At 34.1% G+C, this 141,987-nt stretch overlaps 15 protein-coding genes and 1 long non-coding RNA gene across 33 annotated transcripts in view; 4 read left to right on the top strand and 12 right to left on the bottom strand.

Annotated features, from left to right (window-relative positions):
- Nucleotides 1-4,165, bottom strand: part of LOC149740655 (potassium voltage-gated channel subfamily KQT member 1-like) — a 22,997-nt gene extending 18,832 nt beyond the window's left edge. For 2 of the 5 annotated variants that reach the window (XM_089872405.1, XM_089872406.1), the window contains exons 1-3: nt 3,626-4,165; nt 1,544-1,654; nt 968-1,176 (exon numbers count right to left, since the gene is read on the bottom strand). In XM_089872405.1, the coding sequence (XP_089728531.1) occupies nt 968-1,176; nt 1,544-1,654; nt 3,626-3,784 (479 nt within the window). In that variant the 5' untranslated portion in view covers nt 3,785-4,165. Of the gene's footprint in view, nt 939-967; nt 1,177-1,543; nt 1,655-1,932; nt 2,479-3,625 lie in introns of those variants that run through there. The other 3 variants (XM_089872407.1, XM_089872404.1, XM_089872403.1) reach the window with 3 other exon arrangements.
- A 6,926-nt stretch (nt 4,166-11,091) lies between these two features.
- Nucleotides 11,092-17,579, bottom strand: LOC149740654 (ketohexokinase-like). Of its 2 annotated transcripts, none has more exons than XM_089872447.1 (8): nt 17,461-17,579; nt 16,000-16,158; nt 14,553-14,693; nt 14,341-14,475; nt 14,048-14,120; nt 13,502-13,648; nt 12,962-13,050; nt 11,092-12,799 (listed from the first exon to the last, which is right to left on the bottom strand). In XM_089872447.1, exons 2-8 carry the CDS (start codon nt 16,107-16,109, stop codon nt 12,526-12,528), a joined length of 969 nt encoding a protein of 322 aa, XP_089728573.1. In that variant the 5' UTR covers nt 16,110-16,158; nt 17,461-17,579; the 3' UTR covers nt 11,092-12,525. The 2 variants fall into 2 exon arrangements, with proteins under 2 accessions (XP_089728573.1, XP_089728574.1); XM_089872448.1 differs by having other exon boundaries at nt 17,465-17,579.
- Nucleotides 17,580-18,540: 961 nt separating this feature from the next.
- On the top strand, nt 18,541-19,718 carry LOC149740653 (tRNA (adenine(37)-N6)-methyltransferase-like). Its single transcript, XM_089872450.1, has one exon. It carries the CDS (start codon nt 18,719-18,721, stop codon nt 19,550-19,552), a length of 834 nt encoding a protein of 277 aa, XP_089728576.1. The 5' UTR covers nt 18,541-18,718; the 3' UTR covers nt 19,553-19,718.
- Nucleotides 19,719-20,339: 621 nt separating this feature from the next.
- On the bottom strand, nt 20,340-22,995 carry LOC149740652 (charged multivesicular body protein 2a-like). Its single transcript, XM_089872468.1, has 5 exons — nt 22,977-22,995; nt 22,259-22,453; nt 21,746-21,901; nt 21,242-21,393; nt 20,340-20,944 (listed from the first exon to the last, which is right to left on the bottom strand). Exons 2-5 carry the CDS (start codon nt 22,424-22,426, stop codon nt 20,752-20,754), a joined length of 669 nt encoding a protein of 222 aa, XP_089728594.1. The 5' UTR covers nt 22,427-22,453; nt 22,977-22,995; the 3' UTR covers nt 20,340-20,751.
- A 645-nt stretch (nt 22,996-23,640) lies between these two features.
- LOC149740651 (extracellular sulfatase Sulf-1-like) lies at nt 23,641-36,095 on the bottom strand. The gene is made up of 21 exons (XM_089872412.1): nt 35,969-36,095; nt 35,447-35,563; nt 34,639-34,761; nt 33,083-33,234; nt 32,387-32,556; nt 31,999-32,152; nt 30,653-30,828; nt 29,446-29,556; nt 29,045-29,162; nt 28,664-28,743; nt 28,311-28,349; nt 28,188-28,234; nt 27,722-27,972; nt 27,384-27,492; nt 27,066-27,153; nt 26,528-26,686; nt 25,851-26,047; nt 25,451-25,593; nt 24,882-25,173; nt 24,592-24,643; nt 23,641-24,413 (listed from the first exon to the last, which is right to left on the bottom strand). The coding sequence occupies exons 1-21, from the start codon at nt 36,093-36,095 to the stop codon at nt 24,230-24,232; spliced, it is 2,889 nt and encodes a 962-aa protein (XP_089728538.1). The 3' UTR covers nt 23,641-24,229.
- Nucleotides 36,096-50,805: 14,710 nt separating this feature from the next.
- On the bottom strand, nt 50,806-66,568 carry LOC149740650 (uncharacterized). Of its 3 annotated transcripts, XM_089872409.1 has the most exons (15): nt 66,399-66,568; nt 65,253-65,415; nt 60,770-60,846; nt 59,927-60,012; nt 59,325-59,448; nt 58,886-58,993; nt 58,497-58,600; nt 57,243-57,363; nt 56,849-56,998; nt 56,277-56,442; nt 55,660-55,763; nt 54,976-55,129; nt 53,862-54,547; nt 52,378-52,605; nt 50,806-52,177 (listed from the first exon to the last, which is right to left on the bottom strand). In XM_089872409.1, the coding sequence occupies exons 2-15, from the start codon at nt 65,296-65,298 to the stop codon at nt 51,188-51,190; spliced, it is 3,144 nt and encodes a 1,047-aa protein (XP_089728535.1). In that variant the 5' UTR covers nt 65,299-65,415; nt 66,399-66,568; the 3' UTR covers nt 50,806-51,187. The 3 variants fall into 3 exon arrangements, with proteins under 3 accessions (XP_089728535.1, XP_089728536.1, XP_089728537.1); XM_089872410.1 differs by lacking the exon at nt 66,399-66,568 and having other exon boundaries at nt 65,253-65,478; XM_089872411.1 differs by lacking the exons at nt 65,253-65,415; nt 66,399-66,568 and adding an exon at nt 61,237-61,378.
- A 443-nt stretch (nt 66,569-67,011) lies between these two features.
- On the bottom strand, nt 67,012-69,967 carry LOC149740649 (uncharacterized). The gene is made up of 2 exons (XR_016384410.1): nt 67,855-69,967; nt 67,012-67,324 (listed from the first exon to the last, which is right to left on the bottom strand). It is a non-coding gene; the product is annotated as an uncharacterized LOC149740649 (long non-coding RNA).
- Nucleotides 69,968-70,229: 262 nt separating this feature from the next.
- LOC149740648 (calmodulin-like protein 4) lies at nt 70,230-72,568 on the top strand. Its single transcript, XM_089872473.1, has 6 exons — nt 70,230-70,365; nt 70,429-70,459; nt 70,820-70,960; nt 71,299-71,396; nt 71,626-71,716; nt 72,049-72,568. The coding sequence occupies exons 1-6, from the start codon at nt 70,363-70,365 to the stop codon at nt 72,147-72,149; spliced, it is 465 nt and encodes a 154-aa protein (XP_089728599.1). The 5' UTR covers nt 70,230-70,362; the 3' UTR covers nt 72,150-72,568.
- On the bottom strand, nt 72,383-84,711 carry LOC149740647 (inhibitor of nuclear factor kappa-B kinase subunit beta-like). 2 transcript variants are annotated; one of them, XM_089872420.1, is made up of 16 exons: nt 83,999-84,711; nt 83,199-83,333; nt 82,672-82,784; nt 82,064-82,202; nt 81,448-81,637; nt 80,912-81,087; nt 79,205-79,402; nt 78,664-78,768; nt 78,128-78,284; nt 77,557-77,655; nt 76,848-77,040; nt 76,486-76,580; nt 75,994-76,090; nt 75,358-75,505; nt 74,885-75,006; nt 72,383-74,276 (listed from the first exon to the last, which is right to left on the bottom strand). In XM_089872420.1, the coding sequence occupies exons 1-16, from the start codon at nt 84,182-84,184 to the stop codon at nt 73,973-73,975; spliced, it is 2,457 nt and encodes an 818-aa protein (XP_089728546.1). In that variant the 5' UTR covers nt 84,185-84,711; the 3' UTR covers nt 72,383-73,972. The 2 variants fall into 2 exon arrangements, with proteins under 2 accessions (XP_089728546.1, XP_089728547.1); XM_089872421.1 differs by lacking the exon at nt 75,358-75,505 and having other exon boundaries at nt 74,120-74,276.
- Nucleotides 84,712-85,320: 609 nt separating this feature from the next.
- On the top strand, nt 85,321-95,008 carry LOC149740646 (ATP-binding cassette sub-family D member 2-like). 2 transcript variants are annotated; one of them, XM_089872432.1, is made up of 15 exons: nt 85,321-85,683; nt 85,891-85,957; nt 86,306-86,489; nt 86,949-87,126; nt 87,536-87,712; nt 88,010-88,187; nt 88,656-88,836; nt 89,624-89,766; nt 90,383-90,515; nt 90,733-90,827; nt 91,263-91,408; nt 91,863-92,093; nt 92,598-92,723; nt 93,407-93,506; nt 93,906-94,092. In XM_089872432.1, exons 1-15 carry the CDS (start codon nt 85,559-85,561, stop codon nt 93,930-93,932), a joined length of 2,091 nt encoding a protein of 696 aa, XP_089728558.1. In that variant the 5' UTR covers nt 85,321-85,558; the 3' UTR covers nt 93,933-94,092. The 2 variants fall into 2 exon arrangements, with proteins under 2 accessions (XP_089728558.1, XP_089728557.1); XM_089872431.1 differs by having other exon boundaries at nt 85,335-85,683; nt 93,933-95,008.
- A 1,218-nt stretch (nt 95,009-96,226) lies between these two features.
- Nucleotides 96,227-98,389, bottom strand: LOC149740645 (neurogenic differentiation factor 1-like). The gene is made up of 2 exons (XM_089872471.1): nt 97,947-98,389; nt 96,227-97,555 (listed from the first exon to the last, which is right to left on the bottom strand). Exons 1-2 carry the CDS (start codon nt 98,172-98,174, stop codon nt 97,238-97,240), a joined length of 546 nt encoding a protein of 181 aa, XP_089728597.1. The 5' UTR covers nt 98,175-98,389; the 3' UTR covers nt 96,227-97,237.
- A 149-nt stretch (nt 98,390-98,538) lies between these two features.
- On the bottom strand, nt 98,539-111,715 carry LOC149740644 (membrane-bound glycerophospholipid O-acyltransferase 2-like). Its single transcript, XM_089872440.1, has 16 exons — nt 111,437-111,715; nt 110,083-110,204; nt 109,705-109,850; nt 109,083-109,160; nt 108,598-108,702; nt 107,830-107,885; nt 107,541-107,595; nt 106,158-106,275; nt 105,908-105,940; nt 105,268-105,358; nt 103,802-103,903; nt 103,210-103,313; nt 102,493-102,557; nt 102,053-102,188; nt 101,489-101,640; nt 98,539-100,449 (listed from the first exon to the last, which is right to left on the bottom strand). The coding sequence occupies exons 2-16, from the start codon at nt 110,152-110,154 to the stop codon at nt 100,284-100,286; spliced, it is 1,479 nt and encodes a 492-aa protein (XP_089728566.1). The 5' UTR covers nt 110,155-110,204; nt 111,437-111,715; the 3' UTR covers nt 98,539-100,283.
- Nucleotides 111,716-112,175: 460 nt separating this feature from the next.
- On the bottom strand, nt 112,176-114,890 carry LOC149740643 (WD repeat-containing protein 93-like). Of its 2 annotated transcripts, none has more exons than XM_089872433.1 (2): nt 114,735-114,890; nt 112,176-114,346 (listed from the first exon to the last, which is right to left on the bottom strand). In XM_089872433.1, the coding sequence occupies exon 2, from the start codon at nt 114,331-114,333 to the stop codon at nt 112,294-112,296; it is 2,040 nt and encodes a 679-aa protein (XP_089728559.1). In that variant the 5' UTR covers nt 114,334-114,346; nt 114,735-114,890; the 3' UTR covers nt 112,176-112,293. The 2 variants fall into 2 exon arrangements, with proteins under 2 accessions (XP_089728559.1, XP_089728560.1); XM_089872434.1 differs by having other exon boundaries at nt 112,176-114,343; nt 114,735-114,877.
- Nucleotides 114,891-115,112: 222 nt separating this feature from the next.
- Nucleotides 115,113-118,622, top strand: LOC149740642 (protein FAM8A1-like). The gene is made up of 7 exons (XM_089872451.1): nt 115,113-115,269; nt 115,675-115,824; nt 116,056-116,128; nt 116,449-116,563; nt 116,992-117,127; nt 117,420-117,559; nt 117,856-118,622. Exons 1-7 carry the CDS (start codon nt 115,219-115,221, stop codon nt 118,010-118,012), a joined length of 822 nt encoding a protein of 273 aa, XP_089728577.1. The 5' UTR covers nt 115,113-115,218; the 3' UTR covers nt 118,013-118,622.
- A 49-nt stretch (nt 118,623-118,671) lies between these two features.
- LOC149740641 (ciliary microtubule associated protein 1A-like) lies at nt 118,672-126,491 on the bottom strand. 5 transcript variants are annotated; one of them, XM_089872457.1, is made up of 7 exons: nt 126,364-126,489; nt 125,684-125,854; nt 125,248-125,451; nt 124,788-124,889; nt 123,278-123,387; nt 121,108-121,248; nt 118,672-119,315 (listed from the first exon to the last, which is right to left on the bottom strand). In XM_089872457.1, the coding sequence occupies exons 2-7, from the start codon at nt 125,790-125,792 to the stop codon at nt 119,223-119,225; spliced, it is 759 nt and encodes a 252-aa protein (XP_089728583.1). In that variant the 5' UTR covers nt 125,793-125,854; nt 126,364-126,489; the 3' UTR covers nt 118,672-119,222. The 5 variants fall into 5 exon arrangements, with proteins under 5 accessions (XP_089728583.1, XP_089728580.1, XP_089728579.1 ...); XM_089872454.1 differs by lacking the exon at nt 123,278-123,387 and adding an exon at nt 121,663-121,784; XM_089872453.1 differs by lacking the exon at nt 123,278-123,387 and adding an exon at nt 124,275-124,396 and having other exon boundaries at nt 126,364-126,488.
- A 103-nt stretch (nt 126,492-126,594) lies between these two features.
- On the bottom strand, nt 126,595-136,139 carry LOC149740640 (oxysterols receptor LXR-alpha-like). 4 transcript variants are annotated; one of them, XM_089872415.1, is made up of 16 exons: nt 135,796-136,139; nt 135,354-135,446; nt 134,818-134,985; nt 133,537-133,679; nt 133,052-133,147; nt 131,918-132,441; nt 131,467-131,555; nt 131,160-131,225; nt 130,606-130,740; nt 129,975-130,115; nt 129,214-129,431; nt 128,588-128,731; nt 128,247-128,376; nt 127,949-128,062; nt 127,556-127,650; nt 126,595-127,028 (listed from the first exon to the last, which is right to left on the bottom strand). In XM_089872415.1, the coding sequence occupies exons 1-16, from the start codon at nt 135,953-135,955 to the stop codon at nt 126,888-126,890; spliced, it is 2,457 nt and encodes an 818-aa protein (XP_089728541.1). In that variant the 5' UTR covers nt 135,956-136,139; the 3' UTR covers nt 126,595-126,887. The 4 variants fall into 4 exon arrangements, with proteins under 4 accessions (XP_089728541.1, XP_089728543.1, XP_089728544.1 ...); XM_089872417.1 differs by having other exon boundaries at nt 129,214-129,428; XM_089872418.1 differs by lacking the exon at nt 131,160-131,225.
- Between the last annotated feature and the right edge of the window lie 5,848 nt (nt 136,140-141,987).

The following is a 141,987-nucleotide window of genomic DNA, read 5'->3' as shown; positions in this document are numbered from 1 at the left end:
AAGCGCGTGTTTAACAGTAGTTACACACCAGATGTATAAACACGAAAACCCAACGCCAAAATCCAATAAGGCCTAGAGAAAATCCTATTTTCTACATTTTAAATCGTGTCAATGGTAGCAGAACCTGAAAAAATCAATTTTCCGAACGATTCGCAATTTACTTTATTGCTTACTGTAAAAAACGGTAAGTAAAACGGTGACCAATACCAAAAAAGATCGTTATTGCAGCCACGCGGTTGACTGCAATATAGATATATGAACACTAGAACGCGCTGTTGTTCCAGTGGGTAAATGTATTTGACATCCTACTTTGTTTGCCATAATATAACTCCTTTTAAACTTTTTAACATTTTTCGGGTTAGTCAGCAAAACAAGAATTTTAAGAGTTTGAATCATTTCCTAATCGTCTATGTAACCCGTAAAACATATTTGCCCAGCACGTAGCCTATTTAGCTTATAGCTCCTAGGGTAGTTTGCCACCTATTGCACTTCTTTGAACCTTAAATAATCTTCACTATCTAAAGTTTTATAGTAAAATAAACAGTAACCTGTTAAACCAAACTACGGGTTCTACCTTACAACGGCCGTGAGGACGCTAATGCATTTTCCGTTAAAACTTCAAAACATTCTCAATTTCGTTCGGATTAGCAAAACATCTTTTTCAAATAGCGGAACACAAAAACATTTTATTTATTGTTCTAACAAGGATTTATGGAAAATTATTGCCCCTATTCAATTTTAAAATAGTAAAACCACTGCGCGGCACGCCAGGGTACTTGGGATGTATAGGCCGGAGTATAACCCCACCCGTATATATAGGTACAACTTAAGTAAAGGTATGACATAGTAAACTATGCTAAGTAAAAAAACGACTCGAAAACGACTCGAGAAACCATTCTTTTCCGGGGGAAAATGGTGAGTGCTGTGTGGTCGGTGTACCTGCATCAGCATAATAGTTACAACTTACGTGAAAGTGTGATAGAAGATTGAGCAAGGTTTAAAATTTGGCCTCTCCAGGAAGTTATACGCCTCTATTCTCATTTGTAGCATCCTTGACTTTCGTTTTGATGGAACAGTAAAGTAGATTGGCTTCCCGTGGAGGCTCATTTTACGTTTGCGGTATTCCTGATGGTGATTGTGGTGGTTAGGTACCCACCTCACAGGGGCCGTTATTATCTGTAAGAAGTTATAAAAAAGGGGTTTCGGTTTCAATATAGGCTTATATTAAGTGTCAATGCGGAGTTATATAGCATGGGTGTCTTTTCCTACACTATACTAGTAGACAAACATGGTGTGTTCATACCCATTATGCTCACTACTGAGAAGGTATAACACGAGTGTTTTCTTATTCACCAGTCACCAGACACATATATGGTGTATTCACGTATTCGTACACCTTATGCTTGTTGTCGAGTCATTTTTCGTTTGTATACATCTCTAAACTAAAACGATAGTCGTTATGTCTTATTTTTTACAATTCTCCCAATCTATTCTTGCATACTCTTATTTAGCCGTAATATGTTTTACCAACGGTGTAGTTTACCTGTACTGCCAGTGACGGCCTTCTGCGATTAATTTCACTTTCTCCAAGTGAATGGATCGAGTCGCTGTCGTGATTACTCTGGTTATCTTCGTGTAGACTTTGAAATGGCATCTAAATAAATAAAAACATAAATTTCAGACCGGATTTGAACAACATGACTAGTAAAAGTCATTTTCCGACCACGCGGGGAAAAAGCAACCTTAATTGTGTCCTGTGGGTGCTATGAAGCCAGTAGTGAGCCTAAACCCAACCTAAAATTTTCGGCTACGTAGCAACAATTAATGTTTGTATATATTTATTTAAAAAACAGATAATTGCACTTCAGATTAAAAATTGTTACAGGTACAATTTCAAAACTTATTTCATTCTTTAAAAGTTCAGGTACGAACCAGCAAGCGAGGGAACCTGGAATTCCACCAGAGACGGCATATCACGCCAATAAAGTAGTTGCTCGCTTCTATCTACCCTATTACTTTCCTTTAGTGTACTGTACGTCTGGTTAAGTAAAGGAAAGTTGTTCAGGATTTAATTGAAAAAACCTGTGAAAACATCGCTGGGCCCTAAATAGTAAATGGTTTGTAAATTGTGGCATTTATGAAGCAACATTTTCTAAAACCGCACAACTTAATATACTTTGCTGTAAACATCTGGTATGTTAAAATAGAAACATGTCTACGATTTCAAAACTCCCAAAACACTTGTAAAAACATTCGACAGATACAAAATATACTAAGAAAAGTCAGAATCTACCACCAATGTCGGTGACATTCTCTTTAAAAATAAAACCCACTATACGTTAGAAATGTATCTTTATATCCCAAACAAAAAGAGAATGACAAGAAAATAATAGGTGTTTTGATGTATAGTGTAACAGAACGGATATGATTGCATTCGTTCACTGATTCGGTGCATCTGCAGTCACCAAAATAATACATTTTCCCAAAAAACGTAGAGGAAATACACATGGAACGTCCAGATGTGCTTGCCATGTGTTTAATTAGACTTGTATGATTGAACACCTGTATTTAAGTATATTCACAAGGTTTATCTGCGTACGAGGTAAACTCTTACATACGAAGTACAGGTGTGAGATTAAGTCACGTAGCCAAGACAATTAATATTAAGGTTTCTACAGTCCACTGTATAGAACATATTAAGCCATGACGTATGTAACCATGGTGTCCCATAAACAAGAAGAGGTTTTAAAGGCGAATGACAAACTTGCAAAGCAGAGTTTTACACAAGTGGGGTTAAAATTGTATAGTATGTTGGGGTAAGATGGACCCCGTTTATATCTCTTTCAACTTCTTATCTGGCAGTAAACAAAAAATAATTACAGAGTTTTATACCCATAACCTCACAGATCTAAAAAGCGTTGTTAATTGTTAAGACCACAAAGAAATAAGTTGTACCAACGGTATCCCCATTACCCCAACTTTCTACACTTGTTTATATTATAAGATTCGTTGATTTGCCAATAAAAAAACACTTCTGAAAACCTTTTTCTATGTGGGTTGGTTAAGCAGGCATTCTTTTATTTGACACCTTTACTAAAGTAGGTTTTACCCCAGCAAGCGTATTTTTAACGACTGTCTTTTTTCTGCTATGCTATTCTTCTTTTTGTATATAATATTCATATATAATATTCGAATATAATATTCAAACTCAGCCGTTCCTTTTTTGGTCAATCACTTACATAATACAATGGCTATTGTAGTTAAAGTACAGTTGTTCAAAAATCCGTTATCCAAACCAGCAGTAGTATATAAATACTTAAAACTATGAGCTAAGCGGATACGGAAAAATTTTCTGCGCTCCTGTAGTAATATAAATCACATTTCATATCCTTTGTATTGATTAATTACCGTCTGGCGTTCATTGGCAATAAGTCAGACATATAAAGAAATAACACGGGCGTGCTTGGCTTCAAACAAAAGCTTTTTACTTAAACACCTGTTCGCGTCAATGCTTACGTACTTTCGCAATTTTTCGACTTTGTAATTTAGTCCCATGACGTTATTGCGTTTTACGTCATCCTTAGTACTTCATATGTAATTTAAATTAGGAACAAGCAAAACTCACTTTTAAAGAAAATGGAAAATTGGATGGCCGCCTCAAGATCCCTTGTGGCATCGGACGAGGCTCCTGCCGCTCAGTGGCGCTGTCGTCGGATTCCGTGACGTCATGAAACGTGACGCGGGCAACTTTTGGTGTTCCTCCGGGGTTTTGCACATCAGACATGACGAACTAACTCTGTCACTTTGAAAGAAATAAACCATAGATAAATGAGTTAAACGTAACTTGTATTCTTTTACAAATATTCAACTTGAATGTAATAACGACAATTGCTCCAGCCCAGTTTTGTCTCTTGTGAGTTATGTCAATTTCTAGCTATTACTTTGTTTTTCAAATCTGACTTTTTCTGACACCTAGTCGCTTGCTACCAATAGATAGTTTTATAAAATCATTTTAGTGGGATGGGGGAAGATAGGACAACTTTAGCACATAATATCCAAATATCCTGATCGTGTTTTAAACAATTAACAACGATCTATGGAAATCGTGGGGAAACGGTTTTATAATGTTCTTTATTTACAACAAATGGAATGAGAAAATAGAAGTTCTCCCCCCCCCCCTCCGCTATATTAAACTTTTTTGGCAGAAGACCAGTTTCGCACACCCCTAAGGATGCATTATTACTTTAATTTCAATTATGTCTTACTTAAAGCTATAACACGACGTATACCCTGTTCCCTAAAAAACAATTCTACGCCAAAAATCGACATATCTGCGTGTTATTTTATCCAATGCTTATTTGTAAACAAAACTATCTAACTTACAAAAACGTGTTGCTTCATCCTACATACACTGAAAAGTAATAGAACAGAAAAGCGTAGCACTATACCGCTACCAAATTACAAGTAGGTGCAAAAACGCAGAACCATTATTTATTGACGTTCGTAGCAGCGAGTTTTATTGCGGCCCTCCTACAAAACTTCGACGATCAACAGTAATCAAGTTACATCGATTTTACAAACTCATGTTGTACAAGATTTATTTAATAAAGAGACCCATGCCTTAGTTATTTTATATGGTGATAATGACATGCGTTAAACTATGGTAGGCGACAAACAAACCAAGTGGTGACCCACCTTTACGAGTATTTCTTGACCCTGTATTTAATTTAACAATCTGATACATTTGTATGCAGAATAATTACAGCTAATATATTATATATACATCTGCTGGATGTTTACATTACTTGAATTCTCTATGTATATGTATAATAGGGTAGGGAAAATGAGACACATTTTCATACTATTTTCTCGTCCCATTTTTTATAAAATTGTATCCGTATGACTTCCATAAAACGTTGGTAATTGTTAAAAACACGATCTTAATATTTTGATATCATGTGCTAAAGGCGTCCCATCTCCCCCCACCCTACTATATTTCGAAAACAAAATCGCCAAATAAATTAAAACAACGAAGCGAATTAGCAATACAAAGGCAGTCGTTGAAAACACGCGACATATTTGCACTTATGGATGAACGTATAGTATAAAAATACTTCCTTATAAAAGTTAAGCAAAGACTCTCTTCTAAGTGGTATTATCGTCACTTGACTAACCTCACTCGCTAATATTTCATTTTTAGTTACCCGATAAATCTATGCATAAACCAATACAGCAACTATAGGGCGGTCAAAGTCTATCGACTCAGTTTTAGTCGAGCGATTAAAAAATCTAAAGCAATATTAGGCGGTGACTAGTTTAATCGCGAAACGATAATACGACCGTTGTTATAGAACTGACGTTTCATAATTCGTGGAAATGATCAATTTATTAAACGTCAGACGTGGTTTTAGTCATCGAATTTGTTAAAACGTCAAACATATTTGCGCTCATCCAACCGTGTCGACTTATTGTCTTTCGCCATCGATCTTGCGTGACGTGCCGAATCGTGTGTGACGTCACATACCCAGCTTTACAATGCATGTAACGGAAATACTGCAATTTGGTACAATCAACGTTATATCTACACATAGTGTCATAGATAACAGTTGAAGTGTTATCTGTTATAAGTTAATTTGGGTAATTAGTGGGTTCGGTCGAACACCGGCGCATGGTTCACACGACTTGCCTCAGCTTAATGGTGTTTGGTTTCATATAAAAAAGCAACCTGGAGACTCAATTATAGACGGGGTAAGATCCGCGCTCACGTAAGCTATCGACCTATAACCCCAAACAGACAAAAAACAGTTTTGCTCTTTAAATTTTTTTGACTTATTTTTGTTAACGGCTACGCTTTTTAACTGACGCTTTCCCCACACCTTTTTATCAATAACGTAGTTTAACGACTGTAGTTTTGCTGCGGATTTCTTTCTTTTCGTTGTTTCAATAGTGTCACCTTCGCTATTGTTTTCGATGAAATAAAATAATATGTTATGGTTAAAATTAAAACTATTTTATCAACGATTTAGAGCTATTGTTTCGTCTGTTTTTACTGCTATAGTAGAACATATAACTTGCTTGGTTTTTGCTTGGCCGGAAGCGACAGACGTTATCACACAGTTGTTCTATTTCATACACCTTGTGCCAGCTTAGGAGTATGTTACTTGTTTTGAACTAATATTTATTATGTATAGCTGATAATTTATATCGGTGAATAATTTAACAAGCATTCAACGTTATAACAACACGACAAAAAATAAATGTTATAATGCAGCATATTAATTGTGTAGGCTACTTACGAAAAGTACAGCTATATAAATGAGTACATAATATATAGTAGGATAGGAGAAGATGGGATACCTTTAGCACATAACATCCAAACATCTTGATAGTGTTTTAAACAATTACCAACAGTCTATGAAAGTCGTGAGGGTGGGGTTTTATAATTATTTGAATGTTCTTTGTTACTACCAAATTGGAGGATAAAATAGAATAAAAAGCTGTCCCATCTTTCTCCTTCCTATACTATATCTTATGTACTTTTTAGCGGTATTTTTTGTAAGTACCCTACACAATTGATATGCTACATTAGGTGCACGGTAACCTATTTTTTTCGACCGCAAACAAAGTCATATAGTCGTTGATTGTTGTTCCATACTGAACTGTATAACCAATAAGACAAGACATTACGATTTATTTCGTCTAACTAGCATAGTAGGTCCCATACCCTTTAAGCAGAAAACTTTACACCTAACTCTTATATATACGCTTCGAACTTCTTTGCTAAACTAAAATTACCGAGAATCGTCTTCTATACTTAGAAAGACTATTTGAACACGAGACTGCCACAGTCGTTCTGGTTACTGAATGCAACGTGCTTAAGAAGAAAAAGGAGGAAGCAGTAATGGTTTCCCGCAATGTTTTGAAAATAAGCATAGGCGTGCAAAATTATGCGGCATGCGTTAAAAAGCTTTCTGTATTCAAACCCAGTACGCTGTTTCCCACAGAATATCTGACAGTATTGATCTCCAAAACCCACATATGGCTCACAGTAGTCAGCATGTTGTATCAATGAATGAATGTTACTTGTTTATTCTCGCGTGGCGGGGCAATGACAGTAGTTATAACACACTGGTGTCCTGTTGTATACACCTTATGAATTTACAATTAAATTATCCAAAAACACACTAAATATAGCAAGGAAGACACCTTAAGCACATAATATTCAAATATCCTGGTCGTGTTTCAAACAATTAACAACGGTCTATGGGAGTCGTGAGGATGCAGTTTGATAATTCTTTGAATATTCTTTGTTTGCTACCAGACAGAACGAGAAAATATAATGAAAATGTGTTCCATCTCCCCTCTACCCTACTCTATCCAAAATCACACAAACTATCTCGTTTTTTCTCTCATCTACACATTTAATCAATACGTAATTCGTATATATTACCCGTACACAGAAAATTATATATTAAAATTCAGCCACTACTTTGTACGCCCATGCAAGTAGCAGACAGAAACCGATAATTCCTTTTTCCTGTACCCGTTTTAAACAGCTATACTTTTGTTTAAGATTGTAAAATGCGATAACGAGACCATATTAATTTAAAACAAAGAAGCGACGAAACTTAATCACAATAATCGATGTGTAAGACAAAAATGGATACACTACTGTGGGGTAAATTGATACATACTTTGCACATATTATCCTACATTTCTTATTCTAGTTGTTAACAATTACCAACGCTTTTCGTAAGGATGTGATTATATAATTCTGTGAAGTTCTTTGCTTACTACATAATGGGACGATAAAGTGAATAAAAGTGCGTCCCATTTTACCACACCTTACTATATATCTCATTTGGCACTACTTGTTTTTAATTTATGCTTGCTGAGTATTACTTAGTGTAGTCTGTTATGATGCAACGACAATCGTCTTGTCATATAACTGCTGGATCAGGACCAAATTCACGGAAAACGTCATAGTTTCGTTTGCTTTGTATTTAATAGCACCTGGTGTATACAAAGCAGACAATAAAAATTATAGGTTATAACTTTAGACACGAACCCGCCAACAGTTTTTGTTTTTTGCTGCTGTATCTAGAATATTGCGGTCGTACTTAGAAACCGTTCAGGCGTGACTGAAACCACGTGGCTGGAAATATTTGCATGTACTACGTGACTTTTTAGTAAATCTTTTTTTAATCCTCACGATTATTAGCGTCACAGTATGTACTTTCTGTTTCCAGCGACGTAACAATCATCGATTTTAAACAGAACTCAAAGCAGCAGTTTGCTTGTGACGCAGAAAGCGGTAATTTTGGGCGAAAATCGCTGTGGTGGCAAGGAAGTCGACTAAACCTATTACCCGACATGAAATATGCATGAAGCTGATGGTAGCTTAGAGCATAATCTTTCTTGGCATGAGATTTATTTTATTTGGATTCGGGATGTAAAATGCTTTGGATTTTCTGTACAGTACTGTGAAGTAAGATGGATACCGTTATAGCACATAATATCCCATACTTTCCTTTTTTGTAAATATTTTTATAAACTCAAAAGAAAACGATAAAACATAATAAAACAAGGACCATCTCACTCTAGCCTACAAAATCATAAATCAATAAAGCTGACAACTTGACATAGGCGTATAAAGTCCAACACAACAGTTATAACGGTTTAAATTAACCTAGCTTTCTCAAACTCAAGATCAACATGAAACTCTCTTTTAAAACCGATTAAAACCAAAGCAATTTAAAAGATTGCATGCTCCTCTATAGCCTACAATTATATTCACACGGTACCTATTGCAGCAATCGCAATGGAATATGCTTGTTTCTTCGCCAAAACGTAATACTTTTTAAACAAAACAACAAAAACTTGCGACCACATCGTACGCAATAAGTATATGCTGAAGTTTAAGCTATGCCAAGAGCTAGTTGTGTTTACTCTACATAGTAAAAAGCCGCCATAAAATTGATATTGTTTAATAGTTTTAACCATAAGGCAGTGCCTTCGGCTCTTTAATCCACATAACACCTATAGATAAAAGTCACTCAGGTTTATCCGCTCTTATGATTCACGTGCTCATGTACAGTACGGTGGGGAAAGATGGGACACCTTTTAACTCTATTTTCTCGTCCCATTTAGTAGTAAACTAAAAAATATTAAAGAATTATAAAACTATATCCTCACGACTCCCACAGACCGTTGTTAATTGTTCAAAACACAATCAGGGTACTTGGATATTATGTGCTAAAGATGTCCCATCTTCCCCCGCCCTACTATACATTCATGATCATTCTCCTAGCACCAAAACTATGCAACTGTTGCTGTCAGGCATGTTTTTAACAACTGTTGTTTCGCTGCCAATTTCTTCTTTTTGCTGTTTTAGTCAATCTATTCTTCATACTGTTTTCGAGAAGATAATGTAACACTTTGATAGATATAGCTTCTGGTAAAGTTATACTATATGGTAGGGTGGGGGAAGATAGGACATCTTATCATTCTAATTTCTCATCACACTTGGTTATAAACAAAAAAAATTAAATAATTATTAAACCGTATCCTCACAATTCCCATGCACCGTTGCTAATTGTTCAAAGCACGATCAGGTTACTTGAATATTATGTGCTTTAATGTGTCCCATCTTTCCCAAACCTACTATACTACTGTGTCATTATAAAATCCTATTCAGGCCGCCTTCATCATAGTGGTTACAATTAGCCATTTATTCCAAGTTTACGCTGCTAGACAAAACTAAGTTGCTAGTCTCACTAGATTCATAATATGCATGGCTGCAACAACTTGTTTACTCCTTGAAGGGTCATACACTCGTGTACATTGTTTTACAAAGTCTAAAATCTAGGCACCTATAAATAATGCTTAGGTGCTTACAGAAACATTCCTCACGCTTTTAGCACCTTGCTCTTTCTGTATTACGTAGAGTGGGTTGTAGGTTACCATGGCTATACAGTTATAAGGTGGGGGAAGTTGGGACACCTTTTCATATTATTTTCCCGTCCCATTGGGAAGTCAACCAAGAACATTCAAAGAATTATAAAACCACGTCCTCACGACTTCTATAAAGACCGTTGTTGATTGTTTAAAACATGATCAGGATATTTGAACACTTTGCGCTAAAGGTGTCCCATTTTCTCCTATAGTACCATACATACTTTGCATAACATTTAAAATCCATCCATGTAACATACAAATGATAGCAGGAATATTAAATTTCAAAAAATATAAGTTTCATATTATAAGAACCAAAGAATAATTCTTCTAACACTAACACTAACGCTTTAAAAGTTAAATTTAAACCAGGCTATACATAATAAACCTTTTACGACTCCCGGTAGAATAAATCACTCTGCACTTCTGCGGGTTGTATATGACTTGCTATGAAACGTCGACAGATTATTCCTAAAACAAGGCCAGAGTTTAAACTTAAATCTTGGCCTCGGGACTGGAACAGTTTCAACCGGTTGTTGGTTTAACAAAACGTTCAAAGAAAAAGAAAGTCGCGGCAAAGTTTTGTGATTTTCGAATCATTCGAAGCGGTATTTTGGTTTCCCGCAGTTTTGTAGCTATATTTCTGTGTACCACACAAGGAAACTGAACAAAACCGAAATTCCTTGTTTGGTTACCAAGTTCATTAGGTCAATCCTAGTTCCTTTAAATTTTTAAACATAAAATAAATCTTGCCACTCTAATTAGTAGGGTGGGGTAAGTCGGGACACCTTTTGGTTTAGTTTTCTCTTTCCATTTGGTAGTAAACAAAGAACATTCAGAGAATTATAAAACCTTATCCTCATGACTTCCACAGACCGTTGTTAATTGTTTAAAATACGATCAGGTTATTTGGATATTATGTGTTAAAGGTGTCCCATCTTCCCCCACCACACTATATATATAAAGCTACAGCTTATCCGTGCATAATTATGTCAAATATGCAATGTACTTACTATGCGTATTTTTAATTAGTAAAATTTTATTAAAAGACATGACTCGTCTGCACATAAGCGGTCGCATTTTTACATCTAAGAAGCAATTCAATAATTACTCGCTGTTACCATATACACTCGCATATAAGTGTCGCCTATTTTATTTTTTGCACCGACAGAAACACGCCAACATTTAATCAACTGAAAACATTAAGCACAAAGTTAAAAATCACTGAATATAACAACATGAACGTCACATTAATCAGACATGGAGATACTTTAATTTCAATACCTAATTACAGTGGCGATTATTAATGAAAAATCAATATTACCTTAATTTAAAACTCTGATATTCTTTATACAGTAGGTGGGGGAAGGCGGGAAACCTCTATAGCTCATAATAGCCAAATATACTGATCGTGTTTCAAGCAATTAACGGCCTAAAGGGATTCGTGAGAATTTTACAATTTCTTGAATTTTCTTTGTTTACTATCAAATCTGACGACAAAATAAAAGGTGTCCCATCTTTCCCCATTCTACTATATTATATCTTGGTTAACGATTTTAGCGTTCATGTAAAATCTTCAACTAGAGTAATATACAGTTTATCACAAACTGCGATATACGCGACATATGCGAAAAGAAACTCAGTCAGGAATATCGCCATTAAATATTAATGAAAAATATTATGATGACTGTAACACAAAGCATTTCGCATTATTACCTATCATAGTGATATAGCACGTACAACATTATGGAGGCCACATCGAAGAAACGTGCAATTAGTCTATATACACCAAGTGATATACACATCAATTAAATGAACATTACTTATTTATCGTCGCTTGGGAGAGCAACTTCAAAAGTTATAACCGTTATTAAATATTAGATGCGGCAGTTATTTCATACAGTACTAAACATTTAATTTAGCATTTTAAAAGTAACACAAACTAACAATTAGTATATCATGTTAAATGTACAATACGAATATATACAAATATTAATAGGGTCTAAAATCGTATTACATTGTTACATAATATTTCCTAACGCATAAATAAAGGGCGTCAAAATATTCAATATAACTTACGATTGCTGTTTCAATATAGGCTTACACCACTCTTTTACCGCTTAACTTAACCTTCTGTGCAACGCACTCCACACAAGTTTACTGTTCAGTGCACGAAAGACGGGTAGTAATAATTGGTAAGCGGGGATCACAGCAACTACAATTAGTAAACGCGCATTTAGGTTGGTTTTACAAAATGCGCTAGATTGCCTTCTGCGATAACTCGCAATAACCTCCTAACTATCGGAGTACTATTCATTTACCCCGTGCTCACTGTCGAGCTATAACAGGATGATTTTTTTATCATGAAGCATATATATGTAACACCTCATGCCCGCTTTCGATTTATAATGGGCTGAATATTCATAAAATAATAGGCTAAAAATAATAATCAAATATAGGCATGCTGTTTTCTAAAAAAGTACTAAAAATGAAACACAGGTAAATATGACACCGGATTTCCAGGTTTGAATCCTACTTGAATAAGATCCTGACTTTTTGAACTTGTCTGGTTTACTTTCCGTTGGTGTAGTTAAATTCTCGTAACGCTTCGTATCCGTAGAAACCGACTTTGCAACCCGCAAGTCTGCACGCGAATTTTACCGACGACAAAAGCGGGTGGCCGCGGGAAACAGAATGCACAAGTCCCGCGAGAAACGTGTCCCCGGCCCCAAGGGTGTCCACAACACGCTCGGGAGGAAAGGCGTCCGTCATTTCAGATGATTTTGGTAAGCCAGCTACTCCAGATGCCGCGCCGGCGGAACCCCATGCGCACACGACAGAAGCGCTAAAATAGTTTAGTTTTCAAACCACAAAATTAATCATAAACAAATATATAAAGTAACACGCAGGATCAAGTGCCAACAACTACTCAGCAGTGCCAACTGGCGGTTGAAATATATTGGGCAGATTCAAATACTAAAGAACATTTAATTCTGCTACAGCTCACCCCTTTTTACATTTTGCTCTGTAATAATCAACTGCATCTATGGCGCTTGATTGTCCGTTGAATTCAGCGTAATCTTGACTAATTACAGCCTAAAAAAACAACATTATATATTAATGTAATTAATGTTTATCTGTAATATGAAAGATGAATGAACACTCCTTGGTTATATGTGGTGTGTAAAGAGACACCTATGCTATAACAGGGAGCATGAAGTGTATGAATACACCATATGTGTCTGGTGTAAAAGAAGATACCCATGCTATAACACGACAGTGAGCATGAGATGTAAGAATACACTGTGTGTCTGGTGCATAAGAAGACACCCTTGTTATAAATCAACAGTGAGTATGAGGTGTATGAATAAACCATGTTTTTGTGTTGTATAAGATGAATTATTATTATTATTCTTCTCGGGTGTATAAGAAGACACCAATGCTGTAAATTGACAATGGGCATGAGGTGTAAGAAAACACCATACGTGCTTGGTGTATAGGAATACAACCATGTTATAACTTGACAGTGAGCATGAGGTGTACTCACCAGATCTGCATGTGGAAGCAGCAAACAAGAATTTGCTCTTCTTGGCTTTTCAAGCTCAACCGAAATTGTAATTTTTGAGTGGCAATTGTCATCATTGTATTTTACAACTCTGTCTATCATCTTTACCACTTCTTCAATGTTTCTACCCTAAACATAGATTTAAATAGAAATCAAATTTATTTGCTTTCTGTTACATGAGTTGGTTTGGGAACAAATTGATAGATTCATTTACTTTCATTCACACTTGGCAAACATAAAAGGTTTAACAAGTTTCAGAGATTAATTTAGTTTAAATGACAATTTAAAGTATATGAACAAATTTCCCCTTTTTGTATTAAGGTAACAATGGATTTAGAATTTAGATAAACTATAAGGAATCACTCAGTTGAAGCAATTGCCATTAAGTGTCTTGCCTAAATAAACATTTTGCCACAACAGCAGGGGCATTGACCTTTAATCCCTTATCCCCTGGGCTGTAAGAAGGCTTACCACAGGATTTAACAAGCAAATTTATAAAAATAAAATACAAATTTAATTTATGTTTACCTCAAAATGTATCCACGAGTATTCGCTGATGTCAACCTTCTTAAAATCTTCATACAACAATTCTTGTAAACCTCTGCAATGTATGAGTATTTGCAATCACTCTATTTGTTTATTTTATCCTTAAGCGTCAGAAATACCTATAGTTATAACACAGATGTCCTGTATCATACAATTTGTGCTTTTTAAAAAGTTTCTATGCATAAGACTTGGTGGGCAATTGATTTTTAGCTTTTTGTATTTTTGTATGGTTGGCTATTATCCTATACTTAACTATTATCCTATATAAGGCTTACTTTCTATAGTGTAGAATGGTCCTGGAGCCTGTTTCATTGTTAATAAGGACAGTAGAAAAAGGCAAAGCCTCCCCAGGTCTTTCAACCACATTGTCCATTCCCACATTATAATAATCCATCCGATCTTTTATGTACCTGTAAAACAAAACACATTTAAAAAAAACTAGATGAACATTTCTCCCATGTTGTCAATACATAAAAAAAATCTTTACCCAACACATATGGTTCCATGTATGTCTGATTTCTTTGGAATAGGAATAGCTCCAAAAAAATCAACTTTATTTCCCAAAATGCTGAGAACTGCACTTGAGTTTGCTGCATTGCCTCCTTTCTGCCAATGGGTTCCCAACAGCCTAAAAATAAAACATAAAATGCAGTGTTTTTTTTCAATGCCAAGGTCGCATGGAATTTGGCCTTTAAATGAGATTGTAGCGTTTGGTAAATCATAGAAAACGTAGGGATAAAAATCTTTACCCAACAAGCCTCTTTAAGTATTGTTATAATCCCCCTGTAATATATAGAACTGCGGGGCAAGATGGGACACCTTTAGGACATAATATCCAAAAAATATCCTGATCGTATTTTAAACAATTAACAACAGTCCATGGGAGTCGTGAAGATGCGGTTTTACAATTATTTAAATGTTCTTTGTTTGGTACCGAAAGAGAAGCGAAAATAGAATGACAACGTATACCACCTTCCCCCACCCTACTATACCCTTGGTATTTAAAATAAAACTAGACTAGAAACAAAAATCAAGCCTTTGCGTACAATGATCTCCATTTAGGTTTCAGGGTTGATATAATCGGTATTTGTTACTGAGCAAAATTTTGTTTCCTGTGCATAAAAGCTGAACCTATGTCGTCCTTGTGACGTCAGAAACGCGTGTCGACAATACTGTTTGATCGGCGAACGGGATAAAGATTGTGGGGCCTTGGCTAGCTCTGCTCCCTTGCTGCCAGTAAGTTTTTTAAATCGAGGCGTTGCTTTATTCCCGTATACCAAGTATTTTTTGCAAACTACCTTTATCTATACTTTAATGCGCATAAGTGAAAAGGCAAATATTCAACCTGTTTTTAAGCAACTATACAGGCTAAATTATAAAGGGCATAACCGGTTTTATGACGCAAATATTTAACGTGTGATTTGCAATGTCATAATCAATTGCCAGGTTAAACAATCGCTATTATGATGCAACGAACCCGCGTGTGAATCTCCAGTATTTCGCAATAAATATGCTGCTTGGCTGAGGGAAACATCGTATACAGCTGTGCTAATTCTGGGACATATTTAGGTACACGGCGTGTTTATTTTACGACGCGTCTGCATTTCATGTTGATTCATTTTTGCATATTACTCCGGGTGCTCCTGTACCCTAGATTTTCCGCGATACGCGACGATTTGGTTGGTAAAAGCGCACATTGTTCAAGTTTCGAGTTTTTGATATCAAAACCTAACAAAGTAACACAAGCACAAACTTTAAGTTGAAACCTATACGTTAATACTACTGAACTGCAAATTTTAGTCACGCAAAAATAAAGAGTAGCTTTACTATGGCAACTCGATGGTGGAAAATCACGAAATAAATTTTAATTTCCCATTTGCAACAACTACATGTTGCCGTTACCGACTTCTGCTAAACAAATTAGTCATACGTACCGGTAATCAGAGCCTTCGTCCGGATAGTGCTTCGTAATTGATACGACATCAACACAGATTAATCCAACGCACAGAATCTTACTCGGCCGCTCCCCCTTTTCGGTGGTCATTTTAAAAGAAAACTAACCGAGACTTCAGCCGACTTAAATAAACGCAGACCTGTTTTATTTTTATATAATGATGGTCGTTACAGCAATCACGGCTTATACTAGAGATATAGTGGGGTGCAGAGTCGGTATACAAACATGTTTATGTTTATATACGGACTCTGGTGGGGTGGAATAACATGAGACACCTTATTATTTTATTTTCTGGTCCCACTTGGTAGTTGACAAAAACATTCAAAGAATTATAAAATCGTATCTTCAAGACTCCCATATACTGTTGTTTAATGTTTAAAACACGATCAGGATACTTGAATATTATGTGCTAAAGGTGCCCCATCTTACCCCATCCTTCTAGAGTAAGCCGTGCAGCAATCTATTACATCTCAATACTTAATCTTTATGAACATGCGTCAAAAACTCAGCTAAGTATACCTTAGCCAGCATAAAAATTCTATTTGTACTTTTTTCAACTGCTTAGCAAACAAAGACCAGGTGCTGTTAAAGGTTAACTATTAAATTAATTAACGCGAAGAAGTCGTTCAAACCGCTAGGGCTGCAAACTCCGGATGTATTGATGTCATTATTGCTGCTGTTTTTCAGTTACAGATTAGTACGTTGTTCCAACGAAACAAGTGGGTGACGTGTTTGTGTAATGTTTACTCACTAAACACCGAAACAGAGTTTTACATCATCCGTTACACTCAACTTAATCTATAAAAGGTCAGCACGTTTAAACCACAGAAATAAAAAGCGAAACGGGGACGGAGTTGTCGGTCACGTTAATAAAAAAAATTATTGCGGTTTTGGGCAGTAGCGCGTTCTACTGTTTTATTTCTGTGGTTTAAACGTACAGCATACATATATAGGGTACGATTATTAGATCTTAAACAATCTGGTTTGTGCAAAATATTAATTTTACCATTATGGTTTTATACCTCAGACAGGATTAAGTGTACAACAGCCGTTCATAATACTTCACCTATTGGTGTGCGGTCTTAAAATCATTAATATCCTTGATCAACTCGGTTTTGGCTTTCTTTGCGTGCGGATAGTAAATAGAAATAGCGTAATTAAACACACAAATAGTTGTTTGCATTTTGCTGAAGTACACTCCCGTTAGTTATAAATATACAGTAGGGTGGGGGGAGATGGGACACCTTTTAACTCCATTTTCTCGTCCCATTTAGTCGTAAACAAAGAACATTCAAAATATCATAAAACTATATCCTCATGACTCCCATAGACCGTTGTTAATTATTAAAAACACGATCAGGATATTTGCATATTATGTGCTTAAGGTGTCCCATCTTCCCCCACTCTACTATAGTAAAGTAAAATATTAAATGAAGATTACCCACACTAAGCAGCAACGTCAGATGCCACGGATTGTGAAACACAACACATAAACCTAAGTTATACCATTAGAAACAGCAAATATTAGTATACGGTCGAAAGCTGTAAAACGGTAAATAATAGTATTAACATCTACAAGCTGGTAATTGCTGAACAACTGGTTCGACCACGTTATCCAATTCATGCGTTATAGAAGCGAACGGAAATAATATTAAATTACGCGACGAACTGTTCAACTACTTTAATACAATGGTGTATTGGTCATCTGTCTATTTAACACAGTCTCTTGCCTCTACTAACACACCTCTTTCGAAATGCAAACTTGGTAGTGAAACTTTTTAAGGTGCAGATAAACTATGATCTGGTACTATAATATTTAAATTTACGTGGGTATTACGGTTAGTAGATCATAGTTTATATAGTAACTAAGTCTTTTTACTATAATTGTAAAGTGACATTTAAAATGGTATGTAAATAGTTTAGTTACCTAAACCAACCGGTTGTTACAAATTTGAAACTTTCTCGTTTGAAGACTGGTTTTAAAATTGAGCAACAACGGCTGTTTTATTGCGATGTGTGTAGTTGTGACGTCTTAAACCGCGCAGCGACGTTTTTAATTGACTTTTACTAATGAATATATAACTGCTTATATAAATACCTATGTATAACCACTTCTGAGTAGCTTTAGGTAAATTGCTTTAACTTATGTATAACCACTTTGGAGTAGCTTTAGGTAAATTGCTTTAACTTAAGTAGTTTAAGCGTGGGACAAACTAAAAGGAGGGACAGAGGAAAACTAAATGTCCTTTTGCTGCTGATTCTCTGCTGCTCAACGTTTTAATCTTTTTTACCACTTAATAAACAACTTGCTGTTACGTCAATCAGTTAACATGCTTTAAGACGTTTAATTATTCAATGAACCAAGACTGGTTTTACATAACATCAATCGAAATGCTTTACTACGCTACTTTGACCAGTGTACGCGGACAGAGCGCTGAGCGCCATAAAACGAAACAGCGCAAGCTCAAACTGGTTTTATTCTCTTTGCAGAAACCTTTCTCTCTTTTTGCAATATCCTTTTTCTGGAAGCGCTAAAGTGCCTCTCTCATCTGGGGTTAGGTATGTTCGGTTTCTCAAAGTGATGGTTTTAATCTCTTCGGGTTTCTTTATCTTTAAGGTTGTGATTGTGTAAATCTTGACATTTCACGTTCGGTATTTTCTTGACATTTCACGTTCGTACAGCTAGGCGTTTACTAAACATGGACTCTTTCGCACCAATTGGGTATCTAAAAACGTGCTTTGCATCGAAAAATGGAACACCTAGGCAGCCTACCGTTTCGTCAGTATCCAAAGGCGAGTTAAAAATATCAAAAACAATTTTTAACAACCCAGAACACAGCGTTAAGGATCTGGAAGCATTTTCTCACGTCTGGATTATATTTGTATTTCATTTGAACTCGAGGAATGGAGTCAAAGCGAAAGTAAAACCGCCACGCATGAACGGTTTAAAAACTGGAGTATTTTCTACAAGGAGCCCACATCGACCAAACCCAATAGGACTGACACTAGCCAAATTAGACTCTATAAATGGAGATACTCTGAACTTTTCTGGCTTGGATATAGTAGATGGTACCCCTGTATTGGACATCAAGCCTTACATACCTTCTTATGATACTCCTAAAGTAGTGAACTCTACAGAACCTAGTTTAAATGAAGAAACATTTTCAGACATTTCCACAGTTGATTCTACCAATATAGATTTAGATATACAAACTGCACAGTGGATAACTGAACCACCAGTTGCAGAAATTAAAGTGCAATTTACCAACAGAGCCCTTGCTGATATTTCTCATTTTAAATCAAACTCTGGAGATTGGATTCTTAAATTCATGAACTCTGATAATTTAAAACAAGCAATTATAGATGTACTTAAAGCAGACCCTAGGTCCAGCTATCGAAGGCAAAAATGTTCTGATCGTTTATATTACTTTACACTTGATAATGCCCATATAACAGCTTGGTTTGACGATACAAATGACCAAGTTATAGCGGAGGTTCTTCGCATTAAACCTTTAAGCATGATTGTTAAATAAGATTATAATATGTTTTTAAGTAATTGACAAGACTTTTTTAGCCTTTTATTTCCTGCATACCTACACCAAGTTTTTACTCACTAAATACTTAAGAGCAAACAAATTCATTGATCAAAGATTTTTTTATAAAAATCTACAAGTAAATAAAATCATATCTAAACCTGAAGTGTTAACAACCAGCTGTTGAGCTATGTGCGATAGGACACCTGCTTTGTTGTAAAATCTGTTGTCGTTTTTTTATCCCAGGTCCAGTTTACAGAAACACAAACTATATAGGTATTATATAAAGTATAAGAACACTTTTACCATAGGGTTAAAATAACTAATCCACTAATGCCTAATATTTCATACAGATATATTTAACATCATTTTAAAGTTGTTTTACTCTTAAAATTTATTGTTGTAAACAGTATTTTAAACAGCTACATTAAAAAAGTAAATGGCTGTAAACAAAAAAGATGGGGAATCCAATCAATCGAAAAGTAACCTCACGTATGATGTATTGAATAGGGTAATGAGCCAACTTTGCACTAAATACTCCATTCACTAACATTGGACCTCACCAAGCAGAATAAATGGTATAACGTATAAAAAGTTGTGTCGTCTAAAAGTAGGAAACAGTACTGAAAATCATGTTAATGTGCAGGAGTCAGTATTTAATTACCTTAAAATTTATTTTAACAGTTGCCTAGTACATCTGTAGTTTTTAAAAACACATTGAAGTCGGTATTTAATTAACTTTCAAAGCTTTTTTAGCAGTTGCCTACACATCTGTAGTTTATAAAAACACATTGACAACGTATTTGTATTACTTCACTACAAAAGGCATTTTGAGAAAAAAGTAAAGACAAAGTTTTATGAACAACAAATATCTTTAAGTAGGTTTGGGTTAATGCAGTGCATTAACCATGGGTAGCTCTACTGTCCCACATAGAATAGAGTTAACAAGATAGCATGCACGGTTGCTCAAAGACTGAAAATACCTTGAAGAGCTTACAAAACATGTTACAGCCAGTTTTTGGATTTTAGATGTAACTTGTTTTTTTGTCAAGAAATTAAAATGTGCCATTTGATTTTCCAAAATTTATCCATAGTTCTGTGCCATATTTATAACAGAATAAAACAAGTGCAGTGAGAAAATGCTGATAAAAAGCTTAAAGCAGGTTTTACGATAGTAACTGTCTTTCACAAACAAAAAGTTAGTCTCTCCTGAGATTATTTAGTCTGGCCTCTAAATCTGCATCAGCACTATCAACTCCACCTGCAGCAACAGCTTGAGGCCCCTTGGCTTTACTAGGAGCCACAAGACTGCCTTGTTCTATTGGTACCCCACCAAGCTCATCAGCAAACTGTAAGCCAAGTTCATCATAGACTTGTTTGACAATAGCATCACTGGAAAATAAAGATTTTTAGTATATGAAAGGTAGAAACCTCAATTTAGCTAAGTTATTATATATATATGTATTTTATCTATTTTAGCACTTTGGGTGTTTGGGTAATGGACCAACTGAACCAAACGTCACTCTACAGAGCTTCACCCACATAGAACAGTGCTAAAGAATTAGTAGATAAAGCACACCAAGAAAAAATTGTGCCCAAATATATGATTTTTTTGTGTATGTTGTATATGCATTGTGTATCCCTGCACGTTGTATGGTAAAAAAGAATAAATAATAAATTGTGGAGTACCTTTCCTCTTCTTCATCCCCTTCCATCACATCATCAATAGCTTCTTCCATCATCTCAGTCTTCATGTCAAGCTCCTCAGATTGTCTCTCAAAGTCCATCATAATCTTTTGTATTTGTGGCAGTTTCATCTGTTTATTCATTGCACGCATGGCCTGTAATGTAAACCAAATTTAGCTCGAATTTGTAATTTTTGTTCACAACAGCTTAGTTTTTCATATTTTCAGTAGGGAAATAAATAATTTAATTAGTTTATAATAGGCAATAAAAGAGATTTCAAAAGACAATATTATAAAAAGTAAACTTTAACAGAAATATCATATCTCAAATAAGCTTATCTTTTATATTAAGATTTCTTGTAACCCTGAGTCCTGACCCTTATATAGGTTTTATTTTATTTTAGACCTATTTACTAAAACAATTGCCAGGTGACCTCATAATGACTGAAAAAAGTGTACATTGAGCACTATATGGCATATTATTTTAACAATTCGGCAAAGTTTTTACCTTAGTAACACCTTTCATTGCTTGCATCATAGCATCCTGACTTTTAAGGGTAGATACCTTCAAACCTACAGCTTGAATGTTGGTTTTCATCAGAATAAACTTCTTAACATACTGCCTTGTCCGGACCAAATCTTTGGCCATAATTTTCACAGCATCCTGTAAATAATAAATACATGAAGTCGGATGAATAAATGACAACTATTAATCTCAATGCAATAGACATAACTATAAGAATTCCTTGGTGTCTTCTGTTTTGGTGACATGTCATTGTCAGCCCAACTTTTCAAACCTGGGTGACATTATTATGTTTTAGCACTACAGTTTTACACCTTAAACAGCAATAAATGAGATTCAGTACAATTTAATGACTTTTTTCATGCAGACCATTGTTAAACAATTGTATGCACACACAATAAATAACCAGCTTGCATGCCCGCAATCTTATCAACACTGCCATAATCTGCAGACTGGTGCTTAGTGGACATCTGTCTTTCCAACCCAGCATTCACCCACCATCTGTCCTTCCTTGGCCATCTTCTTTATATCCTGAATAACCTTTTTTTCTTGAGCTTCCATTTTGACTCGTTCCCGATCCAAATCACGAGCGGCACGATCCAACATACGTTTGGTTTCTCGCAACCGTTGCGCAGGAGTCTTCTTCTTTCCAAATAAAAACTCCATTGTAATTTTTGTTTCTTAAGTTTTTACCTAAATAATTAAGAGGAAATATTATTGCGTGCAGGTATGTTCGTATGTATTTGTATTTACAAAGGTGGGGTCCAACACTGTTAAGAAACATGACACCAATAGCATGGTTATTTTTACCTTATTTCATGCCTTACTTTTTACAAAAATGAGGGGTCCAGACACTTAATATACACCTGTCCGTGCACAGGTGTTTGAATTGTTGTCAAACGCCCTGACTCAAAAGATATAATATAAAAACAGCACTTATTTGCTTTTGATAAATGCTTGGCTACTAGATTTTATTATAGGTAAGTAAAAAAGGTAACAGTACTTCTTTTTGTATGTGCTAGTGCCAATGTGCTGAACCCTGGATAACCTTACTGTAAGAACTGTGTTCTGAAATAGCTGCCCACAAGCCACAAATATATATATTAAAATTCATACAATCTTCAACATGAATTATACTAATGTACATCCTTTACTTTGAAGCATACACAAACGACTACATAGTACCATACGTATACAATCATACATACACAATTACTTCTTTCTGTTTACACCCGTGACGTCATACCAAATATTACGTCACGCACGTGACTTTACATCACAGGTCAAGCATGAATTCACATGACATAAGGATCATGGGGTGTCGAATTAAAATCGAAATAAATAGTGGTTGTTCGCTATGTTCTATTTTTATTTTGCTCTTAAACTTTACTGAAGTTATTTTTCACCCTTCTACCTTAAATCACGTTAAAAAATAGTCAAATTTTATTCTATTAAAAATCATCATCTTATTTTCAGTGATTTTATAACACTCATATTTAAGTATTTTTATTACCCTTTACATTAAAAAACACCCTGATCGCCAGTATAGTACTCTCTGTAATATTAGGTGGTGTAAAAACACAGCGTTTTAAGGTATGTTTTCTGCCTAAAATGCTGAAAATAAGCAGGCTTGCCACAATGTAACCCTTGATTGATATTATATGCTTATAAATAATGCATAAATAGGTCACTAATTGCATGGAACAGAGTGATAGTTACATACATTAAAAACCCCCAGAAAACAATCACCCGCAGGACAACCCTGTTAGAGTCAAAGCCATAAAATACCTACATGTTTCTACAACTCTGGTTAGAGTTGCCCGCAATAATAAACAAGTGACATTCAATACTCACAAAAACATACGTAAAAACACATGAAATAGGTTGTCATATACATAACAAAATTTTATTTTTTAAAATTCATTCATTACATATATTAAGAGTTGAATTTTTCTCTGTGTCGTTAATATGCTGCTGAAAGGGCAAGACAGTGTTGATTTGGAAAAACTATAGCACCAACTGGAAAGCAGCAATACTGATTAAAACAGAGAAACATATGAAGATGGAAAAGCAATAGACTTTAATACTGATGTTACATAAAAAAGTTATACTGGTGACAAAATAGCCTACATCATTTATTTATTACAAATTCTATGACAATCTTTTTATTTATTTTATTCTACATGAGTGAGGTTCTACACTGGACATACCAAGGGAGTTGCCTGGTGTTGAAGTGTAGTGTAACTTTTATACTTAAATAAAAAATGTTGCCCAATTATTTAAACCTAAAAAAGGAACTTTTCTCATAATGTTTAGCATAATAAGAATCCTCTTATAAAACAATCCAACTAAACACAGATGCATTTAGACGATAAAAGCTTGAATTCAAAGATAAAAACGAAACTAGTTCCATCCAGAGAGGACAGTGTTTTATAGGCAGTGTAGCCATACAGGTTCTTCATTTACGGACTACCCCTGTAAATATTTTCTCCACCGTTGGTTGCTACTTCGTTGCCTACGACGACGTGCAGCTTGCGGTCTTGTGCGGCAAAACTTTATCCATGCAGCTTGGTCTCTGCGTCGCGTCCACGTATTACACCCTGGTCGTCTTCCACCACCTTGCGCCCTTCGCCGGCCATCTGGATATCGCTTCCTAAAACACAAAGATTGTTAGTTTGCATTGTGGTACAGTAAGCACTCTTTTAGACCAGAGGTGTTGTAGATCTATTGGCATTTAGTGCTATAAATGCTGAAGCCTCACCATGTGAAGATAAATAAGTTTCCTTTATTGAAACTCTTACATTTATACATTGGAATTTCAATAGAGTTACCTGTTTCGTATTTCACTTTTCTGCGATCTTTGGACATCCAACGGATTTACCCCTAAAGTAAAAACAATGTTATATCATAATACAGTAAAACAGTGTGGGTATATTAATACTCATGCTCACTGTTAAGTTATAACATAGGTGTCTTTTTATACATCAGACACACAGGGTATTCATACACCTCATACTCATTGTTAAGTTGTTAATTACACTCCTAACATTTTGAAGTATTACAATGAATCACACAAGTAACTTTACATTAACTCTTTTTTATAAATAATCAAATAACCAACCAGGTGGGTAATTAGTCGCAGGTTCTTGTGTAGTAGTTGTTGTTGTTGTTGGTGATAGTTCCAACCCAGGTTCAGGAATATCTAGTTCAATATCAGGAGTTGCAGAAGGTAGTAGTGTTGTTGTTGTTGTTTCTGTTGTCGTTGTTGTTTGTGTAGCTGCTGTTGTTGTTGCATTTGATATATTTCGAGAAACATGGCAGTTGGCAGCCCCCTTACACACACGAAGTTGTGCCAACTCAGCGTTGAGTGCGTTGTGTTTATTCGTGTTCAGTTCAAGATAAGTGTTTGATCTCTGTAACAAGTATTTAGGTGTATAAAACGCAGGTTTTCTTATTAAAACACAGAGTTTTAATACAATTGTTATGGCTCACACGTCTGACACACATAATACAAATAAGCTGTCATGTTTGTATTAAAATTTTGTGTATAAAGTTGGTAAAAAAGAAACTAAAGTATATATATATATATATTTAGTTTAAAATAGCATCATCCGTTTCCTATTCAATTCAAATAGCGATAAAATGTTTCATACTTTTATAATTTAATTTTAAATTGTTTGTTTAACTAACCTGGTGTGGATCAGTTCTGAGGTCATAATACTCAACAAACCCAGTTATGAACTCACAGTAGAGTAGATTGGATGTAGCATTGATGATTCGAATGCACCAGTATGTGTTATTGTTGGAATTGGTACAATAACAACGATTTTCACCTGAAAATATGTTTAAATGGGTAAAAACCACAAATTGTAATTTGGGGATCAGCTTAGAATTTTCAATTAAACAATTTTCTTTTTCAGTTAATTTTAATTAATTTTTTTTTTCTGTACCAAATAGACTAGGGGTCGATTTTTGTACCACCCTGGTTTTGGGAGGTTATGGGCCAACTCTGGTCTAAATCTCAGGTCCCATGGCCTGTCATGCTGAGGGATCTACGAATGTATATAAGAATAAATAGATTAGAGATTACCTTCCCAAAGAGGAGGAGTTTCCCATCGATTGGCATCAAGTTTAAAGCAACTCATGCCATTCGAGTTGCACCTCCCTCTAGAAGGACGAGATTGTTTAATCTTCTTTTTTATTCGATGAAAATTCACTTCTTGTCTTCTTTCACGAAATTCTTGGAGGCGTTTGTTGTAAGCTTGCCGGATTTCCATAGCTATGATTCTGAGTATAAGGTTTATGCTGGTTTAATGAATATAAAATTAGTTCAAGGCTTGTCGCTGCTACCGTTGTGGGCGTATGTGGCCTTGGACACTTAACGGCAATTGCTCCAACCCAGTGGTCACTAATGATCGTTTAAATTGTCAGCCATACAAAAAAAAATTCCCAAAAACTATTTACTCTCAAAGTTACATCCTATTATAATGACTATCGCTTTTGGTCCATGTTACTTTGGTATACTTACGATCATAATATGCATATAGTATAGTATTGCAGTCGATCTTTTAATTTTTTATAATAAAAATCCCATTTAATCAACTTTTTTAACAGCAAACTAATTTGCCCACAGCATTAACTAGTGAACAGTACAATCAATGATAAATTTGTTTCACAGGATTATGCATTTAATCGTCTCTGCGTCCACTATATTTTGAAACGTTTAGCGATTACATACACATCATGCATCAGATTACTCTTACTTACTTCATTGGGTTAACGCTTTGGTTTTGTTGCTGGACTCTTGGTTCGATTCTCGGCTTTGGTGCTCTACCACTAGAGGTCTTACATTTGCACTGAGGCGAACGTCTGATTCGTTGCGGACTAGCTTTGTTCGTCACACAAGCGCTTGCTATTCGTAATAATCTGTATCAAAATATTTTACTTGTTACTAAGCATGTGATGTGTGGGTCTTAGGAAGACACCCGACAGTGAGCATGAGATGTATGAATACACCATGTGTGTCTAGTGTATAAGAAAACACACTTGTTATAACTTGGCAGCGAGCATGAGGTGTAGAATACACCATGTGTTTTTGATGTATAAAAAGACAACCATGTTATAACTCGGCAGCGAGCATGTGGTGTATGAATAAACCATACGTGTCCGGTCTATAAAAAGACACTCTTGTTATAACTTGGCAGCGAGCATGAGGTGTATGAATACTCCATGTGTGTGTGGTGTATAAAAGACACTCATGGTATAACTAGACAGCCCGCATGAGGCATTGCCACATACTACTTACTTGAGACGAAGCCTTGTAGCAACAATGTGTCGATTAAGTTGCTCCAACCGTTTCTTCTTCCAACGTCTTGCACCAGTTCTACTTGCACCTTTATACAAACATGGAAAGTTTATTAAACTGATCCCATTAAAGTTAATACATGGAAACTGGGATAAATTGGATGAACCTGGCCTAGATCAAATGCCCTTGAGTTTGGACAATTCTTTAAACGAAATAACAATCAGAATCAAGTGGTATGAAAAAATATAACAGACAAAAGTCAAATATTTTCTGATTGAACATTAGAAATTTCTGTAGCTAGTATGACATCACACTTACCTTTATTACATTTGATTTTATATTCTGGGAACATAAACACACATTGGGGTGAGATCGCCATGTTTAGTTTGTTGAACATGACAGTTCTGTTGTTAGTGAGGGAAACGACCTGTCAAATGAAAGAGCGTTAATTTTTGTTTCAGTTATATTTGGTTGAAGAACTCTTTTGTTTTGTATTACAAGTGCATGTTTACTCAGTGTTTTATATGCAGTTTGGAAAGAATCTGTGTGTGTTTTAAATGCGCTTGCATGGTGATGTCTCAAAGTGAATTCTGTTCAAGGTAACGTCTCAAAAGTAAATCCTGAACAAGGTAACATCTCAAAACTGTCTCCCTCACCTCATTATTAGGAGATCTTCTTTTGGTCCTGAACAAACCATTGCTTCCACCCAGGGAGCTGAAACTTTCGTCAGAATATTTACTCGAACCCAGACCCCCTTCGTCACCACTGAGGAAGGAATGCCATTGGTTGCTTCTTCGTAAAGCTGATGCTTTTCGGATGAACCGTCGTCGCTCGTTCGTTGTTGCGAATCGTTTGTATTCACGCTTGATTTGGTTTAACCGACGCATGCAGTCATGTGACACAGTAGCTGTGATGAAACAGGTTTTTATGACATAACAATAAATTGGTATGACATCATAATCCTCTTAAGCCACAAAAAAAGAAGTCTTGCCAGATGAAACATGGAAATAAAAATGACCTTTTAAATACCAGAAAAGATAAAAAATGGCAGCAGAAGTAACAAATTAAATAAACTAATCAAGCTCAAGCAAAGTGTGCATAAATAAAATAGAGAAAACATACTTTTCTTTTTCCCATGACACGTACACTTTCTGCGTCGTTTTTGTGATCTAAACATAGAAATGTTTGTTAACATAGATATCATATAATCATAAGTAAAGATCTAATAAAATATAATAAACCTACCGAGTTCTTGGAACTTTAAACCTTTTGCATTTTCGTATTCTATTAAGAAATAAGAAACATGGTTAAAATTGATCATAAGTTATAATATTATAGTACATGAATAAAAACAGACTAAGTAACATATTTTTATTTATTTCTTTAGAAAACGGTACCTCACACTGTATACATTAAATACCAAGGAATCAACAGCAAAACAACAGTTGTTAAAACACGCTATGAATAAAAAGTTAAAAAGCAAGGTTCTTGACTATAAAACAATTGCTAAAAGTAAAATAAACAATTGCAAAAAGTGTCACACAGTTACTTCATGGAGCCTTGAACCTTGTGTGTTATGATTCAAACAAAATACATACTTTGATTCTCCATCCTCCAACACACATGTCCATTCCTGACCAGGATCACAAGGATATTTGTAAATTGGAGATCTGCATTCCTGTTTAATATAAAGTTGAACAATTGAATGTTACTTGCTTTATTCTTCCGTGGGAAGAAAACAACAGTCATTATAACACAGGTGTTCTGTTCCATACACCTCATGCTAGCTTATGAGTTACAACGAATGTGACTTTGTGGGACTGCTAATAGCTTAGACAACCCATTAGTGACCACTAGGTTGGCACAATTTCCGTTTAGTGTCTCGCCCCAGAATACATTAGCCAACAATTGTAGCAGCGACGAGCCTTGAACCCATTACCTCTGGTTTAGAGCCAACTGTGTGAAAACTTAATACTAACCTCCTCTATTCGTTCTTGTTTCGAAGGTAGAACAGGCTTAGCAAGATGAACTCTGTTGAGTGGGATCTTCCCCCTTTCTATTAAGAAGCTATCCCTCCATGGTGGGGTGACCGGTTGCCTGTGATATAAATTTAACTTTTAACCTCATTCAACTTCAGGTAAAGCTTGGTATAACAGGGAAAAGTATGTCGCAACAGTGGGAAAAGGGCATATATGTAAATAATTTAATCATATAAAAAAAGTATGGGATAAGATGGCAGCCATTTAAAACTAATAAATAATTTTATATAATAAACTATTTTGTTTTCAATTTAAATGTTATATTCATTTTATTATTTTATTGTTTAAAATCACTGTTAAAATGAATGGGTATTTATTAGATTAATACATTGTGATCTAACCTTCTTATAACCGGCATAAAGTTTCTTCCATCCATCCATTCAGGAACTTCTACTCCAGCTATACCAAGTATAGTGGGCGCCATATCAATGTTTAGTATGATCTCATTCACACTGTGGAGTGGATGGTAATACATTATTATAAACATAGATTATATTTATTTAACTAAAAATACATAAGGATCTGGTGGCACAAAAAAACAAGAGACAAAAATCAAGTTTAATTAATTGTAAAGAAAGAGATATTTATTTCATCTTAATGGCATCGTTAGTCTATTAATTAAATAGACATAGAAATTAGAAACCTTGAATAAGTGGCGGGAAATAGTCATGTGGCACATTGTTTTAAATTAAAACTACCTAATAAAAACTATATTCACTTTTAAATATATTTGCAAACTTGAAAAGCACATTCCATTATTAAACTATCCAATAATTGCAGTGTTGCGCAAATACTTTTTAATGTTTTCAAACAATACATGTAGTGTTACACAAATGTGTTTTAGCAGTATTTTAAGCTATCTACTAACTGTTTTAAGAAAGTTTGGAAAAATCGTATTTTTTCTTGGAAACACTGGTAACTTTAGTTTAAAGTGAGGTTTATTGGTTTGAGTTGTAATAAATGAGAGTAAACAGAAGTTGTTTAACCTGTGATAAATCACAGTAGTCAGTCGTAAAATTTTAATACTTTAAACCAAACATTGTAAAGCATAGGAAACCAAGCTACTGACTTATACAAGGGAAATTTTAAGCACTACAAGTTGACAACTAATAGGACGTTGAACTCTATTCAATTACTCAAAATTCCGTCTAAAATTAAAGCTTCGCTTATTTTTAAACCTCTTATTTTTTAGTTACATGACAACAACTAAGCTTCGACATTTGGTGAGGTCTATGCATTACACTCTGGGTGTCAGGGTAATAGGCCAATTCTGGCCTAAATTACAGCATCCATGGTGTGTTGTGCTGCAGGACCTCACACACGTAAAATGGATCACTGTAATAACAATTCTATGATTTGAAATATCCTGACCACACTTGTAGCAGGGAATAATCAAATATCCTCACCGTGTTTTAGACAAGAGTCATGAGGATACGGTTTATAATTCTTTGAATGTTGTTTGTTTACTACCAAATAGGACAAGAAAATAGAATGATCAGATGTTCCATCTTCACCAAATGTACTATATCAGCCACAATTATCACTTACTGCAACCCTGCTTGGATTCCAGGTCCTCTCATAAATAGAGGAACTCTTACATCAAAGTCATAAGGCATGCTCTTCCCTTTGGCTAATCCAAACTGGCCAATATGAAACCCATGGTCCGATGTATAAAGTAGATAAGTGTTGTCCAGTTCACCCGTATCTTGCAACATAGAAACAAACTAAAATGGAAAATGAGATATCTATGAGTTTTAAAAGGGCAGAATTTTTTTATTAGAAATGAAAAATACACAGATACTAAAATATTCACCTACAAAGATACTTAATAACTTGCAAGCGGGCACCAAGATGTATTAAACAGAACACCCCTGTTAACCCTTGACATTACCTGGCACATAAAAAAAAAGTTACATGCATTTACTAAGTAAAATACCAAAACCCCAAACAGAGAAAAACACTTCCACAAAAAGAAAAAATACATCAAATATTATAAATGACTCAGGAATATTATTACGTAATAATCCACATATTTCACCATCTCTTATCTTCAGTATGATGTCATAATACATATTGTAACAGGTGTGTTTGTATGAAAACATACTTGGAACTATATTCGTCATAATAAAGAAATATGAATAAGATAAGACTGGAACACCCCACACCTCTAACCAACAATGCTTTATAACTTTCTTTATATTTTCAAAGAAGAAAATGAAATCAAATGACAAGTTAGGAAAAGCAGGTTTAGTGAATGAATGTAACTTGCTGCGGTCGGAAAACAGCACTCGTTAAACAAGTGTGTTCATACACAAATAAATACGACTTTTTTTTGTGTTTAGCTGGTAATTTAGACAACCCATTAGTGGCCACTAGGTTGGAGCAATTGCCGGTAAATGTCTTGCCCAAGGAAACATTCGCCCACAGTGATAACACAGGAAACATAATGGAGAAACTATGTTTTGAAATGTGTAATTGATGTGGGAGAGCATAGTAACATCTTAGTCACATGATTTAATTAATGTGATGAGGAAGTGTATTTGTGAATATATAACCAATGTGACTTTTTTTTGAAATAAGTGGTTAAAGTGGTTGTTAGTTATGTTTCTCCCATTTAGTTTAAGTGAAATGTATGGTGAATATATACACTGAGTGTGTCTTGGGTAAAAAAACATTTGTCGTCTTAATAATTTGACGCCTTGACGGTGAGCATGAGGTGTAATAATAAATCATGTGTGTTTGGTGTACAAGAAGACACCCATGTTATAACTCAACAACAAGCACAAGTTGTATGAATACACCACTCGTGTTACAACTCAACATTGAACATGTGTTTATCTTGTGTATAAGAAGACACCCGTGTTATAACTCGACAGCCAGCACCAGGTACTCACCCTATCCACAGCGTCATCTACAGATCTTAGAGTTTGAAGTCGTTTCTGTTGAAGTATGGATGAGAATCTATGTTGTGTTTCATCCATTGGGACTTTCCTACTTGATATTATCCAATGTTTATCAGGGTTAGGACCGTAATCAAAACTTGGTGTGCTGGAAAGATATATAGTGTGTTATACAAAAAAATCACCCACAAAGTAACATACAAGAAACTCGTAAGCTGGCACAATGTGTATGAAACATAACACCTGTGTGAAGATAAAGCCCCATGCATCTGGGTGTTACGATAAAGGAACAATTCTGCCACAAACCTTAAGTTCCCTGCCTTTTATTCACTTATACTAACATATAAAAAAATAGAAGACTCATGATCACAAACCCTCTTACATATGAGATGTGACGTTTGCGTAAAGATGTTGGTATTGAGGAGCACCATCCTCTGATCCATGAGGAGCAGGGAAGCTGAGGACAGATAGGATCGGAGAGTCGGGTTCTTCATGTTTCTTCCGACGAAAGTAAGTCATGCTCCGATTTACTATAAGGTCAGTGAAGTAATCCTTGGAGATGAGAATTGGATTACTTTAAAGATACTTATGATTTAGCAGCATATTCTATTCATAAACATAACGCACGCACCATTTTGGTCAGTCTTAAATACATGACAGCCCTTTTTTTAACTTCTTACAATACCGAACATATTGCAGTTTTTTAAACCAGGAAGCATGAAATGAAAGTCACATCTTACGTATTGGTTGTCATGTTAATATTAAGACCAATCTGTTCTACATGGGTGAGGTGCAGGTGCTACAACATGGGACATGAGGTATAGACTAGAATTGGTCCATTAACCTAGAACGTTACTGCATGCATGAACCCTACCAGATGTTATAGCTGCTGCTTCCCCTAAAGGTAGACAATAGAAAAAAACAAACAAGAAATACGGCATACATTTTTTTTAAATCCCAGGCTTTAGTTTTTATTCTATTACTTCTGCTTATTTATTTTCTATGTCTGTCAGACAAGCTTATCAGTTGTAAAGACTGGATTATTCAATCTATAAAAAATAAATCCTAAAATTCTTACATCTCGGTAATTGTCTCTGTGTGATTCCTTTACATCATTATGTCGTAGTGAATAGTTGTAATATCTTGAATTCCTGACCAATCCCATCCAGTATTGCCACCCCTGAGGTATGTAGCTACCGTTGTACTCATTCAAGTATTTTCCAAAGTACGCTAAAACAAGTTTTAAGTTAAATATGATTTAGTGAAGTTTATAAAGTTCTCATGGCTACTGTGGTATAAAATCTGATCTGGTGCTCATAAAGTTAAACGATTTTTGTATAAGGTAATACAGTAAGGATCTGGTGCTATGAAAACGTAACAGACAAAAATCAAAAGTTGGACTTAATTTTGTTTGTTACGTTTTCGTAGAACCAGATTATTTCTTTACACAAGAATCGTTCAACTCTATGAGCACCAGATCAAAGTCGGATTCAAAAAAATTTTACAGTTACTGTAGTATATGGTTGTTTTTAGTGTAACAAGATTTTTGTCCCAGGTGGTGGGTTTAAAATGCGTTTGGTCCTCAATATAAATAAACAAAACACTTTGAGCAAATTTGAGTAAAAAGATTCCATATTGTCTTTAAATTGTTTACTTCAATTTAAACTTGTTTTTTTAATAGAAAATAATATTTACTGAAAAGGTAAAGTGGGGTCATGTGACCAATGCCCTCTTATGACATCACAATCTGTAAGTGGTAAACAGCCGACAATTCTCTATTTGCTTTGTAAACTAAATTGATTGTTGTGACATCATAAAAGCATTTGTGACCACTTGTTTGGGCGTGTATTTCAAAATGGAATGTTAGATTTGCAGGAGACATGGAAAGTGGTAACCTGACACCACAAAGTTGATAATCTTGTCATCTTAAAAAAACAAGTCCACTTTCACCGCTTTTGCTGTGTTTTTTTCTGACACAGTAGGCTATTGACGCCACAATGAACGTATTGTCAACCCATCATTTTTAAACTTTTATTTAAAAAAAAATGGACCAACTGCAGTTTTCAGCAAAATAATCGTAATATATTTTTGCCATTTATTTTACTTTTTGCAAATTTTTAGCAATTTAAAAATTAAATTTTTATCAGACTTCAGTTTATAGCAAAACAATTCGGGTACGTTTTGCAATTTTATCACAATTTACACATCACTGGTGCTTGTTTACAACATAATTGCGCAATAAAAGTGTGAGGTGAAGGAACACAAAAGCCATTCATGTGTAAACATAATTGCATTGTGTTGCAACAAGAGACGATAATTGGAAACAATGTGACATTGAGGAAGGAATCTAATATGTCAATGTCACGCATAAATTACCCATGAAATAGCCTATTGTGATGTCATAATATCGGACATAAATTCATAAAAAAATTCAATCATAATATGCGATATAAATATAGATAAAATTGTAAGACTTTTTATATTCATACATTTTATTAAATATTATAAAAACAATTTTTATTTTACGCTTAGTTAAGAATATGAAAAAAGGTTCTTCGTTAATTAATACAACCTGTCCATTTGACAATGATATACTCTGTTAGTTTTAGCATTATACAGAGAAACAATACATACCTGTTGAATATCCAGTTTTATTGAGATAAGTTGCAAAAGAACGGGATTCATGTTTTACTTGCCAAGCGATTGAGGAACAATTCTCATTGTTTGTCAACACGTTGTGATTATGAGAGTATAATCCTACAGCATACAAAAATTAAACTTATAATAAGCTTATTATTTTCGGTTGACAAAAACATAAAAGTTAGTCGGTTGTTACAAGAATAAGCTATGGTTATATTTTAGTTTTTTTTTATTTATTTTTTTTTTACTATATTTTTATACAAATATTACATTCCTCCACTTTATAATACAAACATTTGTATATTGGAAGTACATACAGTATAACAACTTTCACAAAAGTGGGGTGTATAACATAAATTTTATTCATCTCTTTTAACTGTTTAAAATCAAATAGGCAAATATAATAATCAGTTAAAAGACAGCAACATCAAATGAAATTCATTTTTCTAAAATTTTTTTAATTAGAAACCCATGTTGTCTCACCAGTCACTAAGCATTCAATTGTTTGAGTGTTTCCATAAATTATTAATTATCATAAAATACATTTAAGGCCTCGAAAAGGTTTAATGAAAAGTTTAATTATTTAAGAGTTCCTGTTTTTCAATGAGCGCAACACATGATTTATAATGGGGTATAACCAAACTAAACAATAAAATTTGGTAATAAAACACACACTTTATATTTGTTGAACTAAACCAATTGTTAAACAAACAAATGTTCGTTTTAATTTTCTTAAGAAATTAATTTTCTGATACAATAAATTTTACTAGATCTTTTTAAAAAATACTTTCTGATTATTTACCTGTAAGAAAAGAACTCCTTGATGGGCAGCAAATAGGAGAAGTGGTGAAAGCATTATTGAAAGTTGCCCCATGTCTGATTAATCTCTCACGTGTGTAATCCATAACATCCATCGAACCTGGGTTGGTTTTTGATGTTGGTGGGCATTAGATAATATTTTGGGTGCAAAACATTTTTTTTTCTAGTCCGTTTCTTTTAAACAAACATGACAGCCCATAATATTTATCTATTAATGATACAATTTTCATCTCAAACTTGGTTTCAAAAACTTAAATATTCTTTAGTAATGTCAGAAGTTAAAAAGATATTTTTATCTTTATTATTAGGGGGAAAACTCAAGAGGTGGGAAACCCACAAGGGATAAAAAAATGTCCTTTGCATGCTATGATAAGTGTTTCAATTCAGGTGTATTAAAACAGCTAATGCTCATTTTTTCAGTTAAAACATGTCTTTCTAGACATAAACTATTACTAATTTAACATATTGGTAAATTTAAAATAGCCCTATAAATTAAAATTCTTACCCAACATGAGATCTTGGTCGTCGGTCAAGAATATTACGATGTTTGGTTTGCGAGACTTTGCCGAGACGCATTTTATAAGACACAGTAGAAATATGCAAAATACGACTCTATTATTCATAAGCAACATCTGTATAAAGTTGTAGAGTTATTTTTTAGGAAAATAAACATAAAAAGTGCACTGTTTTGCAAATGTGAATTGCAGACGAAATGAAAGCGCAGATCGTTTGCAAAGACAATATACTACCTGCAGGGAAATACCCGGTAGCCAAAAGTGTATACATTTTTAGCTGGGGGCACATAACACTTCTTAAAACTGTCGCAAACTAATACATAACAAACAAACAATAAAAACTCTAACATAAACGTGGTGTTAATTTATCTGCTTCGCGAATGAACTACCATAACGTTTTTTCTACTCTTGTCCAATTTTTTTAAAAACTGTCGCGCCCTTTTCCTGCTTGTCAAATTAAAAAATGAAATATCCAACTGCCAACCCGGATACCTGTCCATAGTTAAGTCAATGAGATATTCGCTCAAATGTATTCCCTCGGGCGTTAACGCCAATTAGATTGTGAGAATCAATAACGAAAGCAGTAGACAATGCTAACGACCGGGCATTTGGACTATCTGTTTAACAAGGTCTATCGATCTACGAACCAATTGTGGTTCAGGTCAAACCAGTGTATAAAGAAATGAATTCTTCACGATGGTTTTGGGTTCTTGCAGTCTCAAGTTACGTATAAAACGATTTGGTTTGGTGGTTATAACTCCCTTATCGCCTATTTGGTCTCTTGTGTGATCTACAGTGTTTATAAAACAAACAGAAAATACTTCGACATATACTTTACGTGGTTTTGGGTTCATGTGTACCGTAAGCACATAAAATCCCATATTTTATTCGTGTTTTTAACAATTAACGATGTCTTTTAGAGGCGTAAGGATACGGTTACATAACTTGGTTAATATTCTTGTTTACTACCAAACGGGGCTACAAAATAGAATAAAACATGAAACATTTTACCCCAACCTACTATTTGTGTTAAATCGAATGTAAATTCAAAAGCTCTTTCAAGCTTTTACAATAATTAAGCGCAGCGTTATCGAGTTACCATAATTACCTGGCGAGCATGTTATTAAGTGAAATTATCATTGATCATGTAGACAGATTATCCAGGTTAGCTTATACTGTCCGCATAATTTTGAATGCCTTCCTGCTTAAGTCTGTATAAGAAGATGTTCTGGTTTACAAATGTACTAAAAGTACAAAGTACACTTAAAAACGATCAGACAAACCGAATGCAGTACAAATACGTAAGCATTTGCTTTGATGTAACGTAGCTATTTTTTCCTTTTAATTGACAGTATTTTGTACTACACGCTTACAAAACGATTAGTGCATAAAAAATACACCACAAAAACTTTACGTGCATTTTAAATTGCGTCTCATTTTTTCTTATTCCATTGGCCCAGTGAGAAACATAAATGTCTTAAATTGACAGGATACAAAACTTTACATTACTTATTGGATTAAAACCAAACTAACAATTTTCTTTACAACTAGTTAAAGCAAATGACACAAATCTGTTGGCTTCACATCACTGTATTGATTGATTCTTGAATTAAATTTACTGTAATTGAATCACTTTGTCTTCGGAAACATCCAGCATAATTGGATTGCAGCCAAGGGAGTGATTTAAAAAATAAAAGTTACACCCCTATCCCTGGTAGCGACGGTCATGCCCACAGTCGAGTTATAAGCAGGCATGACTTTTCCGTTTTTGACCTTTAGGTTTTCTTTCAAATTAGCAGAGGCATAACTCATGAACTTTTATGTACTGTGGGGTAACTTAGGGCATATAATATCCAAATATCCTGATTGTGTTTCAAACAATTAACAACGGTCTATGGGAGTCGTGAGAATACAGATTTTATAATTCTTTGAATGTTTTTGTTTACTACCAAATGAAACAAGAAAGAGGAATGAGAAGGTGTTTCATTTCCCCTCACCCCATGCTCTTTCCATACAAACATACCATTTTAACAACGTCTGTTCGCATTTGCGCACTATTCTAACCTGCTTTCGTTACCGTATGCCCAATCGAAGCGAAAAATAAAGTTTTTTCTTAGAATCGAATGTTAACTAGATTTGAACATTTAACCTCCTGCACCAGTTCACACTTTAAAATACTTTAAATACCAAGCAAATTATATATATATAACTAGAAAACCGAATGTTTAACTTATCATGTACTACAGCAAGTACACATGTTATTCTCAGAGTCAAAAACCGCAACGTAGCGTTCACACGCTCAATTGATAAAGAACATTCAACAACTTCAAAACAAGCAATATAAGTTTAGAAACGAGATTATATTTTAGATTAGATTATATATTTCTGCGTTGTTTTTTTTTCTTTTTTAGTTTTAGCAGCTTGACGATGTAGCAGTCGCCAGGCCTTTTTCCAAACAAGTTTTGTACTTCCGTTTTAACCAAAATCGTGTTAGAAAATAAATAACGACTGTCGTTTTATTAATAATAAAAATTAAAAAATGTTGAAAATTTCATTCGCACGATATGAGTGTCATACGAATCCAATAAAGTAGGATGGGGAAAAATGGGACACCATTTCATTCTGTTTACTGTTTACTCATCTCATTTGGTAGTAAACAAAGAGCATTCAAAGAATTATAAGACTGCATCGTTACGACTTCCGTAGACCGTTGTGCACTGTTTAAAACATGATCACATTTTTTGAATAGTATATATAAGCTAAAAGTTTCCCGTCTTTCTCCATCTTAATACATTTAAATTTAGCGCTTTTCACTGTTTAAATGTGGTTCAACCAACGCCTATGGTATACGATACTAGACACACCCAATATTTGTACAAATACACGCCTAATTTCAAACGAAAAGTGTTAAAACATCTTGGAATCTCAGAAAGATCGAAATACAAAACCTTTTAACAACAGAAAGTCCCGAACCTTAGCCGAGCTTGCTGACATAACAGTCTCTCTATGACGTAACAACTAATCTAAGATGAAAGCAACTTGACAACTTGATCTTTGGAAATGAATGTTATCAGAACATGTTTGGTCTGTCGAACGTCTCTGCTTGTTTTATAATTACTCTAGCTCAGTGCAGAATCTCAACAAGACTCGAAAAAGCCGCTTTATAAGCACAGTAAATGAATATAGTACTGTGGGATAAGATGGTTGAAAATACGATTTTACAAATCTGTAAATAATTTTTGTTTACTACGAATTGGAGCAATAATATAAAAATAAAACTTTAACAAATTAATAGAGAATCACTTTTTATAAAGACACTTAACGGCAATTGCTTCAATCCAGTGGTTACTAATGGGTTGTTCAAAAATCAAGAACAATTGTTCAGCAAAAAGGTTTTATATCGGCATATATCCGTGCCCAATAAACCGCTGTTATAAGCGTAGCAAATGCGCTAAAGCAGTGGTTATCCATTTTAAGTAGCGATTAGTTTCCTAAGTCGGTTTTATGGCGAATTATATTTGCTAAGTGCTGGCTGGTCTGCCAGTGCGGCCGGTAACTACGTATACACTTTGGCGGGCGGGTTTTATGGTTTAAGCCACAGCGGAAATATTTAGACGTACGACGATATTTAATCAAATTGTACGCGTTGGCGGAACGCGAAATATTTATGACGTAAGCGATGAGGTAATTTAACTTCCGCACCTACGTCATCATCGATTGGAAAACATATTGTGTGACGTAATCCACAAATAGCGAGTCCCGCGTTTAACCTATAAGTCTTTCGCTAAACCACCTAAAAAAGCAACCCACGTTAAAATGTCTACATTTCGCGACATTTCAATACTAGTTAAAACTTTAATTTACAGTTACTTTTAGCGGGGTAGAATAAAAGGCTTGATAGAGTGAAATATTTGCTATAAATACAGTATAGTATTTCTATGAACCCCGCATTAGAGTCTTACACGTGTTTATCTAAATCTAGTCTTTTTCCGGGTATAGTTACAAAGCACCGGAGGAGTGTTTATATTCACAAAGACAAAACCGTGAGAAAACGTCCTAATATCAGGCTATGTTACAAACTGGAATGTCTTAACCAAGTCCTTTGGATTTAAATACAACAACGATAGCTTTGTTCGCTAGTGAGAAAAATTCTGTCACAAATTTGACCAAAATGTAGATAATTTGGGCCGTAATTGATCTCTATTGCTAAATTACCTTTAAGTGCAAAACGCGAGAATTGACCATAGATTCTTAATTGACTTTAGGTTGTTTTTATCTGGTGTATAGGCTACGCTGAACAATAGCGAGTTTTATGCGATTCGTTCTTGCACGGTCGCTTAACTTAAATAACTTTGAGGTCATCCATTTAACAGGTTAAGCGACAAGGTAACCGTGGAAAAATAAAACCTTTTATTTACGCTGTAAACTTTTTAAAAAAGATACTTAACTTATATTTGCCTATGGGCAAAAATGTCAACAGTATTGTAGTGTGGGGTAAAATGAACACCATAAGCACACAATATCCTATATTTCCTTATCCTGTTTTAACTATGAGAGTCGCGAAGAGACGGTATAATCTATTTCTGCAATAATATATATGTGTTTTTACCTCATTGGACGCATAAGAAATATAACATGGACAATCTTAACTAACAGTATTTTACCATTTTTAGAATAATTTTTTTGTATGAAATTTTCTACAACACCTGCATGTGCCTAGCGCGTCATTGTTGCCATTTTTTCGTCATATATAGTCAACCTGCTGTCCGAAACGTCATGCGTACTTTAGTGCGAACGAGAAGTTATGGTATGTTAAACAACCATCTCAACACAACCCCATAATCTATATATCAACACGACTTTAATATAGGGATTTAAGGCAACTGGGCCGTGCTATAAACGTTCTATGTTGGTTTAGCATTTGACTTGACCTGTAACACCATTTAAACCACCCGAAACATTTATTTCATCACAACTAAATATTAGGCTTAAAAACCGAACATTTAACGCACGATTTAAAAGACATGTTAAAAATCAACACCCTGTTTAGTGGGGTAAGATGGGATGCTTCAAACATATAAATTTTCAGTTCGTGTTTTAACAACTAACAGAGATCTTTTAGAGTCGTGAAGATATGATTGTATATTTAATTTTGTAAATATTAGTTGTTTTACTGTTAAATGGATGAGAAATATGAATAAAAGCATCCACCGTCTTACCCCAACCTACTATATTATGAAAACTACAAAAATCAAAACAGCCGCAAAGAAGAAACTAACTTCTAGAACGCTGAATAGAGCTATCGACTTGCCTGCTATCTACTTTACTGTGAATGCTACCAGATATATTTCTACGTGTGCGGTATGTTTATTAAACCGCTTAAATAATGCGAAACTTAGACCAGTGTTTTACATCACGTGGGTGGCAACCACGAGGTTTAAGATTAACTCGCTATTGGATGACAATCAGAAGTTAAAGTCGATAAAAATTTATTAGTTCAGTCACATTTTTTTTGTAAAACAGTAGGTTAGGAATTATAATGTAGGCTTAAATTGCATTTAGTTTATTATTTAGATATTTTTAGTATAGTAGGGTGGGGGAAGATGGGACACCTTTGACACATAATAACCAATTTCGAATCGTGTATTAAACAATTAATAACGGTCTATGGGAGCCGTGAGGATAAAGTTTTATAAAAAATCGTTAAATGTTTGTTTACTACCAAATTGGAGGATTTTAATTTGCTTCTATTTATGCGGTTATTGGACAAATGGAAATTACACCCCACGTCAACTGGCGTGCCGGGCGTGTCTTGGTTCATAATTTATGCCTTAATTCATACATAACGAATTCAACTTTTGTGATGTACGACTATCGCTTTCTGTTGTTTTGCGATTTGAAATTAAAAGGTCTTGAGAAAAAACGGCTTAGAATGACTAAGCTAATTTCTCCTCTAGCATAAAGAGTCTTAATTAAAGTTAATGTTGTGATTCGCTATAGACTGTGGTCGCCACATGAACGTCAATTGAAACCACATCAATAAGTTTTGCTTACCACACAGAGCGTTGGGAGAAGTATAATTGAAATGCTCCTCTGTGGTTAAGACAGGCTTATGTCTGCTATTGGTAGAAGAACTGCATTGATTTCAGTAAGTTAATATTTTGCAAAACGGGTGTGGAGTTATGGGTTGGGTTGGGCGTATATGTGTTTATAACTTAATGGTATTTTGGGCAAAAATATTTTGACCATTATAACTTATTTATCCCGCACGGTGGTAAAACCTGGTTAAAACCAAGTGCGTTATACAACACAGGTTTTCATATTACATAGGCTTCCGTTGCGCCATACTCGCGCTTGCAAGTTACTGTGTAAAGTAAAACTTCAATATTAGTGCCAGATGTTCTTCGCCTTAAAACACAGAAATCTAGTGCATTAGGATGGGGAAGATAGGTCCTTTAGCATATAATATCCAAATATCCTGATCGTGTTTTGAACGATTAGCAACAATCTACGAGAGTCGTGAGGATACGGTTTTATACTTTATTGAATATTTTTTGTTTACTACCAAATAGTACGAGAAAATAGAATGAACAGGTGTCTCACCTTCCCCCACTCTACTATATATAATATGAGTAAAATGTTCAAATAAAAGCGTCACTGCTAACCCCATGGTACAGTATAAATTCAGGTCGATTCAACCAGGTGTATATATTGCCAACATACCAACCAACCCCGAGGTTAATCGGGATCAACTTGCGGTTGTTACACCTAGCTTACTTGGATAAACCAAAACAGCCAAACCAACCACACAGTTAGACCTGGTTCGCTTAAAAAATACAAAAAATGTGCCGAAGGTCTTTATATGGAAGCAGGCTGCTAGCAAATTTGCAAACATGTAACCACTGGGTCACTTAACGCCTAACTCACCGTAGCTAACCCATATAGTTTAAAAGGACCGTTAAATTTAATTGTCAAAAAAATAAAAAAAATTTAATGAAAACTTTTAAACAAATGTTTGCAAACAAATTGTAAGCGGAGACGTTTGTAGTATATGACGCCACGTTATGCATAATGTGTGCAAGCAATATATGAAACTTGCGTGGTATAACTGCTGAATAAATGATATATTGCTGTTTCTACGGTGACGGTAGCGAAGATCGAAGTACTAAACTTACACAATAAAACGATTTTTGGCGGTTTATGCGCGTAGAGGATAATAGTGGAAATAATAACATACCAGCGATTTCCTTATTCCCTTATTTTTCATTGAAAACGAATTCGTCTAAATTTACGACCAGCAAAGAGTTCTGCGTTGTATTAACAGACTAGCCGCAGCATCCGACAAACGTGCTACGATTTCTAAAGTTAGATCCTTATATTCGAAACTTCTAACAGAGCAGTGACTGACAGAAACCATTTAAGTTAATTTGGTTGGCAATCTCGCAAACCCAAAATACAGCCGCGCAAAAGAAAACAGGAAAGCTTTGTTTTCAAAGCTGGATTTCAGAATGAAAAACAAATTTGGAAAGATTTGGGTAAAAGTGAGAAACGACTTCGTTGATTGAGTTATTTGCACAACACACACTGTACGAACATTGATTTTTCAGCTTAAATCCCGATATAATATATGACTTAACTTCAAAACAAAATAGCGAAAACACACAACAAGTTTATTTGTCTCAGAATCAAGTGCTGCGAATTACGGGACGGAAAAAATATCAATTCTAACAAATAGTCTACTATAGAGATATGTATTTAACTTAAATTGACAGTGTCAGTCTCTGTAGATATGTTGTAAAAACAGTAGCGTTTAAGTTAATAAAAAAAACGTTTTCATCTTCAATTACCACGTAGACAAATGCTGAATCAATTTGGCAATTTAAAAAGCAACGGTTTCATAGAGCATTAATCCTAAAGCTATATTGTAGTAGGAGGTAGTAAGGTGATTCACTTTCATTCTATTTTCTTGTTTTACTTGCTAGTAAACGAAGAATATGTTTAACACTATATAATCGCATCCTCACGACGCGTTGTTAATTATTTCGAACACAATTAGGATATATGCGATATTGTGTGCTCAAGGTGTCCATCTTGCCTCACAGACTGTTAGTAAACAACGCTTATATTCAATGCTGTGGTACATGAGTAATATTACTTCATGACTAACATTGCGGATATTACATTGGTTTAACTTTTTCCAGCAGTATTTACGACTGTGTCAGCGATCTCTTTGATTTTGATCTCTAATTAGATTTCCCGGGTATTTGAATGCGTGTGGTCGCAGTAAAGTCACTTTTGTCAAACTAGATTCAATATTTGCAGTTCTTATCTGCTGAATAAATATTGTCACATCTTAAGGCGTATATCTCACACTTTACAGCACAACTCAAACTGATAAATTCCATTTTGGCAGCACCCGTGTCCAAACAAACCGTAGCAATGTCTACGTAGGATCCTTATTAAAATTAAGGCGTATTAAAACAACGTACCCTATTACCAGAAAACAAGTTTTTAAAAATTTTCTTTAATTTGTTTGCGGAACATTTTAAGCATGACGTAACAAATAAATTATAATAATGTAACAAACTGATAAGAGTTTGTATTAAAATACCAACAAGGAAATGCGGTCAAATGTAAAAAATGTTTTGTTAATTTTTATCTCTTAATAAAGTTTAATTTGGTTAAGACAGACTAAACAAAGTTTTAACGTATTTACATTAAAACAAAAACAAAAACAAAAAATATAACTGACATTTGCTTGTTTCTCAAACATTAAATTTACGCGGCTCATATAAACTAAATTATATAAACATTACCTAAAAGCAAACACAATTCCAATAATCCATAACAATAACTTTAATTGTAGATTTTATGCGTTAATTTTTTACATTAACTTCAACAAAAACGTCCTATTTATAAAACGGTTACAAAAATAACCCGAAAATCTTACAGGATTTAAAATATCATAAACATTAAAAAAAATGATACAAAAACATCACCATATAGTAAGGTGGGGGGAGACGGGACACTTTTAGCACATGATATCCAAATTTCCTGATCGTGTTTTAAACAACTAACAATGGTGTATGGGAGTCATAAGGATACGGTTTTATAATTCCCCAAACGTTCTTTGTTTACTACCAATTGGTACGAGAAAATACAATGCGTTCCATCTTCCCTACCCTACTATATATCTTCTGGTCGCTGGAATTTAAACGAAATTAATTTCCCATGCCGACTGCCGTAATAAACAAGTGGTTTAATGGTTTCCGCTTTTGGGAAGTTTGCGTTCCGCAGATTCACTACAAGCAATAACACATAGAATGCAATATCCTGTCCGGTGTCAAATAACTTGTGTGTTATGTAACTCTACTTTAACCTGTTTGTATCTTCTTCAGTTTAAAAGTTGGCATTTTTAAGCCACACAAAGTTATATGTTTTAAAACTTACTACAAAATTTTACAAAAATGAATTAAAAATGAGTTGAAACAATACACACTTTAATTTATAAAATTAACTCTTAATTTTTAATTGATTTTGTATGACCATTTTAAAAATAATTTTATTTTGAGAGCGACAACAAAGGTACGCCAATTAAAAGACTACAAGCTTAAAGGCTACAACTTACTGCATATAAAAATACGCACAACTTTTCTAATAAATGGATCTGCTATATATTTTTATCTAGTTAAAATCAGGTTTAAAAATTTAAACCGTTTCTGCTACAAGTCCGTTTAGTTTGCAAAATTTGTTGCTGAATAAAAAATCACCCTACGATTTGTTCAAGCGAGAAAAGGCAGCACCAAGCAAAAGATGATCAGTCTTTTAGTGTTTAGCAATACAGCAGGTGCTTGTACGCCTATATTAAGTCGACGTAACCGGGGTTTAATGTAACCAGATATCTTGTACAGCTGCCGGCACTTACGGCTTACGAGGGTATGGGTTAAATGATCAAGTGAATCACGTAATAAAACCAGTTTAAACCGCCCGAAATCGGAGTCAAATCAAACAACCGCAATTGACCAAAGGCTAAAATGACACAACAATTAATCAGAGCTTCATTACAAATTCTTGAGTAAATGAGACAAAACGTACAAACAAAGTCGCAACAGCAAGCAAATTTCGCTTTAACGAATAGACACGCGAGTCTGTAATCAAATACTGCATGTAGAGTTACTATATACAGCTTATCTTATACCCTACATTGTGAGGAACTTCAAAAGGAACACAGCTTATCTATGCGCCGGTAATTTCAACTCTGACGACAAATTGTGATCGAACATTAACAGTGACAACTCCGTCTAGACCCACGGTTTTAATCTCATGTTTTAACTCCGATAGATTTGTCATCTTTAATTAGATTTTTCGTATTCGCATTTTCTGCATTAAAGATTACAAGATGTCAAGGACACATTACAATTATACTGTGAGGTTGTATTAAACTGTGGGGGTAAGATGGATACCGTTAACACATTATTTCCCAGATTGCCAAATCGTATTTTAAACAATACCAATGCTTCTTTAAAATCGTTGAAAAGACACGATGATGTAATTCTAAAAAAATGTTTACCATCAAACGGGATGATAAAACAAAATAAAAGCATGGGCCATCTTACCCCAACCTACTGTTAATTAATTAATAAGTAGCGTTGTATAAAAGCTAAACTCATTAGTCTAGTCTAGACAGTTTAAATAAAAGGTCAATTCGTACTTAAACCGATTTATTGTGGATATTACACAGTAATAATACACGGTGAGATTTCAAACTTCAAATTATCGCACGGCTACACATTGTAACGGTAACGCGCTGCAAAAATTTCGCCACAAAGAAGAAACATCTAGTTTTATAATCAGTTTTATCAATATTAGACTCAGCAGTCAAATGGTTGGCAGTCGAACCGAAAATGTAATTACGCTTGATATAAAAATAAATCTTAGATTAATTTAACCTTTGCATAAGAGCGACGGACATTTTATGTTATAAACAAATTAAATTTAAACACAACAAAAGTTTAACTATACTTGCTAATTATAAAAACACCAATCTTAACAGTGGACTTTTGAAAATGCGGTTTTAAAATACCTGAAAAGTGCGGTCTTTGATTCAAATTAAATGAAGCATTGAAGATCTCGGGTTCAAATCTCAGCTACGGTACTTAACAAAACGCTATTAGAAGTATGTTGCTTAAGTTACCAACTCCTGCAGATAATGATCGAATATCTACGTCACAAAAGTTCATTGTTAGAAAACAATGCTGCAAACTTCAAACGTTTTCTTAGCTCGATAATCGGTGTTGACTTGGCGGCGTTTTCCCGGTTTTGAGGTTACGAGTTGGAAGGTCATCCCACAAAGCGAAGAGGTATTTGTTTGTTACGACACAAGCTGGATATGACGTCACGCTGTGTTACGTCAGAATAGTGAAAGTCCCTGTCTAGCCAACATCCGCTATGCGAGCGAAAATTGAATTAAATATTTATTGTTGTTCAAAATTTCGGTACATTCAATACATTAATGACGTCTATGCAATATAGCGTTTGTGACAAATGTAAAACAGCAAATTACTAAAACACAGGCAAACTGAGCGTTATATTTAAGAATGAGTATATTTATTTATATGTTCAGCTTTTGTTAACCTTTATTTTACCTTTAAATATTTTTGTTAATAAATGAAACTTTTAAACAGATATAATACTGTAATATTTCTCTCTAAAATATAGAGAACGTTTGTTGTATTCGAATGAATCTGTCTGAAGTCCTACAGCGAGTCACGCAATAAGAATCTGGGATTTAGACAAAAGTATTTCCGTTTCCTCGTAGAAAAAAAATATATGAATGGTTTGCTTATATGAAACGGAAGAACTTAACAACAGACAAATGTTCAAACCAGCTTAATTTAGAGAATTTGGAATTTCGTCACGAACGTAAAATAACTTATTGCGAGAAACAGCGATTGTGCGGGACAACTCGAAATCCTATATTTTCTGACCGTGTTTTGAACAATTAATAACACTCACAGGGGGCTTCACAGGAAAAAAAAACAGAAAACATGTCCCATTTTGTCCCACCTTACTATAACATAACTTCAGTTACAAAGTTCGCAACAAAATACAAAAACAAAAATACGGAAAGTAACTGTTAAACGACAGTTGGTAAATGCACGCTTAGAATAAAACAGTAATAAATACCTCGTACGTCTATTGAAAGTTCATTTCCTTTTCGTCAACTTAACTTAAGGGTTTTCGCCACAACGGATGTAAAGACTTATCACCTTCCCTCGCATTTCCTTGAAGTAAACAACACTTATACACATCGCTTTCAGTTCTTTTCTCCATAATGTTTTAAACTAGTCGAAAATCTTAACGCGCAAAGCACAGAACAAGCCTTAATCTGACACGACATTAGAAGGATTCTCGTTCTGGTGAAGTCTAAGCAAATACTGAACGTGAATACAAATACGTTTCGCTCGAAGCACCGGCTAGCTTAAAACGCGATTCTGCGAGCGATAAAAAACAAAAACGTATTTTCTAGATTCTAATCGCTTAAACAATTATTACGTATCACCCAACGAACAATTGCTTCGCGTTGATTGATTCTAAAATAACAGACCGTAGACGCGAAGTTGAAAAACCCTGAATAATTGAGACTTGACTTGAGAATTTGAACTCTCATTGCCTTTTTCTTGACTTCTCTCCTACCTCTCTTCATTTTGTCTTCTTTTACCATGCCTTCACACTTTCACAGAACACTCAGTTTCTTTAAATTGGTAACGAGAAATTTGTTTAAAGTAATTACACAAAGAGTCGTAAATTAGCGACAAAACAACACTCGTTAAAATACGCTTTAGGTTTAACAATAAACAACTTACATTCATTTATTTGACTTACCGTTTAAAAGTCAATAATAAACCACGCTAAATTCCTAAATATTAATGTTAAACGCAGATATTCTGCTGTTCTCACGATAACTGCGTGTTTGGAATTCACCAAAAAACGTCACATTTCTAAAAACATAGCTTTTATTTCGAACCCACAGCTCCACAAATCAAACAGAGTAAAACGACCGCGGCGGAAAAGATAAGTGACGTCATTGCTGACGTCATCCTTGTTTCACGGTCTAACAACAAGATAAGGGATGAAAGATAGCTGGTAAGTACTAGAATGACAGCCCATATCTATGATACGATTTTCATCCCAAACGTTTTAAAAATTGCACTTTACATATGGATTGACGGACTGTAATGTTTATAATGAAAATGACCAGAAAACCCGTGTTTTACGCACTGAAGGTATAATTGTAGTTTTCGAATTTCACTTTAAACAACTTGGCGGTCGACTGCACTTGACAGAAGAAGCTGTCGCGTTGAAAGACGAACAGACAATGAGATCTCGAACTAACACCGCGTTTTCTATTGTTACGTCATTTGTTATCGTTACCATTTCGATCAGGCCGCAGTGTTGTGAGTGACATTTTCAAAAAACCGCAGTGTTGCCGCAATGTTTATGCAAAACAAGTGCGAAGCAGAAATTACTGAATATGCTATTTTGATGTCGATGTTACGATAAGACCACAGAATTTTAATCTCAGTTGACAAAATTGAAATCTGGCCATATCTCGTGCATGTTAGACGTTAAACGACTCTTATCTACGCAATTTACGACCGCGTATTATGCCAAATACAAATAGCCTTGTAATTTTACGAAAAAAGAGTCAAGTATTTTTAAACGTTGTGTAATTCTATTTCAAATAGAGGTGAGTTCCTATATGGCGAGACCTATATACCACAGGTGTTATGGTTTAAGCCAGAGTTGTCCCATTACCGTTGCGAAATTAGAAAATATTCAAAGCTGCAATAATTTATCACGTTAAAATGAACCAAGTACTTTAAGTTACGTAATTATATTTGGTATAAGGTAACTAATATTTAATCAAATTTCGACAAATGATGCATTTAAATGCGAGTTTTACTGCGCAGAAGGTTATATAAAGCTTGCGTGGTTTGTAAACCCACTTATCTTCGCGAAATCAGTTTCACATGATATACTAATGTTATGATAGATTTCATAACATATATATATAGTAGGGTGGGGGAAGATGGGATACCTTTAGCACATAATATTCAAATGTCCTGATCATGTTTTAAACAAATAACAACGGTCTTTGAGAGTCGTGTGGATATAGTTTTATAATTCTTTGAATGTTCTTGGTTTACAACATTTGACAACTATAGTTAATTTTACAAGGCGAATTGCTGCAAAACATTGTTAATAAAATAACATCCGTAAATACGTAAAACCAATCTACGTTATTTTATCAAAGAAGAAACGGCAATGAGTGTTTGAAGTTTGAGAAGATAAAATAACACTGGCGTGTTTTGTATTCTAACTAATCGAACACGTACTTGACCACTATATACTTACTGTCGATTTAAACCTTCAATACCTTTTAAACACTTTCACCTAAAACGAAGTTGCTATTTTATTGATTTAGAATTCCTATAACCAAGTTAATCAATAACATTGAAATTTATTATTTACAGCAGTGAGCCTTTAGTTTAACCCAAGTCCACCGTAGTACTGTGGGGTTTTATGCGAATGAAACATGTTCACAGTAATCCATAAAAGGACCTTAGCCCATCCATTTCTTTCTGGAGGGCGACCAGTTTTAACACAAATGAGGTTCATGCGGTAACACCCTGGGTGTTGGGTTAAGCCTGGCCTAAGTATCAGTTTCTATGACGTGCCACGCTGCCTCACGACCGTATAATACAACACATATATTTTCTTGCCTATAAAGCTACTATTACAGATAGAGATAGCAAGGGAAATATTAAATATTGTCGTTTTTTATTTTCACCAAGCAAATATAAACGAAGCATTTTAAAATATGCGGCGATGAAAAAGTTTTTATTCGCTGAATAAAATTTGTTCACTTTATGAAGACCACCAGCATGATAGAAATAATATATAACAACCACGCAGCGGCGCTATGGCGGCGTATATACATGAAGTGGGGAAAGGTAAATAATGAGAATTGTTCGAAGAAACGACTTTGTACTCGACACAACGCGATTATATGAAGTAACACAGGCTACTATGACGTGAAATAAATATGGCAGACGAACTTATTGCGATATGAAGGAATACTGCCATCTAGCGGGGAGTAAATTTGTTCTGGGAGATAGAAACTGCAGGAAGATATAAGTGCGGCATCAAACGTCGGTGCTCGCGGCGAAATAACTGTCAGTTTGGACAGCTATGCTTGAACTGTTCTTGCGGCGCGTGCGTGACCACGATGACGTCATAGCTGGTGACGTCACGTACTCGTATTCGACGTCCGAATCGGGAACGGCGTAATTTTGATGACGTGGGCTGACGTAGGGTGGTGGGTGCACTTCCGGTTGCTGGTGACGTATTTCGAGTCTTGGAGGGTATGACGTAGGCGCTGATGACGTCACATGGGTCGTAGTGACGTGGTGGGGCGCAGGGGAATGTTCTGGGGATAGTTTCATTATATCAACCCAGTTATTTGGCTCGGGTTCGTAGCGAGTCACTTTCATATTAGGGGTTGTCGGGTTTTGTGCAACGCGGTTGACACTCTTTATGTCAGATGCCACGTACCGACTATACACGTTCGGGTGGGCGTGTTGGGGGTATGGCAACCGCTTGTCCGGTGTGTTGTTGTTCCTGTTGTACAGATGCACGGGTACTGGGATCGACTCCAGGTCCGGGTAATACTCTGGCGAGGGCAACCACGAATTTGAGTCCAATGGCGTCTCATTCCAACGTCGTTGTTCTTGACGTTGGGGTTTATACGTCACACGGTCGCTGTTAGGGGAAAGCACCGACGATAGCATGGTAGAGCTTGGTGGTCGGGGCAAGGGGGTTCGTATGCCTGCGTCTTCCACAGCGCGACGGAACGCAGAGTTAGGTTGAGTTGCGTTGGCCGCGGTAACTACCGAGTGCATGGATTTTGATAAAGGGGTGGGGTATGGGTGTGTCTGAGTTGTATTTATGACGTCATCCATCTCCAGCGACCTCGAGCGGCTCATTTGTTCGGCGCGGATCCTGGGTTCTCCTGATAATGGTAGATAGGATGGGGTACTTCTAGGGGTTCTACGACCCCTATATGAACCCCCAGGCATGGGGCTTGGGTCTCTACTTAAACCAGCAGCTAATTCCCGAAGGTTTTCAAGAGATTCCTGAAAATAAAACCAAATTTACTAACATGGACAATAAACAACGTCCTTTTAGAGTCGTAAGGATGGGGTGTAAATAATATTGTTTACTCCCAAACGGAATTATAAAAGAAAATGAAAACATGGACCATCTTATCCAAACCTATTATATTTATACAGTTTTTATTAGTAGCTGTATAAATAAGTTTGTCAAATATTTTTACCTCCATTTTATTTTCGTACATACTGTCCGTGTCGCCCTCGCTTATTTCCTTTAGCGGCGTCACACTTATCGTTGGCCCGCTTCCCCCTGCTGCACCATGCACGTTATCGTAGACGCTAAAAGGCCGCGCGGAAGGCGAAACTTCCGCGGGACCTGCGCCGCCCGAAACCCCGCCGGAGTCCGGGATTTCTCCCGATCCCGACGAATCAAATGTAGACGGCGCGTTGGCCTGTCGACGGTTCGAAAATGTGAAACTGCTGCGAGTTTATTGGAACAAAATGACAGGAATCACTGGTTGGTTAGTACTAATTATTGCTAATTAAGAATTAGGTGGCAAATTAAAACAAATCTACCAAGACCATGCAGTGTATGTAGGTGTTGCTTTAAATTTGTGGAAATAACAAGATTTTTTTGTACATTATGTTTCAGTTTGTTTTATGATCATATGGGTGTCCTGTTTTATAGCAGACACACATGCTGTATTCATAAATCTCATGCCAACTGTTGATGTCTTTAAATTATCAGTTTTAAAACTTATTAATATAAATCAGATATCCAGATTCCACAGATTTAAAGCAACTAAATAAAAAATTCACAACCTAGTTTAACTAACAGTTGTTCGGTTGTGTTAAAAAATTATGGCTAGGGAACCCCACGAACAACTTGTAGTAAAAGATGTGTTTTAAATGCAAGTTGACAGACATCTTTTATGAAGTATCTGTCACCAATTGGTTAAGTGGAAAAACTTCTGGAGACCTTTTTAAAATAATTTTTGACAGGTTGTTATGGTAGGGTGGGAAAAGATGGGACACCTTTTCATTCTATTTTCTAGTCCCATTTGGTGGTACACAAACAACATTCAAAAAATTATAAAACTGTATTCTCACGACTTCAACAAACAGTTGTTAATTGTTTAAAACTTGATCAGAATATTTGAAGAATATCATGTGCTAAAGGTGTCCCATCTTACCCCACAGTACTATATGTAATGAGTTGACAATGAATTCATTGCATTTAAGTTTGTTTGACTAAAAGATTTTTAAATTAAAGTTGTTTGGCATTTTGCTAGCTTAAAATTAATGCGCAACACTGCAAATTATATTAGTTGTGCCTCACTGCCTCGTTTGCTGGATTAGTAAAGAATTATTTGTACTTGTTTTAATTGAAAAACAAACTACAACATTAGTGGAGAAAAGATAAAAGAAAAAGCCATTTATGCGAAACGAATATAAATTTTACTGATCAAAAACTAAAAATAAAAAATTAAACTAATCTTCATTATAGTTTGTACTAATAGTTGCACCAGTTATTAGGTTGATGTGTAATTATCAACATTTAGCATGTTGCATGGCATTTATTCCTGTTTTTCTTTCTTTTCCAGCCTGATGTTTTAGAAATTGCACATAAATAATAAAGTACTTTATGTCAGTATCTCTCAAAAATAGTTCAAGTGAAATTGTAATTTATAAGATATTTATGTCTTACCTTGTCATGTGACCTTGGCACGGTTGAATGATTTCTTAAATGCTCGGCGCTTTTTGACTTTTTATACGAAGAAGATTCATTTTTGGTGGGTGAGGTAGCAGCGGATATTGAACCCCAATTTGCCCGGGGTGTCACCCATTTTGGGGATCCCCCAAAAAATTTATCGTTATGTGCGGGTGAGGGGGTTTTTCCAGGACTTGGGGCTTTCCAGACAATTTGTACTTTCCCGTTGTCATGACTACCGTGTGATTCAGACGACGAATCGTTCGGTAAACGTAACTGACCGTTTGTCCGCTTGGGGGGGTTGTTGGGCGGTTGTTTGGTGCTCGATGAAGGTGTTACCTTCGCTGTCCTTTTACCCGACGATTGCACGTCATCAGATGATACCGGGGCGTCACTTAACCGTGACGACTCCTTCGTATTGCTTGGAACATGTTCAACAGATTTTTTCCTATTTTCTTTTTTCGATGAATTCTTTTTTTCAACGGGTGAAGCAACACTCTCCACTTGTGGGCGCTCTTCCTTCTTTTTCACGGAAGATTTTTCGTCACTCTTCTTTTGCTGAGGACTACTGATGTTACTGGAAGGGGTAGGAATTGCTCCGTTTGGAATTTGTTCTTCTTTTTTCTTATCTTTCTTGGACTTCCTCTTGCTTCCACGAATTGATGTAGATTTCTTCTGTTTCTCTAAAAATAAACTTAATTAATATAAAATGGAAACACTGGAAAAAAAAGAAGCCTAAAAATATGATATAAAAACACTCGAAAATAACTCATGGCACGCTGTGGTATTTCACACACATAGAATAGAAACATGAAAATCCGGATATAACTTGCAAAAATAGTAAAGTTTGAAACCTTCACTTTAGGGTACCTGAACAACAAACTTAACAGGCACATTAAATCTAACCAGAGGTGATTACTTGTAAATAACACCAAAGTTTTTAAATATTGTTTTTCCCTCCAAAACATACAGTTTCCCCTTTAAAAATGATTAACCTAATTTTATTTCATTTTTTTTTTTTAAGTATTGTTTAGGCATATACCTTTATTTTTTCAAGTTTTATTTTGAGAGTTTTAAAAATAAATAGTTTAGGCAATTTCAAATTTTCTACCTTCACTTGACTTGATGGTAACAGGTGATCGGAGTCCAGTTTCTTGTGCAAAGGTCGGTTTAACTTTAAGTCCAAACGGAAGTTTCGGTAATTCCTCTTCTCCAGCGGGTGGCGGTAGATCTACACCAGCTCGTTTCAATTCACCCATGTTTATCTGGGGTAAAATAAGGGTAAAATTGGGGTTGTTCAATCATATATGGGGTAAAATTTACTCGTTTATGGGGTAAAATGAGGGTAAATATTTGCATAAACTGTAACTAGGGTGGTTTTTAAATGGTTGGGTTAAATTTGGTTGACTCAAAATATCTCAGATTGGGGTAAATATTTTGGTGAATGGGATAATTCCAATATAATCGGGTAAAAGGGAGTTTTACCAACTGGATTAGAGGTTGCTATTTCGGTAAATAAGGTAATTTGTCACTTTATTGGGCAAGGAGAGTAAATTCTTAATGTTGGTTCAGTAAATTGGGTAATTTATAAATTATGTTACGAAAAAATACATACTTAGTACCTAATCACACATACATACACATAGAGATACATACACATACACAGTAACATTACGATACACAAAATACATACTTTCACACACTGATAGTATATACACATTACACACACACAGACACATTACATTTTACAAAAACACACCAACACATTACACACACCAACACATTTAACACAAACCTTAAGCTGTTCAATAACAGCATCATCATCCAAACCAAAATCTTGCGAAAGTTTTTCTTGTAAGAAACGAACAATACCGTCCATGTCCATCTTCTTCAATGCGGCTGGTGGAGGGTTAAACATTAGATTTTGGTGGGGTGGCTCGTGATATAAATAACCTATAAAATTAAGGTTCTAGTGCACACCAAACGCAGTGGCTTCACTGGCTTGTTTAGGGTTTAGGTGCTTGCATTGTAACTAAAAGATACCAGGTTCAATGCCTGATACCAATAGGCGTATGTTTTTTTTGGGCAAGACATTTAACGGCCATTGCTCCAACCCAGTCACTAGTGAGTTGTAGCACCCTGGGTTTTGGTGTAATAGGCCAAATCTTGCCTAAATCTTTGGCCCCATGACGTGCTGCACTGTAAGGCCTCACCCACATAGAATAGTTCCATGTTAAAAAACATAGGTGAATTTTTTTTAAATGCAGGGGAGGCAAAATACTTAGCCATGCAACTCAGAACTTAATGGTTTCTAACAGTTACTGATGAATGCAGTGCAGAAAACACCATGGTGGACATGCCTACTTTGCCAACCAGCTAATATGGTTTAATCAAGTTTTACAAAGAACTTACTTTTGTGTATTCGAAGTGCGGTAAATGACATTGCCGTTAAAACCCTCTCCCCCTCTAATACATAGATATCCCATATTCGTAACGTGAGAGGGAATGGTGTTCGATCGAGGAAACATTGGAAGAACCACTTGAGGGAGTAGAGAGACGCAAATATTTCGTTGCGGTCCTAAAATAGTAAAAATGTGTCAATCACAATAATCCTCTAATGGCATCGTGCCATTTAGACAAAATATATATATTTTACTATAGAATTAGTTGGACTTATTTTTTGTCAGTTATGTATTCGTAATACCAGATCCACAGTAATCCTGGTATTTCATAGTAATTTATTTTAATATAATACCACACAGCAAACTGTTTAAACACATGAAGCAGCAAAACTTTTGTTAACGTTTTTTTTATCATGCAGTAAGCGAAATATTTGTACAACTGTTTTTGTAAGATTTAAAAAAGACTATATTAATTACAGCAAAAGTTTTCAAAACTTAAAAAAAAAACTGTCCCTCATTTCAAGATTGAAAAAAAACCTTAGCCATGATGACATAATAATCACTATTCACTATTACACTTACCAGATGTTTTTTTAATCGAGGAGAAAATTTCTTTAATATTTTATCGTGGTGTTCTTGGAAACGCATGAGTTTTGGAAAACCAGGGATGAAGAAACCGTGCATTCGGTGTTTGGCTTCGTATAATAATGAATGGAGAGCCCAGAATGCTTCCTGTGTGGTTTAATCGTAAATTTTAACTGTGATTAAAAAAAATTCTTGCCAAAGAGCCAAAATGCATCCTGATAACATTTACCAAAGGTCTATGGGAGTAGTAAGGATATGGTTTTATAATTCTTTAAATATTCTTTGTTTACTTCCAAATGGGAGGAGAAAATACAATGAAAAGGTGTCCCATCTGCCCCACCCTGCTATATATATATATATAAGCTTGACCAAATACACTTAATATTTTCACCTCTTCACTCATAAACATAAGAAGTAAAGCAGCGATTTGTGACATTCCTTGACAATAACCAACCTCGGTGTTGTACATTGAATAAGCAGCCAATACGTGGAATAACTGCTGTTGTTTAATGCTGTAAATATAAACATATAATACATGACTAGTTAAGTTAAGTAGTTATATTGGGCATTGGTAATGATTATGTATGAAAATGTCACAAAATAAAAAATTAAAGGAAACAAACATATGGTATGTTTATTTAAAATTGCACAGCAAATGCGTATTTTGTGTAGAATAAATGAGTGAGTAATCTTTGGCCTGCATCACAGGTGCTTCACTGCAGGAAACATGTACTTTCTAGATAAAAAATAGCCCTATCTTATTTATACAGGGTTGTTAAGCACATAATTAGTTTTAAACAATATACTCGGTGCTCTTGAAATTAACTGGATTAATAAGTGATATTTTTATTTGTTCATAATTCAAACTCAAAAGACATAACCTTATAACCCATACACCTCAAAAATATTTAGTTTCTATCACACCCTAAAAAGGATGTTTATATAAAAAACCAAAATAAACATCCTAATTTATAAAGGTGAGGTCTTCAGTGGGGACAACTGGGACATAGGATGTAAGTCTATTGACCCATTACATTACATTTGTTCACTATGCCTTTGTATCATAATAATACAAGCCTCATACCACACTTGTTCCCGATGCTTGAAACTAAAATAATCAATATCTCTTTAAAAGCCATTGCCGGCTGATTAAACACAGACATTGAATTCCTATTATGGGAAGTTCTATGAAGCAAAGTTTTCCAAATACTTTAAAAATAATACCTTTTATATTACACGAATAAATGAACTTTTGGGACTATTTTTACCGAAGTGAAAATGCATTTTTCCAAAATTTATAAAATTTTATATATAGGAAGGTGGGGGAAGATGGGACACCTTTTCAATCTATTTTCTCTTCCAATTTGGTAGTAAACAAACATTCAACGTTTTTTTTTATGAACTTTATCCTCGCGGCTCCCATAGACCGTTGTTAATTGTTTAAAACACGATCAGGATATTTAGTTATTATGTGTCAAAGGTGTCCCATCTTCCCCCACCCTACTCTATATAAATTATACATATATTCATTATATACATACTATATAGGTACAGTATAAACTGTTCCTATCAGCTATAACACAAATCTAAAACAGCTTTTTCAGAGAACTAATTTTGATTTGATTTTAGCATAATCTCTCCATACCTGTATCGCTTCCGGAACATTATATGATCTCTATATGTTCGATTAACATCCATATCAATTTGTTTAATGTCGGGTGATTGTTCGTGGGATCGTTGTTTCATTTGCTGTGTATGGAAGTAATGTTGGTAAGCACAACTAAATCTTAAATACACTTTTACGTTGGCTATATTATTGTTTAATATTGTGTTTCACTGTTTCGGTTTGTTTATTGTTTTCGATTAAAATTTATCTATAACACAACTATACTTTTAATTAAGGTAATGGGACCACTCTGGTTTATTGCCTAACTTCCAAAATCCCATATAGTGCCTTGGCATACAACCTCTCCCATTGGAATACATATACCTTAACCTTACAATACACATACACACACACACACACATAAATACCTCATACATATTTGCTTCATTCTCCATCAACTGTGGAACACTCAGCATTAATTTCCATGCATTACCTCGTAAGTTTAGTGGGATTCCCTTGAATGTGCGTTTGCGTAACTGAAAAAAATGGAAATTTGTTAATAATTTGATTAAAGAGAATTTATATAGTTTATTGTGATAATTGGTTTAATGATGAACTTTGAATTTAGAAATCATAAATGGGCCAAGGTAATAGACAACAGCCTTCCCCCCAATGTATAAACTTTTTTTCTGTATAGCTTATAAAATAAAGTCATAGAGCCTAAATTGCATCAGTGGAACTAGTATTGAGGAATCAAAGCCATTGTGCCTGGAATTCTCTGTATTGCAAAGTTTGGCGCCTATGCATGATTCTCACTTGTCATAACTATTTTGGAAATAAAATAAAAGATCGTAAAAATGAAACTACCTTTTCTGTTCCTACATACAGGTCCCATTTCTGGATTATTTTGAGCCATTTAATTTGGCGTTTCACTTCAATTTGTTTCCTTCTTTCTTCTTCTAAACTTGGGATCTCAGGTAGTTCTTCCTCGCTAATATTTAAACATACTTTGGTGAATAGAACATACACAGTATCAATCAAGTGTAAGTAAGTTTTACATATTGAATAATAAAAAAGTTTTATAAAAAGAAAACGCTTTTATTCATAAAATATGTTCAAGTATATAATAATTAATAATATTTGTATTTAAAAGTTAGGTAACTTCAGACCTACTGTATAAATGATGCAGCATAATACAATACATCTTCTTAAACTAAGAAATTGTTAAACAGTATGTGGCAGTAGACATTCTAATCTGCCCCTAGCAACCACCATCAATAACCACACAACTTACTCTAAAAATTTTTATTTAAAGTTACAGGGATTGGCAGGTATGACGTATGATACCTGATGCATACTGCAGAATACTGTGCAACATAATAGGGATGATATCTTGTCATCAAACTAAGTGATTGTTAAGCAGTATGGCCAAAGCAACTAGCGTTCATGTTCATAACAAGGAAACTTACTGCAGGAACCCGTATCTATCCGTTACTCGATAAACTTTAGCTCGAGCATCTTGCCAATCATCCATGTCATCACCCACCTCTTCTCCCTGGGTGCAACAATACATATTTAACCTTTTTATAGGTAGAACATGCGTATTTAACTAAGAGTTTTATAATAATGTATGGACAGGAAACATAGACATCAAGATTTTTTTTTTTGAGATCTTACTTTTCAGTGAAAAAGTCAATCTAGATTTGTCTAAAAACATCCAAAATCTTCAAAGAAAAAGATATTATATTTAATTATACAGTTAGCAACCACTAACCAGTCACCGTTACAGCTTTTACACTTTGTCTGTGTTTGTATATATAAACACCTAACAGCAAAGTAGAAGCTATTTCAGGCCTAAAACTTGGGTGCTAAATCACATGACATCACTGTATCTTTTGACTCTATGTTGCTATAATAGCGATACCGATTACATCCCTATAGTGTGACGTCATTGATAAAGTGTGAGTTTCTTTCTATATTTGCTGACACAGGAAGTAATGTGGAAGCATTATCGGCAGATTACAAAAGTTACAATCACCTACCAAGTATTGAAAGCAGTTCCAATAGTTTGTAAAAATCTGGCTTAATTAATGAATAGGCTACACAGTATGTTGTATTTTATCTAAAATATACTTTATGCTGTTGGGAGGTAGTTACCAAGTTATTACCCAAGAGTTCACAAACTTCACACCCAATTTTGTGTTTTAAAGATTAAAGCAATTTAACTAGCATTCTGCCATTCTAGCAGCAAGCTTATGTAAAACTGTACTTTGCATAGTGAAACCAATACATTCTCATATTAATAAGTTTACCTTTGCATATCTGTTGACAATATCCAGTCTTTCTTGAGCGGCTCGCTGTAAAGCTTCATTCTTATATTCATCACCAGCTGTGAAGAAAAGTTAAAACTAAAATAAATGCAAAGAAACAAACAATCCTAATCATCGTTTTACAAAACAAAGTACAAACTATGAAAATAAGAATTTGATCTTAAATTTAAATCCAATGTGGAACAAATTTAAACTTATAGGATAGAAGGCGAAACCAACTGATATCACTACTTTATTATTTCAGTATTTTGCGTCTTTACAGGTTATTATCTCTATTAGGAGGGGGATTACTGTCCGTGTTTGTCCACATATATGTTTGCCAAGTAGAAGTCACCAGATTTAATTAATCACATTTGTGCAATGCAAACTGGTATATTTTATTGACACATACACGCTAGCTATGTCTATGTACATATCACTGTGTCAATAAAATGAGCATTGGAAATTACCTTTCGTGGGCATTATTCTGCATTACTTTTACTTTGTTCAAGTTTTATTAAAAAGTCTTGTGGAAAATGAATACTAGTTTAGTAGTTTAACAGAATACTGTTTACAAGTGATATGATAAAGGCTGCAATTGTAAAGAAATAAATTCATAATAACATATCAATGATATCGTGATAAATGACATATATTTATGAACAAGAAATTTGCCGGGTAGACAGACTAATATGACTTGACATTTCACGACAAAAACTTTACTGCCATGCCTTGTAAACATTGACATTTATAAACTGATATATACTAAACATAACATCTAATATTGTTGCTATAATTATAAATACTTGAATTAAAGTCTAAATAGGCCTACTTGTCGGGATGGATCTATTTCAGCAGCTGTATTATTAGTCACTGATAATTAAATAGACTTTGGTTAAAATATTAGAAAACGGCAAATTATTTTTTGCGATGAATAAACTTTGTACACTCAACTATTCAGCTTAACAAGCTAAATCAGAACTGTCAACAAAATGGTGCATTACATAACTACAATTCCTATCAGTGCAAAACAAGTTCTGATCCTATAAAGGTTTCTGGGTTGACGCAAGTTAAAGCAACAAATCACACACTGGTGCTAATTGAATGGTCATTGTTCATTGCTGTTGAATTGCAAACATACAGCCAGAAATAAATTACCATTCATTTCATTTCAATTCAAAGCGAAAGCAGTCATACAAATTTCTTGTACAGGTATACTGAGTACGTGACGTAACGTAAATACACGTTATCCATTAAATATATAACATATTATACGTATTATTCATCATAATATGCTTTTATTTCTAATATGCTTTGATTTTTAGTATCATAAGGGGCTTTATGTACATGGGCGAAACCAGTAGTTACAAACTAGCAGCAACATTGTGTATTGTTTTATATTGTTTGGGGGTAAAGATTTATAAAAAGACGCTGTTTTTAACTTAAAGTACATGAGGCAGAAAACTTCTGTTACATAACGTAGTCATGGTGTATGGCTTAATACCCCACCCCATTTAATTAGTGTGTAACAGACCGCAAAGCTATACCTATTGAAAACTATTTCTTTGTTTTTTTGACAATGTTAATTATGCTTTGGTCTAACAAAAGAACAAATAAGTTGAAATGTTAATTTGAAATTCTTATTCTGGTTGTTTTCCCATAATTATTCATATCACGAGTGAATTACTTGATTAAGATTATACAGATTTATTTAATTATTTTTATACCTTAGTACTTTCAGTTATGATATCACAGGATCCCATTGTTTTGACGTTTATGGAAATCCTGTTTCACCATGTCATTATGGTATATAAGCTTATATGTCATAATTATATATACCCACAATGGGCCACAACTCAAATTATTGATTGTTTCCCGTATGTTACATCAAATAACAAAGTGTTGGACCAGAATGAAATTTCAAATTTACATTTTAACTTATTATAAATAAGTGTAGAAAAAGTTTTGTGGCATTGTTTATGTAATCTTAAAGGACCAACATTTCGTCTGTCTCGTAGCGAGACAATATCAGGGTTTGCTGCTAAGTGTCTTGTCCAAAGACAGATAGGCCCTTAATGATAGCAGCGACAAGCCTTAAACCTGCATTCAATGGGCTACAGGCGAAAAATAAGTACGTTGCATGCTGAACAAACCATTTTAACCACTGAAAACCTGATTAACTTTACACAAATATAATATTTGAAGGAAGACAAGCCAAGTCAAAACCACACTGTTTTTCGGTTCTGTATAAACAGAACAAAGTAAGCAGAATTTTGTATGTAAAGCAACTATTTACCTAACTTTAATATAAATAAGCAAAGTATAGGAAGCCAACTTCTAATTGGTATATGTTGCAAATACCAATACAGCTGTAACCCTGTAACCTGTCATTACTATTGACCGCTCTGTATAACGTATAGGTAATGTAATGTTCATATTCAACAAAGAGATATCCTGTAAAAATAACATACTGTGATGTCACAAGTGGTTATATATGACACAATAATTAAGTGTAAATTGTGCCTAAAACCAAAGCACTGCAGTTTTTTATACCATGGAACAAAGTTAATGAAATACAGTATAACAGCAACAAGTACAAACGGAACAACAACAAACAACAGAACGAATTTACAACCTTAAGTGAAAAAATAACTAACATTCTATCATACTAATATATGTTTCATTTGGTGCATTTGGCACATTAGTATGATGTATACAGGATGTTTGCTACATTGCTTCTTAAACTATTTTGTTATGCCTATATGCAAATAACTGTATTAACAAATATATTGTTCAAAACAATCCATTGATTTACATATAAACCCAATTAAAGGTTATAAGCAATAACTGAGTTGGTTAAACCCAACTACAAGGCATATCTTAGTCATATGATGTATTATGACCTAACCCACTTTTCATAATCACTTAACTACATGGATATGACTCAAATCATAACTTTACATTTAAACTGACAAGCGATACAATAATTGGTAAACCAGACACGTTTATACGACCCTTCTATTTCTGAATGATCGAGTCATACAAAATTTTCATTTATGAGCTCAAAAATAAAACTAAATCTGAAATTAGTTGCTATACATAACATACCCAAACATATAAGGGAATATAGAATAAAAAAAAACTAATAAGTCTCAAGTTCAACTACATACAACTTATACAAGTACACCCAGGCAATAAAACGTACATAACTACCAAGTACCAACTAGGCGCATAACGAACACCTTTTCAATACCACATACAAGTGTGAAGTGATTCAATAAAATTGCACTACAATATATAGCCAAATGCATTAGGCAACATAATACAGGAAAAACACCTTCTGGGTTTAAAATATGACATAATATACAGCCAGACACACAAATGTACATAACTAGGCACATAAGGAACATAATATAAGGAAAACCTTTTCAATACTGCATACAAGTATTAGCTAGACACTGAAATGTACATAACCAACCACATAAGGAACATAATATATGAAACACCTTTTAAGTCTAAAATAAATGCAAGTAGAGCCAGACACTAAGGATGAATACCAACAGCAAATCCATCTGAATACAACATCCTGCTCTTTGTTAAACATGGCATAGACTTTGTGGACAATGTGGTGTTCAAGTGGTGACACGAAGGGCAAAATCAATAGAAGAAAACCATAAAAAGAGGTAGAACTGAGCAAGTATGTTCATATTACATAAGGGTAACGCTGGGTTGTGTCATGTTATATCAAAGTTGTTAGACTTCTGTATATTGATGTAATACCAAAGTCAATATTGAAGCAAGGTTGTAAAACCAAGAGAGAGAAAGTAAAATAAGCTGTGTTTACTCAAGATCATTTCAAGATAGGAAAGAAACTGGAACTGTGTTTGGTAGTTGGGTAGGTATCAAGGTATAATAAAAAATAAACAAAACTATACTGGTCTGTACACACCATTCCCATATATGCTACTGTAAGTAACAACATCCTACCTAAACCATAGTTATACATATCCTAACCTTCAAAAATATGACACACTTTTATTAATTAGTGTACATGCTAATAAAACAGCATTAGACGGCAACTAAACTTTTCTTTCAGGTGAAATTAATGCACTTTTGGTTTCAAATAGTGGTTTAGAATTTAGAGCGTAGTTTTTATGAGGGAACTAAAACTTACAGTTGAAATAACAACAACAACTGCTTGGCAAAAAAACAGACAAAACTTAACTTTTATTTTATCCCTTTGTATACAGTAACGAAGATCGAATTATTTACACAGCGATGAGAAAGAAAATGAGGGCAAAACAACAGTCGTTAAAACTTGGTAAAGGTAAAAAAAACACTTGAGTAAAAGTGTCAAATAAAGGAGTGGTTAAATCGACAAATGTTGAGCCAGAATATTAAATTTAAAATTAAAAAAAAATAGTTGCGAGCAGATACGTGCACAATAAAATAAAACTTCAAACTCAGTAACATAACAACAACTTACTCATTTCAGCCAGACTTGGTCTGTACGTAACTTCGTGGTGATCCATGATAAAGGATTAGTTAAGTCGTCATAAATCCAAATAATTTATTGCACAGTAATTTGAAATCATTTTTGCACCGGTTATTTTCACTTTAAGTGTCTTTATCACATCTTTTTATGGCACCTATGGTAAAATGCAAATCATAACTAAAACGAACATACTCTGTTGCCAACAAACATTGTGTTTTTTAAATGAAATTTTGTAAAAGCAATACATGGCAAAGCATTACACCAATAAATGAAACTTTATGAGTATGTGTAATATTTAACAAATTCAAAACATACACAAACATATTAATAATAGTATTTATATATAATTATAACATTATATTAGATTACTTCTTACTGGCTGAAGTACATTTAATGCACTTTTGTAATGAAACAGTCAATAACCACATACTCCCATTAGATTTTCCAATAAAATTTAATTCTCATGGGGGAAAAATGTCAAATTGATGAACCTAACCAGACTACAGAGTATGGCAGATGCACGCGCGATTATTTGACAGACTTTTGGTGATGCACACCACAATTTGTCCCACGCACGCCAATTAATGAAACTAAAAAAAATACCTATTTAATTAAGTAAGATTTCCTATTGTGGCTTGGAAATGTACATGCTTTGCACGCAGATTTTTAATGATAGCACGCGCGCACGCGAAATATAACCGTCTTACACCCGCGATATCTCGTCAGGAACTGCCATACTCTGCAGACTGGTGACCTAACATCTATCATGACCGGAGCTAAAGATGTTACTGCTTTTAATTCTACCATCAATGTTCTCTTTGCTGGAAAAAACCCTAACCAACCATTGTTTAATGGGTATTCTGCACGGTCCTTTTTATTAGTTTATGTCCACTATGTCCGCTAAACTTTGTTGTTTTTACACCACATTAAAATAAAACTTGTGTCAAGCTTTTTATTTGGTGGGGATTTTAAGTTTCTTCTTAATTGTTCTAGAAACTGATTACTGGAATCCATTTTCTTTTTTACTTTTAATTTATTTCTCATGACTAAAATATGACGAACTATAACATTTTGGTACTAACAATATGTCAATATCTAAAATTACTCCCTGTCAATTTTAATGGGAAAATACCACACCTGATAGGTCTGTATGACTTGATATTAATGACAAACCGTGTCCAATGTCCAGCATAAGACTCCCTTATTCCCTACGTAACCAACTACTTAGCAACGAATAGTGATTAGTACCAACAAATACTAAAAAATACCGAGAAAAAATTTAAACAAACGTCAACAAAGTACAATAAAAACAATAATTTCAGTTTCACAAATTTTATTGAAGTTTAAGTTAAAATTTAATTGCCTGTATGTAGCGACACCTGGCGGATAGCTATATTTTTTTCTTGTTAATCTGATGAAAATAATCGAATTTCTGGGGAATTTCCTTGGTTGACCGATTTAAAATCTTCCTACTGATGAATAACTAACAATTAAAACGTAAACAAATCTCAAATAATGTGTGTGCTCTTATATATACTGTTTCATATTAAACTTTTTCTTCCGTAAAAAGCTTTAAATTTCTGTTAATTATAACTTTCTCTTGGTTAGCTCCGAAGTCCATATGCCAGACCATGGTTTGCGCGTAGTTAGACATATATAGGTATTATTTATGGTTTGACGTACATGAATAGTTATAAGGAAGATGAATATCTGCCCTAAGTGACTTTTATGTATTCTAACTGCAGACTCGTAAAAAATCAATCGGTTTTATTCGTTCTGTCGGGCATGTTTGGTTTAAAGCCTGGGTTCCACGTCAAGGAAATGCCCAGCACCCAGGTTCTCGTTTTTTTTGTAACCCAGGAACGAGATCAATTGCAGCATAGACAGAGTCGGCTGCAAAAGAACCTAAACCTGGAAGCCCGCTTTAACGCATTTCCCCCTCCAAGGGTTTCGGTGGTATACTGTTCATCATTTCGGAGGCGGGTGTAAAGGGCGTTACTTGATATCCCAATACAGCGTTGATGAGGCCAACGTAGATAAAACAATTGTTGTTTGTGAGGCGCCTGCATGTACAATAATACATGTTAAATATTTGCTAACTTATTTAAGCAAACGTAAGGCGAAAATAAATACGTAACATTCATTTATTCACCGAAGTTTCATTAACGAACGTTATACATGGCTTACAACTAATTCTCTGTGGGAAAAGATGGGATACCTTTAGATCACATATAATTCTGATCGCGTTTTTAACAATTAGCAGCGGTCTATGAGAGTCGTAAAATATGGTTTTATACTTTTTGATTGATTGATTGTTTTTGTTTACTACCAAATGGGATGAGGAAATATAATGAAAAGGTGTTCTATCTTTTTCCACTCTATATGCAAGCAAATCATTAAAAAAACGCATATATACGTTTCTTGGGCTTTTTTAAAGATCTAAGTTTGACTAAATGACAGCAATTAAGCGTTAGAGACGAATAAAAGTTGGATATACACCCGACAACAGCATTTTAAAAGGCAATGGAATAAAAACATACAACCGCTTATTTGGTTGTACACGTGCACTACAATCGAACTACAATGTACTTACGGGGATAAACCATCACAGAAAACTTTACGTTGGTACTTATGCATCGTGACGTCATTGCCCTCTTGCGCCATTTCTGGTGAAGATGGAAGTTGCGACTCCGATGTGAGTGCGGTGTGTTTCTTGTAATCTGGGGAATGGATAAGAAATCGCAATATAGACACAATTGAAGATTATTTTTCTATTAGATCCCATAACTTTGTATTCTATAATTAGGGTAGACTTTATCTTCAATTTCCATAATTTCATTTAATTCAGAATGTTCCTAGTCCTTACAAAGTTCTATTTAGTCCAGTGTATGTCCACATAATTTATGTCAGTTTCCAAACTAAAAAAGCTTGCAAACGTCTACTAAGTTTTCATCCTTGCAAACGTCCATTCATAACATTCCAGATGAGATGTACGACAAAATACAATCCACATTTTAGGGTCTCAGATGCTAATACGCAAAGCCAGACCAGCAGGGAGTCCAGTATAGTAACATATATCATATTGGTGTATTTTTTTAATGTCCAAGGCGTTCAGCGTGAAATTACAGATCAGTAGTCCAGAGCCAACGATTTATTTTGAGCTAATTTTTCGAGCTAAAAGAGAATTATCCAAATTCTGTGTTGCAGCGGAAACGTAGATATAATGGAAGTCTTAGCAAAAATTTCATCAGAAATGACTTTTATATTTCGAATGGAATTTCAGCAAAGTTACACTTGGTTCTAAAACATGTTTCTTAATATTTCTGTTCATTCTTTTCTCAAGTCAACTAAACCCCCTTAACACTGCAACTATAGTATCTTCCTATTATATCGCTATAACGCCTATATACAGCACTATAAATAATATTAAATAAAGTCTAACTTGCTCAGATTCTATTTAAAGAGGAACGCTTACAATATACATAAAGCTACCATTCAAGCTTCTTCAAGCAATTAAGCTACATATGACTTTTACTGTATTTAGGTAAAACCTTTCAAATTTCTTGCTAACTGTATGTATTGGCTAATAACTGTACAGCAAAAAACTTCCATAATTGCTATCATTTACGGATGGATAGTATTGATTTCAGAAGCGGCATTTCTTGAGTGCAGTAAGTTCTGCTTTACCATTCTAATTCTTTAATAATATGTCTTCGTGACCGTGACGGAAGAAACAAAACAATATCATTCATTCTTTCATTCATATTCGACTGCGCATTTGGATTCTACCAACCGAAACAAGTCTTGATCACCACAATATTTTTTCCAATTCAATTGATTTTTCTGTATGAAGTTTTTTGGAAGATCTGTTGCTTCGAAACTGAATGCAGTTCAAGATACAATGTTTCCAAAACTGTAACAGTGTATTGTCAAAACAAATCTGCAAAACAAACAATTAATTAACTGTATTGCATCTCAAACACTATATCTCGAAACCCTTACTACCATAAAGCTTTAAATGTTGTTAAATATTCTAAGTAAAGGATTACTGCAGATATTAACCTGGAACTGCTTACTCTAGCTGACTAAAGGCGTGAACAATAAAGGACGCTCTTACTTCCATCAATTATTACCTAACAATGACGTTATACGTCACGAGACGCTAAAAGACGAAACTAGTGTATTTTGAAAGGGAGTTCCCCTCTAAGTAAAAAGAACTCTTTTTTTATATCTGTGGTATTGAGTAGATTAGACCAACGTGAATGAGACTAGAGTATAGACACTGTAAACATCGTTAGTCACCCCATGCTATGAATATGACTACATAGTTGTGTCCACATAGCCTACCAAATTTGCTTTTCAATACAGACCAAGTAAAATTCGTACAAAAACAAAATATTTAGCGACAACAGTACTTCGTTTATTAGTTTTTAATTTGTTTTTTTTGGAACCACGTTTAACTAACTTCTAGTTAAAGTAAGGTACGTGGAGTAAGATGGGGCATGTTTTCCTTCTCTTTTCTCGTGCCATAGTTTAATAATACAACATTATTAAACTATGCTCGTGCCATTAGATAGTAAACAAACAATTTGTTCAGAATTATATATCCGTTTCCCCACATCTTTAAAAGCCATGTTAAAAAAAACACGATTAGAAAATATGGAATACTATGTGCTAACGGTATCAATCATGCCCTACAGTACTGTAATACCTCTCGAATTTACTTTGTACACGTAACAGTCCACGTACGTAACAGTCCTCGAATTTACTTTGTACACGTAACAGTCCAAACGGAAACAATATTCAATCCTATCCTGCGTTGCTTTGGTAGGTGGTTTCAGCTTTGGATTTGTAACTACGAGGTAGTGGATTTGAGGTTCATTTGGAAAGAAATCATACTAGCAATTTGTAAGAGCAGAAAACTGTACAGAATTTACAATTTTAACAATCTATGCCTAAAAATCTAAAATCTAAAACATGAATAGCGTTTGTAAGATCTTATTGTATTCGTTGTCTACGTTCACATGTCACTGTGTCACGTAACCATTACTACTCCCTCTAATATTTTGAATAGAAGCAACTTTCTACAAACTTTGTTAAAATGGTAAGATTTTGTGTTTTTAAAGTGTACGAAACATATTTACGCCAAAACAATCTTATCTTTCAGGCTCGCTACTTACAAGAGCATCAAATTGCAGGTTTGTAGGTTGAAATTACCCCCAGCAAAATAAGTAGCGTTTTTTACAACAAAAAACATGTTCCATACATCTTTAGACTTTATCTACCATAATATTAATATTCATGTATTATCCTACCCCTGCGTTATTTATTAACCACTATAACCCCTAAAAGTTCATGACCAAGTATCATTGTATGTTGAAGTGCTGTGAGGAATGAATGAATGTAACTTGCTTTATCCTCGCGTATCCAGAAAACGTCAAAACGACAGTAGTTATAATACGAGTGTTCTGTTTCATGCATGCAAGCTTTCAAATTACTTTGTGATGGATTATTTTATATTTTATATATTGCCATTATAACAAATGCTTTACTATTAGAATATCGAGATTGTTTTAATCTTCATGATGAAAAACAAAATGGGAGGATTATGTGCAGTCAGTTGATCACTGTGATGAGAAAACTAGGAGCATGCCCAACTCAGGGTGAAGTGAAGAAACACCTCGCTTATTTACAGAAAAGTAATCAAATAATACTGTGTGGGGTTCAAACCCTGAATTATAGGGGTTGTATGTATTGGCTATAAGTATCTTGTATCTATATGATGAAATTTTAATTTTTAAAATTGTAGAAGGCAAAATGATTAAATTTAGTTTAGTTTAATAAAATTGGGAGGAACGTAGGACTTTAACCTGATCTCTATATTTCACTGTCACTGATATTATTAATATTATATACATTTTCATTATTCATATATTTATACTTGATGGTGTAACAAATTATCACATTGAAAAAAATGCTGTAAAACAAAAAATACGTACAGCTCAATGAAATGAATTCTGTATTTTCTTAATCTCAGAACCAAATGAATATATGGATTTTTCCCAATTCCTCACTGTTATGCATAGGCAAACACCAAATGAAAATGTTGCAGATGAAATATCTGCTGCAATGCAGGTAAGTTTAATATTATTTCTATTTATTTATACTTTATTATTATCATTTTATTTACAACTTTACTCAAGTATTTTTCACCCACCCCACAGCCTGTTTTACGGACTGTTGTTTTAGCGCTAATTTTTTGTTGTTCTAATTAATCAGATCTTCGTTACTGTATTTTAAGAGACAAATTTTATGTTATCATGTAACAGTGATTATGATGTCATAAATTATTGGATACTTACAGTTAACCAGCCTTGAACATCGAGGGAAAATCCCCAAATCAAGACTTCGTTATATCCTCATGAATACTGGTGAAAAACTCAGCTCACGTGAAGGTAAAATATTCATGATGCAAATCAGAATGTTATTGTAAAGGCACATGTACAGGAAAAATTGTTTCACACAAGTTAAGAATAAAAAACTCTTAGGATATTTTTTATGGATGTTTTAAACAAGAATTGTCTTTGTATGTATAAGGAGAACCATGAAATAATAATAAAAAAATAGTGTGTGTCGTGGACTGTGTTATACAAGAAAAATTGACTGCAACAATAAAAGATAAACTTGTTTAAAATGTAGGAAACATTCCAAAAATTATTTTGAAACTTAGGAAACACTGCTAAAAATATTGTGAAACACTGAAATGCTTACCTCCTTTATGTTGCAGTTGATCAAATGTTTAGAGCAGCAAATATTCAGAAGAAAGATTCCATCAATTATCGGGAGTTTGTGCATATGATTATGCAACCAATACCAGATGATTATTAATTTGGATATTTTGTTACATCAAACAGAATATTTATATCATCATTATCATATAAAACAGGGGTGACTATACTGTATCTCAAGCCATATTAGGGTAAAAAGTAAATTTAATTTCTACGTATAGATTTCTCAGTTGTTATCTCATTTAGTGTATATGTGCATGGCTCTTTGCATTTGCTTTTTTTTGTATAAAATATAAAATTTGGGGTTTTGTTTGGTCACTCCTGCTACAGTGCTACAGAACATAATTTTTTTAATTTCGCTTTTTTGTAATCATACGCCAAGTGTTACATCACAAAGTGCATTGTTGTGGTTCATTGTCAAATAATTTTATTTTTATACAAAAATAATACTTTACCTTTTTAATTATTATTTTGGTGCTACGCAATTAATTGTCCATTACAACAGTGCAAACTATAAAACATAGTTACGTCATAATTAGATAAAATAGCACACAGCGAAACAGTTCAGCATATATAACAAAATGTGAAAGAAATGCTTGGATGACACATAGTATTTTGCGGAATGATTTAGGAAAATTACTGTTAAAGCATCAGCCAATATATATATACAGCAATGCTTTTGAAGTTAGTGTCTACTTCAGTGCTCTTCAACCTTTTATGGGTTGGTGAACCCCTAAAGTTGTTGCGTCGAACTCATGCACCCCTGATTGCTTTAACGTAAAACTAATGAAGTTTCACAATTCCCAGTGATGCAAGATATAGAATTCATATAAAAAATTGTAGGAAAGTGGCTAAATTTGTTAAAAAAGTTTAAAATGAAAAAATATTGCTGAAAATTGTTGAAGTTTGTGATGCACCCTTGTATACCTTTTTGCACTGGTGCACCCCTGGCATATTTTGGTGCACCCTAGGGTGCACCGTGCACACCGGTTGAAGAGCACTGGTCTACTTGGTGCATAAAACACAAATTTTCTGGTCAGTTTTAATACAAAAACATAACAGTCCATATATATATATATATGAAACAACTGCCTTTATTTTCATGCATTTTGGTTTAGAACTAAAACCACCTTAAGTGAAGTAAAAATATGAAAACGGCAAGAGACAATTACATATATGGGCTGTTATGTTTGTAATTAACGGATTAGGAGCAGAAACACCTCTGGGTTTAAATAAATATTTGAAGTGGACCAGGTATGGTGCAAGTAAGACAAAGCAAAACAAAATCCTACAGATAATTAGGAAACAAAACTATCAGCTAAAAGCATTAAAACTACATTAGAAAGTGATTTTGAAAGAAAAAAATGGAATTACACAACAATCCTTAGTGGTTTCATTAAAAATAAAAGTTTAACTGATGAAAAGTTTACATTGTGACTGCCTGACCGGTCATAAAATTTTAAACTTAAAAAATACTTTTTTTTTAATGTTAAGATAAATTGTTAGGAGGTAATAATAAAAGTTTTGTGTCACAATTACTTATGGAGAAGATTTCAAAAAAAGATAACACAAGTAATTTTATCCACCATTTTTCTATCTAGTTAAACAAGGTCCAATTTACAGAAGGTTGGGATAAAGATTTGCAAATTTAATTGCTCTTATCTCAATTAACCTATTAAAATTCCAGGTTTTAGGAAACCAGCCTTATTACAATGTATGCTGATCTACAACTCTTGTTATGAGATTGTTTCTACATCTCTTAAAGACTTAAACTCTTCATTGTAGGCCCAATATGAGATAGTTTTACATCTCTTACCAAAAAAAGACCAATATGACATTACATCTCTTACCACCATTACCACTGTGAGAGAGCATGACAGCATTTGAGGGAATAAAAGAAAAAGGCAATTATAAAAGAAACTTTCAACTAACCTCTACACTACTTCCATTGATATCAGTATTCCTATTATCTGTATCATTATTATTGTTTAAGTTAAGATTCATTAAATCGTGCGTGATGTCTTGATGGTTAAAACTTGGTTCAGAATTTTGTTCAACTGGAGTCGGTGAAATATTTGGCAGAGTTGTCACAGTTGGTAAGAAATGGGAAACAATATTGTTTTCTGTCGTGTTATTTCCCTCACATATTGACGAGAATACATCGTTTAAGTCTTTCAATTGCTTAATAACGTCATCAGAAGTAACTCCCTCTATCATCTCTTTTAATCTACATACAAATTAAAAGTTAATATTTGTTAAAACTCATTTCTTTGAACTGAATCTAGTGCTATGAAAACAGAACAGACAAAAATCCAACCAATTGTTTAATAAAAGATATATGTATTTCGCCTAAATGGCATCCTCATTCTCTTATCCTTAAAACATTTTAAAAATATCTCATAAATGGGCACTTATGTATTATCCCAAATAAAACAGAATATCAGAAGACCGACAGTACAATAACATTATGCTAACAGCAATAGAATATTTACCAGGATATATTTTAAAAAGTTTATATTTTTACTTTTGAACTAAAGAATAACAGTTCATACTTTCATTTTTTGACACAATCTTTTCACTTTTTTAAATCTTTTATTGTTTGGTATGTTTCTATTTATAAAACCGTTCATGTTTTTACTTTTAAACTAAACAATAACAGTTTATAATTTTAATTTTTGACACAATCTTTTTATCATTTGGTATGTTTCCATGTCTAAAACTGTTCACATTTTTTATTTGTTGACATATTTTTTTATTTTATTTATTTTTAGTTTTGGTATGTTTTTATGTCTACCACATTGAAAAACCAATATAACCACTAACCATCCCACTAACCTGGACACATGGTTTCCCATCTCCTGCTGAGTTTGTTGTCTTCCTTCACTCTCACGACCAACCTGTTCCTCAGCATCTTGTATTTGTTGTTGAACTGTTTCGTTATCAAGACGAACCTCAGTCTGGGAAAAAAATGTAACTTATTTATCTTTGCGTGACAAAAAAATGATAGTTGGTATAACACGTGTGTTCTGTTCCACACTTTTTTTTGCCTGCTTACAAGTTACCAAGAATGTAAATTTGTGGCTGATTAATTTTGATATTTTTAATGTTTGGCCACAATTTAGACAAATGAGAGAATACTGAAATAAAGCAAATGATGTTAAGTGTCTTGCCCAAAGATACAAATACACCCACAGCGGTAGGAGCCAAACTCTGGTATAGAGGCAAGCCAACCAGTGTGCCACTGCGCTGGGCATAGGAGCACTTGGTGCTTATATCCAACATTAAGGAATGCAGAATTTTTTAAACACCTGTATTTGCGACATGCTTTCGAATATTTCAGTTTGTCGTCTAGCTTGGTGGTCCATTAAATCCTTGCTTTGAATACCAAGGTTTTGTAAACTTGATCCAATTTGTGGAAGTTTTTCATTAATCCATTCATGCCATTCCACCAATATTCTGGTGATTTATGGGAAGATTACTAACTTTTACTAGTATTTAAATAATATGTCTGATTTGTGAGACAGACATGCTATATTTATGGACACTAGACACATATAGTATGTACAGATTTCTAGGAAAGCTTTTTGGGAAATAGGATAACTCTTTGAGGTAATAGGGTAACTCTTGCTTAAATCTAAATCTCTGGTCCAATGGTGCAAAGACAACAGGATAATCTGCTTGAATAGGTGCAACAACCAAGCATTTTAAACGACACTCTTTCCCGCACTTTTACCCGCAGTTTTCTTTAACGAATGTTGTAATAATAGTAAAACGAAAAAATGGTATTGTAACTCACTTTACCTAGGCGTGGCTGAAAAACGACAGTCATTATAACATGGAGGTTGATATACCTCGTGCCAGGGTGATTTTTTTTTGGGGGGGGGTTTGCTTTGGCGCTGGACAAATATAATATAAGAATACAAACTCAAATAGACACAACATACTTAGTGCATTGCATTATCTTGGCAAGCTGCGTGGTGAGTTCTTCAAGGGTTTTCGGAATAAAGTTCATGACTAAGTCTCTCATTGTATGTTGAAGTGCTGTAATCAATGAATAATTGAATGTAACTTGCTTTATCCTCGCGTGGCCGAAAAACAACAGTCGATATAACACAGGTGTTCTGTTTCATACACCTATGTTACTTTGTTGTTGATAATATAGAAGGCGTATGTATATTTAGTAGCATTAAACTTTACTAAGAGGTAAATATTGTTCTATATGATAAGGATCCTGTGGTAAGACATAGCATTGGGATTGAAGCTGGAGGTATCCCATTACTTATTTATCCCCCCTCCTTTTTAAATTGTAAGATCAATGTTTTTGCGTAAACAGTTAATTTTTTTTCTTAAAAAATTGCCTGTTTTTGGGGAAGAATTTTAATTTGTTCTAAGGTTGTGGACCTTATCCCTGTACATGCACACTACCATGTATTTACCATTCACATCTGTTTCATGATTAGTCCTTATATCTGCCTCTATTTTCCGGATTTCATTTTTAATCAAACTGTATTTTTTCTTTGCTTCATTCTCCCTGAAAGTAAATAATTTGTTACTTGTTGGTTAAAAATTTTATTACAGAGCTATTTCATTCATAACACATGCCAACATAACATTATAATATGGGTCTTATGCAGTAGTGGCCACTAATGAGTTATAGCACCATGGGTGTAGGGGTAATAGGTCAATTTTAGCCAAAGAATCAGGCCCTAAGGTTTATCACACTAAAGGGCCTCACCTTCATATATAATGTTATAAACATACAGCGGAATAGAAACTGTTTGTTTATAAACCAACTTACCAGTCATCGCATTTCTTCGTAGTTACTGCAACAATTTCTTTCGATATTTTGATATGTTCCCGAATACGATAGGGCTCGGCACAGTTTTGCAACATATTATGGATGGTCGGACATGTTTGCTCCCTATGACGATTAACTAAATTCAACTGGTCGTACCAACTACCTTGTCTTTGGTTAAGCAATTCGTTGTTGTCTGGAAAATTTAAAGGAAAACTTGAGAAAAAATACTTAAAAAGACCAGGTGTGCTAAAACCTATAAGTGACCACCGAGTTAAAGCAATGTCCATTAAGTGACTTTCTTAAAGACACCTACACCAATATTGGTATCAGTATCGAGCATTGAACCCGGTATCCTTCAGTTACAGACCAAGCACCCAACCACCAGCAAGATATAATGAATGAATGAATGAATGAATGTAACTTACTTTATCCTCGCGTGGCCGGAAAACAACAGTCATTATCACACGGGTTTAACACCTCGTGCCAGCTTACGAGTTACCATGTATGTTACTATACGCAGTAAGTTATATATAATGTAGTATACACACTAAGTTATATTTGATGATCTAATGTAGAAGCTATGTATGGGATCTTTTAGTACAATCAACTTTGCTCATTTAAAAACATACACATTAAATTTACACCCTTACGAACAAAAGTGCGTTTTATATACTTAGCAATATTACGTTTATTTGTACAGAGAACTTACCACATATGTCTGTTTCAATACAGTTGGATAAATCTTTTTCAATCGAAAATTTAAAGAAATCAACTTTTCCTCGAAACATGTTGAAAGCGTCCGAGAATGCTAAAAATATGGATTTGGTTACTTTTTGATTATTGTATTTTAAAACATTGAGTCCAGAGGTGTAAGGTTGTAAGGGTGCCTCGGTGACCTGTCAATCAAACTTTTGGAACAAGAGTGATAAATTTACAATGAAATTAACTTTTCCCTGATAAGTGTCTATGCAAAGAAGCAGAGAACTACACATTTAACCAATAAGCTATGTTTGGTGACTTAGATATTTTTAAAACAATTTTACCCTTGCTTTTGTTAAAATAATAAACGTGACACATATAGTTCAGCTCCAAATTTATTTAAACTATAGTTGTAGGAAAAAATAAAAACAAGCAAATTAAAATAACTTTATATATATAAAATATATATATGCAGAAATATAAAATATATATATATTTATATATATAAAAGGAAAAAAAATGGAAAAACAAGCAAATAAAACAAGGGGAAAACAAGCAAACTAAACTCCATGTAAACTTACACTTTAACTGCTGTTCATAGTAGTTAGTATGTCTTTCTATGCTTTCAGATAAAGTGGCCAATGCAGCAATAGACCTGCGACAGACCAAAGCTTCTCGACGGACACAATTTGTTGCGATGCTTAAAACTCTACGTTGAGGGGGGTTTCGTAGTGGGGTCTGTGTGGTAATGTGTTGAATTATATATTATCCATACATAAAAAAGAAGAAAAAAAAAACCACCCACAAAGGTATAAACATAGTAACTTGTAACATACATAGGGAAAAAAAGGAAAATTCTAAAAAAGTCTTGTTTATCTCTTTGAATACAGTAACAAATTTTAGATTAATTCAAATTGAGAAAGAAATTAGCAGCAAAACTACAATCGTTAAAAGTAGTTCAAAAAATGGTACAGATCTTTCACCTAAAATGGCATCATTAGATTTTTATTCAAATAAAACCTCTTATTCAAATTTGATTTTATTTTAACAAGAGACATAAGACATTAAATAAGTTGCCATTTCAGACGCAATATATATTCCTGCTAAACCTACTTACCCTTGGTTCAATGATAAGAGTTCCTATTTCTTTAGGTAGCGCACATTGATATCTTTGGTAGGTTCCATTGCATGAGAACAAGAATATTAACCATTCATGATGGTCCTGTATCAATGTAATGTTGTATTGTTAATAGAAGATGATCAAATTTAGATACAAAAAACATTGCATTGGACTGATGATATTATAGGCATTTCTATATCTTATGCTCTGCCAATCATACATGTGTTTCTAAAATTTTTCTTGCATTTTGTCGTACCAGCAAACACACATGGTGTATTTATACACCTCATGCTCACTGTCAAGCTATAACATGGGTGTCTTCTTATACACCAGAGACACATGGAATATCCGTACACCTCATGCTTACTGTCAAGTTATAACATAGATGTCTTCTTATACACCAGACACACATGGTGTATTTATACACATCAGACATCATGCTCACTATCACGTTATAACATGGGTGGCTTCTTATACAGCAAACACACATGGTATATCCGTACACCTCATGCTTATTGTCGAGCCACACTTTACGTACCGGTTTCTTCCAGCATTCATTAACAGCGGAGTAACGAACGTCCGGTTTCTTCCCGTCCTTAAGGAGGAGGATCTGGGATGGGATTGGGATGTTGGTTGCTCTCATGATCGCTTCCTGCATCTTAGCAATGCTCATCCTCTCATCCAAAACAGGGATCGTGAAGACAGAGTTGTTTTGTGTGTTGTATACGTGGATGCACTGTATCAAGTGTGTAATAATAATTAAACAAAGTAGGATAACTGGTTTTTGGTCATAATATAACATATTATAGGAGGAACTGCATTAAGTGGGGTGTAATGGATGATGTGAACATAGGCGTAACGCTTGGGGCAACGGGCAACAACTATTAAATAAGTGCATTTACAGTTGCATTACAGTTTAATGGTCCACACTTGTTGTACTTTTTGTTTTGACACTGCTGAACAAAAATGTGTGAATTTAGACTTAAAGGAAGAGTAATTACTGTTGAATTATGACGATAGCACTGTAAAAAAGGTGTTTTTATCACATTCTCTATAGTTGTGAACATATTGGTTCTGCATAATGCAGAAACTGGAAGTTAATGATAAAAGTCCAAATAAGTCAGGCAATATAGTAAGAAAAATTGATACATTTTGCATGCTGTGGTAACATAAGAAGCCAGCACACCTGGACAAATATTAACAATATAATTACTATAACTATCCAAGATTATAATTTATAACTGTCGGAGATATTTACCCAAACACTCATGTATTGCTAGTAATGGCCTACTCAGGCGATACACAAACAGAATATGCTGCAATTTATGAGAAAGGGGCAAAACAAGCAGCAGAAACTCAACCAAACAACTTTATTTCTAGTAATCGTGACGAGCAAATATTATTAACCACAATGTCAACTATGATATCGCAATTCAACACCGCAAACTACTGTGTATTATACGATACATGACATTTGAAGGTAACTAGGACGGAAAAACATACTGGCTTTAATTTCCTAATATCCCGAATAAAACATAGATGTATTATAGTGGGAGAAGATGGGACACATTTTCATTCTATTTTCTCGTCCCATTTGGTAGTAGACTTAATATATATTTTTAATATAGAATTATATTTATTATGAGCACAAAAACCACAAATACTTAGCAAGCACTACATGCTTTCCATACAAGTGCTTTCACTAAGTAAATAAGATGATTATTTATCAAGATCAACCAGGCATGACATGTCTTTCCAACCGTTAGTAAGGTATAATGGACTGTTTGACTAAATTAATACATGTGTGACAGCAACATACAAAGTTTTAATGTAATATTATTTACTAGCCTAACTTCTATTACTAGTATCATGGTAAAGAGAATTCCAAAAAAATCTTTGTAGACAAAATACATTTTTGATATGGTATAGCTGTACCCTTTGTGTGTTCATGTTTTGCTTTTATTCGATTGGTTTCTAAAATGAGGAACATGACATTGTATTTGATTGGCTTGTACCAGCCACACCCATTTCAACAACAGCCAGATTGGGAAGATTTATCAGTGGAGCTTTTTTCACACGATTTTTTTGGCTAATTTAATAAAGTTTTAATATAGCAGTATTAAAAACAAACAACAATTTTTTTACTAAATTTGGAAAATTACCCAAATTTGGAGGGAAGTGAGATTTTTAGACAAAATAATTATATATACATTTTTTTTAATTAGGACCAGCACAGCATCTTTACCTTTTCCCTAAGGATTCTTTCCACCGTCTTAAACCATTCATTGTTCCCCACCCCTCCCCCTCTTTGCTGAGGATCAAGTTGCAACATCTGTTGGAGCCAGCTCTCAATCTTCTTTGCAAAGATCGGATTCAGGGAGTGGGGTTGAGGGATCGTGCTCGAGTATACATGGGTTGATCCTGGGAGGAGAGAAGATGATCAAATGATAAAGATAGACTATGGATGTACAGCAGGGGTTAAGTTGGATGCCTGGCGTGATTTTTCATTCAAACTTTTGAAACATGGTTGACACTATATGTTTATTATTTTTTAACAGCTGATTTGGTTTCTGGTAACAGTTAAGCCATTGGAAAATATTTACATTATGCCTGTTAGCAGAAGTAATAACATATGCTTGACTTAAAGTCCTAAAATCACTTTTCCATGTTGTTATGTTTTTATAAAAACAAACCTAGCCAAAGTATATATTTTTTATAAGTAACCACTGAATCACGGCGCCAGAAAAACATTAACCAATTATCACTCATTTAACTTCATACCTTGGGTTTCTACAGTACAAATGTGTTCGTATCTTTTCTTTTCCTTTAAGTCATTTAGAACTTGTGCAAGCTCCAGGGAAGGATAGAAAGGTCTTCTACCAGTAATACATTCATAAACCAGCAACCCGAAGCTCCAGAAATCCACAGTAGCAGTGTAGCAAAGTGGGTTAGCACCATAGAACTCGGGGGCCTGGATGATGTAATAGTTACTCGCCTGGTCCATAGGGGTATCAATGACAAGTTACCCCAACTTCAACTTTTACCCAACTTTTATAATTACAAGTTACCCCAAGTTTATCAATGACAAGTCACCCTGAATAAGTTTATCAATTACAAGTTACCCAAACTTTGAAACAGGGGGACATGAAATATTTTTACACATTAGTAAGTATAAAACAGCTTTTTTCCTTATATTAAGTGTCCATACAAACAAGCTAAGCTAAAACAGCCTTTTTCCTAATGTTAGATGTCCTTACAAACAAGCACAGCCAAAGTATACCTCATTGTCACACTGATTAATGTTAAACTGCATTTTTAACAAATCAAACAACAATTCAAAAATAATAAAAACAGGGTGCATATAAAATAACCCTTGAAAACTGTCCACACAACTTACCAGATAATGCATAGTTCCAACAAAACTTGTCCCGAAGCTATTTTCATTAATTTCCTTTGCATATCCAAGATCAATTATCTTGAATTGAAACACGTTTTTTTCTTTTTCTTTCATCACAATATTCTCAGGCTTCAAATCTCTAAAATTTTAAGAAAAAAAATTAATGCAAAACATAGAAATCTTTTATATTGTAAGAATTACATGCAATTATGGTGAATATAATTAACTACATTTTGTCCGTTGCAAGTCTTATCTCAGGTGGCACAACTCTTGAAATTTAACAGAAACCGTTTAATTGGTTTCCAAGTTGCCAACTCAATTTTAGCAAGTTTGCAGGCAATAGTACTTTATTGCTATAAAATATTCTATTCTATCTGGGTAAGGTCCTACAGCGTGGCACATTATGTGACCTGAGATTTAGGCAGAGTTGGCCTACAACTCATTTGGGAAAATAGGGTTGGAAAATGCTATACATATAAACAAATTTAAATACAGCACAATGCCAACACTTTATATCTTACAAAATTGAAGTGAAAAACATAATCTTGCCCTGCCATTATATGGATGATTAGGTGAGGAGGAAAGTCTAAAAAGTGAAATACACCAACCTGTGTACAAGTTGTCTCTCATGCAAATGTTCGATTGCCGACCCGATGTCTTGTAGAATATTTCGAACTTGAAACTCTGGCAATCCACAACAGTTTTCCGGCTGAGTCAGGAACTAAAATATATAAACTATTAGTAAACATGAGGTGTATGAATATCCATGTGTGTTTGCTTTAAGACACACACATCATATAACTCAACAATAAGCATAAGCATTGAGGTGTAAACATCATGTTTGTCTGGTATATAAAATGAGACCCATGTTATAACTTGACGGTGAGCATGAGGTGTATGATACACCATGTTTGTCTGGTGTATAACATGATACCTTTGTAATAACTCAACAGTGAGCATGAGTGAGGTATATGAATACACCATCGGTGCCTGGTGTACAAAAATACACTACTATTATTGACAGTGAGCATTAAGTGTATGAATTTACCATGGGTGCTATTAATAAGGGTAAAGTCCACCCATGTAAAGTAGAATGGACCCTGATACAAGCACAACATACTGGCACATAAATTACCTTCCTTAGATCTCCTGCCTCACAATACTCCATACCAAGTGCCACATAATGATCAACATATGCGTTTTGTATCTCCACCGGTACTTCCACAAAGTTAACAATACTGGGGTGGTTTAGTCTTTGCATCATTTCAACCTATTTCAACAGAAAGTTAATGCATACAATTTAAACAGCTGTTGCCACATAACGAGAGTAGGTTGTTCCTTATCCCAGCAACCCCCATTCTAACAGGTCGTCACCCCATGCGATCATCAAACATTGGGTTGATGAGGATAGGAGAGGTATTGATGATGAAAATTCCATAATATCTTATTAGAGATTCATTCATTAGCAAGTAATTAATGTAAGATAAACCGTAGTTGACCCATAACATAAGCTGAACATAAGGTATATGAAACCTCTGATGTAAATGTAAGCTTACATATTTGCAGTCAGATTCAAACAGTGTATTATAGATGAATATTTACTATTTAATATGGAACAAACTGACTTTTTTGGGAAAAGGAGGATATGCTTATTAAAACTTGGGAATCCACACAATTTCATACTTTGCATTTTGAATGAATGTACAGACCTCGTGGTCACTTACACGTATGTAACTTATGTAACGTATGTAACTGCTATTTGTTGGAGTAGTTGATGTAAGGTGTCTTGATCTTGCCTGGACACTTACAATTGTAAAAGTAACAGGCCTTGAACTCATTACCATTACCTTGATGTTATATAAGCATACACTCTATCCACAAACCATCACATACAGTTTTTATTTAAAAACCAAACACAGACATCACTGTTCTTACCTCCTTTCTCCATCTTCTTTCATTTTGTCTACTCAGTTGATTCTTGCATTGCTTGACTGCTAGTTTAACATCTTGCTTGTTCTTCCACAGCGAGACTTGCCCAAAACCCCCGGAACCAAGGATCTTTATTAGCGTCCACTCTCCACATTGCATGGGTTGTCTTTGTGGGGGACGTGTCGCCAACATTTTAGCAACACACAGTGTATTGTGATGTCACACAAAGAAAACTTAAGTTTTAAATTTTAAAACTAGGTTTAAAACATTCGGTGTTGCTGTGTCAAAAAAAGGTGATAATTACATAGAATTGTTAATTTTAGAGGCTATTTTGGACAGCTACACATGCAATAACACATGTTTGCATCATGTTATGTCCAGTTGTCAACTAAGTCTAAACACAACGTCAACATACCACTGACATAGTAAAAGGTAACTAACTACATAAACAGAGGTTTGAAAATAACAGACAGGCGTAATAACCAAACACGCTTCTCTTTCCTTACAAATTAAAACCAAAATAATTGGCACTATAGTAAAGAACCCTCCGGTACGTTACAGATAAGGCCTGTGGTAAAAGAGTTAGAGGTTGGTAGTTAGGGGTAATAGGGGATTTCAGGTTACATGGTTTAGTAGTTAGGAATCTACATGTAACGTAGGAAGAGGATTCTTCACTAGCACCGTAACCCAACACATGTTCTATGTTCCCAAACATTTTCTCCAGCAAGTTCCTCTACCCTCAAAATGACGTCACTTTCAAGGAATCTGGTACTTTCCCTTATTTTGAGATGTTTATTACTTTGCATAAAAATACCATACTTTTAAAAGAGCATATATACTAATGCTTTGCATTTAAAGTAATAAATTAATATTGGGTAAACGCAAACTTGGGTAAAAAGTGCGTGTTGAATCAGTGTAAAAACGAATTAAAACGATAAGATTTTATTAAGTCCCATTACATTCTATTATTTTTACGTACTGGTATCCTAACACTTTTATAACACCCTTAAATAATATGCGTAAGTGACTAAAAGCTTATGGTTTACGCAATGAGATTAAAGCATTTTAAAATCATTTTAATCTCTTTCTATTTCTGTAAAATTGGTTAAGTAGAGTATTGCTACTGGGGATTCCCCGCCCTTTGTAAACAATAAATTGCAAACTAAGTTGATTTCCAACGTAAGTATATTTCCTTAATTTTCGTGTAATTGACGCAATATGTAAACAATACCTCGACCGGGTACAGGTATTTATTTAGTTAGTGTGTTTTGTTACATACATGGTAACTCGTAAGCTTGCACACGGTGCATGAAACAGAACACCGGTGCTATAACGACTGTCGCTTTCCGGCCACGCGAGAATGATGCATGTTACATTCATTCCTTCATTTATTCATATTGTAATATGGGTTTTGTCGCATTTTGTAACAGTCACTTTAACTGGTAACGAATTATCTAAAAAATTGCATTTTAAGAAGCAAACTAGATATTAGATTAGGTCATGAAGTACTGACTGTAGATTTGTGAAGCTGTGATACACGGTGAAAGTTGTGGAGGTCTTTATAAGATGTCTCGTATGCTGCTTATACAAAAATCGGCCGAATTAATTGACATAGCATCAAAGCATAAACCGTTTATCAAAAAAGCAGCAGCTGTTTCAACTGTTCTGGCAGGAGCACGGTTTATTTATTGGTGAGTTTATTTACTTTTCTATTTAAATCCTAATGTTGTATCATATACATTAAAATATGTTATGGATATATGTTTAGATGTTTAAAATATTAGTGTAACATTAAATTATTACATTAGATTTTTATTTATAAGCCTACTTTTTCTTAAAAAATCTACCAAACATGATTTGAAATTTGTTTTGAAACTACTTTGTTCATCATGTTTTAGGTACCGCCAAAAACAAAAGAATGCATTAAAGAATGAAGTTGCCACATCAACCCCTAACAAATCAAAGGTTCATAAAACTTCCTAAATTCAGGGTTTACGATTGTTTTAAAATTTTAAAGGGAACCAAGAATAGGAAAATATTTTGCTATGCAACAACAATTTATTTCCAATCCATACTGTGTTTTAAACCCAACATTGCTCAAGTGGTTTCATAGGGTTTGCATAAATTGTCAGACATACCCTTAAAAACAATCACCTACAAAATTGAGTATGTGTAATAACTCGTAAAGAGTACAAGGTGTCCCAAAGAAGTGTGCGGGGTGTATGAAACAGAACATCAGTGTTTTAAAACTACTGCCGTTGCCCAATCATGTGAGGATAATAAGTTTCCTTCATTCAACATTTCATTTCACAGAAAGATACAGTTGCAGTGAATCGAGTTTTTTTCAAACGATTATGGCAATTGATGAAGATTCTGATTCCAAGTGTTTGGAGCAAAGAGTTTGTTTGGCTCTTCCTTCATTCATCTGCTCTCGTATCGAGGACTTTCCTTTCGATCATTGTCGCAGATTTAGACGGAAGAATGGTGCGCTCTATTGGTGAGTTGTGATGTCATAATAGCCCTCTACATGGTGTCATAAATTTATGATGACATGAAACATTAGTGAATTATGATGTCACAATCTATTCTATATGGGTGATGTCCAACAGTAAGACCTGTAATGGACGTATAATTAAGACAGGAGTCGACCCATTACTCATATAGGAAAGGATATACCATTATAGTTTTGATGTTAGTTGTATCCTTTTATATGAGTATAGGGTTACTGGGATACCATTTTTTAATGAAGCCTTTTTGTTTTTTGTCAGTCTGTTTTCCCACCAAGTTATAACATCTTACCCATTGGTTAGGTGCATGTAGCTTATAACATTCCACTTTTTTTATTTTCAAACAGTTTTTTTTTTTAAAAAGACATTTAATTTTTTTTAAACAGTATTTACCATTTATTTTCTATTAGTTAAGATTTTCAATGTTAAGATTTTTGTTTATTAAACAGTGAAGACGGATTTGCGACAGTTTATACTTGATTTGCTTAAATGGCTTGGACTTGCCATTCCTGCTACTTTCACAAACAGTGCAATCAGATTCTGTGAAAGCAAACAAGCTTTGGCCTTCAGAACCAAACTAGTAGAGAAGGCTTATCATCTGTATTTCAAAAACCAAACTTACTACAGGTAGATTCACTCCTGTTTATGATTTGCCAACATTTTAGGCTAAGAATATGATAACAAAAGATTTATTTCATAGTATTTAAAACAAAATCTAAAATTTTTATTGTAAAAATTAATTAATGCCAAATAGTGGTTTAAAAATAGCAAAACCAAAAATATTATGTAATATATCAATATATAAAATTCCCAAACATATGCTAAACTTGAAAAAATATAACAAAAGATCTGGTGCTACGAAAATGTAAGAGACAAAAATCAAGTCCAACTAATTGTATAAAGACAAATCTATTATCACTAGATCAGTATTATCACTAGTTCAATTCACAAATTTTTTACATTTATTTTTATAAGATAAGTGGATGAAGCCGTCATTATTATATCAAAGTTGTTTATAAGATATTTATGTGTTTAGAATGGGTAACATGGACGGGAGAATTGTGAATGCTGACCAAAGTTTAACGGAAGATATACATGACTTTACCTCAACTGTGGCTCATTTATATTCACATCTCACTAAACCTATACTTGATATTGTGCTCATCACAAATACACTGGTTAACCGCTCAAGGGAAAGAGGGGCAAACCACAAGTAAGTGAAGTAATCAATTATTTATTTTATCCATACTGTAGGACTGTAAGTGTTAATGGGTTATTCAAATTATCAGCCAAACTTACAAAAACGAAAAAAATCCAAAAATCATCACCTACAAAGTAACACATTCTCAAGCTGGCATGCGTCTATGAAACCTAATAATTTTATTCATGATAAACTGTAATTTAGCTATAGATATACTGCTTGCAATGTGTGTCTGTCTAGTTAGTAAAACATTTTGCCTCTGTAATAAAATAGCAAATGATATATATCTCTTATTTTAATCTTCCACAGATTACCTGGTTTAATCTCTTTCACAACTACATTCATCACAGTCAACGTTCTACGAGCCGTCTCCCCAAAGTTTGGCCAACTTATCGCTGAGCGAGCAGCAAGGAAAGGATATCTTCGTTACATTCATTCAAGGATAATTCAGAATGCTGAGGAAATTGCATTCTATGGAGGGGAGAAGGTAAAATAGCATTGGTTGACAATTTTCATTCATTTAAGTGTAATAATTCCAGTGGTTCAGTAGTTAGCGCACTTATCTTTAGGCAAGAGGTTACAGGTTCGATGATGATGCTACCATATTCAATATGTGTGGAACAAAACACCAGTGCTATAATTACTGTCAATACCCCATCATGCAAGAAAAAAAATATATATTGATGTTATTAAATAAGAGTATGATAACTGATAATATGTTAATACAAGTACAGAACGACAGGTTATATATGAAAACTGGCAGTCTACAGTAGTTCAAACACCGTTTAAAACAGAACTTATACTAAGAGTAATTCAGTCAAATACATATAGCTGTTTAGTCGTCCCACCACACAAAAATAAATATATAAATTAACTTTTAAAAAAATTGATTTCCTTAGCCATAAAAATTGAGTTTCTAAAAATTTAGTTTCTAATTTTTATATTAATATTTCAGGCCGAATTAAGCTTGCTGCATAAATGCTATCGATCTTTGGTTAAACAAACCAACTTAATCTACCTACAACGCCTATGGTATGTTATGATTGAGCAGTTCTTCATGAAATACATGTGGAGTAGTGCAGGCATGGTCATGATTGCTATTCCTATTCTTACAGCAAAAGGTTACGCAGAAAACTGTAAGTTGCTTTTTGTATGATTTGCTTGTACTTGTGGTGGTAGTTTATTAAATGTATAAGAACTTGTATTTTTTTGTTAAAAATTCGCTGAAATTTTATTATATGTGGGTTAAAGGTCCTGCTATGGGACCAGAGATTTACACCAGAATTCCATAAAATTAACGGATATTGGAGATTATTTTCATACAATAAAACTGACTAGTAGTAAACAAACCATTTAAGCTTTAACTAAACCTTACTTTTGGTCAAACAACTATCTTCCTATGATTTCCCATCAATTCAAATATTCTGTAATCCTTAACCACCAACCCTCAGTTTTGTTTGCCTTGTGTTAACCTTGAAATGTGGACTTTGATATCAAAGAATAATAGTGGCTATAGCCTAAGCCAGTAGTTCTCAACCCCCACGCCCATTTATATAATATAGAAAAGTTAGCAGCAAATTTCCCTCATTTAATTGAAGTTTTCATTCTTTGCTTTTAAATTTTTTCTGTTCCACCGGTATGTAAAGTTTGTTTAAAACTTACCGGTCTATAAGCTAAAAAGGTTGACAACCACTGCCCTACCCTACAGGGTTGTGATCCTACTGTGAATAATGCAGCAAGGAACCTTACACAAAAGATGGTCAGCGTTGGGATAATGGGCTAACTTTAGCCTAAATCCTATGTATATGAAACAGAACACCCGTGTTATAATTACTGTCGTTTCCTTGCCACGCTAGGATACATACATTCATTTATTCAATATACCCACTTAAGATATTCTAACCTCTTCCCTCTTCCTCCCAGCATCAGAAGAAGTGATGCGTGAATGGGAGAACAAACCGGAGCACGAGATGATCAGCATCCGCACTGAAGCCTTCACAAGCTCCCGTAATCTCCTTACAACATCCGCTGATGCTCTTGAGAGAGTCATTAGTTCGTATAAAGAGGTATTGTGATGTCATATCTGGAAATAAAGGGGATTTTTATGCAATAGTCGTAAATTAGGGATGCCTGGAGTGGCACATCACCCCAATTTTTGGAACAGGGGTGACATAATGTTAAGCGCACAAGTTTTATATTTAAAACAACTTTTAGCCTGCTATAAGGGGTGTCATTTTGTACAACACAGCGATATTGAAGTTTGGTAATTCATGATGTTTTAACTTTATAATGAAACAATCACTCTGTCATCAATTATTTACTAGTTAATGATTCATTGTGTGCTAACATTGATGTGAGGTATGCAGGCTTCAGGGCCTCACGACTCTAAAAGACCGATGTTAATTGTTGAAAACATGATTAGGAAGTGTGGGATTTAGGTGCTAACTGTATTCACCCCACATGGCTTTACATAACATTGAGTACATGTCATGTTTGACTTCATGTTTTTCCACCCTTATATTTATACAACAGAAAGCATAAAACTAGAGCTACCCCAGCTTTTTATAATAAAACATTGTCATATTCTGTTACTTCTGCTACCAGGCATAATGTACACAATCTTTGGTCATCTAGTATGAAAAACGTAGTGTATTTCTGTTAAAAAATTAGTGGTATATACAGATCACTGAACTTGCCGGATACACTGAAAGGGTTTGGAATATGTTTGAGGTGTTTGACCAAGTTAGTCAAGGCAATTATGAAAGATCAAGTGAACCAAATGGTAACTGTGGACCTGTTGTATTGGAAATTAATGGTGAGTTGTGTATGGGTGCATAGGGACTAACTTAAGGTGGCAGGGTAGGCAGGATTACCCTAAAATTTCCGCATTGCATTAACCTGTGAAAAGTAATTAAAAGTAGTTTGGGCACAGAAACGGTTATTGAAGTTTTGTTATATAAATGATAAATATTTTAAAAAACTTGCAAAGTTTTTTTATTACATCTTACATGTAATAATATTTCTTTGTTCAGGTGACGTGGAAGAAACAGACCGTGACATCATACTCGCAAACGTTCCGATAATTACCCCTAATGGTGATGTTGTTGTTAGGAGCCTAGATCTTAATGTAAGATTATGTATTATGTGTATGTTGCCATATTTGCCATGGAAGGGTTAGCACAACTACCTCTAGTCATCGGGGTTATTGATTATGAGTGTATGTGTCCTTTGGCAAAACACATAAACATAACGTTAATTGCTCCAACCATATGTTGTAACTCATAAGCAAGTTACCACACATAAATTATTATACGTGCTTGCATTATACCAACATATGGACTTGTGTTATAACGACTGTCCTTGCCAAACCATGCGAGAAATGCTAAGTTTTATTTATTCATTCATTAATCAATGTAATAGAGTTCTGTCTGTACGAACAATAGGAGAACAACTAAAGCTAAACGGTGTTGAATTTTTTATTTTTAAAAGATTAATGTTCCGGTAAGCTTAAATCTTTTATAAAGTGTAGAAACACCACACATAGCAATATATTCTTCTCCAGTTATCCGGGGGCATGCATCTGTTGATTACTGGTCCTAATGGTTGTGGAAAAAGTTCATTGTTTCGAATCTTGAGCGGGTTATGGCCGGTTTATTCCGGTTGTCTTAAGAAACCACCACCCTCCAGTATGTTCTACATTCCACAAAGGTAAAACAAACAAACTGCAATTGCTCCAACCCAGTGGTCACTAATTGGTTGTTCAAATTATTGGCCATACACAAAGAAAAAAAATCAGAAAAGTAATTACCTACAAAGTAACATTTGTGGTAACTCGTAAGCTGGCACAAGATGTATGAAACAGAACAACTGTGTTATAGAGACTGTCGTTTTTCAGCCACGCGGGGATAAAGCAACATTTCTTAATTCAACATTAACTGTATTGAGTTCAATGTGCAGTTTTTTAAAACAGTTTTAACAAGTAATATTTTATGTATTAGAGTCTATAAGATATTTAAACTTGAAGTTTTGCCGAATGGCGGACGAAACATCAAAAAATACACTACGTATTCCACCAGATGAGCTGTTAAAACATTATTTAAATAATGCATGGTAGCAGATGTCACATAGTTATCAAATAAATAATTACAGCAACTTCATACAGACCATACATGGCGATCGGAACGTTGCGTGGTCAAGTTATTTACCCGGACACACATGAGGACATGGTGGCTAAGGGGATGACTGATGATGATCTTCGGAAGATCCTGGAAACCGTTCATCTTTACCACGTTGTGAGGAGAGAGGGAGGATGGAACACGGAGGCGGATTGGAAAGATGTTTTATCTGGAGGAGAGAAGCAGAGGATGGGGATGGCTAGATTGTTTTATCATAGGTGGGTAGAGACTAGAGGGTACTGGGTTTAAAGCTTGGTGGTCTCAGTATTGTTAGAATGTTTGGGAAGACTGTTTTATCATAGGTGGTGCTACTATTGTTGGTGTGTGTGAGGCAAAATTGTTTAATCATAGTAATATAGTTAGGTGACCTTGGTCAAGGGTTGTAATTGAATGTATTGGCAACTTATGTGTTCTTATTAGTGTAAGCATTCTAATGGCTTTAACCTAGTGCTCAAGAATTGTTCAAATTTAAAATAGCCAAAAGTTACAAATTTAAGGTTTTTAAAACTTGTTAAGTTTATTGTAATAAATTAGGAAACCTGGCCCTGGTCTAGTACTCAAAGAGTTGGACAATTCTTGTGTAAAAATACAGTAAGGAGCTGGGGCTACGAAAACGTAACAAATAAAAATCAAAGGCCAGTAAGGTTCTGGTGCTATGAAAACGTAACAGACAAAAATCCAGTGCAACTGCAAGAGTTTACTAATCCACCAAAACATTACAGACCTGTGTATGCGTTGTTGGATGAATGTACTTCTGCTGTCAGTATTGATGTTGAAGGAAAGATCTTCCAAGCAGCGAAAGATGCCGGGATTATATTGATGTCTATATCTCATCGTCCTTCTTTATGGTGGGTGGTGTTGGGGTTAGGGGGTAGTGGGTGTATAGGCACCAAACCTGGGGTGGCAGGGTGGGCAGGCCAACTTTTTTCTGCACTGCATTAATCAGTATTTTTTTCTTTTTTTTCTGCAATGCATTAATGAGTAATTTTTTTCTTTTTGTTTCTGCACTGCATTAATTATTAATCAGTAAATATTGGGAACAAATACCTGTGCATCTAAGTAACCCCGCCTCACCTTGCATTTAAACAAGGGTTTGTGGGTGAGCATTACTTTTCAAGAGAAGTCAGTTAGCATAACCTGTGAAAAATGGAGACATGATATGTTGCTGATATTTATAACGTATAGTACTGTGGGGTAAGATGGGATATCTATAGCACATAATATTCAAATATTCTACTTGGTTTTAAACAATCAACAAAGGTCTATAGGAGTCGTGAGAATACGTTTACAATTCTTTGAATGTTCTTTGTTTACTACAAAATGGAATGAGAAAATAGAAAGAATAGCTGTCCCATCTTCCCCTATCCTATTATATTTATGATATTTCTCGTAACATTACTTATAATGGTTATAGCACAGAACGAGAATGGGCATTTTTGCAGTAGTTTTTGGTTGCAATCAATGCCGGGTATTTTTTGGTTGCAATCAATTTCAAAACTTAATAATTTGATTATTTCCAATGTCACCACAGGAAGTATCACACCCACATCCTCCAGTTTGATGGTGAGGGTGGTTGGACCTTCAGTGAGTTGGATTCAGATACAAGATATACGTTGAATGAAGAAAAACAGGTTAGTTTTATATGAACTGTCACATACTTATAAATATATATCTGTAAATTAAACACCCACAAAAGTAAATATGCGGTAACTCGTAAGCGGAGTAGCGCACAGGATGTGTTGTGTATAAAACAGAACCCCTGTGTTATAAAAACTGTTATTGCCTGCCATGTGAGGATATTTAAGTTACATTCATGTAAGAATAATAGAAAATGCTTAATGTAAAACCCAGAAGCAACTGTAACCTTTGGGATAAAGGCAGACACGCAAATCACTATGGCATTCTGAACATGTTATTTATATAAAATATTAATGTAGTTTTATTTTTATTTAAATTAAACCTAGAGGCACATGTAACTTATGGGTTAGGAATAGGCACGGTAACAACTAAACCATGGTGCTTGGTGCCAGAAATTGTTTATTTTTGGGTTGCTGTAGAACCTGGAAGCTCACCTAGCAGGGGTCCCGAAGATGCAGCGAAGATTAAACGAACTTTGCGCGATTCTCGGAGAAGGTTCAATTCATAAACTTGAAATAAATGGTGAGAATGGATCCGACGAAAGTTTTCAAATTGAAGACACGCCACTGGAGTAAAAAATACCAATCAGTTCATTATTATTATTATTATGTTTAATTTGAGGGTGCAGGCCAAAACTTTTAAACTTTGGAGAAAAAATTGTTAAAATTAAAAAAACTGTTAACTCTAAAGTAAAATGTTGTACTTTTTAGGGCAAATAATTAACCCAAAAAATTAACGATATTTGTTTGTGAAAAAGTTGTACCAATAGTTACAAATATAGAGTTATGTATTGTATTTTGTTGTGCTTATGTTATTACATGTTATCTATTGAAAATTACATGTTATCTAAGAAAAAAAAGCTAAATGTATGTCCATATGTGGTAAAGAAATTATGCAAACTAACTTAATATACATAGAATGTTTTTTTACAATTTTTTCTCAATTTTATTTTGCTTTTTATTCTACATGAAGCAATGTTTAATTTAAAACTGCAATTTCAAATAAATCTTCAAAATTTAGAGAGATTTAGCTTAACTGTGATTATAAATTATGGATATTTTTTACAACAGTTTTGTTGTTTAAATTGCGCAATATATGATGCATTTAACATAGGCCTACCATTGCTGAATTGTGCTTCGTAATTATATAAGTTTTTTAAAGAAACTTTTTTTATTTAACTGTAAACCAGAGTGCTACATTTATAATATACCAAGCTTTTATTTGTGCATGTTTTGAAATCCATATACATGCCAATGTCAATGCAAATGTTTGTATTTTGTTGCTACGCTCAAATTCCTTCCTGGGGCTCAGAAAAATAATTTCCCTGTTTGGCTCCGAATTATCATATTTTACAATGTTATAAAACAAATACTGATGTTGTTTCATAAAATATTAATTATTGGTGACGCCACACAAAACCATTTAATATTGGCCCTTTTTATTTGACCTCAAATTTCGACTTTGCTTTAATTAATACACTACCTACAGAAAAGTATTAAGATATACTAATAAATATATATTTATGTATATTATTGCCATGGGGTAAGATGGTTACCATTAGCACATGATTTCCCGTGTTTCTTAATCATGTTTTTACTATTTAACAACGATCTTTTAGAGTCTTGAGGATACGGTTATATAATTCTGTAAATACTAACTATAAATGGGACGATGCAAGAGAATAAAAACATGGTCCATCATAACATCAACAAAAAGTAAGACAGAGTTTCCATAACAAGTTATTGCGACCAAAATTGTATTTTGTTTTAACTTTCCCAAGCCTACTACTAAATTTAATGTCATTAGGATTGTTTTATTTATTCTAATAATAAATATTATGATAATTAAACATGAGATTTATTGAGTAAACACTGGATTGCGATAAACTGATGAAATATTAGATATTTATTGATCCTTTAACGCGAAGGAATATTAGCTCCATTCACTGTTATGCTAATATTTGGTCATTGTGGTTTTTGGAATATTTATATTTTGACCCGGGAACCAACGAAGCTGATGCATAATTTGGGCGTTAAGACGGTCACGTACACATAGGGACTACTATTGTTTTAGACGGGACATCTTTAGCACATAATATCCAAACATCCTGATCGTGTTTAAGACAATTAACAACTGCCTATGGGAGTTGTGAGGATACGGTTCTATAATTCTTTTAATGTTCTTTTGCTTAAGGTGTCCCATCTTCCCCACCCTACTATAATAAAAAAGTCTCCCATCTTTCCCCGCCCTACAGCTGTCGTCTACTTTAATTCATGGGATAACCATTTAGCATACTGAATACACACTCAGTATACTTTATATAGGTCATGTGTAACATAATTCATTTAATCCACACATATACAGAAACACACAAGTGTTTAAATTCGCTCCCAAGCTACGAGACACCTGCAATTATACAAATATGTTTCTGACTAATTGATATTTATTCCCGTATTATCTATCATTAATTCCTTTACAGTCTCTATGTATAGTATTACGTCTATAATAGCCATTAATTCTTATTTGTATCTTCATTTAAACCTATAGGGATAAAACATTGGATTAAACACTCATCTAAACTAAAGCAATGAATTAATCTTTATCAAACAACTGCAAGACACATTGGAAGCTGACCTGCAAATAACGCAAACAAAGAATGGATTACACGATTTTCAAAAAGCCTTTGTGTTTGTAATAATGAGTGCGAAACGAATTTGTGGCGCCCGAGGTTTAATTACGCGGCAATTTTACATTTTGTTAGTGTTACTTCGCACGACGAAATAATAATTTAGTAGGTAGAGGAGAGCCAGGTCACCTTTAGCACATAATGTCCAAATATTCGGGTCGTGTTTTAAACAATTGACAACGGTCTATGAGAATCGTGAGGATACGGTTCTAGAATTCTTTTAATGTTCTTTGTTTACCACCAAATGGGACAAGAAAAAGTGTCCCATCTTCCCCAACCCTGCTACATACAAATCGGCTCATTTGGCATCGTAGGTGTTATTGGGGTAAGATGGTTAAAGCTTTCACTTTTTATCGTCCCGTTGGTAGAAAACGAAGAATATTTACAGATTTATAAAACCGGATCTCCACGAAGTCTGAAAGGGCGTTCTTAAATGTTCCAAACACAACTAGGATAGGTGTGATATTATGAGCTAACGGAATCCATCCTACCCTATAAGAGTAATATATATATATAAAAGTTGTTACAATAAAGAATCATATTTTGTACATCATATTATGCACAGTAGCAAAAGTATCAGAATATACTAGATAAAACGTCCAAGAAATACAATGCATATACTCATACAACCTATAAAAAAGTAAAAATTACAAAAGCACAATTTTTAAAGTTGTTAAAAATGTCGTAATTAAATAAAAGTGAACAATACTGGAACAAAATAAGAATACGAGGGTAAATGGATGTAAAAGCCTTGCGTTTATTTTTCTGGTATTGATTTTAAGGTCTATATAAGAGGTCGATACGCTTAACATGTATATAGCCTAATACTCAAAGACGCGAATATTATGATTTATAGCATTGTATTGTGGGTTTAGAAGCCACGCTTTGATTTGACGTTTTACTCATAGTTTTTACCCCTGGCATATTTTAAATACTGTCGTTTCCTGCTAATTCCCTTCTCTTCGTTGTTTTAGTTAATTTTGGTCTTCGTTACTGTATTTGAAGAGATAATTTATGTCACGTTAAGATGAAATATTTCTAATTTATAATATTTAACACTGGTCTTTCCAGCATGGTACCGTCCTCTATATTAGTTGGACACGCAATTTGCATTTCCGGAGGTGGGGGCCCAATCATTGAAGCGTAACTTGGATAATGTTCGAGACTTTGAAACGTCGGCTGGGGGGCTGTGACGTAACTTCCGGGTTCCTGGTACCACGTGACACACGGGGTTGATGGTTCGTACGTATGCACCTCAAGTTGGGGTTTTGGATTTGGGTTCTCAGGCATGCCCCGGTGACCTAAAACAGCTTCAAGAGCACGTATGTATTCAATCGCTGATCGCAGTGTCTCTACCTGGATAGGGGAAATAGCTCTTAGAAATTATTACAGGCAAAAATCAATATTTATTTTCGGATCGTTTTTACGAGGGTTTAATTCTGCTCATCACCCTTACTTCTACGATAAATAACCAGCTAGGAAACAGGACAGTTGACTGTGGGGTAAGATGGGCCTCCTTCAGCACATAATATCCAAATATTCTGATCGTGTTTTAAACGATTAAAAACGGTCTATAGGAGTCGTGAGGATACGGTTTTATAATTCTTTAAATGTTTTTTATTTACTACAAATGGAACAAGAACATAAAATAAAGGTGTGTTCTATTTCCCTCCTCCCTGTATGCTGCCGTTACTCTAGAGCAAAAAAAACATCAAAAGGAATACAAAGGTAGAACAAAACTGTTTACCTTGCTTATTTTGCGACATCTATTTCCACTCGGAACTCTTTTCCTCAATTCGTCGAACGCAGAGTTGACGTGTTTGATTCGCCGTCTCTCCCGTTCGTTTCTTCGAGCAACTCTTAAAGTCTTCGCCGGCGCTCCCTGTGACGTAGACGTGACGTAAGCATCACGGGACGTCATAGCTGGAATTCCAAAGTTAGGTGAAGTGTCAAGTTGGTTTGGTCCCATGTTCATTTTCCCACAAACTCCAAACTAGAAATATCTCAATCTATTTTCCGTTTAACTTCTAAATAACGTCTTGCTGATAGAATTGAACGAACCTGGCAATGCTGTGTAAGGTATTCGTACAATATAGGTTTGGTCTTTTCGTTTTGGGTTCAAATCTGTCCTTCTTTATTTGTGCACGCCTTTTATTTCCATATCGATCGACGCCACTTAATTAGTTGTTGAAATAAGACGCCTGTTTGTTCATAAGCGAAATATTTCGTTTAAATTCTATTTTAACGAGACGTACGTCGGATATTTGAGGATTATCCATTTTTACAATTCTTTCGTGCAGCGTTTTACAATGACCACCTGCATTACGCAGATGCATAGCTCTAATCTCACAACGTGTATTGGGTTTAAAGCGGGCACGGCTACAGGTACAACACAATGTACAAACAATAAGAAGCACTTAAAGAAAGTTGGTACTATACAATATTTCTTTACTAAATTAAACGATTAAATTTTGACCGGTGTCGTGTAAAATTTGGTCCGGGAATAATATTTGTTCCGGCTGATCAGGGGTACGATGCTTCCGCAGAATAATAGACTCATTTTATAGAATACCAATAAAATACAAACCAGCGTTAAAAAAGGTCCGGGTAAAATTTATAATTGCGTGTTTAAGTCGTTTATCATACACACAAAATATTATATAGCGCTGACCTTTATGTAAAAGAAGATTGCATAAAAATCGTTCCGGGGTGTCGGAATATTTGGTTTACATTTTAAACATCAACACCCGGAACAAATTCTACATGACACCGGTGTTATTAACGATTGCAACAAACAACGGGATTAATCGGGATAAACTACAATACAATGTTAATACAAAAGGCACACTGGAAGAATACGAGTAACGCAGCAAGACACTATAGATAGTGAACGAAGCATCGGGCGATAGGAGCCGTCATAGCTTATAAATGAACGTTATATTGTTGCATATGAAATACAATAGGAAGCTTTGCATATAAAGACTTACGAATGAAACACAGTTTCACACAATTGTGATTGCTTAAGCTGCATGTTGGGATGACGTCATGATAACGTGACGTCACATGATAAAGACGTGACGAATCAAAACAATTTGATGTAATGTGATTGGGTTTTTACATGGTTCAGAATTATGACGTCACACACGTATGAGTTACGTCACGAATACGTCAGAAACATAAAGTTAAATGTGATAACTTTGAATTGAATTTATGGAAAGTAACCAAGAAAAAAGAATTAAAACCTGAATAAAGTAAAACATATAAAAGAAATACACTGCACGTTAAACCAAGGCACAAGAAGAGAAACTTTGGGAAATCTTATAATAGGGTTTAAACAATAACTAGAAAAGAGGGCACGTTTTTATTCAGCCAGAGTTTTTTTTTCGAGAAAGTTTACGTGTTGCCAAAGTAAGCCAATTAACGTACGAGCAATTGAAATATTTGATAATGTAATTTTTTTAATATATAGTAGGCTGGGAGGAGTTGGGACACATTTTCATTCTATTTTCTTGTTCGATTTGGCAGTAAACAAAGAAAATTCAAAAAATTATAAAACTGTGTACTCATGACTTCCATATACCACTGTTAATTGTTTAAAACACAATTAGGATAATTGGATATTATGTGCTAAAGGTGTCCCATCTTACCCCCGTACTATATAACTTGTCACAAGTAGGATTTGTCCCAAAAACTAAATTTGCTAATCAGTGGTCAATCATGGCACAATGGGTGTTGGGGTGATGTGTCGTTATATATTTAACCCACCATACAGAACCATGTAGTTGTGAAAGAGATAAGCTTTTAATGATTAAAAAACGTTGATTAATTTCCTTAAAAAACTAATAATTTCCTTAAAGTTCAATGTATATAAGTGCAACAGTCGTGTACCTTGTGATAAAAAGAACTTGTTGTTAATTTCTTGACAGAAAGTATTGTGATTTAAATTGATAAAAACAGAAATAGTGGAAAAATAGTAAAAGTTCAAGATTAAAGTAAAAGAAGCCGGCTTCTCCTAATACTTGTGTACATAAATCTATGATCTACACTTAATGTACGCACGCTTCGGTTTAAAATATTTCGTAGTCTAATCTTGATGGTGGTGATTGGATCCATTCGAACCAATCAAAACCTGTTTCTTGCCGTTGCTCTGTTCTGATTGGTCGGTTTTAGATTTAGCTGATTGGCTACGAGATGCAGGGACCAATAGCAGCATCGCAAATCCAATCACATGACCACAGAACCACATGCTCCTGTAAAATAAGAAAATCAATTTGACATTTTTTAATATATAGAAGGTTAGGGGAAGACAGGACATCGTTTTTTACAATTAACAATGGCTATGGAACTCGTGAGGATACGGTTTTATAATTCTTTGAAGTTTCTTTGTTTACCACCAAATGAGACGAGAAATAAAATGAAAAGGTGTCCCTTCTTTTTTAACCCTACAGTTTGTGCATAAATAATCAACATTAAACTTTTAAACTTGTTTTTATATGAAAACCTGGTAGTAATAAAGAAAATGCTAAAGTTTCTTTGCTTGTTGAGAACTGGTAAACACATAGTTTTATTATTCAAATTTATTACACTGATGTTTTATAATGTTATAGGATGTTATTGTATCACAATTTAAACAAAGAGATAAAACAAACTTCAGAGAAACTAAATAAACATTGCAATATTTCTGGGAATTGTGACAATTGAGTTCGATTAGTAATAACACCACTGATATTATGCATCAAATAACACTAAAGATGGTTATTGTTGGGTTTGTATTGCACTTTATAAAGTATTTTCATATATAATATTTTATTTGAAAGGGAAAATTAATAATTTTTATTAACATCGTTTTTTATTTGCCTTTGACCCAGAGGCAATGGGCTCAAAGCTCGTTGCCGCTATCAACGTGGGCGTATGCGTCCTTGGAAAAGACACTTAATGGCAATTGCTCCAACCCAGCGGTCATTAATGGGTTGCCCAAACTATGTTAAACTCTACTAGATGCATGGCACAAAAACATCTTATTATTCATAAGTAGTACTTTGGCTTTTGGTTAACATAAAATTAGTAATGAGTATTGTAGGTACAATGTCTGGTTATGTGGGGTAATGGGCCAACTCTGACCAAAAGCCTAGTTCCTTTGGTGTGTATTACCTCAAACCAAATAAAACAGAATAGACAATAACTTATAAATAAAAGTCTATTTGGGTTACAGCTTATATGGTGAGCCACAGTTGTCAACCCCCAAAACCCCTACTTTAAAAAAAATTTTGTGTGTTAGTTTAAACGTACTTGTAAAATTGAAATGATCCATTCCATTCAAGTAACACGAATGGCACGACACTGTAACCGATTGCCATCTGTGTGGCAAGGAAAGTTACAACTTCATAGAAGAAACGTGATTTTGACGAATTTTGAAACTTTGGCCGAATTGCTCTTCGAACCTGGTGGGATTTTATTTTTGTTAATCACGGTAAAAGTTAAGTCAGCTTTAATAGGTAGTTAAAACGTTGGTACAAAAGACTCATTTGTTGAAAGAATCATTTTATAATCATTTGTTCTTTAATAGTGAAAAAGTTTTTTTTAATATACAACGTGTAGATATGATGATGGATGCAAGAGCTACAACTACAAATTAAAACCATGAACAAATCACTTTGTGTTCATCGTTTTCTTTTAAGCCACTTGTTAAAACTTTTTTTTAACTTATAGTTTCAATAGCTGGCCATGATTTAAATAAAATTTTTAAATCTTTGTAAAATTTTAAACTTCAACCAAAACCAACGACCATTAAAAGGACAATAATCTTTGTTATTACAACTATTGTTAAATAATAATGCTCATATTATGACATACTTTACGTTGCACAAGTAGAAATATATGAGCAGTGAGGAACATCATGTAGTAACCAGGTAAGAATCCGTGCCAGAATGCTGACAATATAAAACTTCCGAGGGTTCGGTACTTTGGTTGCAAACGGTCGTATGATATTCTGTAAGTAGAAAGTGTTGGATAATTAGGAAATAAGAGAAAGGGGGTCATATTTCTCAAACTTAAAAAAATATTTTAGGGGTAATGGGCGAATCCTGGCCTAAATCCTAGGACCAGTGACATGCTGCCCTGCGGAAGCTTATCCTCAAAGATTAGATCTTTAAATAAACTTTGTGGTGAAATTGCTAAAATACAGATACACTCATAGTTGTTAAACATAGGTAACCTTAAATGATAACAAAGTAAAACTTGAAACATCCATTCATAAAACATAAACTAATATATTGCTTAATAATAATACTTACAATCGAATCCATTGTACTGTCATAATGTTCCAATTATCAATGTATGTTTTCAAACCAGTAGCAAACTGCAAACGTGAAGTAAATTCAATTAGAAAATATTAATCTTGAAGTGGTGTGGTTATGAGCTAAATGTCACTTACTGTGGTATACATGGCTGTATGAAGACATTAAACTAAAGTATCGGGTTTAACACACGCTTGGTAATACTTTGACATTAACATAAGATGGGATTAAACAAATGAATGAAACTTATTTATCCTCGCGTGGTGGAGCAATGACGGTCATTATAATGTGGGTGTTCTGTTTCGAGTGTCATGCCTTGAACTATTAACCTCTGGGCTAGAGTCAGGCAAGCTACCCATTGTGCTACAGCGATGTTATTGTGTATTACTAAAATCCTGTAGGAATCTTAAATGGTAACACTCTGGGTGTTGGGGCAATGAAGCACAATAAGCTAAATCCCAGGTCTCAAGGGATATCGACTAGTTCTAATTTTGGAACAAACTATTTGAACAGAAGTTGTATTTAATATGCTCACTATATAATACATTAAGTAAAAAGAATCTTCTGGCAATTGATCGTTTTATGATGTCAAAAGACCAACGTTTTTTCATCAGCCAAGTTTATTTATTATAAAATTTTGCCAAAGTATAAAATATTGATAGAAAATCTTTTTCACTCTTATAACACCATATACATAACATATTCTACACATACCTCTATATTAGGAATGTTGATGTTGGAAATAAGATCCCATTTTGGTTTCCCGTTAGCTGTGTATCCATTGAACCCAATACCTGCTTCATTGTTGATGGCATCACCTAGCAAAAAAAAAGTTTTACAACAAACAAACATATAAAAAGGTTGTGGACAATTTAAAAAAATCATGTTAAAAGTACTTTTTTATAAAACATAAAAAAGTACTAAAATTGGGGAGTGTCAAAGTATTTTTAAAATGCTTACTTCAAAGAAATAAAACATTCTAAAAATGTCTAAAGAATTAGTTAATTTGCGGAAAATGCAAGTACATATATAAAGTAATTATTACCCATTTAAAATAGCTTTTATTTAAAAGAACTCAAACTATTTAAAAAGAACATTGACACTTTTAAACCAATTATTAATAACAGTTGTCAGTGTTAGGAAAATGGAAATACCCATTGGGAATATTAAACAGATGTTAGTACATTTTGTTTTTGAATTGGCATTTAAATGATTAAGACTGGTATATAAAAAACAAATAAAAACACGTCTGATGGTTTTTTAATAGAATACACTCTATACCATAGGATAACCAAGCTACACTTACATATGAGCCATACACCGTAGTATTTTGATCTTGCAACAAACATTGAAAAATAAACGTAGAACATTCTTCTCCATAGTGGGGTAGTTGAAATATATTGTGGGTCTGTAAATAAATTAAAAAACATCAAATATGTCCAATATGGGCCAAGTCCGCCAAGATATTGCAGCATTATTAAATTTAAGTGTGAATTTTAATTTTTTCAAATCCCAATCTTATATTGTTGGTTTATATTTTCTGTACAAACAAAGTAACAATGAATATTGCTTCGAAAACGTAACCAAAATAAGTGAAGTCAACCAATTATATAATTAATAAATATATATTTCGCCTTAATGGCATCGTCAGTTTCTTAATAAAACAGAATCAAGTTAAAAGATTAATAAAAAGTATGAACCACGTTTTAAAACCCTGTTTCAAACATACAACTGTACATTTTTTAGGGTAATATGTATATTAGGGAAATTATATGTCATTGTATTCGATATTAACTATTAATGTCATTTATACCTATATTTTACTGACCACATCAACAGGAGTATCATTACTATCTTACAACAAATAAAATGCTTTGTTAAGATATAGCACGTATAAAGTACCACAGAAGTCTAGACAGACAGTAATGTAATGTTGAATTACAATTGTGCTTGTGCATGAATATAACGCATGGTTTTGAATGAGGAAAGAAGAGATAATAAAAATTAAGCAGAACTATAACAGAATATATTTCTCAGTACATCTGCCTGGTTAGAACACAGATACTGTGGGGTAAAATGGATACCGTCATACCACTAGTAAATAAAGGAAGCCTGTATTATATATCTTAACATTAGATTTATTATTGTTTGGATATGAATATGTTTGAAAATGAAAACAACAAATTCTGCAATTTTGTATCTAATATTAATGTTAAGTGAATAAGTAGAATTCTTAATACTGTATTATGTAAAAAAGTAGAGAATTTGTGAAGTGTCAGAACATTAAAACATACTACAGTAGTATTCCTTGTGTTAGCATGATTTGTGCATTGATGTTACATGAACATTACTACTACATGACTTCTAAGTTCTAACTTATCGATACTGTATGCCAATACTACCTTTTCAATTGTACAGTCTTGTAATATATAGTACTGTGGGGTAAGATGGATATCGTTAGCACATAATAATATCCGAATATCCCGATCATGTTTTAACAATTAACGACAAACTTTTAGTTTGAATGAACTTTTAATACAATATATAATAATTAATTAGTTATTTATTACCCCATGTAGCAACAGTCTTACGTTACGTGTAATAATTCACAACTATAATACAATACTGATTTAGATTTTAGACACTCTATTGAAACTACGTTTTTAAAGCTTCTTAATATAACATGTATATTGCTAAATATATAATAAAAAGAATATATAAATTTAGAATATATATTGGTAAATATAAATAAATGATCGGTAACCATCATACCCATACTAAGTGTAGGAGGTAGATACTCTCCACCAATCCAGAAAACAGCTATGAAAATTAATCCCATGCACCATTTAGTGGTTACTGCAACCTGCAGATTAATATTAAATCTAATGCATTGAGTATGAAGTGTGTATGAAGCTATATAAATGACTGTAGAGTAGAAATATAAACGCAATACAACATATGTTCAATATGTCTGTAACTTATGAGCGAAATAGGATGTAATAAAAACGCAATGTTTACATTTGTAGAAAGATTCTGTTATATTGTTCAACCAATGTGAAAGCCAAGGGCCGATTTTTAGATCATTTTGGCCAAAATCTGCATTTTTATAACTTATAATGGTCCTTACAATGATTTATAAAACTGTAAAAATAACTGAAAAGGCAGCTTTTGCATTAGAGCAAGTTAGCAACCAATAACATTGAGTCATATTTACAAGAAATCAAAACAATATAAAGAGAATTCTAAACACTTCAGAGCTTTAATACAAGATGAACATTCAAAACCTTACACATAGTAATTTAACATTATAAAGGTTGAATTATTTGTTTTTTGCTTAAAATCCTTTCTTTATGATTACCAAAATGTCTTTAAAGAAGTTTTTTATATATATAAGATTTCTATTTTAACTCACAATTGAAGACGGAGATGAAACCAGTTTTCCATCCTGCAAATATTACGACATCAAAATTTGAAAAAATAAGGACATTTTTTATGTACAACAATTAAACAAATTAACCAACTTTCATTGATTTTTTGTTTTTTAATATTCATCATCTAGTTAAAACTCTCCTGAATTTAAATTAAAATTTAATCATGTTTTGCAGTTTCATTTTTTTTATTAGTTATGATAATAAATGTTTTAAATATTTTAAAATCCGTACCTCGTCTCGTTTTGGACGCATGTGTTCCATAAAATGGTTATAAAATACCAGCGGACCGGCTATTATTCCAAGGAAGCAAAATGAATAGGAAAAATATTCAATAAAAGATGGGATTTTTCTGCAAAGGAAATTTATAGCGTAAACTGGGGTTGATCAATATTTATTATTTACATACACTGTCTGTATTTATATGAGAATGTAACAAGACAACATGGGTCTTCTTTGAAAAAGGAATTTTTAAGTGGAAATTCATTTTATGAAATGTTTTAGTTATTTTCTTACTGGAAATGTACGAACATTTATTTCTAGAACAAATAAAAAACTTAAATTTAAAAAAAGACTACCAAAGTTTTTAAAGCCTAACAAACTCTAACAAAAAGTGGAGAAGTATGCTATAAGTTTATAACCGCAAAAAAAGCAACCATTTTATTTGCCGGGAATTTCATTTTAGCTTTAATGCCTTTTTAAGTTTTATATTTACACAGCAGCTCCAGAAATATTTAGGTCGTAAAACAACTCATAAAAGTTGATTGAATCTTTAGTTAGAATGCTGGGTGTTAAATTACAAACACTGTGTCCTGCTTAGTTGGGTTATTTGAAATGCATTTAGTTTAGATAAATGTCCAAGATACTTTCTACATTTAGCATGCCATTTGGCCTCAGTTTGACAGTGTAATAAATAAGCATTTAAAATACATTTGCCAATCAAAATTTAACAAATAAACTTTGTGAGTATAGAATTCGGTAAAATTTGCCATTAATCAAATTGAAAGTTAAACAAGGCTACTGTAATAAACAAGGCTACTGTAAAAAACTAGATTAAAATACTGTCAGTTACATTAACCTTTAGAACTTTTAAAACATTGTGAATTTATTGGGACTAACTAAATAAAACATCAATTTTCTTAATGTGAGTCCGTGAGTGTGTTCATGCATGAAGCTAGACTTTAAGCAAATAGAAAAGTGAGCACACATTTTAACATGTGGTTCTGCATGGGCAGACAACATCATCCCACAGTCTATAGTTCATACCTTACTTACACACCCACACATATCTACATTTCAACAGTGGTGACTCATTATGTGATACAACTACAGTAGAAAGTGAAGCAAAAGTGTGTCAAATCTATCAGCACTTCAAGTGCCAATTTTTTAGGAATTTAAAATTAAGACTTTTTTTTACATTTTATAATGCACTGTTGGCAGTCAAATTCGCTAAATAGATATTGAATACTGAATATCTAATTTTCTAAGTTATTCTAACCATTAAAAAACATCACCTTTGGTCTTAAAAATACCCCAAGATACTGTAGTATTTAAATATCTACACATACAACGAACATGTATCATGAATTCATGAAATATATATAACACATTATTTACCTGACTGCATGCTTTTTCTGATTGTCACTGAGCAAATCATGACGGTTTGAAAAACCTAAAATGAAACAGAAGTTTTATTTTTGTTCATTACAAAAAGCTAAATCAAGTGAAGGTTTAAGCAATATTAACAAATTTTAAACCAGACATTAATAAAAAAAAAATGGAAATCTTTTTTTTGAAAAAATTGTGGCAAAAAATGGAAAGGTTTTTGAAAAATTGTGGCACCGCTATAACGTATGTATTTGATTTACAATGGTGATAATGATTGTATGAAAGACGATATTCTTACCGTCAGCAATACTAAAGCTCAAAGAAGTAATTCTCTGTGTTATAACCATCATCGTCCTGTCAATCAAAATATTTTAAATGGAAATCATAACTAGTTTTAGGATAAGATACAGCGGTACAAGGAAAGGCACATAATGCAATAATCCATATCATAAATAATACATTGGTTTCATTTTATTGCAACAGCTGTGTATATGAACTTTGGACACTTAGGCACATGGGCATGGCTATGTTTTGGCTTATGGACTTGAATTTCTCTGTATGTCACAAGCAACATGAATAGCTAGAAAGGAACTTATATTTAAAATGATATGCAACATATTATCCTTTAATATATTGTTACCCATACAAAATAGTGGTAATAGCTACTTTTCAATTATTATTTAATATTTTTATTGACTTGAATTATGACTAAAAGATTTTTTAGAAATAAAATCCTAATTTTATTTAAGCATTTTATATCTGAATTTTCCTAAGAATTCATGTTATTCTCCATTTCCAAATGCCAAAAATCTGGCATAGAAAAGTTAAAGTCTGTTAAAGTACCACTATACCACATAATACATCACTTAAGTTAGGTTTCATGACATTTGCAAAATGGTAACATGAATTTTTGTGGCTGAAGAACATAGCGATTCTGACAGGCAAATCAATCTTCAAACTCAGGTATGGAGCGAAAGACCAATCATTTAGTATTTACTATATAATTATACAGTAAATACTAAACGGTACATATAAAAGTTATAAACCATTGTTACTAACTACTTACCCTGTGTAATCTCCAGAAGCATCATCTGGTGTGTAAAACACAAATAAATATAAAGTCCGTAAATGACACAAAGCCAACACCAACATTGAGAATACAAATACATATCTGCAAAACAACAAACAAGCCTTGTACTGCTGGTGCTATATAAACTACAAGTCATAAAAAAATCTAACAAACAGCAAATGGTCATTACATTAGTCTTATAAATTGTGAAGTAATAAAAATAGGTATAAAATTAGTTTCTTGATTATGTTACTACAGCATCTAACTATCCTAAAGTGTAATTACTGAACCAAGTGCTTAGAAAATTATCTTCTTTTTTTAAAAATTTAGGTATATTAACCTTATTAATCTGCTTTACAACAAAAAAACTAAACAAAAAAACAAAATGGTAACAATTTTACATGCTACAAATTGCAGAGGATACCCTTTACATTAAAGATAATATTAATACAACTACATAACATTGAAATATTGGTACAAACCTGTGCGATGATGAAGGCGAAATAAATCGAACAAGTAAATATGAAACAACGACGTCTAATACAGGAATCCAAATAAACCTAAACAAACACAAAACATGAAACATGTGTCTTAAATTTTTTACTGCAGTAGTTGTACAGGCTACTTTTATTTAATCTTAACATTAGTGTATTATTGTTTTATTCATACCCCTATTTTCGTTGTCAAATATCTATGTTTAAATAATACTTACGTATGCGAACATATGTATGCATACGTATGCAAACGCTTTTTAAAAGATAAACAGAGCAATATGAGATGCACAATATGCTGCTTTAGACTGTAAAGAATATGCATAAAACTCTAAAAAAAAGGAAAAAATATATATGTATACTATGATGGGGGAAGTCGGGACACCTTTAGAACCTAATATCTAAATATCCCGATTGTGTTTTAAACAATTAACATCGCTCTATGGAAGTCATGAGAATCCAGTTTTATAATTTTTAAATTTTCTTTCTCTACTACCAAATTTGGTCGAGAAAATGGGATAAGAAGGTGTCCCATCTTTTTTCACCCTATACTATATAACCATTGGAATTGTCCTAGATAGGGACTTCTTATAAAATGAAAGTAATAACTTACCACCCCCAGTTTAAATAAAAGATCCAAGCTCCGAATAAACTCGAAATAACGAGTTGATTTTCAAACGATATTCTTGAAGTTTGAACATAATGTTTGTAAATGTAAGAACCAATAAAAGATAAAATCAATGAGATCAGGAATATCAACTGCAACAAAGATAAATATGCGTTTATTATTTTATATATAATAGGATGGGGAAAGATGGGACAATGAAAACAGTTTTGTAAAGATACCTTCTAATTTTATTTCATAAACTTTACCTCTTACTTCAGAACATTCTAAATGCAACAATATATGTAAAAATTAGTTTGCAAAACAACAATAAACCCTTTTGCAGTTTAATTAAGACTAATTTACATACAAACACATAATTCTTACCTGTTCTGGGTGCACGTGTTGTCCAGTAACTATAAAAACAAGATGAGACAGAGGACTAAGAAGAAAATCCATATTTCTACATTAAAATAATACTTTCTGACTAAAAAGCGAGGCCTTTGACGGGACAACACTAAAAGGAGGGATAGAGGGACGGAGGGACAGAGGGAAACTGAGTACTAAAAGGAGGGAAGGGGGGACGGAGGGAAGGAGGGAAAATACCGTTACTAAAAGGAGGGAAGGAAGCAAAATGGAGGGACGAAGGGAAACAAAAATTTCTTTGCTTAAACCCTATGGGCGTAGGGACAGAGGGAAACTGGTAGAGGGACAGAGGGAAACTAATTTTTAGCAAAAATAAGTGGAGGTACGGTAGGGAAACTGGTGGAGGGTCGGAGGGAAACTAATTTTTACCCAAAATAAGTGGAGGAACAGAGGGAAACTAGTAGAGGGACGGAGGGAAACTAATTTTTACCTAAAATAAGTGGAGGGACGGTAGGGAAACTGGTGGAGGGACGGAGGGAAACTAATTTTTACCCAAAATATGTGGAGGAACAGAGGGAAACTGGTAGAGGGACGGAGGGAAACTAATTTTTACCTAAAATAAGTGGAGGGACGGTAGGGAAATGGTGGAGGGATGGTAGGGAAACTGGTGTAGGGACGGAGGGAAACTATTTTTCGTCCAAAAAAAGTGGAGTGACGGTAGGGAAACTGGTAGAGGGATGGAGGGAAACTATTTTTCGCCCAAAAAAGTGGAATGACGGTAGGGAAACTGGCAGAGGGACGGAGGGAAACTATTTTTCGCCCCAAAAAAGTGGAGGGACGGTAGGGAAACTGGTGGATCGTCCCTCCACTTATTTCAGGTAAATAAATTAGTTTCCCTCCGTCCCTCTACCAGTTTCCCTACCGTCACTCCACTTTTTTTGGACGAAAAATAGTTTCCCTCCGTCCCTCCACCAGTTTTCCTACCGTCCCTCCACCAGTATTCCTACCGTCCCTCCACTTATTTTGAGTGAAAAATAGTTTCCCTCCATCCCTCCACCAGTTTCCCTACCGTCCCTCCACTTATTTGAGGTAAAAAATTAGTTTCCCTCCGTCCCTCCACCATTTTCCTCTGTCCCTCCACCATTTCCCTACCGTCCCTCCACTTATTTTGGGTAAAAAATAGTTTCCCTCCGCCAATAGGTTTAAGCAAAGGAATTATTGTTTCCCTCCGTCCCTCCATTTTGCTTCCTTCCCTCCTTTTAGTAACGGTATTTTCCCTCCTTCCCTCCGTCCCTCCCTTCCCTCCTTTTAGTACTCAGTTTCCCTCCGTCCCCCCGTCCCTCCATCCCTCTTTTTAGTGTTGTCCCCTTTGACGAGCTATAACACACCTGTTCAAAAAATACCCTTATTATTATTTACTGTATATGTTCTAAAAAAAAGGTAGCGTAAGAGAATGTAGGATTGTAGGCTAAACAGCACACTACAGAGGCGTAACTAACCAACGCGGTAACTCTATTATGTTTGAAAAGTGGGCTTAACCATAAGGGTCATTTAAGTTCATTAACTCACTGGCCTGAATCGAAGAGATGTTTTACATCTAAGTGGGGATTCAAAACAGGAAAAGTTTAATACGACACTACCGTGAGCTAACTAAACATAATTAACCAAATTTTTGGCTCAAATCTCTTTAAAGCCGACTTATGTTCGGGTCGTGTGTTTCAATACACGATTGTACTTTTGCTGTTCTTTCTTTCTTTTTGTTGTTTCAAAAATATGATCCTCGTTACAGTTTTATTTAAAATAAAAAATCTGTTTTGTTCTCTATTACAATGTGTTGTTCGGCGAGGTTTATATTTCCTGTATAGGCGTATATCGTAATGTATTATGTTTCACTTTTACACAACGAATTGTAGCAGGCTAGCTGTACGGACACAGGCCTATAATGCGCCCATATAAAAAGCATGCCAGAAGTGGGCCAACTGTGGCTTAAATACCAAGTACCTTTGAAATGAATTTACCATATAAGACCTCACCTATATATAGAATAAATCCTATACGTATAAACAACTCTGAAATATACCAACAAAAGTCGGATTCTTTCGTACTAGGCTGTGTAGTGTTTCACACCAAAATGCACGTGTTATTTATTGACGATTTTGGCACAACAAAAATATTTTTTAAATTGCTACAAAAAAAAACTCTGCTATGTACAAATAATCTTGTATAAAAAGTTTAATGCGTCAACGCTCTGTTATGGGCCATTACTTTGCCAGTGGTTTGGTTCCAGCGAGACATAGGTGTGGACGATGTAGTAGCCGGTGTTTTGATTGACGCTTTTAAATGGACCAGGATTCCCAGCTCCCTGTTCATCATTCGCCACCTAACGGCGAGAGTCTCGTTTCGGAAGTTCTGCTTTGCCGTTCGTTCCGTAAGCAAACGCTGGCACCGTTCGGAAATCGTCTCCTTGAAAGTCAGGGGGTGTGGAACGCACTGGGAATCGCGGTAAACGTCAAGGGAGGGGAAACTGCGAAGGGAATAGCTAAACACACAAGAATCGTCGTCTTTCGCGAACAAAACATCGCCTTCTGAAGCGAAAGAGATGCGATTTTCCATTGGTTCTAATGACTCGGACACCTGTAACTCGCAAACTATATGGCCGGTCAGGGAATCGCACAGGCGGACCGTGTTTTGTAACGATGCGATAAGAAATATCTTCGGCAAGCCAGGAATTGGAGTGAAAAGGGAATAAGCCTCTTTATCCGTTTCATTTTTTACTAGTTGTCGGCATACGTCGTTGTTGCAATCAAGCGAATACACAGCGCCGTTGGTAAGGCCTATAAGAACGTACAAAGGCGGGGGATTGGTGCGTTGTATGGTAGGGCCTTCAATAGAACCATCTATAACGTGCAAGTCACGCACGGAGACGTTTGCCTCAATACTTTTCATGGCTCTTGGTGTGCATAGGTGACGGTCGAAAACAGCGACTTTTCCGTCAGCGAGTCCGACAGCAATAACTGAAGTACAAACGCTGGCAGAAGTTGCTTTTATAGTTGCCATCATTGGCCACACAATCTCAGGCTTATGCTCGGGATCTTTTACGTTTTTGGAGACAAGGGAATAAGTTTGCATCAGATTTGACTCACTCCACCAAACACAAACTGAAATTGGAGTTGTTTCAAACCCAGGACCAGTGGGGTGAACTTCGTGCTGCATTCTGGAAGGTAAAAGAAAGTGCCAGGTAGCATGGGGAAAGAAATGGGGCTTTTCTTCAAGAAACTGCATTTCCTCTTTATGTAGTTTCTTGGTTACTTCTCTCCGAAGTCGCAAATGATTTTCAGATAGCAGATGAGCTGATCCGTTCCCAACACTGTTAATAATGCCTGCCTTTTCCATTGCTTCTTGTTGGTTGGTAGTAAGTGAACCACTCAGTGACACTGGCTGCTTTACTTTTTGGACAAGAGTAATTGCTGAAAACTTTATCTCGAAAATTTCTGATGCCACAGCTGCTAATTCATTGGCTTCTCCAGGGGGTATGCTAACGGATTCACTGCTTGCTTGTGCTCGCTTCAAAGCATCTTTCTGAGCATTTTCAATTTCCCGAAGCCAATTATCTCTGGGAAGTTTGTAAAAATCCACCCATGATACACCTTCACATTCAAGAGAAAGGCCACAGAAGTCACCATTTACAGAAAGTTGAAATTTCACCGCATTCGACTTAGGACTTCCCTCAGGCTGTTCATTTAAAAGTTGAATAACATGAAATCCATCCCCAGTAAAAACAATAAGTCGTGAAAATCCCATGTCATCAATTGTTGCTAATAAATAGGTTTGCGTTCCGATAACAGCACAGTTTAACTTCTCAAAACAAATGGTCTCATCTGGAGAAACCCACTGTGCTACACGATCATGGGTAACAGCATCAAATGCAACAAGGTCTCCAGTTTCAAATGCAACAAACATATACCTTGCATCATTGCTGTGAACCATACATGATAAATTTGTGAACTCCTCAACCTTGGATGTTGGATTATACACTGGAGGCCTCACTCTTCTCATCTCTTCCTCTCGTTTCTTCTCCCGATCCACAATCTCATCCCAAACATCTTCCACAATCCCAGTGAGGACTTTATCGATCATTCGGAATGGTTGAGGCAGCTCATCCACGACGAGCTCAGGATCGAGAAGATAAACACCATCCTCGTCCTCATCATCAACTGTGCTGATGCTCGGAGCAGGAATGTTCAATTCCCCGCTTCGTATGTAGACTGGCATGGCTAATAAACTACTGAAAAACAAAACACTAAATAATAATAAAATTGAATGTAACTTGCTTTATCCTTGCAGGGCCGTAAAACGATATTTGTTATAACACAGGTGTTCTGTTTCGGTGGTAGAAAAGTCCTTCCCCGCTTTTTGCTAACCACTAACATCCTAACCATCAACGCTTAACCACCAACCTCTAACACTTCACCAGCCTATTCTGCTGTGTAGCAAAGGATTCTTCGCTAGTGCCACAAATTTTAGTAAAATTAAGAAGTAAATTAGACATATTTGAATTCAGATTTAAGTTTAATAAATTTCCAAATGTGCATTGTTTAATATAATTAGAGTACTAAAATAAGAATATAAATAAAAATACATACAATTGAAACAAAATATAGCAACAAACTTACCACTTTATTCTTTAGCAAGAAATCAAAACTTTAGCGGTGGTTGTTGCTAAGAACAAGTGGCCATAGAAATAATATATTATAAAATATTTGAAATGTTTTTTTCATTTATTAATTTTAGTAGAATGCATTAATTCCTTTCAATGAAATTAATAACATAAAGGGACTTGATCATAATTAGTATTTTTATTATTCGTAATTTTTAATCTTTTGAAAGTGAATGTAAATGGGATAGTAAGCTAAGTTTTTTTTTAAATTACAAACATGATTGTTTACTTTTACGGGTATTTTGCAAGAACAAACCAAAATGAGCTACTTTTCAGTTTTATTTTTTAAGTACCCAAGTTTTGTAATTTTCCAAAAATAATCGTTCACGCATGAATTCACATGAAAATCAATAAACAAATTTGCTATAGAAATCATACTAGGTAATATTTCTGTAAGGATACGTGTTCATGTTCTGTTCGTTTTAAATAAATTGAAGAAAATGGAAAACGACGGAGCAAAAAAGAGAATACAAAAGGAATTTCCGAAACAGGTACATATGTAGAATAACCGTTTACCAGAACTGTATATATTTGAAGGTATTTTCTGACCAAAATTATGTAAAATCTACCCAAAAATGTTTGGAATTTTATATATGCTTGGTTCAGGTTGTTCGGATATGATTGTATAAGGTTTTGGTTACTAATGAAAAAACGGTGCTAGTGAAGAATCTTCCCCTCCCCACCTTATTTACTAACCACTAACTACTAACCAACTTCTATAACCACTAACCCCCTAACCATCAACACCTAACCCCCTAACCTTGGGGTTAGTGGTTAGCAAATAAGGTGGGGGGGGGAGATTCTTCACTAGCACCGAAAAACAATTATTTTTTCTTTAATTACCGTCTTACACTAAGTAATTAACACTATATAAACTTTTAACTTTATATTCTCAGAAAAATGAAAAGGATGTTGCGTTTGCCGAATACATGGAAAAACTCCGAAACTGGCAATATAACTGCCAGATGCAACAGTGGTTTTGGATGCATAATATGATGATGCAAAACATGACCATGCACCAACAATACCTAAAACAAATGACAAACGTAAGGACTGAATTAAAAATTCTTAAAATTAAAATGTGTTTGTAAAATACACGACTTAACAAAACTTATAACTCTACATTATAAAATTAAACATCTTGTTTGAAAACAAAAGCAAATGTAACTGTATATTCATACATTTCTAAAATGAATTTGTGTACCTGCAGATACATACCTAAACAACCAAAAATGATAACTGGACAGTATAACATTAAGCCTAAAAATTTCTTTCAGGGAAATGCTGCTCATATTACTAATTCTAGTAACTTGACACAACCAACAGACCAGACACAAGCCAGGGTCCAAAGTATGTCTTAACTTTACTTTATAAATGCTTTTTTCTATGGTACAAAGGAGTGTTTTTATGTGTTTTACAAATTTGTAAAAATACAAATGTTAGTAATAACTTTGTCAAATTCACTCTAAATGCAGACTGTTTTTTACAGTTACTTTCTGTTTTTTCGTTTATTACCCTAGTCGAATAGACAAAAAAATTCATTCATTTATTTACCAGTATCCTAACACAATATATCAAAAATCAAATTCCATCTTTTTTGGCTCCGATTTGTTTTATATTTATCATTTCTACCCTAACATAGATATCATAAAAATCCAATTTTTTTTCAGGATTTATGATTCCATCTTTGTTCCGGAGGTTTGCTGCTGAGGTTTTTGACTTTCTCATCCTACTTTCAATCAAACTTTTATTTCTTTGGTTGCTTATGGCTTTCCTTGGAATCAAGTAAGTGTCGAGACAAATAAGAAAATCCAAAGTACCGTACAAAGTATTTGACACATTAACAAATGCGGTTCCCTATGTTTTATGCTATTATTGGAACTGAATTCTAACAATATCACCGTAGATTTTGTTAAAATATATGATGTGTATGGTTTTAATGTTATGTTTTGAACTGTATGCAAGAGTATAAGAACTAAAACACACTTTATGTTTGTATGATGGTACATAATAAATGGGCACCAGGCAAGTGTATAAATACACTATGTCTATGTGGGTTTAATATAGAAAAGGAAACTTTTGTTACACCATGACAGTGAGCATGGGTTGTATGAATATATGTTTTACCTGGCAGTGAGCAAAAGGTGTAAAAGACCAATTTCCCTCTTGTAATATTTTGTTACCACCACTAACTCAATATTTTAACACCACAGTGCTTTCCAAATCTCCTTCCATCTCATGTTATTGGATGAAGTGGACATGGATCAACTTGAGGAGATTTACACTGAAGAATTACAAACAATGCTTATTGTTGCTTTCCTATACAGAACAATGTGTTGTCTATATGAGGTAATATAAACAGTTATTTCAGATTCAAATTAATAAAGAGGTAAAACTGATTAACTTTAAATGTTAAGGGTACCAAACTTAAAAAGATTTATTTTGCCAACATCAGTACGGTAGTTGTACATAAAAATATAATGTAGAAGATTGGTTTAAGTTTTTATTCAAAATATGAAAAATCTCAGGCCACAAAAATCACTGCAGACTTACTAAAACTACTAAGATTTAACTAAGATTTTGAGTGAATTTTGATCTGACTATTTTGTCCTATTCCTTAATAATAAATATATTTCAACAGTTCTTCTTTATTTGGAAATACGGGGCAACTCCTGGTAAATATTTTCTGGGACTAAAAGTTATCGCACTTTTCAATCAACCACAACTTGGCAATCGTTCAGGTGTAACGACACTCGCTGGTGGACATCTTACTGCTTCGAAGTAAGTTGAAAATCCTTAGGTGTATAAAGCATAGATTTTCCGGTCAGTTTATCCATTTTAATGTGTGGTAACTCTCCTTTTTCTTCTTAAAGTTTTTAAATGGATACTTTTGTGATAAGAATTATATGCGTCTTTTTCTGTTTCAAACAGACTTAAAATATGTAATATTTCTAAAACAAATTGGAGTCAAGGTAATGTATAATGAATTTATTATCCCTTATTATAATCTGGGAGATAAATAAAACCCCTTTATTTCTTCTAATTCTACTTACCAATGTGTCACTGTATTTTCACAGCTCATGGACACGAACCTTTGTGAAGAATCTTTCCATAGCATTCATGATTCCAACCTTCATTACTGGTTTTTTCTACGCACATAAGCGCACTTCATATGATATCATGTCAAACACCATCGTTGTGTTAAAACCTCAAGGACAAATTCCTCATTTTTAATAATTTTTGTTGAATTTTATTAAGAATCTGGCCAATGTGGTGTATTTTATTTCTCCCGTGTAAAAATATCAAGTGCAGATAAATACCCTATATTCGGAACTAACCACCAATTCTACAGTTTCCTTATAAATGCTTAAAACTGTAGATAAATTTATTAGGCCTGTTGCTATAGACAGACCACTCAATTTTGAAAAAAATGAACTTTATTACGACTGTGCAAATACAAACTCCTGCCTGCTACACAAATTGATGTAGGTTTGTCAAATTATACAGTAAAGGTAAATGTGGTGAATTTTTTAACTGAGGTTGTCAGTAACATTATTTCCATTTCGTAATCGCTATGAGATTTCTACTGGAGAAATAGACCAGTGTTGTGATTTTGTCTGTGCGCCTTTATCTTTAAATAACTAACTTGATCAGATGTATAATTTACTTGTGTCTTTTCAAGAGAACACTTTTGATCTGACCTGATAGAATGTCAGCCTAATAGCTTTGCTCTTTATCTTAAATATATTGGTGATTGTAATAAAGCTTTTTGCGGAATTTATGTCTTTCCCAAGTACACTGCGCTTTAATTTAAAAATTTATTAAATTAAAATGTTGTCTTTCATTCTTAAGTAATATAAAGTTAGTTTAAATTAGTCATTAGTTAGACACTATAAAATCTGGTGATTTTATTAAATTTGCATTTTAAGCTCACAGTTGCAATAGTGCGAATTACGCAGTGTTTCCAATCAATAAAAGTGCAGTGTGGACCAAATTAAAAGCAGTAAAGTAAATGTGGCAGAAAGTTGTCACTAGATGGCAATAGTAAGTTACATTTGAAAGTTTAATAGGGGACATATATGACTTGAGTTATTTTTCATAGGAACTTGTTAGCAAAAAGTTAAATGCCTACTGATTAATAGATTTTATAGATAAAATCACTTTTACTAATAATTTAAGGTAAATACAAGTAACCTATTGATTGCATTTCATTAATTCAATTTAAAAGATAATTTAGTTTAGTAACAAGTGATCAAAAAGTACATAATAATGTCAGTTAAACGGTATGCAATTTCGTATAAGCATTCAGTAAATAATCAAATATGCTTTTATAGGTTACATAAAGCTTGACATATCTGTACACATATTTACATCAAGTTAAAAAATATATAGAGTACATGATGCTGGTGACATTTTGTTTGTAATATACTGCTTGTAACAGTGTTTAGTGGCCTGGATCAACAATGAGTGGTGCAATGTACTCTGAATGTGGAATTCCAAATGAATATTTCGGGGCATGACGTCTGGTCACGTATACCTTAAATACAAACAACACATTTAATAGTATTTAAAATGCTTTATATATCTGGTTTACTCATTTTGTATTTGTAACTTCTTACTTTATCCTGGCATGGCAGGAAAGCGACAGTCGTTAAACACAGGTGTTCTGTTTCATACACCTCCTGCCAGCCAAGTATGTTACTTTGTGGGTGAACATGGGATAGGAATGATTTATTATTACACGATTAAACTTCTTTGGACATGGGAAACATAAAATTAAGTATTTTATCTAAATTGGGAATGAACGAAAATAGGTGGTGTCAAAATACTAATTCATATTAAGTAGTTCCACTTTGTATAAATCAGTATCTTTATCCATCCTACACAATGGAAAATGACCTCCAATAGGCTTTGTTTTCACTACAATTCAGCTTTTGTGATGTCACAATGCTAGATATTGTTAAATAAATGGGAAGCATTTGTCACAAAAGAGGAGGGTTATCACATACACATTACATGAGTCTGGCACCAATACAATGCTATTGTTGGAATATGTTTTTTCTAACTCGATTTGTAAGATTATGAAAGTGATTCAATACCCATTCTGCTGGCACAAGGAAGTTACTTAAATATTGACATTGCCAGCTTCATTTGCTAAAGTTAGTCATACCACACAGAGCGTAATGTTTTCCATTTGTAAACTGTGTTTGCAGACCTCCTTTAAGTATTGTGGGTATTGACTAACTTAAGGCTTTTCTAGTTAAACTAAATTTTAAATAAATCCAAGTACAAACATTGAAACATGAACTGACTAATAAATAAATACACTACATGTTGTATGAAATTACTTCATAATTTTTAATATGGGTGAGGTCCTATGATGAGGCATACTATAGTACCTCAGATTTAGGCCAAAGTTAACTCATTAGCTCATTTGATACTATTACAATTTTACAATATACAGGAAACTTGGTGATATAATTATATGACCTGATAACTAAACCAATCTTGATCTTATTCTTTCTATCTGTGTTTTAATTTATCCTTTCCATATATGTGTTTTTTTAATTAGTACCCTTTTTTTACTTTTTAAAACTGTTTTATTCCTAAAAACTAGCTTCTTAGCTGGCATCACTGCTACATATCCGGTCGGAAACACTGTATTTTTCCTCTTTCTAGAAACAACATGTTTTTCAGTAATCTCTGTTCTCACAAACACATCATGATCTGACGCTGGCATAATCTTTTATTGCGGTTGACTTAAAAAAACTTCACAGTGATCTTTTACTTGGTGGTTAGTGCACGTAACTTAACAATTGAGTAAAGGAGCTGAATACTCGCTATGTCTGATCCCAAAGGAGTGCTGGGGTGCTTGCTTCTTATTTATTACTACCTGTTGCAAGTGAAACAAGGATAACAAAGATAAAAAAGTAGTATATTACTACAACACTTTAGCACTCACTGACAAATAAAAATCTACCTCAATACAGAATAACAGTTTTTATAAATACTAGTACATTTCTAAGGCTCAAGCATTTTGTATGAACTTAAAGTCTAAATTTAATGCAAAGTATACAGAAACCCTTTGTTTTTAAAATACATTAAATACAAATTAAACACAGTGGATAAAACAAGATAAACTTTATAGAGTAAGTAAAGATTAAGACTACGCCAAATTAAATGTAAGTATGTTTTATACGGTTAGCATGGGTTAACTACTGTCCCATTGTCATTATTTCCTGTCTGTTTTTTATTGTTTATTACCTAATTTTCGCTACTGAAACATAGAGACAAAGAAAAAGTATTTTTAATATTATTAAGACACCAACCTTTTCTGGACTGTGAGCTCCTGGACCAGGTTTTCTAGTTGCATCTGATGGTAACATGTTTCTACCAGTCATGCTGTATAGGGGACCTCTATTTTTGTAAACCCATGGAGCAATCACTCTGTAGGTTCCAGGTCCAGGTGTCTGTGATGTAACAATGTAAATAATGATGCAAAACTGATACAAATTATAGGTTGGAAAAATTTGAAAAACAGTAAACAAATACAAAATTAGAAAAACAGTAAACAAAAGAAGGTATATATTACTCAAACTCTGCTTTTACTGAAACTTTTACCGCTAGTGCTGTATCTTTTTATAATGTCCCTTAAGTCTAATACGAACTTTAATAAATGAATTCAAGCTTATTAAACATGCTGATACTAGTATCTGGCAACTTATTAATTATATCTTCCTAGTCTTTCTATTGTAAATAAACTCTGTGCCTGTACGTTATATAGAAATCTTAACCACCTCCATTCAAATGCTTAAAGCGATAGATATCTAATAACAAAACTTTTTTTATTCTTCCATCTCAACGGTTCCACCCACTTAGCTAACCTTTCTCAAATCTTCATGAAAACTTCCAACTGTTGCTCTTCCTGTCATGGAGTAACTAGGGGCTGAACTTCCAGACACAATCCTTGAGCCCATCATTGGGAAAAGTTTATAAGCTGCTGGACCTGATAGTATGTGGCAAATATGTTGGGATGAGAATTTTATAAGTTGGGACATTTTTATTCTATTCTGTATAGGTGAGAGACTTAAACTAGGCACACCGGAGGACATGGAAATTATGCTGGATATCTTAATACTTTTTAAAGGTGTTGGAATGACAATATTAATCAGTGGAGTAAGTCCTTCAATTGTATATAGGTGAGGGACTATGACCAGACACACCAATGACAATTATTACTGGAGTCTTATCATGAACTTTTATTAACTTTAAATTAAGCCAGAAATCGTTTACGCTATGTACATTTTTACAACTTTATCCCTAAGGCAAAAAGTTTTTAAAACTGTGTACTGTAGAACATGTAATCAGCTTGCAAAACTATAACTATTTTACAATTATTTGTTTAGTATAAGTTTAGGCATGTGTTCTGTGAGCAATATACTGCAGAACTTTAACAATAAAAACTTACTAGATCTAACCATCTTACTATACACTGACTGTAAAGATAAAGAAAGTGTGTATTGGAATTGGTAAAATTACATTTTGTTTAACTAGTTGTATGTACTTAGTTTTGCAATAAAGTGTTTGCTTGGTTTAATATATAGGGAAAAAAAGCTAATTAAACGCTTATGGTTAAAGGCGATATATTGAATATATAACCAACAATAACTCGTCCAAAAAAGGTATAACCCATTAAAAAAATAAATAAATGATTACACATGCACTCAATTATTTATAAGATATCTTATGTGTGACAACTTGATGGTTAAAATGAAAGTAGTTATAATGTGGTTAAGCAAGTTTAAAACAGGATACTAAATCCATGCATCTACGTGAAACCATGCAAAATGTTTTAAATTATGATTAAAATCCCAGTTTTACATAAAACACATGCAAAATATTTTAAAACGGGATTTAAATCCCAGTTTTACATAAAACGCATGCAAAGTGTTTAAAATCTCGATTTAAATCCCAGTTTAAAGTGTTAGAACCACTACAACATAAACAGCGCGTGTTTGGCAAGTTGAAGCCCACTTCAGAGTTGAAGAACCCACGCAAATGATACAATGATAATAAAAGTGGTTGTAAAAGTTGTTTCTAAGATACTACAATGCAACTATACTTTTAAAACCTTAATATAAAGCCAAAAATTAAATCAGAACTTTCATAAACAAAAAGAAAATTTAATTACTAAATCAAGATTTTCAATTTACATTCTTAGCGCTAATTTGTCTATAAAATTGATTGTTTTGGGTATTACCAACCAAATCTAGATACCTACAGAATACAAGCGACAAATTTCAGTTTAAAAAATATTTGGTAAGTTTTCGCATGAATATGTGGTAAGTTGAGAATCATGTAATAATTGTAATCAATTGTTTCCATGGTTATTCATCGACTTGTAACCATGGTGACATGCAACATTAACATATTTTCCATAGCAACCGATTGTAAGGTTGCCAACGGTAACGGACCATGCGTTGCCATGCCAACACAAACCCGAGTTAAATCTTCAGAAAAACTCCCGGCAACTTTTCGGCCGGCAATAGAATAAGCAGGTGCCGTATGATCTGAACCCTTTACAGGGGGTAAGGAATATGCAGAGGGCCCTACATGTATTGGCCTCAGGTTAGGTTTGTTTTTACATATCTGAGTAATTCACAGCCTACACATATTCTCCACCAAAAAAAACAGTACGAAATGTCGTTACATTCTCTGTTACTCTAGATTCCATATATAAAAAATGGAACCTAATATGAGGTATGAAAAAGCAATAAAGTTATACTGGCACATTAGTATACCAAATATTTCTGATCTAACAAAACATCCAGCAATTCACAAACTTTAACAGAAGATAAGCAGCTTTTCTCAATAGCAATATATGATCGCTTATACATTTTTAATGAGATTAGAGAATAGTAATTTCATTTTATGAACTATTAAATATTAAAACAATTTTCAGAAATTGACAGCACAGTGCCAAACTTAATCAACAAATACCAGGACTAGACATAACATCAGGACCATAAATTTGCATTCCACAACAAATGAAAACAAAACTAACAAATATTACATTACATTGGAAACATTACCACCAAAACAAACAATGTAGTTTAAACTTTATGGGTTAATGGGCCAAATATGGTCTAAATCCCAGGTCCAAGGAACTCAAATAGAACAGAACTTAACTTTGAGCCATTTTTCCTAACTTGTTTACATGGAAATAAAAATAGAACCATTTATCTTTTGTAAGATAAACTTATATGGTATGTGTTAGTTTTGTTTGTCTTTACTTGTTGTTATTGTGATCGAAGATACAAATATAAGTAAGTTTATGTTTAAAGTTAGCTTGGACAAAATGTTAATAAAACACACTTTCATAACTGGTTTAAGAAATTAGAAACAAAACCGATTGATTTACAATGTCAGTTATCTACATGATAATTAATGGGGGTTGATGAATCTACATGACACACGCCACAAAACACATGCCAACCCTTTGTAGGTCGTCGTGAAAAGAGCCGTAACTTCTTCTGCTAACCATCGTATAACTGGGGAGGGATAAACGGCCGACAGATTCAGGGCCAAGTACTTTGGGTAGCATGTAAGCAGCCGGCCCTATTTATTATGACAGTAAAGAAAACCAAAAATATACTAAGGCTAATATTGGTATTGTGATAAACTTTCGCACCTGTTTATTACAACAGTTGGTATGTCATGTTAAAACTGCAAATACTAACACGTGAGCATTAGAAACTGTGCAAAAAAATGTAATTTTATCACATTCAAACCCCCCAAAAAAACATTTTAGAGTACCGTATGTGACATTGTGACATTAAAGTTTACTTATTTTGTAATATACTTTATTTGAATGGTCCATTTACATAAAAGCATAAACAATCTTGCCCTTTTATAACATTTTATACTTTTTATAGAAACTTGAACAATATCCTACAACACTAAAGGGTTGATAAAACAAATTAAAAAACACATCTGCAAATATGGGTACCTGGACTGATATCCGATTTGTGACCCTTAGTTCGGCCAGAGAGAGAATAACTTGGTGCTGAATATTGAGCGGAACGACCACTTTTCTCTGGACTGTAGGTCCCTGTTTAAAAAAAACGTGAATGAATGTAATGAACATAACTTACTTTAACCTTACAGGGCCCAAATTAACAGTCGTTATAACATGGGTGATATATAACAGGGAAAACAACACTTGTTATAAGTTATAACACGAGTGTTCTAAATAGTAAATATTACTGGAAAAACTGAAAACACATTTTGTAAAACAACTAAGTTTTTTGATAGTTTTGCTATACCAGGCATAACATAATACAGGTCCATATAAGAAAAATAGGTTATCTTGTCATCTTGGTATAATAACAATGATGATTCTTTACCAGAAAAAAAACAACACTTCAAAAAAAAGTACTGACAAAACCTAAAGGTTACAAACAGAGCACCTGGTCCTGGATTTTTAAATGGTGCTATCCCTTTATGTCTTCCATATAAAGAATACTTGGGTGTTCCATCAGTGCCTTTGTTTGTTATATTAGCAGGAACTAAATATCCAGGTCCAGGGCTGCAATCGTTTGTAAAGGTTGCGTGTCTTGTTCCAAAACTGAACGCAGGATTCCGATATTTTCGTGCGTCGTGAATTCGAAAACCTGAAATAATTCAAAGTTAATGGAAAAACAATTTAATCAACTTTAATTATTTATGGCTTTGCTTTTATTACAGACATATGTGTTTTTGAACAAGACACCAAATCTTTATTATGATGTCTCCCCATAGAACAAACAATTGCCAGAAAATCTTTTTCCCCTCTTATTTATTCATTTAATTTTTTAATTGCTCTCATTAAACACATTAAAAATATTTTTACAGCATTTTTAATACCTGTAGAGCCCGGGAGCATGTACTTCGGTCCCGGGGATTTAAAATGTGCCCCTATGGGACCACGGGGCCGGTGGGGCCTCCAGTCTCCAACATAAGATGCGGTCGCCATTATCTTCTCAGGTGGGCAAATATAAACACCAAGAATTGCCAGTCTGTAATGTTGTTTCTTTGCTAGAATAGAATTTTCAGTTACTTTTGCACCCAGATAGGTATATTGAAAAATAAGCTATTAATTGCTTTTTTGCTATAAGTTTGCATTCATGGCTTTTCTGCTATAAAAATGTAAATTTTAATCCATTTTTTCTCTTTGCCAGAGTAAATAAATATTACTTTTTTCTTGCGTGGTCAGTCGTTATAACACGGGTTTTCTATTTCATAACAAAGTTACTATTTATAGACTATCTTAATTTTAGTTTGTAGATTTTTGTTAATGCAGACATATGAACAACCTATAAAAAATCCTGAGCTAAAGAAAATTGCCGACACCCGTCTGTAATAGTGGCAGGGCCGGGCCTTGAAACGGTAACCTCTTGGTTAGATGCAACAAACTTACTCCTATATAGTACGGCGTCGAACAATATAAAAATGGCAGTAGGGGCTTGAACTAAAACAAAAAATGCTAACAACACCACGCCTTACCTAATATTTATGATTAAAATAAAAATTCCTAAAAGTCTTACCGTTAACTTGAATACGGAAATCCGGCTTTAAATCGAAATTACTTGTAGACTTTCCCCGCCACTCGGTTGCTACCTGCGTTGCTAGGACCGTGACGTATAATAATAACAGGCGTAAATCAAGCGGTTATAAAAAAAGTTTTTGATATAAAAGGCAAGGCGTAAAATAAATCATAAATTCGTGGTATTTTTTTTATAAATATACGGTTTTAAGAGGCGAAATAATCGACAACATTGCATGAGCTAATGTATTGCGGCGAGTACGAAGAACTTTGACAACACACAGGCAAAATACATTGACAAACAAAATGGAACTGCACAGCTTTTGGTGTAACGACCTAGTCCTAAATCAACATTTTTCAACCATATTAAGCGAATCTTTTTCTTGCATCATATTACAGCCACCAATTCACAGTTACGCTGCTGGTATTTATCATCTATTAATCAAAATTCATTGACTTTTAACTCATTTCTCTTGAAAAACTCTTTTTCAAAATAAATTCATGAAACAGTATTATAACTAAACATTACATATCCCATATTTCTGCTAATAAAGGAGGCAATTGCTTGTCCTGAACTTTTAAAGCAAATATTTGTTCACTATGATAATTATTCAGGGTTCGTAGCTCAACTAATTTCATTAAAGTTCTCGGAAACATTAAAGGATCCTGTAAGGATAAAATATGGTCAGTTAAAACTTGAATTTAATGCAATTTGCTTTATTCTTGCGTTGAGAGCAAATGACAGTCTTTATAACATGGGTGTTTTGTTTCATACACTTCCTGCCAGCTTACGAATTACTCAGTATTTTACTTTGTGGGTGGGTATCGGGCCCCTGTTTACCATATACTTTGTAGCTATAATAATGTAAGACACTTTTGTTATAAGGACAAATTGTACTAGCATAGTAATAAATGATGATCAATGATCATAATTATATTTTAGGATTTTTAGGAGGACTTAGATTTAGGTTTGGCCCAATACCCCAACTCCAAGATAGGTTGTATATGTTGGAAAGGATTGTGTTAATAATGATAAATAACATCACCCACCAAGTAACATACATAGTAACTCGCAGGCTGGCATGGGTGTTTGAAACAAAATACCAAGGTTATAACACCTGTCGTTTTTAACTGTCGCAAGTTACAATCATTCATTCAACAACGCATATCCACCAACATAACAAGCCACTTACAGAAGGATGATGTATCTTAAGATAAACCCTCAACAGCTCAACATAAGAATTCTGCACCGCCTCTACTTTGTGCATGTCTTTTATGTTTGGACGATCTGTCAACATAACAATGAACTTTGTAACAAGACAAAGGATTCATATATATATATTACTGCAGTAGCATAATAACTAACAAAAAAAGATTAAGATTTTTTTTTGTTTTCTTTTAATTTTTACAATAGCAAACTATATTTTTCAATTCTAACTAACGACTTTTTTTTTAATTTTTAAAGGTTTTCAGCTTTTTATATTTTACAACAGCAACTATATTTTCCAATTAAAACCTTTAGGTAGGTCTGAGTATACCATTCATGATTACACTGTAAGTAAGGACTCCAAGTAACTGTAACTAACCTGCAGAGAAAGTATTAATAGCAACCAGCAGAGCATATTCTGCCTCATTAAGACCAAGTTGAGCCATACTGTTGCAGAAATCAAATATAGGATCAACAAATTCAACCTGCATTCCTATAATAAATAAGCAATTGTTACATCAAAAGTTTATATATAGTAGGGTGGGGAAGATGGGACATTTTTCATTCTAATTTCTAGTAATTTTTTTGTAACTTATAAACAGTTTTCTATTACACTGTAAAGAAACATATGTTCTTTGTTCTACACTAAACGCCACTGTTACACCATACACGCTTACCTGCTCTGTAGAAACTTGATTTATCATAAAATTTTCCATTGAGAAAATTTATTGCTTTAGATTTTTTATCATATTGTTTTGCAGCTCTCAGTAACATCACTTCTATAGTGCATGCTTTAAGCAGTAGGATCTGAAGTGGAAAGTTACCATATTAATATAAAATATATTGATTCTGTTACTTCTGCTACCAGGCATAATGTAATAAATGCATTTCTCCTCTGGTATATTAAATTTTTTTGCCACATTTGTAATGTTTTAACAACTATTATATTTGAATCACCTTTTTATTGTGACCCAGAAAATTTCACTAAAAAATTGTAAAAAAAAATTAAATTCAATACCTGGTCCTCCCTTGAAACTGTAAGAAACCCTGGTAGTTGCTTAGTAAACTCCACTACAAGTTGTACAATTAGAATGGCAAGTTCAGTGAAGTGAGCGAACCGTGAAGCTCTACAACGATGTGAGTCTCCACTTTCAACCCATGGCTGGTAATCAAACATAATGTATGCATCAATGAATGAATATAACTTACTTTATCCTCACGTGGCTGAGAAACGACAGTCGATATAACCCAGGTATTCCGTTTCTACACCTATTTCATACACCTCTTCGTTCTGTTTCATACACCTTAGTCGGCTTTTGAGTTACCACACATGTAACTTGATGGGTAATTGTTTTTTTATATTGTATGACTGACAATTTGGACAACCCATTAGTGACCACTGAGTTGAAGTAATTGCCATTAGGTGTCTTGCCCAAGGACACATGCATCAACGGTAGCAGCATTGAGCTTTGCACCCTTAACAATGGCAAATTTCATATTAAAGGAGGAAATCAACAGTAATAGAAATCCATTTAAAACCACTATGAATATAGGTATGGATAAGAATGTCAGGTAAAAAGTGTGGCTGTATGGGCCTACTATAAACTTAATCTTGGGTCTCTTGCAAGCTATTTTACATCTTACCGTAACCTTGGCAACAGCTTCTTGCGTAGGCCATTGAAATCGTGCCTCGTTGGCTTGCAACATTTCCACTAGGTTGCGCTGGTGAGAAGTGAGACTGGGTATGGGTTCTCCGTTAAATGAAAGGTTAGGAGCGAAGTGATGAGGTGAAGCTACGAATGTGGAATTGTCTTTTTCACGTTTCATCCTCTTAGCTTTGCTCTGTACCTCAGTAAGTACTGCTGTGTAAAAATGTTTCCATAAATGTACAGTTTTAAGACAAAAAAATTAAGAAAGAAAATTTTAAACTTATTTTCTATGTAACATTAATACCCTTATGAAAGCAATTCACATCCCAGAGATTAAGAAGTGGTGTATCACTATTACTACCTTATGTACATTTTAAACTATAACTATAAAATGTTTGACTTGAATATAACATGTAAAATACCATTCTACATCTTCCCATACAATCAACATAACAATTGGTAACAATAACAAACCAATTCTGGCTTTAATCCCAGATCCCCTGACACGTCGTACTGTAGGAGTCAGTAAATAACGACTTGATAAAAAAAATTCAAATAAAAAATGTTCAACAAATAAATACAAGAACAAAATTACATTATCGTAACAATTTGCACCATTTTAGAACGAAATTAAAAACATTTTGGAATTTTAGAGGTAAAAATGCATTGGTGTCCTAAGTAACCCATGTATAATACCACAAATAAAACAAAACCCATCATTAAACAGTTAACACACAAGCATTATACTCCACATACTTTCATCTTTCATTCCAGCAGCGCGACATTTGTCCAACCGACACTTCTGACATTTCCTTCGCATGTAAGTATCCATCTGACACTGGCCGTTATTTTTGCATTTAAAGTTCGGTGTTTTGATGATGCAACGGCGGAAAAAACCTGAAAAAATACCCAAACTCAGTAAGTAGTTTTAATATAAAGATCTCAGCTTGTATATTTGTTATAGTAAGGTGGGGGAAGATGGGACACCTTTTCATTCTATTTTCTCACCCCAATTGGTGGTAAACAAAGAAAATTTAAAAAATTATAAAAAAGTGTATCCTTATCACTCCCATTGACTGTTGTTAATTGTTTAAACCATGATCAGGATTTTTGGATATTTTGTGGTAAAGGTGTCCCATGTTCCCCCACCTTACTATATATATATGATAAATTTCACATATTAAAATAATAAAAATGTTTGCATACTGTACATGCCCAAACTAGCCTTTTAGGCCTGATTTTATTAAACGATTGCCTGACCAGTGGTGACCACAAAAATTTAACATTTTCTTAAACTAACATTTAGTAAGCCATGCAAGAAGAGCAAGAATTCTTCAACAGAAGATCAGACTTTCGCCATCCTACTAATAACACCACAACTCCTCACCTTTGCAACCCTCACAACTAAGCACTCCATAATGATATCCAGAAGCTTTATCTCCACATATCAAACAAACTTCGTTTCCATCAAGTTTAGGAGCGGGTCCCTTCTTCCTTTTCTCACGGACAGGAGCTTCGGGAACTACGAAGTTCAATATGTTAGATTTGGCCAAAAATTTGGACAATACTTGACAAATTATAGATATAGGCATTAAATTTAATCCCAAAAGATAAAATTATTTAGATTCCGTAAAATGAATTGGTTGCATTAGTTAAAAAAAGCTTACTGAAAAGTGTTAAATTGATGGATTGACCTGCTTACCCTGTGACCCTAGCCTAGAGAAGGATAACAATTTGAATACATCACATATGTGACAGTTAAGGCAAAGTGGTATATAGGGGTGACAATTCTTTAATTGAGAAAAGAAAATTACACACAACACAACACAGTGGTATTTACTTTGCAGTAATAAAATCTTCAGGTGTAACTAACACCCCAGGTTTGGTGTCTGTAGTAAAAGTTAAATTAATACAAATGAAACCCCATATCCCTTCAAATACCTTTCTGTATATGCTGAATGTTTGGGTCAGGAATACTTGAAACACTTGATGAACGGGACTGGGAACCTACATCAACGATATTCAAATAAAACTTATTTCACTTGACCGGTGGCCAGGGGGGTTCTTTGGATGTTGTGAAGTTAAATTTACAAGCATGGTGAAGATAACTCGATAATAGCATTATTTAAATAGAAAAAATTGAATTTTATATTCATTTCAATTAAGACTCTCTGTACACAGTACACATACACCAGTTGTTAAACTTAACTTTAGTTCACTTTTAAACAAATCAAAAACCCCAACTTACCAGGTGAAAGTGCCTCAGTGAATATAGTGCTTGTTATGAATGTATTAGCAGGTGAAGGTGGGAGTTTGTTCTCCTGTGGTGTGGATGGTCTGTAGAATCATTAACAAGTTAATTGCATGCAAACCTAATCAGTAGTTCCATGTACCATTAATAATTATATGCATAGACCACAGTGTATGCTGATCAAACAGGTGCAGTTCAACTTAGTTTAAACTGTCTTAAAGTGAAACAAGGGTCATCTGAACTGCTACCATTGTGGGCGAGTGTTTCCGCCAGACGATTAACGGCAATTGGTCCAACCCAGTGGTCATGGGTTGACTTAGCTATGAGGCATATAATATAAAAAAACAAATACCTTAAAAGTTACATATATGATAACTGATAACTCACTAATTTGTGGAAAAAGAATTTTAAAATTAAATTTCTTATAAAATTCTGTGTTCTTTCTTACCCTGATATTGGATTCGTTGGAATTTGCTGCGTCATGCTCGTTGATGGTGACTCAGCTTCTTTTTTCGGGTTACTTGCAATGTCCGAGATTGTCCGTAAGATTTTAGCGATGTCTGTCGCGCTGTAACTTGAAGAGGTGGATGCTAGAGCTTGCAAGCGCTGCAGTTCTTGTAAAATTACGGGATTTAATCCAGAGTCTTGTACACTGGATGATATATGGGGGTCGTTGATTGCCACACTGGGGCTTGGTTGGGTTCCTTGGGTGGAAACTTGCGGGTTCCCTTGGTCTAGCTTCGTGATGAAGGGTTGAGTGGGTATGGGTTGGTATTGGGGGATTTCTTGGGGGTTTTGGGGGGTCTGGGGGTTTTGCAGGTTTTGTGGAGAAGGGGGTATGCTGTACTGAGTTTGTGGGGTTTGGGGTGATGGGGGTACTTGGTATGGAGAAGGGTGGGGTTGTTGGGGTTGCTGGGTATGTTGGGGGTGAACATTAGGTTGGGGTTGGGTGGCAGGTGGAGACGTGAATTGCTGAATAGAAAAAATTTACATAAAATAGTGTTACGTCACCGACAAAAACCAAGTTCATCAAATATAAAGTACTGTAAGGGGTGAAACTTTTATATTTCGCTTAAAATAGAATTATCAGTCTCCTATTAAAATAGAACCTTATAAAAAATAGTTGTTTATATTGCTTAATATACAACTGGTCATATAGTTCCATTCTATGTAGGTGAGCTACTGAAGGAAGCATAGCATACCATTGGTCCTGATACTTAGGCCATGGTGGTCAAATAGGTAGAAAAATGTTACTAATATTGCTTGGGCAACTTTCAAAGAAATTTAGATGCTAACCCTTGATTTAGTTCATTAACAACATGATTAAATTTATGTTTGTTTAAGCCAGGAACATAAAATCAAATTGTTTGCTAACAGACTGCTTTCATTTTATTATTATCATAAATGACTCTGGGTAAAGAGCCAAATTTGGCCTAAATCCCAGGTCCTCGACAAGGACCTCTTTCACTCATAAAACTGACAGGTCATAATTTCCTTTTACAATTCCATCCCTACCACCCCTCATCTAGGCGTATTACCCTATAATCAAACATATAAATAATCTCCACATATATCCACCAACCTGTCCAATATGCTGTTGGTTTTGTGGTACCTGCTGTATTGGTACAAGCATATACGCGGCTGTTGGGGCAGCCACTGTAGTGTTAGCTTGCATGAACTGCAATATATAAGTGATGGTTACTTAAATGTAAAACTATTTAACAATAAAAAAAATGAATGGCCCATTTCACAGCAACGAAGAAACATATACAAATGCAAAAAGACAGGAAGTAACAAAGATTTCATTTAAACGAAATCTTTATAACACGGTTACAGATAAAAACAAAAGCAAAATTTTTTTATTGATAAAAGCTATAATACAAACGAACTCAGGGGTTAATATAATTAATATATTCAATTCTTCTATGTTTCAACATAAAATGTTAAGTTGCAACAACAGTAAACATAACATCCAATGTAGTGTAAACTTAATCACTTTTGAAGTATTAGTAAAGTTAGAACACATTCTAAACACATAGCTATATAAAGAAAACAAACATCCATTACCTGAGGCATATTGAATCCATAACCTTGTTGACTTGATGTGGTTTGTTGTGCATAGTTTCCTTGCACAGTGGTTGCAGGTGCCTGGTTTACCGTTTGTTGAGTGCTGCTTATGGCTTGGTGTGGATTTCCATTGGTTGGTAATGCTGAAATAAGGAAAATTAATGAAATATAGACCATTATATGACAATTTCACATGTTAAAATATAATTGTTTGCATTGTGTACAAGCTTGTACTTGGCTTTTGGGCCTGCATTTATTAAACCATTGCCTGACCACTAATGACCACAAACATTTTCTTAACCCAACATTTAGTCAGCCGTGCGGGAAGAACAATAATTCTTCGACGAAACACCAGTCTTTTAATAAGTGAAAACATGGTAAATAAAACTTTTAGCCAAATACTTTCAATGAAATTTACATTATTGTATAACTTGAATATCTAATATCACATTTATTAGGATGATTAGGATTATTTAACTCTTTTTAACCCAGATATACTTTTTATGTAGCAGTAAACATTATTAGTAAAACTTTTTTTTTGTTAAATAACTTACAATGTTTCCAGAAATCATATGACATTTCCTAATTTGGTTACCGAGTACACTTTTAACAAATGGTTTAATCTGACTGCGATCTAGGCATTACCACACTGGCAACTCCCACAAACTACTGTGTTATTTATATCACACACACCATGTGATTGGTTGTCAATGGAAGACTAAGACACAAGAAACAAACATAGTAGACGAACAACGGGCACGAGGTTAATTTTTAACAGAGAAATTCAACTTTATCGTGTATGTACTTTGGCTGCAACGATTACGTAACCTGTGCTTCAATCATGGTTAATGAATTAAAATCTTTTAAAAATGTAAACAGGGTTACTTAAGTTTACAGTGCTCGAGTAACCTTAGGTCAAACGTTACGTAATGCGTAGTAACTATTATCTACTACGAATAATAAGACTTCATGTTATGATTAAAAATAAACGGATTTAAACTAATACAGTCTATTTTTTTCATATATATATAATAGATATGATTTAACTAATGCAGAAAAAAGTTTAAGTTAACAAAATATAATTATAAAATAATTGTAATGAAATACATGTCAGGGTATAACTAGTGACTAGTCTTTCAACATTTTAGAACTAGCTAAACTCTGTACTGTCATTCCTTTTTCCTTACACAATTTTAATACAGAAAATCTTTTATGAAAAAGAAACACTTAGTAAACACTAAACAGTAAACCATGCGGATCTTAAAACGGTAAAAGAGTTACCTATTTGTGGAATTGCTGTTATATTATGAGCTTGGGTCCCTGTAGGCATGTTTATCAGGAAAATGCCACCAGGTTGCATTGCAGGCTGGGCCATAAAACTAGCAGGTTGTCCAATAATAGCACCGGGTTGACCCATCATTGCAGGGGGTTGATTGGTAGCGGGCGTATCTGTTATTTTAAAAGATTAAACCATAAGCCTAGGTAAGTTTAGTTTGCTTATTAAGCCATTTTCAGAACACATAAATATAGATAACGTATCTAAACAATCTTATCAGATAATAGCCTACATCATTTTAAATCTACCCTGGGGGAATTTACATGCAACGTTTCAACATTGCTGCACTTTGTGGTAGAAAAAAAACAGCACAAAAAATGACATAAGGATGATATCTGATTCAACAACTGTCCTTTTGTTGCTAATTCGCTCATTCAATGCTCAAATTAAATAATCCCTGTTATGACTCTTAGTTATGATTACATTAGATTCAACAGGCATTCAAAACCATATAAGTCCAGCTAAAACATAAACATATCACCTTTGTTTGCAGCACCGTTAACACCACATAATGCCACTGGTACAGTAGTTACTCCAGTCAAGGGCATTCCAAGAGGCATTTGTAACACAGGAGCTGAAAGAAAACGTTGTAAAGGTGTTGGTATTCATATACTTAGCCATATCATTTAGGTGGCTTTTATTTGGTGAATTAAACAACTTCAGAAATGTTGCTATTAAAAAGAATGAACACAACTTGAAGGCTACTACTATTTGACAAATTAACACCTATATTTGCTTGTTATACTGTTCAATATAGCAGTACAGTTATAAAGCTGTAAAGTGAGTCACAATAAGCAAATTAACGTTAACCTAATAGTCTCTTGGTGAAGAAATGCATGTAACAATTAAATAGCACAAACGAAATGGTAAAATATACAACACCCAATATAGGAAAGTAGAAACAGTGGAAAACACAGTCTTACCTGGATTTGTGGTCATTTGAACAGAGGTTGCATTCACACAATTAAGTTGGTTTGTGAACGAATCTTGCTTAGCACCAGGTGTTCCATTATTTGAGTATTCTGATATTTTATTTCCATTAATATCCACTGTTATAGATGTATTGATGGTCGCATCCGTCATTATAAACCATTCATTTAATGAAAATGGCAGCGTTTTTATGGCAACTAAAAATCACTAAACAGACTAAAATACGTTGTTTATGTAGTTTTCGTCAAGGAACAACAAAGTTTAGAGGTCCTTACATGTAAATCAAATTAATTTAAAATTGTAAGCAAGCAAATACCGGTAAAATACGCAACTTAAGTTCTTTATTTACAAAATCTCGCATCTCGGTTAATGCTTTAACGCTCAGGCTGGAAGCTTTCCGAAAATCCCCTTAGTATGACGTAGTTAGATATTTCTATGAGGTCGTCGAGCGTGTCGATGTTATTGTGCAATTTTATTTAACTGTTTAGTGTTATTTAAAAGTTTGAGGTAGGCCTGGAGCATATTTGTTGTTTCGTGTTATTTAAAAAGTTTGAGGTAGGCCTGGAGCATATTTGTTGTTTCGTGTTATTTTAAAGTTGGAAGTAGGCCTGGAGCATATTTGTTGTTTCGTGTTATTTAAAAGTTTGAGGTAGGCCTGGAGCATATTTGTTGTTTCGTGTTATTAAATTGTTTAGTGTTATTTTAAAGTTGGAGGTAGGCCTGGAGCATATTTGTTGTTTCGTGTTATTAAAATGTTTAGTGTTATTTTAAAGTTGGAGGTAGGCCTGGAGCATATTTGTTGTTTCGTGTTATTTAAAAGTTTGAGGTAGGCCTGGAGCATATTTGTTGTTTCGTGTTATTTTAAAGTTGGAAGTAGGCCTGGAGCATATTTGTTGTTTCGTGTTATTTTAAAGTTGGAAGTAGGCCTGGAGCATATTTGTTGTTTCGTGTTATTAAATTGTTTAGTGTTATTTTAAAGTTGGAGGTAGGCCTGGAGCATATTTGTTGTTTAGTGTTATTTTAAAGTTGGAAGTAGGCCGGAGCATATTTGTTGTTTCGTGTTATTAAATTGTTTAGTGTTATTTCAAAGTTGGAAGTAGGCCTGGAGCATATTTGTTGTTTCGTGTTATTTTAAAGTTTGAGGTAGGCCTGGAGCATATTTGTTGTTTCGTGTTATTAAATTCTTTAGTGTTATTTTAAAGTTGGAGGTAGGCCTGGAGCATATTTGTTGTTTCGTGTTATTTTAAAGTTGGAAGTAGGCCTGGAGCATATCTGTTGTTTAGTGTTATTTTAAAGTTGGAAGTAGGCCTGGAGCATATTTGTTGTTTAGTGTTATTAAATTGTTTAGTGTTATTTTAAAGTTGGAAGTAGGCCTGGAGCATATTTGTTGTTTAGTGTTATTAAATTGTTTAGTGTTATTTTAAAGTTGGAAGTAGGCCTGGAGCATATTTTTTGTTTCGTGTTATTAAATTGTTTAGTGTTATTTTAAAGTTGGAGGTAGGCCTGGAGCATATTTGTTGTTTAGTGTTATTTTAAAGTTGGAGGTAGGCCTGGAGCATATTTTTTGTTTAGTGTTATTAAATTGTTTAGTGTTATTTTAAAGTTGGAAGTAGGCCTGGAGCATATTTTTTGTTTCGTGTTATTAAATTGTTTAGTGTTATTTTAAAGTTGGAGGTAGGCCTGGAGCATATTTGTTGTTTAGTGTTATTTTAAAGTTGGAGGTAGGCCTGGAGCATATTTGTTGTTTAGTGTTATTTTAAAGTTGGAAGTAGGCCTGGAGCATATTTGTTGTTTCGTGTTATTAAATTGTTTAGTGTTATTTCAAAGTTGGAAGTAGGCCTGGAGCATATTTGTTGTTTCGTGTTGTTTAATTGATTAGTGTTATTTTAAAGTTTGAGGTAGGCCTGGAGCATATTTGTTGTTTCGTGTTATTAAATTGTTTAGTGTTATTTTAAAGTTGGAAGTAGGCCTGGAGCATATTTGTTGTTTAGTGTTATTTTAAAGTTGGAGGTAAGCCTGGAGCATGTTTGTTGTTTAGTGGTATTTTAAAGTTGGAGGTAGGCCTGGAGCATATTTGTTTTTTCGTGTTATTCATTTATTTAGTGTTATTTTAAAGTTTATGGTAGGCCTTGAGCATATTTCTTGTTTATATAAGAGTTTAATGTTTTGTATGCAATATTTCCAATCTAGAACACAAGTTATGTTTTGAATGCAATATTCTCATCCTAATGGTAGGTAAGTGAACTTGTCCTTGTATTGAGTAAAATTAGATGGTAAATGTAAATGGCAAATGCAATACCACAGCTCGGAAGTGGTTTCATGCAATAGGCACTGGCGTAAAGTTACGGGGTTGCAGGATTGCCTGGCAACCCTTTGATTTTCTCCATACTAATAATGCGTAAGGAATTACGTTCGACCAAACGAAGACGGCATTATTACTGCGAAGAAACTTCGTTTACGTTCGTTAAAATATATCAATACCGATGCGTCATTCACGACACAAATGGGTTCAACTGGTATTTAAACTCCTGTTTGCTAAATAATTCACGTGTGAATCGCTATTATGAAGTCAATAATCAACGTGTGAATTTCTAATAAGTCGTAATCAATTGCCAGATCAAACAATCGCTATTATGACTCAATGAATCCACATGTAAATCCCTACTAATTCGTAATAAATATGCTGCTTGGCTGAGGAAAACATTGTATATAAATATAAAGCAGTGTTGGAAACCATTTAGGCAGTTTATTTCCGCGATATTTCGTTCTAGAAACCTACTATTTCCGATAGACGGGTCTTCGTTTGTAAGATAACCGCACACTCATGTGGGCTTGACGAAAGGCGCATGCGACATAGCAACTGTGACGTCACTGGTGGGACAATCGGATTTGACCGTTTCTCATTACACAGACTCGCTGAAATTTTAATTTGTCTCATCCCTAAGTATTTCTGAATACGTTTACGTTTGTATGAGCGTTTAAAAAGCACATATTTAAACGGTTGCAAACCGAAAACAAAGGGTTGCAAAAACTTCCTTTTTTTCTGGTTTTTGCAACCCTAACGTTTAGTAAAACTTTACGCCTATGGCAATAGGCATGAGCAATATACAATCTGTTAAGATGATTGCTTCTAAATTTTGAATCAGGTAATGTCCTATATATTATGATGTTATTGATAAATGTTATGTGTGCTGACCGAATGCCTCAATTAGGTTGTTACGTTACAGGTATGGCCGTATGGGTGCTTTCCATACCTGTACATAACTACCGATATCGATGTGTTCAATTCAACTTATTTATTTTGTTGTATTAATGCCAATGCATACATACAGAGACTGCTGCTGCTGCCAGGGATCACAAAGAAAAATGTAGGTTAACGAAGGGTTACTAGTTATTGTACTACCCATTTTATGTGTTCAATTGGTTGTGTTGTGTGCTATAATGGGGTTTAACTCAATAATTTTTTTTTTAGTTTATAGTAAAGTGGCTTAATAAAACACAATGGGGTACTTGGGGTAAGAAAGGACAAACCTCCTAGCCCGCTAAAAAAAGACAATTTATTGCAAACAACTTTTCTGGGTAAAAACAATTATGTGGCATATTTTTTATACTAACTTTAATTCTAAATGATAATTCTTTTTCGGTAAAACACAAATTACTAAATTAAACAAAAAATTGAAAACTTTTTATAGGGCTTGTTAAACTTTTGTGAAAAGGCCTTTCGTGATAAATTTATCATGAATGCAGGTATTTGTAATAAAAAACAACTGTGTTTTTTTCTGTTTTTATTTTTTCTGGGTAACACTAAAAGAGGGAAAAGGGAAAAGAGGGAAAAGAGGGAAATGGACACTACAAGGGGAAATAGGGAAAAGAGGGGAAAAGGGTAAACTTGCATTTCTAAAAAAGGGGAAAAGGAAAAGAGGGAAAACAGGGAAATGCTGCTTAGTAAAAAAACGATATTTTTTAAATTTGATTTTATTTACTTAACTTTGAAATTAGAAAAAGGGAACAGCAGAAAATTAATACTAACAAGGGAAAAGATGAAAAATAAAGAAAAGAGGGAAACAGGGAAAAGGAGTCTTCCCTCTTTTTCCTGTTTTCCCTCTTTTCAACTGTTTTCCTTTTCCCTTTTTCTCTCTTTTTCTTTTCCACCATTATCCCCCTTTTCCCTCTTTTAGTGTTACCCGTTTTTTTCTACCCCAACCAATACTAACTTTGTGATAAAATTAATTTTAAAATGTAAATTAAATTATTTTAATTAATGATTTAATTGATTTTAAAGGTAATTAAGTATCAAAATCAGACATTTTACAGCTTTGCCCACATTTTCTGATAATGTAATTTATGTTTTAAGTTAAGGCTGTTTAATTAGGTCATTTTTATGATTATTGCTGAATTTACTTTAGATAAAGTTAAGATGTCATTTAGATTTTCAAAAGTCTTTATAATTTAGTTAAAACCATAAATTTATAATTTAAGTAAATCAAGTGTAATGCTCTGGTTACTTCTTGTGGTTTATATAGGTTATTAAATTTATGGGCTTTTTTTTAGTCCAATAAATGTTATTTGCGGGTAAGCTTATGTTTAAAAGGAAGTAGTGAAGTAAAACTATAAAAGAAAAAAAAGGAAATTTGAGGTTTCTGAGAAAATAGAGACTACATAGTGCATAGGTTGTATGACTAATATATTTGTGTGCTGTACTTCCAATATTTTTTTCTCAGGGTAGGCCTGCATACCCTGCACCATATAAATCGACGCCAGTGGCTTAATGTATGCGTAGCCGTAAATCAAACCAAAAGTTTTAATTCACCACTTCCATTGGCCTGCGGTAGCAACAATAATCTATGTTTTGAATCTTATCTACAATAATCTACTTGCCTGGCTATCGGGCACACTTTGGTTGCAATGCAGGCGCCTAAACCACTAAGCCACGACGCCAGCAGCATACTAGATACCACTTTACTGATATTGTGAAATATGTGAAATAAGTTGAATTGAACACATCGATATCGGTAGTTATGTACAGGTATGGAAAGCACCCATACGGCCATACCTGTAACGTAACAACCTAATTGAGGCATTCGGTCAGCACACATAACATTTATCAATAACATCATAATATATAGGACATTACCTGATCCAAAATTTAGAAGCAATCATCTTAACAGATTGTATATTGCTCATGCCTATTGCCATAGGCGTAAAGTTTTACTAAACGTTAGGGTTGCAAAAACCAGAAAAAAAGGAAGTCTTTGCAACCCTTTGTTTTCGGTTTGCAACCGTTTAAATATGTGCTTTTTAAACGCTCATACAAACGTAAACGTATTCAGAAATACTTAGGGATGAATGAGACAAATTAAAATTACGCGGGTTCGGCGAGTCCGTGTAATGAGAAACGGTCAAATCCGATTGCTGCGCCAGTAACGTCACAGTTGCTATGTCGCATGCGCCTTTCGTCAAGCCCACACGGGTGTGCGGTTATCTTACAAACGAAGATCCGTCCATCGGAAATAGTAGGTTTCTAGAACGAAATATCGCGGAAATAAACTGCCTAAATCGTTTCCAACACTGCTTTATATTTATATACAATGTTTTCCTCAGCCAAGCAGCATATTTATTACGAATTAGTAGGGATTTACATGTGGATTCATTGCATCATAATAGCGGTTGTTTGAACCTGGCAATTGATTACGACATAATAGCAATTCACACGTTGATTATTGACTTCATAATAGCAATTCACACGTTGATTATTGACTTCATAATAGCGATTCACACGTGAATTATTTAGCAAACAGGAGTTTAAATACCAGTTGAACGCATTTGTGTCGTGAATGACGCATCGGTATTGACATATTTTAACGAACGTAAACGAAGTTTGTTTGCAGTAATAATAGCGTCTTCGTTTGGTTGAACGTAATTCCTTACGCATTATTAGTATGAAGAAAATCAAAGGGTTGCCAGGCAATCCTGCAACCCCGTAACTTTACGCCAGTGCCTATTGCATGAAACCACTTTCGAGCTGTGGTATTGCATTTGCCATTTACATTTACCATCTGATTTTACTCAATACAAGGACAAGTTCACTTACCTACCATTAGGATGAGAATATTGCATTCAAAACATAACTTGTGTTCTAGATTGGAAATATTGCATACAAAACATTAAACTCTTATATAAACAAG

Source organism: Ciona robusta, chromosome 2 (assembly GCF_009617815.1).
Source record: "Ciona robusta chromosome 2, ASM961781v2".
Taxonomy (NCBI): domain Eukaryota; kingdom Metazoa; phylum Chordata; class Ascidiacea; order Phlebobranchia; family Cionidae; genus Ciona; species Ciona robusta.
This window is presented reverse-complemented; position numbering and strand designations above follow the sequence as displayed.

Coding starts and splice junctions, on each gene's coding strand:
- LOC149740651 (XM_089872412.1), bottom strand. CDS start 36,095: ATGTTGCTTATGAATAATAGAGTCGTATTTTGCATATTTCTACTGTGT. Junction 32,153..32,386: donor GCAAACGTCACATCTCATAT/GTAAGAGGGTTT, acceptor ATATCTTTCCAG/CACACCAAGTTTTGATTACG. Junction 27,154..27,383: donor TAAAATCAAATGTAATAAAG/GTAAGTGTGATG, acceptor GTTTGTATAAAG/GTGCAAGTAGAACTGGTGCA.
- LOC149740644 (XM_089872440.1), bottom strand. CDS start 110,154: ATGGATTTTCTTCTTAGTCCTCTGTCTCATCTTGTTTTTATAGTTACT. Junction 108,703..109,082: donor TCGCCTTCATCATCGCACAG/GTTTGTACCAAT, acceptor GTTGTTTTGCAG/ATATGTATTTGTATTCTCAA. Junction 101,641..102,052: donor TTCTACTTGTGCAACGTAAA/GTATGTCATAAT, acceptor AAATCCCACCAG/GTTCGAAGAGCAATTCGGCC.
- LOC149740642 (XM_089872451.1), top strand. CDS start 115,219: ATGGAAAACGACGGAGCAAAAAAGAGAATACAAAAGGAATTTCCGAAA. Junction 116,129..116,448: donor GACACAAGCCAGGGTCCAAA/GTATGTCTTAAC, acceptor ATTTTTTTTCAG/GATTTATGATTCCATCTTTG. Junction 117,128..117,419: donor CAATGTGTTGTCTATATGAG/GTAATATAAACA, acceptor ATATTTCAACAG/TTCTTCTTTATTTGGAAATA.
- LOC149740654 (XM_089872447.1), bottom strand. CDS start 16,109: ATGACCACCGAAAAGGGGGAGCGGCCGAGTAAGATTCTGTGCGTTGGA. Junction 14,694..15,999: donor GACGAAGGCTCTGATTACCG/GTACGTATGACT, acceptor TTTTATTTTTAG/GCTGTTGGGAACCCATTGGC. Junction 12,800..12,961: donor AGAGCAAAATGTAAAAAGGG/GTGAGCTGTAGC, acceptor AAACTATTTTAG/CGCTTCTGTCGTGTGCGCAT.
- LOC149740645 (XM_089872471.1), bottom strand. CDS start 98,174: ATGAACATGGGACCAAACCAACTTGACACTTCACCTAACTTTGGAATT. Junction 97,556..97,946: donor GATGTCGCAAAATAAGCAAG/GTAAACAGTTTT, acceptor TCCCCTATCCAG/GTAGAGACACTGCGATCAGC.
- LOC149740653 (XM_089872450.1), top strand. CDS start 18,719: ATGGACTCTTTCGCACCAATTGGGTATCTAAAAACGTGCTTTGCATCG.
- LOC149740647 (XM_089872420.1), bottom strand. CDS start 84,184: ATGTTGGCGACACGTCCCCCACAAAGACAACCCATGCAATGTGGAGAG. Junction 82,785..83,198: donor AGGCAGGAGATCTAAGGAAG/GTAATTTATGTG, acceptor TATATATTTTAG/TTCCTGACTCAGCCGGAAAA. Junction 79,403..80,911: donor AAAGAATCCTTAGGGAAAAG/GTAAAGATGCTG, acceptor CACTTGATACAG/TGCATCCACGTATACAACAC.
- LOC149740648 (XM_089872473.1), top strand. Junction 70,460..70,819: donor ACAAGAGCATCAAATTGCAG/GTTTGTAGGTTG, acceptor CTTTACTATTAG/AATATCGAGATTGTTTTAAT. Junction 70,961..71,298: donor CCTCGCTTATTTACAGAAAA/GTAATCAAATAA, acceptor TCTTAATCTCAG/AACCAAATGAATATATGGAT.
- LOC149740646 (XM_089872431.1), top strand. CDS start 85,559: ATGTCTCGTATGCTGCTTATACAAAAATCGGCCGAATTAATTGACATA. Junction 88,188..88,655: donor CATTCTATGGAGGGGAGAAG/GTAAAATAGCAT, acceptor TTAATATTTCAG/GCCGAATTAAGCTTGCTGCA. Junction 89,767..90,382: donor TCATTAGTTCGTATAAAGAG/GTATTGTGATGT, acceptor TGGTATATACAG/ATCACTGAACTTGCCGGATA.
- LOC149740641 (XM_089872454.1), bottom strand. CDS start 125,792: ATGGCGACCGCATCTTATGTTGGAGACTGGAGGCCCCACCGGCCCCGT. Junction 124,890..125,247: donor ATTTAAAAATCCAGGACCAG/GTGCTCTGTTTG, acceptor TTTTTTAAACAG/GGACCTACAGTCCAGAGAAA. Junction 119,316..121,107: donor GAGCTCACAGTCCAGAAAAG/GTTGGTGTCTTA, acceptor TTTGTATTTAAG/GTATACGTGACCAGACGTCA.
- LOC149740652 (XM_089872468.1), bottom strand. CDS start 22,426: ATGGAGTTTTTATTTGGAAAGAAGAAGACTCCTGCGCAACGGTTGCGA. Junction 21,902..22,258: donor TGGCCAAGGAAGGACAGATG/GTGGGTGAATGC, acceptor TATTATTTACAG/GATGCTGTGAAAATTATGGC. Junction 20,945..21,241: donor GGGGATGAAGAAGAGGAAAG/GTACTCCACAAT, acceptor TTTATTTTCCAG/TGATGCTATTGTCAAACAAG.
- LOC149740650 (XM_089872409.1), bottom strand. CDS start 65,298: ATGGATCACCACGAAGTTACGTACAGACCAAGTCTGGCTGAAATGA. Junction 58,994..59,324: donor TGTATGTAGGAACAGAAAAG/GTAGTTTCATTT, acceptor CATTTTTTTCAG/TTACGCAAACGCACATTCAA. Junction 55,130..55,659: donor CTGTTATTGAACAGCTTAAG/GTTTGTGTTAAA, acceptor ATTTTACCCCAG/ATAAACATGGGTGAATTGAA.
- LOC149740643 (XM_089872433.1), bottom strand. CDS start 114,333: ATGCCAGTCTACATACGAAGCGGGGAATTGAACATTCCTGCTCCGAGC.
- LOC149740640 (XM_089872415.1), bottom strand. CDS start 135,955: ATGACGGATGCGACCATCAATACATCTATAACAGTGGATATTAATGGA. Junction 134,986..135,353: donor TAACGGTGCTGCAAACAAAG/GTGATATGTTTA, acceptor TTAAAATAACAG/ATACGCCCGCTACCAATCAA. Junction 128,063..128,246: donor ATCAAGTTTCTACAGAGCAG/GTAAGCGTGTAT, acceptor TATTTATTATAG/GAATGCAGGTTGAATTTGTT.